The 144179-nt window shown below is 34.2% G+C and overlaps 11 protein-coding genes and 1 long non-coding RNA gene across 16 annotated transcripts in view; 8 read left to right on the top strand and 4 right to left on the bottom strand.

Moving 5' to 3' along the window:
• Window positions 1-1677, bottom strand: part of LOC135137265 (heat shock 70 kDa protein-like) — a 2665-nt gene extending 988 nt beyond the window's left edge. Inside the window, exons 1-4 of the mRNA XM_064066880.1 lie at window positions 1612-1677; window positions 1444-1561; window positions 871-1087; window positions 1-817 (exon numbers count right to left, since the gene is read on the bottom strand). The exon at window positions 1-817 is cut by the window's left edge and continues 988 nt beyond it. Of these exons, the coding sequence (XP_063922950.1) occupies window positions 1-817; window positions 871-1075 (1022 nt within the window). The 5' untranslated portion in view covers window positions 1076-1087; window positions 1444-1561; window positions 1612-1677. The remainder of the gene's footprint in view (window positions 818-870; window positions 1088-1443; window positions 1562-1611) is intronic.
• Window positions 1678-14556: 12879 nt separating this feature from the next.
• Window positions 14557-15483, top strand: LOC135137363 (uncharacterized). Its single transcript, XM_064066987.1, has one exon. It carries the CDS (start codon window positions 14557-14559, stop codon window positions 15481-15483), a length of 927 nt encoding a protein of 308 aa, XP_063923057.1.
• Window positions 15480-16005, top strand: LOC135137362 (uncharacterized). Its single transcript, XM_064066986.1, has 2 exons — window positions 15480-15507; window positions 15578-16005. Exons 1-2 carry the CDS (start codon window positions 15480-15482, stop codon window positions 16003-16005), a joined length of 456 nt encoding a protein of 151 aa, XP_063923056.1.
• Window positions 16006-16902: 897 nt separating this feature from the next.
• Window positions 16903-20997, top strand: LOC135137361 (uncharacterized). The gene is made up of 4 exons (XM_064066985.1): window positions 16903-18015; window positions 18094-18351; window positions 18413-19049; window positions 20741-20997. The coding sequence occupies exons 1-4, from the start codon at window positions 16903-16905 to the stop codon at window positions 20995-20997; spliced, it is 2265 nt and encodes a 754-aa protein (XP_063923055.1).
• Window positions 20998-28472: 7475 nt separating this feature from the next.
• Window positions 28473-32292, bottom strand: LOC135137462 (heat shock 70 kDa protein-like). The gene is made up of 3 exons (XM_064067126.1): window positions 32202-32292; window positions 30410-30626; window positions 28473-30357 (listed from the first exon to the last, which is right to left on the bottom strand). The coding sequence occupies exons 2-3, from the start codon at window positions 30612-30614 to the stop codon at window positions 28655-28657; spliced, it is 1908 nt and encodes a 635-aa protein (XP_063923196.1). The 5' UTR covers window positions 30615-30626; window positions 32202-32292; the 3' UTR covers window positions 28473-28654.
• Window positions 32293-45647: 13355 nt separating this feature from the next.
• LOC135137474 (heat shock 70 kDa protein-like) lies at window positions 45648-47708 on the top strand. The gene is made up of 3 exons (XM_064067141.1): window positions 45648-45690; window positions 45761-45982; window positions 46033-47708. The coding sequence occupies exons 2-3, from the start codon at window positions 45778-45780 to the stop codon at window positions 47700-47702; spliced, it is 1875 nt and encodes a 624-aa protein (XP_063923211.1). The 5' UTR covers window positions 45648-45690; window positions 45761-45777; the 3' UTR covers window positions 47703-47708.
• Window positions 47709-48082: 374 nt separating this feature from the next.
• Window positions 48083-49957, top strand: LOC135137360 (uncharacterized). Its single transcript, XM_064066983.1, has 2 exons — window positions 48083-48207; window positions 48949-49957. The coding sequence occupies exons 1-2, from the start codon at window positions 48083-48085 to the stop codon at window positions 49955-49957; spliced, it is 1134 nt and encodes a 377-aa protein (XP_063923053.1).
• An 8782-nt stretch (window positions 49958-58739) lies between these two features.
• Window positions 58740-62300, top strand: LOC135137584 (uncharacterized). 4 transcript variants are annotated; one of them, XR_010281874.1, is made up of 5 exons: window positions 58740-58806; window positions 58868-59076; window positions 59124-60349; window positions 61417-61765; window positions 61922-62300. XR_010281874.1 is itself a non-coding variant. In XM_064067273.1 (4 exons), the coding sequence occupies exons 2-4, from the start codon at window positions 58872-58874 to the stop codon at window positions 61958-61960; spliced, it is 1470 nt and encodes a 489-aa protein (XP_063923343.1). In that variant the 5' UTR covers window positions 58740-58806; window positions 58868-58871; the 3' UTR covers window positions 61961-62300. The 4 variants fall into 4 exon arrangements, 1 of the variants encoding a protein (XP_063923343.1); XR_010281873.1 differs by having other exon boundaries at window positions 59124-61059; XR_010281872.1 differs by having other exon boundaries at window positions 59124-61364.
• Window positions 62301-74107: 11807 nt separating this feature from the next.
• On the bottom strand, window positions 74108-97039 carry LOC135137187 (centromere-associated protein E-like). Of its 2 annotated transcripts, none has more exons than XM_064066773.1 (11): window positions 96962-97039; window positions 95055-95249; window positions 92306-92615; window positions 79381-79641; window positions 78510-79325; window positions 78051-78455; window positions 77519-77989; window positions 77052-77453; window positions 76779-77000; window positions 76263-76721; window positions 74108-76201 (listed from the first exon to the last, which is right to left on the bottom strand). In XM_064066773.1, the coding sequence occupies exons 2-11, from the start codon at window positions 95112-95114 to the stop codon at window positions 74229-74231; spliced, it is 5379 nt and encodes a 1792-aa protein (XP_063922843.1). In that variant the 5' UTR covers window positions 95115-95249; window positions 96962-97039; the 3' UTR covers window positions 74108-74228. The 2 variants fall into 2 exon arrangements, with proteins under 2 accessions (XP_063922843.1, XP_063922844.1); XM_064066774.1 differs by having other exon boundaries at window positions 79381-79638.
• Window positions 97040-110033: 12994 nt separating this feature from the next.
• Window positions 110034-112767, top strand: LOC135137359 (uncharacterized). Its single transcript, XM_064066982.1, has 4 exons — window positions 110034-110072; window positions 110128-110250; window positions 110400-110474; window positions 110530-112767. Exons 1-4 carry the CDS (start codon window positions 110034-110036, stop codon window positions 112765-112767), a joined length of 2475 nt encoding a protein of 824 aa, XP_063923052.1.
• A 14580-nt stretch (window positions 112768-127347) lies between these two features.
• On the top strand, window positions 127348-128822 carry LOC135137680 (uncharacterized). Its single transcript, XM_064067395.1, has 3 exons — window positions 127348-127782; window positions 127901-128033; window positions 128093-128822. Exons 1-3 carry the CDS (start codon window positions 127490-127492, stop codon window positions 128798-128800), a joined length of 1134 nt encoding a protein of 377 aa, XP_063923465.1. The 5' UTR covers window positions 127348-127489; the 3' UTR covers window positions 128801-128822.
• A 3933-nt stretch (window positions 128823-132755) lies between these two features.
• LOC135137425 (uncharacterized) lies at window positions 132756-134652 on the bottom strand. Its single transcript, XR_010281806.1, has 3 exons — window positions 133993-134652; window positions 133021-133310; window positions 132756-132964 (listed from the first exon to the last, which is right to left on the bottom strand). It is a non-coding gene; the product is annotated as an uncharacterized LOC135137425 (long non-coding RNA).
• Between the last annotated feature and the right edge of the window lie 9527 nt (window positions 134653-144179).

Below are 144179 nucleotides of genomic sequence, written 5' to 3'. Positions count from 1 at the left end.
GATCCACCTGACAGAATCACTTCATCGATGCAGTCTTTTTGAATTCCGGAAGCCTTTATACAGTTATCAACTACTTGTATAGTTCTTTGGAACAGATCATCAGCAATTGTTTCAAATTCTTCTCGTTTCAAATGTATCTCAACTTTTTTATGATTTTCGACGAAACCACGCAGATTTATTGTAGTCTCTTCTGCAAAAGATAAGGTTTTTTTAGCCTGTTCACAACTGCTGCGTAATATACAGTACTCATCCTTTTCTTTGGGCTTAAAATTATATGTGCTTTGTAATTTCTTTGAAATATAATCCACAAGTAAATTATCAAAATCTTGTCCACCCAAGCTTGTGTCTCCATTTACAGAAATAATTTCAATATTGAGTTTTTCCCTCTTCAAAAGTGCCACATCGAATGTTCCTCCTCCCAAATCATACACTAAGGAATAATTCGTTTCGCTACTGTCATTTTCGTGGTAATATGTCAAAGCAGCAGCAGTTGGTTCGTTGAGCAACTTTAACACAGAAAAGCCAGCAATTTTAGCAGCTGCCAAAGTTGCTTCCCTTTGTGAAACATTAAAGTATGCAGGAACTGTAATTACCACTTTGTTCACTTCCTTTCTTAACTTTTTTTCAACGTCATTTTTTAACTTTTGTAGAATAATCGAACACAATTCTTGCGGAGTTTTTTTCAAGATTTTGTTGCTTTGGTTTATTACAATTACGGGATCGTTTGCACTATTACATTCCATTTGGAATGGTAGGCCGTTAAGTTTGTGGTGGGTGAAAGCTTCGTCATATTTTTTACCAAGTAGACGTTTTATAACTAAAAGAGTTTCGTATATTAACTTTTAAAATAATGTTGTGTGAAACTAATACCATATATTCCATTCTCAGGCTTACTTTCGGCCATTTTCTTAGCATGTTCTCCAACTAATATTCCATCCAGACTTGGAAAAAATATAAAAGATGGTGTAATGTAACCTCCACTATCGTTTTCTAATATCTTCGTGTGGCCGTCACGGTATATAGAAACACAGCAATTCGTCGTACCAAGATCAATACCGATTACTAAATCTTCCATTATTCACAGTATCTACAACAAAATAGTAATGAAATAATAATTTTAAATTTATCTTCACTTAGCTTACTTAGCGTATTTATACTCATTTATCAACCCAAGTTTAGCAGAAATAGTGTATGACCTAACATTTTACAATCATGAAACATTTCTGCTACCTACTTTCTCTATGCAGACTCATTAAAAAAAATGACGCAAATCTTAAGTTATTATTAATAATTTCAAATTTTGAAGAAGTAATGAAACGTAAGGCAGAACTTCGACACATTTTAATTTTCACGGCGATTGAGTAGTACTACATGTTCCGAAAATTTATACTTAGTTTGGGAGCCCTAATTAGATACTTATATTACTTATCGTTTGGCACCAACCTACGAGAGATCCAGCGGCGAATGAGCATTTACGTAGACCAGAGAAAAGTCACTTACAGTCTGCACCTCAGGTCAAGTTAGGTGGAAGATTCTTGTTTTTTGTTTTAAATCACTAACACTATTATGAGCACTTTTTTGTCATATCTACGGTATGTAAGACGTAATTACCTATTTGTTTACCTACTATTTGACTGATTAATATCACGTCTTAACACCTTATCGCAGATACTTATTCCAATTTACTGTATTTGCTGATAGATATTCAAGGGTTTTATCATTTACAAGATAAAATTTTTGACTAAAATACCTATTTATTAATGTGAAACTTAAAACTATGAACGTATTTTGAACGCACTAAATTTTAAAAAACTTCAGATATATCATATATCTAATACTACTATATTGCTAACTGCTTATAAATAACAAAGAAACGGTGTACACGCGGCGAAAGAGAGACGGAAGATGGTGTTTTCTGTCTGTACGAATACGAAGCATCTGTGCGCATGTAGCAACAAAGACGAACCTAATCGGATTATAACATACCGAAAATTAGAACCCCATCTGTTTTAGCCGGTCGACGGGCAGTTTACCTAGAAAATCCTAGAAACGATACTCAGGACAGGACTCGTTATTGCGTTTTCTACATTTTTAGTTAGCTAAGTACGTTATTGTAAAATAAATGTTTTATTCTTTTATACTCGTACATTGTAAGTTATTATAATCATTATTAACACTAAAATTATAAAACCAGTTTAAATGTTTTTATAATTAGTTCAATTAAACTTGGTGAATACGGATCTGGCGAAGCCCCGAACGCAACGTAATAGCAAGGAAGATTTTATTGTAGGGTCTTTGTACCTACCGCCTAATTACGATTTTCATGGTTGCTTAATTTTTATGATCTTCCCTGTCCGGTGGTAGTTTGCAAAACGTATACTCGTAGTATTAGAGATATGAGATATATATTATGGCACTTAACCATAGAACGCACCTAAAGCTACAAAAATCTATAACGTATTTTTTCACATACCAAAAATTTGCTCAGTGCTCGTTTTCGACAATCTCTTATTCGAATCTTTCAGAAAAACAAACATCGATACCTTCTTTATCATGCTTACAGAATTAGGTCAATGTGTAATAGCAGACTTCGGTATTGTCACTTCCTGTAAACACTAACCTTAGTTTGCTTACCTTAGGCTTGTAAGAATAAATATTGGACAACCATTGAAATGTGCTGTACTGTTGAGACTTAAGGAGGTCGAAACGGCGGTCTACAGATTTTCATTGCGTTGTCTAAATGTTTGTGAATGGAATTATTTCTGTGTTGTGCAATTAAATAATTGCAAAAATTATGAAAAAACATATTTTTAGGTACAACTAGGTATATTAAAAACCACAACAAATTAAAAATATCAATTATTTCGAGTAGCAATAACAGAAAACATTTCTTTGATCTCTAATGTTTAACTTTCAATTTGGCACTGAGTGTCATTTTTCCTAATATTTTGTAAGTAAAATGAGCGCAATTACATATTCTTGCTGTTCTTCTTCAGCTGAACTACACAAAACAGTGAACTGCTGCATTTGCGTCAAGCCCTTTAAAATTGAATGTGTAAATCTTTCCTCGGCAGAAGCGCGTAAAATTCATAATAAGTCTGGACTAACGTGGACCTGCCAATCATGTCTACAGCTTGGCAGCAGTCTAAATGATCTGAAGAGGGTAATTGTTCAACTTCAAGATGAAATCAAAATTTTGAAGTCCCAAGTTTCCGCTAATGATACCCGTAATATATGCAACACTACGCAACTTATGGAGTCTGAGAAAATTATTCAGGGGATCACTGAAAGGAATAAACGTGAAAATAATTTAATGATTTTGAATATCAAAGAAGCAAATCGTTCATCCAAACAAGACCAGATTAACACTGATACTGTATATGTCAATGATCTAATGTTCCAGCTTGTTATTAATGGACCTATATCCACTCCCGTGCGTATTGGTAAGTTTGATCCTTCAAATGACTTACAGTGCAGACCTATTCGTATCCAACTCAATTCCACTTATGACGTCCTCACCGCCATAAAAAACTTCAAAAAAGTAAAATCTGTAGACCAATTTGCCCAAGTCAACATGTCTCGAGATCGTAACCCAATGCAAATGAAAATGTTCAAATCAGTGAAAGACGAACTTAACCGGCGTATTGATAGTGGTGATAAAGATTTAAAAATCATGTATCGTAGTGGTATTCCCACGATTGTTCCCTCTTTAAACTAAATAAGTCCAGCAGGTTAACAAATAGTTTCAGTATATTCTATCAAAATGTTCGTGGACTAAATTCCAAAACGCATGATCTCTATACGAGTTGCTGTGACAATTCATTTGATATTATTGTTTTCACCGAAACTTGGCTAAATGACTCTGTTTTCAATTCCGAATTATTTCCCGCAAATTATAGTATTGTCCGTTGCAACAGAAAATTTTCCCTAGTTGATAAAAGCACAGGAGGTGGAGTTCTAATTGCTTTTTCTGATTCTTGCCAAATCAAAATAGTTGACACTAAGGGTCTTACAGATTTATTACCTCTAATTGATATAGCCACGTGTGATGTTAATATAAATACAGTTGATTTTCATCTTGCGGTAGTATACATTCCTCCAAATATTAACTCTACCGACTTTGAATTATTCCTCAATGTTCTAGAGATTCTAACACTGAATAAAAAGATCATGTTGCTCGATCATTTTAATGTACCAGGATTTAGTCATTCATTTTCTACTACAACTATCAGTTGCTCTAAGTCTTCATGTGTCAAACAATTCTGCCTTTCTACTGAACTTAAGCAAATGAATAATGTATTTAACAGTAATGGAAACCTTTTAGATCTTGTTTTTGTAAATTTTGACATCAATGTTTTAATTGAATGTTACCCCTGGACTGGTCCGTGAAGATAAACATCATCCTCCGCTTCTCTTAAACTTAGAATTCATCTCAGTTCCCAATTTAGCTTCCCGTTTTCCAATATCAAAAAAGAAAATATATGATTTTCGACGTGCTAATTTTCCAAGTCTATATAATACACTATTTAGTCTTGGCTGGACGTTCTTGGAACATTTTAATGATATCAATCTGGCTCTCGATTGCTTTTACAAATGTTTATACGAAGTACTTGATTCATATGTTCCAAAAATAACACCTCGTTCTTCTAAATTTCCACCGTGGTTTTCGTCTGATATTAAGCGTAATATTGGATTAAAAAAAATATTATAGGCAAAAATGGGTGAAATCAAGAAATATTGTGTATCTCATTGAATTTAAAAGGTTAAGATCTCTAACCAAATTGCAAAAATCCAATGCATATAAAAATTATATTGTGAATATTGAAGAAAATCTTAAGTCCAGTCGTTCCGATTTATGGAGTTTTTTACAAGAAAAATACATCTAGAATCCCTACTCGTTTAACAGATAAAGATAATAATGAATATTGCGATCCGCAAGAAATTATTAATGCTTTTGCAAAAAATTTTGAAAACATGCTTTTGCCTAGTGTGTCTACATTTGCGGGCACAACTGCTACTAGTTTACTATGCTGTACTAATTCCATTACTGTAAAGCCTGTAACTCAGGAAGAACTCATTGTGATCATGTCTAAGTTTCCACCCAAGTTAACAGCCGGTGATGACCTAATACCAAGTCTTCTAGTGCGTGACTGCAAGTCTGTATTTGCTAAACCCCTAGCTCTAATAATCAATTTATCCTTAAAATTAGGAATTTTTCCTGACCAATGGAAGAGAGCTCGAGTAACACCAATCTTTAAAAAAGGAGATCCCAATAACCTGCAGAACTATCGACCGATTTCCATTCTATCAAACTTTTCTAAGGTCATGGAACAAGTATTATATAAATCTATTTATGGTAATGTGAAATCTTATCTTTCTCCTAAACAACATGGGTTTATAAATGGCAGATCTACTATCACGAATCTATCGGTAGCCCTATTAGATAACAAAACACAGGTAGACGTAATATACGTTGACTTTTCTAAAGCGTTTGATTCGATCTCACATGACCTTTTACTTCATAAACTTAGCCAATTTGGATGCTTAGACCCTCTCCTGCAACTGTTTACGTCATATTTGTCGAATAGAATCAACTATGTATTCTACAATGATTATTGTTCTTATGAATTTGTCTCAAGATCTGGAGTTCCGCAGGGGTCAAACTTAGGACCGCTACTATTCAATATTTATATAAATGACTTGCTAGAATCCATCACATGCTCCTGTCTTGGTTTTGCGGATGATATTAAGTTATATTCAACCATAACATCTGCTAGAGATATTCATAGTTTACAAACCAATTTAGATACTTTAATGAATTGGAGCTATTCTAACAATCTCATCTTAAACATAGCTAAATGTTATTTTATCTCCTTTACACGTAATAATAATCAGATTGATTCGTCCTACTCCATTGGTTCAACACCGCTAATGAGGAAAAACAGCATTAAAGACTCTGGAGTCATTTTTGATTCTAAGCTTACGTTTCATCTCCACTTCCAAGAAACTGGTAACGCCGCTAACAAAATGCTGGGATTTATTATGAGGATGTCCAAATATTTTAACAGTATTGATGCCATTAAATCTCTTTTTTTCTCATATGTGCTTAGTAAAATGGAATACGCTTCCTTCGTATGGTACCCACTTTACATGACGCAATATATGGTCCTAGACAAGATTCACCAAAAATTTTTAAAATATCTGTCTTATAAACTCGATGGAATTTTTTTCTATTTTTGTAGTTATTGTAGTTTTTCTTATTGAAATATGTATTAAGTTTTCTGTTTTTAATATTCTTAATTATTATTATTGTTGTCCTGTTATTAGGTTATCCTGTTGGACAATAAAGGATTTATTTATTTATTTATTTACTTATTTCTAAGAAAATTATGTAGTACATTTTAAACTAATATTAAAAAGTAGGTGTGGCGTTTCCCACTGTGGGTCTGTGTGTTCTCTGTGTTAATTTTAATAGACATAATAATCTCCCATATTACTGAACCGATTGTTGATGTGTATTAGGAACTAGCTGACCCCGTGAACTCCGTTTCACCTACAATTTAATTTTGAATCTGCAAAATCGAATGCTTTGAAATCTTGCAGATGTTTTAAACATATGATAAGCATAATAAATTTTTATTTAAAATATATTTACTTATCCCCTCCAAAAAATTGATGACGTCAGCCCAAAATTTTGCCAAATGAATCCTATCTAAAATGTCCAAAATAGGATGAGACTATACTCGTGATTTATCATTCCATTCATATTTTTTAGTTTTGCTTATGGGGGTGTCTCAAAAAAATTAATCACTGAGTCAATTTATTTTATTGATTGAATCAAGAATTGCAAAACTGAATTTTGAAATATTGCAGACGTTTTGAAGTTACTGTTTGACATGGTAGGTTTTCAATCAAAATATATTTGTTTATCAAGCATAAAAAATTGAAGACGTCATCTCAAGATTTTGCCGAATAAATCTAAAATGTGGAAAATATCATCAGTATATTTTCGTAATGTATCATTGCATTCATATTTTTTAGATTTGCTTTTACAGTAACTCAAAAAAATATATGGATCAGTCAATTTATTTTAGTGAATAACTCTAGTTGCAGAACTGAATACTTTGAGATCTTGCAGACTTTACTCCCCCCAAAAAATTGATGGAACGGCTTACTCGATTTTCGCAGATAATTTTGGGAATACAATACAGTTATTTTTAGTATTACACTGCACCAATCCAAGGTGGTATACGTGTTGATAGTAAATGTTGATTAGGTCATCACAAAATTGTGTGAAGAAAAGACTCAACTCGAAAATGCTGAATATGTTTCATTATACTTTTGGTGCGAAGAAAGTTCTGTCGAAACACCTTTCGATCAGTTTTTTGACAATGGTTGATATAAATAAAACTCAGTAGATGCTCATACTTGAAATACGAAGTATCTACTCGAATATCAAATCAAAATATTTCTAGTTTTTCTAGATGATACTAATACTTCAGTAAGTAACAGTTGATGCTCAAGTAGCATCTCGATACAACAAAAAAGGACAACAGTGACAGTGTTCAACCATCAAGGCAAAAATCGAGTCACCAAAATATAAGTTAGTATGGGGTAGACACCTTGAGATGGGAATCTCTATGGCCAGTGTTAGAAAAAACGCACTGCACAATTTATGCATAAATAAAAGTTAATTACATGAAAAGTTTTCGATATTCCTGCTCCTAATGTGTTTTTCAAACTGAATGCACCTTTTGACGACGTTCCACGTTCATGAAAGTCGCCATGTTTAGTTAAAATTCACTCTTACAACGATCCTACTCGTTTTCTAAGCTGCTTTACAGACAGCTCAGTTATTTGCCACGCCGATGCTCATTTCTAGATTAAATGCTCACAAAACGCGTAGATGTTCAGTTTGTGTCCGGGGAGATACAATGTTTCCAAGTAGGTGCTCAGTACATAGAGTAGATGCTCAGATATATAAGAGTAATAATGAAGTAGGTACTTCGTACTTCGAATATAAGTATCTACTCAGTTTTATTGATACCACCCAATGTCTCGCTTCAATGTTTGATTATGTTGATTATGAGCACAACGCTGATCAACTTCCATATCCGAATTACCCATGAAATAAATCTATGCGGTTTGCACCTGAGGTAGTTCGTCACACATTTGATTGACTTCGTGGACCTATGTGAGGTTGTCGTCTTCTCGGCATTTTAATAAACTTGATAAAACGACACAGAATTATTTTCACAGTCAATCAAATCTGTAAATTTTGTCTTGAGAATTTTAAAATATTGAAAACTTCAAATTAAATCCTCGAATAACGGTAAAGTTTGAGGTTTTGTCGAAACCAACAAAGTGAATATAGGTAAATAGAATGGCAGATCAAAATTAATAAGAAACTTTCGCAATGTGTAATTAAATTCTCTTTAACCAAGACTTTTCTTAAAATAAACGACGTTTTTTTTACGAAAGAACAAAGAACGATTTGAAATGCAATATACTTTTCACAATTGCACGGAAGAATTAGTTTTGTATGACACGTCAGTTAGACGACAGGTCCGTCAGAAACTAATCTACTATTGAAATTAATTCGAAGTGGCGATTCCCATACAAAATTTTTAGAATTTTTTATTTTTTAACTGTTCTTTTAAGTTATCCTTATTTTTTTATTTATAAACCATCCCCGTGATATAAAAAATGTTTCAAATCGGTCAAGCCGTTTTTGAGTCTTAGCGAGACTAACAGGAACAGAAATTGATTTTTATTTTATAGACGATTAAAAAATGGGGGTTGGTGGTAGAAAGGTGAAAATTTAGAGTTATGTGTATTTTTTGATGCCAAATCTTAAAAAAATAAAAATATAAAATTTTGTCTAAAAAATACACAAAATTTTTTTAGGGTGAGCCACCCTTATCACTTAAGGGTTTAAAAAATAGTTTACAACCTATTGTCAGACCTACCGAATATACGTAAAAAATTTCATACAAATCGGTCCACCTATTTCGGAGAAGTTCGGTTACAAACACAGTGACGTGAGAATTTTATACATAATGCATTATTAGTTTAGAACAAATTTCATTACCATAAAAAAGGTTATACTGACTCGACCTTAAAAGATAGACATATGCTGTCGCGGACTTTTCTTTAGAACTTTTAGAGGGGAACAATTTCGTCATACATGATTTTTACGTAACTTTAACCGTTTAAGCAGCGTAACCAACGGAAGCTGTCAAAGGAGGAATAATTTTCCCGTTTTTCCGAATTTTTCATTGCTACTTCGCTCCTAATGATCGTAGTGTGATGTTATATAGCCTATATGTAGATATGATACATGGACTATCCAACACAAAAAGATTTTTTGAATTTGAACCAGTAGTTTCTGAGATTAGCGTGTTCAAATAAACAAAAGCTTCAGCTTTATTATATAAGTATAGAAGTATAGATATCAAAATTTGTCTACTCATTCTCACCTACAATTTTATGACGTTAGCCTCATGTTTTGCCCAGTAAATCATATAAAATAATATAGTCATGTACTTATGCTTTATGAATCCACCGTGATTTTGTTTATTATTTTTATTGTGTAGTTCTTCCTCTACTTTAAATACTTCAGTTCACCCCATTTTGTCGAAAATGTAAGAATATAGAAAGTCGCGTTCGCCTATATTTAATAATAATACCAAAATAATAATTACTTCATTTTGATTCATTGTAACTTAATTAATGAATTATTTTTTTCTCTGCTTTAAGGAGACCAAATCAATCAAATTTCTGGCTAAAGCGCTTTAATAGTCGAATTATTTTTAAATGGAAACATAAACTGTCCATATTAAGCATGTACTGAGAGTAGATTTTTTCGTTGGCTATCTTGGCTAAATACATTTCATTTTGAGATCTGCGCAGGAGCTGCTGGAGTGTTATTTATGCCACTACAATTTAACATACAGAGATATCTTTATTTTAACTTGATAAGGGTTATTATATAAAAAAAATTGCAAAATTAAATTTTATAATTTTGCACAAGAAGTTATATTTTAGAGTGGGGGAACTTCCTAATTTTTTTCTGTAAATTTTTTTTTGAAAATCAGAGATCTCCATTTGTCTAGAACAACTCAAACAATAGTTAAGTTTGTAGCTGATAAAGTTCCTTGTGATATTATAATTTTAAATTTAACAAACGTGAGTTCCTGCATTTATTTTCTTTGATCATCCAAAATACTTTGATATCTTTAAATATTTTATTTATCTACTCATCCCAAGACCTTCAAGATTTTGACATAATATATGTATAATAGTGAAAGTGACGACTTTTGAAAATAGCAGAAATTTGTTTTGTCAGTAAAAAGTTAAATGGTAGTTTTTCTCAAAATCTGTAATACATTTTTTTTATGCTTTGTTAAAAAAGAATCATATTAATCCAAGCACGGAAGAGCTCTATAGTACTTTGTTAAAAAGGCTCTAAACAACACTCAAAAAATGGTTAAAAATCCCTGCATCAAATTTATTAATAAACTACTTATTTAACTGTCATGCAGTTTACTAATACAAATCAAAATTACGGAATTAATTTTTGAAATTTGAAGTTTAATATTGTCAAAAGTTTGATGCAGGGATTTTTTTAACAATTTTTTTCGTTTTTTTCTTCAGAGCCTTCTTAACTACATACCGTCATTTTTGGATAACTCAACAGCTTCTTGTAAATTTTAAAATTTTTCATCAGGAATTTTTTTGTTCATAAATAAGTATCCCACTTATTTGTGTGACTTAAATTCGTAAACTTTTAAATACCTTTAATTTGGTGACATTAACAAATTTGTATTTTATTAACACCAGATAAAACAAATACATGGAGTATTTTTTTAAGCAAATTACAAACCGAATTTGTTAACCTTTACAATTTCAATACATTAAAGTGTTTTATTATGAAATTGCTTCTGTAATAAACCGTCTTAATGCTGCTGATTTAAAGTTAAATATTTTACTGGTATGCATTACCCACATTTTACTGAAAAATTGTTTTAAACAGATGAGGCAACATTTACCAGAGATGATATTTTTAATTCCCAGAACACTCATAGTTGGTCAGAGGAAAGTTCCTACGTAATGAAACCATCTAATAACGATTAACAACCACCATTTTTTTTAAGTTTTTACACCCGGTTTACAAAAGCCCAATTAAATATCTGATTGCGATTATAGTATTTTTAACATTACTAGCATGGTAAAACGGTAGATTGGGAAGAGTTATTTGATCAAAAAGACGTCGACCACTGCATACATTTATTTTGCCAATATCTATATAACATTATTAATGAATTCATACCAATAAAAAGATATAGAAGTTCTACTTTTCCTAAATGGTTTTCATTTGAATTAAAAAATATAATTATAGCAAAAAATCAAGCTCATCAAAAATTCAAATAGGATCGCCATTTTGAAGATTATAACACATTTTCCAATTCAAGGTCACAGTGCAAAATATTGACTAAGCAGTGTTATAACAGCTACATAAGCAAAATAAATAATGAAATGCAATGCAATTCTTCAGCTTTTTGGAAATATATTAATGGAAAAAGAATTACTATGAAATACAATGATGTAACAAGTAATAGTGCAGCTACTACTGCTAACTTGTTCCCTGATTTTTTTCATCTGTATACAGCCAGAATCATAATCCAAATTTTGACATATGTCGTATTCAATAAACTCCAATTCAGAATTTTGAAGTCATCTTTTCTCATTAGGTGAAGTATTTAGTGCTATTGTGGATCTTAAAAGTTCATTTAATTGTGGACCTGATGGCATACCAGCTTATTTCATAAAACAATGTGTGTACTCATTAAGTAACCCCATTCAATACATCTTCAATTTATTTCTATCTTCTGGGGTTTTCCCCTCTTATTGGAAGAATAGTCATGATACACCCATATACAAATCCGGGCATCGTTCTGAGTTTCCTAATTATCGGGGGGTGTGAGCTTTGCCTAAATTATTAGATTTCTTAATTACCTAGCAGCCTAGATGTATTGACAAATAATTTAATCGTTATCATTTCAACATGGATTTATTGAAGGGCGTTTGATTTTAACGAATTTCTTAGAATATCAAAATTTTATAATAAACTCTTTTGAAAATGATTCTCAAGTTGACTCCTTTTATGGTGACCTGTCCAAAGCATTCGACATAGTCAATCACAATATCTTGATAAATAAACTGGAGAAAATGAATTTGGATAGTAGGTTCATTAGCTGGATCGGTAGTTTTGTCAAGGATCGCATTCAATATATTAAATTCGGTAATTTTATATCCAAACAGGTCCTTGTTCCTTCGGGTGTTCCACAAGGGTCACATTGTGGTCCTTTGTTATTTTCGCTTTTTAAAAATGATATTAATCAAGTAGTACGGAATTCTAATAGACTTTTTTTGCGGACGACCTCAAAACATATAAAGACATAAGGCCTTACGAAGACTGTGTACTTCTCCAAGAGGATATTGAAAGGGTCGGTGTATGGTGTGAGACTAATTTAATGGAGGTTAATACAAACAAGTGTTTCATTATATCTTTTTCTAGAAATAAAACTCCAGTAGATTATCAGTATTCGTTATCTGGGGTGCGATTTTGTTTCTCGATCGAAGCGATAAATTAAATGTCATTACGTAGGTTTTAAATGCAAAAGTTTGCATTTATTCTTTGCATATAAGTTTATTATATTAAATGCTCAAAAGTTTACAATTACCTTAATTTTAAGAACTTATAACTCAGAATTACGATTTTGAACTTCTATTTTGACATAAATTTCGAGGTTATGTCTCCAAAATTTATCACTTTACTCAGAGCTATCGAGAAAAGATCGCTCCATGAAGACTTGATTTCGTGACAGAATCGAGAAATGTGACAAAAATGTAGCATTTCAACTAATCAGTAAACGAGATTTTATCGCTAACGGGTTTTTTTGGATCGAGAAACAAAATCGCACCCCTGATCACAAAGTGTCACGAGTTTCGAAGATAAAAGATCTTGGTGTGATGATGGACCAAAAACTAACATTTAATGAAGATGTTCAACTTGTTTCTTGCAATTCTTATAAAATCCTTGGGTTTATTAATAGAAATCTAAAAGAGTTTCCAACTGATACGTTTAAATTGGCATATATATCTTTGGTTCGTTCCATTTTAGAATATAACTGTACCGTTTGGTCTCCTTTTAACCAAATACATGTCAAAACGTTGGAGGGTGTGTAAAATAAACTTTTGCACATCTGTTCACCTAAGTTATAGACTGGGCATCAGGGTTATCATGTTATCAATATAATTATCAAGAACTTAGGAAAGTATTGAAGTTGGACTCGTTGGAACTGAGAAGAACGAAAAATGATGTAATATTTTTACATAATTTGATTTCAGATGAAATAGATTGTTACTCACTTTTGGAAAAGTTCATGTTACGTTGTCCTTCAAGATCTACTCGCAATCATCCCATATTTAAGATGGATTTTCATAAAACTAATTATGGTTCTTTTTCTCCTATTGCTAGATTGTCAAGATTGGCAAATACATATAATGATGAAGTGGAATTGTTTGGGACATCAAGAAATAGTTTTAAAAACCAACTGAAGACTTCTAAGCTGTTGGAATATTATTTTTGTTTGATTTTCTTAATAATCTCTTTTGATTTTTCTTTCTTTTTATTAATTCTTATTTATGTTGTTTACATTTAAATGTAATAATTTCTTAGCACTCATTAGACAAATACTTTATTTGTATATAGAGGGTATCCCGTAAAGTAAATAAATTAAATTAAAATTAAATAGATTAAAGACGTGATCTATTTTTTCCTTTTTTCTGACATATTATTGAAGAGAGGGAAAAATTAGATACGAAAAACGCAAAATCTTTATCCATTGTTACAAATAAAAATGCTGCCTAAAATTTGGAAACTTTTCGATGAAGATATTAGGAGGTTGGTTAGGTTAAGATTTCATTTTAAACTTTGCCGCGCAATGGGAAGTGCGTGGCGTGGGGAGACGAGCATCAAGAGGAAAGACTGTCACAAAACAACGAGAACGTACCGTTTTGTAAAACTCGTATAATGTAGAATAAAATACAATCGATTGTAAAAAATCAAGTTAACGATCATTCCACAACCCCACAACATAGTGGTCCTTCGAGCCGGATTTCATAAGAAATAAGAAAAAGCAAAAATCATCACAACACAAGCAAGAAGTTTCTACGATCGACGCCATTTTCAAAGAAAAACAGAAAAGTGCGAGAAGGTTCTTCGTAGCTGGACAACACGAGGCCTCCACGAAGCGCCAAGCAGTCTCCAGCGGCGTGGGGCAGCAAGGAACATCGAGGGACATCGCGAATCAGCTAAGTGGCAAATTATTAGATTTCCTAACCTCAATCCTTACATAAAGTTTTGGAATCTCAATTATTTAAAGTTTCTAACCTCAACTTGTTAATTAAAACGCAGTATAGTAAATTTATTGTTAAATATTGCTACTATTGATCAGTTTAAGTTAATATTTGTTTATTAAAAAATACATAATGGCAGAATTAAAATCTTTGAATGTGAAAAGGGGCGCTTTGAAAAGGCAGTTGAAATCCTTTATTGACTTTGTAGATCGAACAAGTGTAACTGAAACAGAACTAAATGAAAGATGCGAAAGAATAACGATCGTGTGGGAAAAATTTGAAAACTCAAGTGTGGAAATAGAATGTTTGTTGGAAACTGAAGAAGCTGTACAGAAACATATAGAAAGTTTTGAAGGTTATGAGAAGATTTATTACGAAGTCATGTCGAGAGCAAAACAAATGTTGAAGGAATTTGCAATTCAAGAACAGATGAATAATACAATTCAAGCTCCAGCCACCAGTGTCAAAGTAAAACTACCTACCATTTCTATTCATCCATTTTCTGGAGAATATGATCAATGGCTTTCTTTCAAAGATTCATATGTAAAATCAGTTCATAATCAACAGGATATCCCGAAAGTACAAAAGTTTCAAATTCTCAAAGGTCTACTGAAAGGCGACGCTTTAAATATAATATCATCGTTAGAAGCAACAAATGATAACTACGATGAAGCATGGAAGCTACTTCAAAGGCGTTACTCCAACAATCATATTATCATAAACACTCATCTCAAGGGTCTGTTCGATCTTCCAGTTGTATCAAAAGTAAATCCAGGTGTTCTCAGGAATGTTATTGACAAAACGAGAACTCATTTGCGTTCGCTCAAGACACTGGGTGAACCTACAGACAACTGGGACACCATCATTATTTATCTGATTAATAACAAGCTTGATCGACAGCTAAGAGACGAATGGGAAAAAGAAGTTGATTATGAAAAAGAAGCACAACAGCCAACATTGGACAAGTTTATGAAGTTTTTGGAGAAAAGATGCATGATGATGGAGATATCAGATCGTGGCAAATCCGCAGAAATTACACTGAAATCAACTACGTCATGATTCACAACAAAGTTGGAATGTTTGGTGATTCCAAACATTACACAAAATTTGCCGCAAGTGAAACTAAATCTCAAGAAGCTAATTATCCCTCCAGGCATAGATTTAGCTGACCCAGCATTTGACAAACCAGGAAGAATAGATATGCTTATAGGAGCAGGACTTTTTTGGAGAATTTTGGAAAGTGGAAACCACATTCAGAACTACAGGCAACCTGCTTTTCAAGAAACTAAACTCGGATGGATAGTCGGTGGTGAATTGCAGACAACATGCCAACCGACTTCCTTGAATTGCCTCCTTTTAACAGAAGATTTGGACGAGAAACTTGAGCAATTTTGGAAGATAGAAGAAGTACACACTCAGAAGAAGAAACAAATACAGCAAGACTTTTGTGAGATTCACTTTTCTAAGACGCATACCAGGGACCGAGAAGGAAGATTTATAGTAGAGCTCCCAAAAGACGACAAAGTAAAACTTGGCGATTCATTTGAGCAAGCCCTGAGAAGATTTAAATCATTGGAATGACGTTTGGAGAAAAATGCTGAATTGAAGAAAGAGTATACAGAGTTTTTACAAGATTATGAGAACCAAGGACACATGTCTCAAATTCAAGATGAAGAAGATGAAACAACTCATCAAGTGTATTACATTCCACATCAGCCAGTCATACGAGAATCAAGCGTATCGACAAAGTTGAGAGTTGTGTTTGATGCCCCCGCGAAAACTTCATTAGGAACCTCACTAAATGATGTGCTTCTACCAGGTCCCAATCTACAGAATGACCTTGTTCAAATCTTGTTTAGATTTAGAGCTTGAAGATATGTCATTACTGGTGATGATGCGCAGATGTTTAGACAGATATATGTTTCCAAACTCGACCGCAATCTGCAAAGAATTTTATGGCGTAAAAATCCTGGCGATCCAATTCAGATATTTACATTAAATACAGTGACACAGGGCACCGCAAATGCACCATTTTTGGCAATGCGTTGTTTGAGACAAATAAGCCTAGAAGCACGAGCAGAATTTCCAAGATCCGCTGACGCCATGGAAGACGATTTTTATATGGACGATTTCCTCTCAGGAGCAAATTCACTACAAGAAGCCATCGAATTACAAGAACAAGTATCCACATTGTCAGAATCAGGCAAGTTCTGTTTAAGAAAATGGAGAGCAAACGATAAACGTATCCTTCAGCATATTAAAGATTCTGGAAAAACCGATGAATTATTGATTCTCGACGAACAAAGATCTTCAAAAACATTAGGTCTGTTGTGGAACAGCAACCTGGATGTTTTACTGTTCAGCATTAATTTACCAGAAGCAGATCAAGTATCAAAATGACAAATTTTGTCAGCTATCGCTCAAATCTATGATCCTCTAGGAGTTCTAAGTCCTGTTCTAATAAAAGCGAAACTCATCATGCAAGATTTATGGAAGCAGGAATTAGGATGGGATGAAGATCTACCTCAAGAACTCAAAGGTAAATGGACAACGTTTTCTCAATCACTGAAGCAATTAGAAACACTGCAGTTGAAGCGTAACGTATGTCTGGGAAATCCGGATAAAGGTATTGTCATACACGGATTTTCTGATGCATCCGAAAAGGCTTACGGAGCCTGCATTTACATCACGACCATGGATGACAACAATGTACCAAGCTCATCACCTCTTTGTTCGAAATCAAAAGTCGCACCTCTCAAAGTTATAACACTTCCAAAGTTAGAACTGTGCGCAGCTGTACTGTTATCAAGATTGGTCGCAAATGTTGTCACTGCACTAAAGCTCGAAAATGTGGAAATTAATCTTTGGAGCTATTCAGCAGTAACTTTGTATTGGATTCAAACTGCACCAAGTAATCTCAAAACCTTTGTGGCTAACAGAGTTGCTGAAACTCAAGAGTTAAGTCAAGATTATCAATGGCGCCACGTTCCCTCAGCAGAAAATCCTGCAGATTACGTCTCAAGAGGAGTATCAGTTGAACAGCTGCTCACGTTAGAACATTGGTGGAACGGTCCCACTTTGATCAATTCATTGGACGAGTGGCCAGAGCAAAGGTTACCGAGCATTGAAATACCGGAAAGAAAATTAGTCAGCACCTTGACAATTCATCAACATGACATACTGAGACGATTTTCATCGTACAAAAAATTGCAAAGAGTCATCGCTTTTTGTTGTCGATTCATCAACATAAAAGTGAAAAAAGCGATTGTTCATGGACCGCTGACAGTGAAAGAATTGGAAGAATCTGAGTTGCGAATACTTGCTATGACTCAAGAAGAAGCATTTCCGCGAGAATTAGCAGATCTACGAGGGAAAGAGGATCTTGACAAGAAAAGTCATCTTCTTTCTTTAAACCCCAGTTTACATACTGATGGCTTGCACAGAGTTGGAGGACGACTCAGAAATGCAGAGATACCATATGCACAAAAACATCCAGTAATACTGCCTTCAAAGCATCACGTCACAGAAATTCTTCTAAAGCATGAACATGAAAGGCTCTTGCATTGTGGACCTCGACAACTGTTGTATGCTGTGAGATAAAGATATTGGCCTCTTTCGGGAAGTCGAGAAGTTCGCAAGGTGACAAGAAGGTGTTTCCCATGTTTCAAGTTGAGACCGAAAGGAGCAGAAGTGATAATGGGAGATCTACCAAAAGCAAGGGTGAATCCATCAGGTTTCCCTTTCGAGTCAGCAGGAGTCAACTATGCAGGCCCCATAAGATTGAAAGAAGGCAAAAGAGGAGGAAAGGTGCGGGAGACTAAAGCTTACATCGCAGTCTTCGTTTGTTTATCAACGAAGGCTGTTCACCTGGAGTTAGTAACTGACTTGACGACTGAAACATTTTTGGCTGCCTTCAGAAGATTCACGGCAAGAAGAGGATTATGCAAGACTATTTATTTTGACAATGGCACAAACTTCGCGGGAGCAGCTCGAACTAAAAGAACTGCAAGAATTCACATCAGAAAATGAAAACGGATTGAAGGAGTCGCTTGCATCGTCGGGGGTGAACTGGGAGTTCATTCCTCCTCGAACCCCTCACTTTGGCGGGCTGTGGGAGTCAGCTGTCAAATCTGTCAAAAAGCATTTGTATACTGTCACTCGGGGCCTTCTTTGTACGTTTGAAGAGTATTATACGCTTCTTACTCAAATAGAGTCCGTTTTAAATTCAAGGCCATTGATGCCAATGTCTGAGGATATCAATGATTTAGATGTATTGACCCCATCCCACTTCCTTATTGGCATTCCACTTAAAGAGGCTGATTCGCGTTGTTATCTCGATGTTTCAGATCACCGACTATCCAGATGGCAGCTCCTTCAAAAGGTTCGGCAGCACTTTTGGAAGAGGTGGAGCAATGAATATTTGCAGCAGTTACAAGAACGAATTAAGTGGAGAAAAAGTGACAAGAGCTTCGAGGTTGGTACTATGGCTCTAATCAAGGAAGAAAATCTTCCACCCCTACACTGGAACATGGCTCGAATCATCGCAACACATACAGGTCCCGATGGAGTCGTGAGAGTCGTCGACGTGCGAACCAAGAACGGAGTGTTTCGTCGAAGCGTGCACCGTTTGTGCATTTTGCCGTTTCATCACATTTATTAGTGATAATTGGTAGCAACAGTTCAGTTTTATTTCTTTAAGATTGAAATTAACATTTCAATGGGGGCGGGAATGGTTAGGTTAAGATTTCATTTTAAACTTTGCCGCGCAATGGGAAGTGCGTGGCGTGGGGAGACGAGCATCAAGGGGAAAGACTGTCACAAAACAACGAGAACGTACCGTTTTGTAAAACTCGTATAATGTAGAATAAATTACAATCGATTGTAAAAAATCAAGTTAACGATCATTCCACAACCCCACAACAGAGGTACAAGTGTAAAAAAATAAAAAAACGAGATTTTGCTGAGGTAGTTATTGTGCCCGACTCTGATACGCCGATACAACAATAGTGAACAGTACCACAACACCCATTACATTATGTGACCGGATTATTCGATCTAATTTTACCGCAATGAACGTGCGTTTTATTATTTCGTACTTTTTTTTAATCGTTACCAAGAATATAGTCACTACAGTTACGTCTAATGTCCTTCGACGTCTTGATACTGGTTACCTGATTACTCAGTGGTACGACACTATGCATGTGATTTAATTCAATGAATTAAATATATTATAAACCCATCTTAATTAAGTGAAAACTTGAACTCGATTTAACCCACACCTCACTCTGCCTTCGCATACATTTCAAAAAAAAAAAGAAAAGAAAGTGTCAGACTAAATCTTTCCGTGAGATAGTTCTTATGGTTCGATCTTTTTTTACTCTAAAATCTTGCTTTGTTTTCAAATAAAATTGTGTTAAAACATTACACATTTTTTTTTGCCAAGTATTATTATCATTTTGAAAACGTTTAAACGAGTTAAGTTTATTGGTTTAATAGCTTGTTTTTAAAATGAACTTTTCTTTTATTCACAAATACGATATTATTATTACACTTGATTATTGATTATTGGATTATTTTTTATTGATTGATTATTCACAATTACTTGATTATTCACTTAATTCTACTTCACAATTATTCTCTTAAATAATTACAACTTATGACGGGCTTATAAACTACGCGGCGGCGGCTTCTGATCTGAACTGAAAAATGAATTATTCCAATGCCTTTTATGAGGAGGAAAACTGCAGAATTGAAGTTCTCATGTTGATATTGATGCAAGTGTGGAAGCGCATCTTGCACGTGGCAGGATATGGGTCTGCAGAATGATTGTCCATTGCGGACTTATGCTGATATCATAACAAACCTATATAAGACAAAGTAACAAATGTCTGTTATGATATCAGCATAAGTCCACAATGGACAATCATTCTGCAGACCCATATCCTGCCACGTGCAAGATGCGCTTCCACACTTGCATCAATATCAACATGAGAACTTCAATTCTGCAGTTTTCCTCCTTATAAAAGGCATTGGAATAATTCATTTTTAGTTCAGAAGCATCCGTCATCCGCGTAACTAAGAAGCCGCCGCCGCGTAGTTTATAAGCCCGTCATAATCGCGCTCTCCCAATAAGTTGTAATTATTTAAGTGAATAATTGTGAAGTAGAAATAAGTGAATAATCAAATAATTGTGAATAATCAATCAATATAAAATAATCCAATAATAAATAATCAAGTGTAATAATAATATTTGTGAATAAAAGAAAAGTTCTTTTTAAAAACAAGTTTATTAAACCAATAAACTTAACTGGCGCAGTCGTACGGATCGTGTTAAGAAACAAAAATCGTTCGAGACCCGATTCCGAAAAAGAACCATCTCAACCGCGAAAATCTCGGACAAGCATCGCCCAAACTTCGCATCATCTCCGCATCGCCTTCACACCGCAGAATTTCGGACAAGCATCGCCGAATTCTCCACAATCGCCACAGGACTCCTGGACAAGAATCGCCAGACTCCTACTTTGTTTCAAGAAAAGAAAAATGCAAACACACTTCGCACTGACGTTAATGTAAGTAAAAACTCGTTCCTTTCTCAATCAAATCCCTTGCATGAACGATTCCATTGAGGATCTCGTACAATTAATCGAACGGTTGTTCGTTGAAACCGAAGACAATCAAAACAGTCAAAATCAAAAAATGGCGGAATTTAATTCATCGTTTTTGGACATCATTCCCAAATACGCTGGAGAAGCATCTGAACTCGCCGACTTTCTTTCTGCTTGCGAATTAATCGTCACACAATTTCACGACGCAGCAAATCCACAAGCATTCATAAACAAATTCCTATTAACCGCGATAAAAAACAAATTAACCGGACAGGCAAAAGTAGTAACGGGATCAAGAGAAATTAATACTTGGAGAGCCTTAAAAAATATTTTACAATTAAACTTCGCAGATCAAAGAGACGAAAACTCGCTCTTACGAGATTTAATGCTTTTAAAACAAGAAAACGAAACAAGACATGAAAAGTCTTCTTCTTTCAAATCTTGCAGTAACAGAACCCAATGAAGGAATTCGAATAGTAAAAAGAAACATGTTCGACAATTTAACACTCAAATCATTTTTAAGTGGTTTACGAGAGCCACTCGGTTCAATAATTCGATCAAGAAATCCACAAACGCTGGAAGCAGCACAAGCACAAATACTCAATGAAGAAAACATTTTATACGTAAAAAATCGAACAAATTATTTAATTCAGAACAAATCACGTGAATTAAAATCAAACAACAGTCCCATGCACTTCATAAATAGAAATGCAACTCAACATTCTTCTAATCATCAACCTTCACATCCGAATCAAGGACGCACACAGTTCCATTCGCGACCTCAACCTCAAATGCAACGCATACATCAGCAAAATACCGGACAAAGGAATATCTCAAACAGATTTCCGCGTCAACCAATTTATCATCAAGTTCCCACAATGCCGAGCTATCAACAAAATTATCCGCAAAATCATCAGCAAAACCAATACCCGAATTTCAACCAAAATCCGAATCCGAGAAATTTTCAAAGAAATGTATTCGCACCAAATCCGAATGCGAGACACAATTTTCCAAGGCCAATTGCAATGGAAACACAAACAATAAGAATTCAAGTTGTACCAATGGACACACAGACAGCCAGGCCAACTCAAAATTCAAATCAAAATCAAAGAAGAAAATACACCTTCGAAGAATTATATCACAATGACAATGACTCACCTCAAACAAGTTATCTCCCATTTCCAAATGAACTTGAAGAAAACGAATCAGATGAAAATGGCACATTTGCACAATTTCAAGGACAAACTTTCGCGACAACTGATTCCAATGAAGCTGTTATACCCGAAGAAATTTCTCCAAATCAAAATTTTTGGCTAACCCCGCCTCTCGAGGACCAGACTTAATATTTCGCCCACAACAGCCTACAATCGAACTCAACATAGACACAAACTACATTTCAAGATTGCCATACATAAGGACACCAGAATTAAATTTAAAATTAATGATAGACACTGGATCAGCTAGCAGTTTGCTAAGCCCTCAAGTCGCACAACAATTTTATCCTTCTTACATCAGAGAAGATGCATTTCAAATACATTCAGTTCACGCAACCACTCAACATTCAGAAAGCGTAACAATCCCAATTTCGCAAATTTTTGGAAGACCAGACATCAAACAAAAACATTTTCTATTTGACTTCAATCCTAAATACGATGGATTAATCGGAATTGATTTCCTACGTACAATAAACGCATGCTTAGACTTTGGAAAAAATCTTTTGATAACAGAAAAAGCCATAGTTCCCATTTACTTTGAATGTGATGAAATAAAAAGAAGAAAACCAGTTTTTCAAATGAATCTTCAACCAAGAACTGAACAAATCATTCAAATACCTGTTGACAAAGATATCACAGAAGGAATCTTACACCACCAAAAATTCGACGCAGCCGAAATACCAGCCTCATACGTCACCGTCAAGGACAAAAAAGCAACGACCACCATAATCAACCCAACGGATCAAGAATTGACCTTCACATTATTCAAGCCTTTAGAAATCAATACGGTCAATACATACGAATTCAATCCACAACCATCATTATGTCCAATTCACCCGAATATTGACGAAATCTTAAAAGACAATCTATACAATCTCCGACTAAAGCATATGAACACAGAAGAAAAAGATGCAATTTGGAAATTATGCCATGCATATCGAGACATCTTTCACACCGGACGTTTACCTCTAACGTTCAACAACCAAATCAAGCATCAAATAAGAACCAAAGATGAAAATCCAACTTTTACAAAATCATACAGATACCCAGAAGTACACAAAGAAGAAGTACGAAAACAAATATACTCAATGCTAGGACAAGGAATAATTCGACCTTCAATTTCACCTTGGTCATCACCCATATGGATCGTAGACAAGAAAATGGACGCTTCAAAAGAAAAGAAGTGGAGACTCGTAGTAGACTACCGAAAGTTAAATGAAAAAACAATCGACGACAAGTATCCATTACCAAACATCAATGACATTTTGGACAAGCTAGGAAAGAGCATGTACTTCACCACACTCGACTTAGCCTCAGGATTTCACCAAGTGGAAATGCACCCTGACGACATAGAAAAAACAGCCTTCAGCACAGAAAATGGACATTACGAATTTCTACGTATGCCCTTTGGATTAAAGAATGCCCCAGCTACATTCCAACGAGTCATGGACAATATTCTAAGAGGAATACAGAACGAAAAATGCCTCGTTTACCTTGATGACATCATCATATTTTCAACATCACTTGAAGAGCATATCTCACGATTAAAAGAAGTCTTTGAAAGATTAAGGAAAGCAAACTTCAAAATACAATTAGACAAAAGCGAATTCTTACGAAAAGAAGTAGCATATTTAGGACACGTTATCACACCCGAAGGAGTAAAACCAAACCCAGACAAAATAAAAGCAGTCATGAACTACCCATTACCGAAAACCCAGAAGGAAATTAAAGGATTTTTAGGACTACTCGGTTATTACAGAAAATTCATACCAAAGTTTGCACAGCTCACAAAACCTTTGACAAAATGCTTGAAGAAAAATGCCAAGATAACACATGACCAACAATTCATAACAACATTCGAGACCTGTAAGAAAATTTTGATCAACCATCCAATTTTACAATACCCAGATTTTTCAAGACCATTCATCTTAACAACAGACGCATCAAATGTCGCCCTAGGAGCAGTCTTATCACAAGGACAACTAGGAGAAGATAAACCAATTGCTTACGCATCAAGAACACTCAATGAGACTGAACAAAAATACTCAACTATCGAAAAGGAATTATTAGCGATAGTATGGGCAACCAAATATTTCAGACCCTACCTATACGGAAGAAAATTCACCATTTATACAGATCATCGCCCACTTCATTGGCTATTTTCACTCAAAGAACCCAATTCAAAATTAGTACGATGGAGATTAAAGCTAGAAGAATACGATTACGACATCGTCTACAAAAAAGGAAAATTTAACACAAATGCTGACGCACCCTCAAGAATACAAATTTACCCTCTGGATATTGACGCACAATCAATTGCAGTTCAACCAGATGAAGAACTAGAACGGTTACTAAACGAACTAATACAAGAAAATGAAAACCAAAACACAGGATTAAGAACCCCAGAACCAACAATCAGCAACAGCGACGCACTTCCCATTCCAAACTTGACAGACTTCTCACCAACAACTCCCGAAGAATTCTCAATACCAACATTTAGAATACCAACGCCAAACAATACCCCAAGACATTCACCAAGAAGCAGTTCACCAAGAAACTTATCACCAAGTAATTCATCAGACACAATATCAGCAATTTTAGGAACAAACCCATCCGATACATCAAATTCCAGACAAACAGGAAATAACCAACCAAATTACAATCAATCAGAAATTAGTCAATCTGAAAGTACCATCACTAACACAATAAACACACCATCAGTAACCTCACGACGAGAAAACAACGAAACACCAAGAACAATCAACATCTGTGAAGATGCAATCGACCGAAAAGAAAGACAAATTTTTATAACCACAGTTTTTGCAAACCCTTCGTCAAGACCAAAAATTATAAAGGAAAACGGAATGACAATAATCAAAGCTCAAATCGCTCAAGACAACAATAATCAACAAATCAAAGATCTTTTAATAGATTATTGCGAACCATAAAGACATTATTATTGCTTTTTCGACACCGAAATAATGTACAGAGATTTTTGCAAAGTATACAACGAAACATTCAACGCCGAAGCACCGATTCTCAAACGCTGTACCAAAAGAATAACTCTAATCACAGACAAAAACGAACAAAAGGAATTAATAAGAGATCACCATGAAGGAAAGACCAATCATAGAGGAATACGTGAGACATACACCAGATTACAACGCTTATATTACTGGCCAAAATTAACCAAAGATGTAGCCGATTACATCAATAAATGTGAAATATGCAAAAGGACAAAATACGAAAGACATCCCTCCGAAATTCCACTAAAACTAACAGAACAAGTTGACAGACCCTTTCAACAAACAAACATGGATCTATTTACAATTGAAGGAACCACATTCTTAACAGTTATTGACGCATTCACGAAATTAGCCCAAGCATATCAAGTTTCAAGCAAAAACGCTATCGAAATTTGTGACAAACTATTAATCTTTTTCCAACACTATGGAGTACCAGAAAAAATCACATTTGACTCAGGACTAGAATTTCAAAATGACACCGTGAAAAAACTTTTGGAAACCCACAAAATCAAATCTCACTTTACAACACCAAGACATCCGCAATCAAATGGTTTAATTGAAAGACTACATTCAACTCTCACAGAACATTACCGAATTCTGAAACAATACTTCAAAGACCCACCGATTACGACCATGGCTTACGCAATTATCGGATACAACAACTCAATCCATTCAGCCACCAATTATACTCCACTCGAATTATTATTAGGACACACAACGTCACCAAACCCTTTTGATATTTATCACGACACCCGATATTTCCAACAGTACAACATCGATCACAAAAATCGAATGAAATTAATCTACCAGAAAATCACTAAAGATATGCAACAACACAAGGAGCATGTAATCGAAAGACGAAACAAACAACCCAATCAAACTACATTCGTACTAGGACAACAAGTTTACGAGAAAAACCCCCAAGCTGACCGAAATAAATCAAAGAATCGATACATAGGACCATACATCATTACTGCAATCAATAATGATAACACCTGCATGATACGCTCACAAGATCAACAAACCAAGAGAGTACATATGGATAATTTAAGACCCCCTGTTCCAGGATAATCATCAAAATCTATGGATCCAACCAACTTCAACCACAGATAACAAAAATCACCGAAAACTCTGGACTACTACCCCAAAAATTAGGTATTGCCAGAAACATAATCGATCATTGGACATTCATAAGAATATTTGACATAGAAAAGCTTATTAGTGAATATGATAATCTCCGTAGACACGCAAAAGAATTAGAAAATAATTTCAATAATACAATTAATCCCACACGTTTACATAACGAAGTACACAGTTATAAATCAGTATTGGACCAATTATTCACGCAAATAGAACAACATATAACTCAGTTATTCCCCGAAACAATATCAAAAAACTATCGAAGAACCAAAAGAGGCCTAATCAACTTCTTAGGTAGCACAATAAAAGCAATCACTGGAAATTTAGATAGCGAAGACGGACAACGCTATGAAACCTTAATATCCCAAATTCAAACCCAGCAAGATAAACAGAAAATTCTCCTTGATGAACAAATCCCCCTAACTACCACAGCAATAGAAAAATTCAATGAAAGCATCGCCAGATTAACGATCAATCAACAAATATTCAAAAGGAAGATCACCGAAATCGAATCAATCATCAATCGAAGTATTTCCACAAAAATCGAGATTTACCCACTTCTACATCTGCATACAGTTTTTCTCCAAATGATCACCATATCGCAGGAAATATTAAGAATATTAGAAGAAATCGAAACAGCAATCAGCTTCGCAAAATTGAACACACTGCACAATTCAATAATCGACCCAAAGGACCTGTTAAATGAACTAAAATTAGTAGAGAACAAACTCGACAAAAAAAGCCTCGCCCACGAAGCCAACGAAGCAAACCTTTTAACCTACGAAAGAATAATCCAAATTAAGGCTTATCAAAAAGATCTACATATCACGTTTATTTTTGAGATACCTCTTACCGAACCTCATAATTACAATTTTTACCAATTATACCCATTTCCCATTCAGCATGACTCCAAAACTTACCAAATAATTATACCATCCCACAAATACCTCTACCTTAATGAGCTTTACTTCAGTTTGAACGACGATAAATGTAATGAAGTCACCCCTGGAGACTATATCTGCAACTTGCCACAAACCAGTAAAATTTCTAAAGAAGCACCTTGTGAAATTCAACTACTCAAATTTTCAAAGAATTACCATCAGTGTAAAATCATCAAAGTCAACCTTAAGAACACAAAAATCAGAAAAATCGACAAGAACCAATGGATTGGAATATTCCCAATTGAGCAACCAGCCACTTCAACATGCGGACAACAAGAAGAACACTTATCAGTAAAAGGAAGTTACGTTATCACCGTCCCAGATGGATGTAAATTAAGAATCAACTCAACGACCCTTCAGAGCTACCAGAATCCTGAATTCAAGAAACAGTCAATCCAAACACCGAAATTAGAAATCTCATCAAATATACCACTCAAGGAAGAAATTTGGAAACAAGAACCGTTACAACTCGAAACAGTCGACTTGGCAGACATCGACCCAATTTACCACAGGATGCACGAAATACAACAGGATCTTCAAAAGGAGGATCACGGATACGTCACATACTCCACTAATATTTGGACAATTTTAATTTGTATATTTTTCATTGTTACAGTAATCTTTTTCATTTGGCACAAGTGTATCAAGCCCCGAATTCATAGATATCCTTCCCGATGGTTGTCAGGTTCACCACCGGAAGACTTTTGAAAATTCGACATCGCAGGCTCCCCCGATTTTCAATCTAACGAGGGAGGTGTTATGATATCAGCATAAGTCCACAATGGACAATCATTCTGCAGACCCATATCCTGCCACGTGCAAGATGCGCTTCCACACTTGCATCAATATCAACATGAGAACTTCAATTCTGCAGTTTTCCTCCTTATAAAAGGCATTGGAATAATTCATTTTTCAGTTCAGAAGCATCCGCCATCCGCGTAACTAAGTTCAGATCAGAAGCCGCCGCCGCGTAGTTTATAAGCCCGTCATAATCGCGCTCTCCCAATAAGTTGTAATTATTTAAGTGAATAATTGTGAAGTAGAAATAAGTGAATAATCAAATAATTGTGAATAATCAATCAATATAAAATAATCCAATAATAAATAATCAAGTGTAATAATAATATTTGTGAATAAAAGAAAAGTTCTTTTTAAAAACAAGTTTATTAAACCAATAAACTTAACTTGTCTCTTCTTGTTATATGGAGCTATACTTGAATTCGGTACAAACAAACTACCTTGTTACTGGTACTGCATCGAATTTGTGTTCGTGATATAAAAAAACATACAATAAGCTTTATGTTTTAGTTGTTGAGGTTAAGATTACGAAGAAAATCGTCCGACAAGTCGGTGGTAACATTGATAGATTTCGGCATAAACTCAAAATTATGCTCTTTAGCTATTTCTTCACACTGCATTCGGGTGTTTATTATCAGCTTTTCGATGACGTTTTCCTCCTCAAGGTTCAGTAATTTCACCTTTTTTTTAGTTTCTTTGCATGATTCGTAAATGTTACGGTATTTGTCGATAATATTTTTAGCAATTAAATTGTACAAATAACTTTCACAGTAATTGATTAAATAACGTTTCTTTTCGGCAAATCTAATAAAGCATTCGTCTTTATCCTTGCATTCTTCTGCGTCAGTTAAGGTGTTTTTAATTTCACCCTGACTTCTGTTTCCTCTGACATAATTTATTTTAATTTCTTTACTGTTTTCTCCGTGCTGTTTTACTTCCTGTGCACTGACCCTTAAAATGCCGTTCTCGTCAACATTTACAGAAATATTTACAGTGCAATGGCGTGGAGGCGCCGGTGTCAAGTTCTCTATGGTCATTTTACCCAAAAATCGATTGTCTTGCACATTTGTACGTTCACCTTCATATACGTTAATCAACGCACTTGTTTGATTACGTTTAGCTGTATTTAATGTAACTGTACCGAACGCTGGTATAGGCGTATTTCTGTTGATCAAAAAACGCATTCGGCCTACTTGATCTCCAGTCCCAATTGATAAAGGAATAACTTCACTCATTTGAATTTTGGTAATACTTTGCTCTGGGTTTTTCGAAACCATAGCTGCTTGAATTGCGGCCCCTTCAGCCACACATTCGTCAGGATTCACAAACGTATTTAATTTTTTTTTTTCAAAATAATCAGAAAGTACCGTCTGAATTTTTGGTATGCGCGTAGATCCACCGGAAAGAATCACTTCGTCTATAGAATTTTTTGGAATTTTGGAAGTTTTTACACACTCGTCAACTATTTGTATAGTTCTTTGGAACAAATCATCAGCAATTGTTTCAAGTTCTTCCCGTTTCAAGTGTATCTCAACTTTTCTTTGATTTTCGACAAGGCCAATCAAAGTTATTGTAATTTCCTCAAAGAACGATAGACTTTTCTTAGCTTCTTCACACTTATTGCGTAATATACAGTGTTCATCTTTTTCTTTTGCTTCAAAATTATATGATTTTCTTAATTTATCAGATATATAATCTATAAGTAAATTGTCAATATCTTGTCCCCCTAAGTTTGTATCTCCATTTACACAGATAATTTCAATATCGTGTCCCTTCCTTTTCAGAATTGCAACGTCAAATGTTCCTCCTCCTAAATCATATACTAACGAATAATTTGTTTCGCTGGTGTCTTTTTCATTGTAATATGTCAAAGCAGCAGCAGTTGGTTCGTTGAGCAACTTTAACACGGTAAATCCGGCACTCTGAGCAGCAGCTAAAGTTGCTTCCCTTTGTAAAACATTAAAGTATGCAGGAACTGTAATTATCACTTTATTCACTTCCACTCCCATTTTTTTTTCAACATCGTTTTTTAACTTTTGGAGAATAATCGAACATAATTCTTGTGGAGACTTTTTTATAATTTGGTTTCCTTGCTTTATTACGATTATAGGGTCGTAGGAACTGTTAAATTCCATTTGGAATGGAAGGCTATTAAGTTTATGTTGGATGGAAGCCTCGTCATATTTTTTTCCAATCAGTCGTTTTATAACTAGAAAAATGTTGTATAATAACATTTAGGGAGACCTTTGTGAAACTAATACCATAAATTCCATTTTCTGGGTTGGATTCGGCTTGTTGCCTGGCATGTTTTCCAACTGTTGGAACACCCAGATTGGTATAGAACACAAAAGATGGTGTGAGACGATCTCCGCTATCATTTTCTAGTACCTTGCTGTTACCATTACGATATAGCGAAACACAGCAATTCGTCGTACCAAGATCAATACCAATTACTAAATCTTCCATTATCCTCAGCTTCTAAAAAAAAATAATATTAGGATAATAAAATAAAACATCTTTCCACACACATCTCTTCATAGCTTATTTATACTTTTCTATTATTTTGGCACCAGAAACACGATACACACTAATACACACTAGTCCGGATTGTAGTGTGCGTCAAACAGTTTAAAAAATTCGAAAATATATAAGTGTAACATTTTACGACCAGTTTGTAGACATTTAGTTATCTTAAACTTAACCTCACATCCATAATTTAAAAATGAATGGCCGATGTAGATGGTTAATAATAATTTCGAACTTCGAATAGGTAATTTTGCAGTTAAAACTGGAACCCAAAACCAAATATCGAAGAATTTTAATCGTTACACACATGTACATACATGTATTAAATTTACTCAGCTAGAAGAAGGGAGAACATTGTTACAAAAAGTGCTGTACTAAAAAAATACCATGAAAATAATTTCTCTGATAACACTTACAAGAGTAATTCATTTTTTGATCGCTGTAACTGTAATTAGAAATGCAAGAGACACAAAAACGGAAACAAGGCAGTCTTTCAAAACATTTGCTTCGAGTTTATCGCAAAATATGAAGTAGTTAATGGCAATTACTTAGCGTAGCAAAGTGAAGCAGTTGAAATCAGAGAAATTAGATCAATTAATCCACTGAGCAGAAAGAAATTTGCCACAAAGATTATAATTGCAAAAATTTATTCGTTTTAAGGTGTATTAAATTTGATAAAAACTTTTCTTAAACTTAGGGATAGCTTTGGAGTCATTTTTCTTTTTTAGAGAAAACTTTTTTATATCATTCATTAGTGTTTCAACTTCAAAAGATAATGTTGAAGAAAAGTTCGTTTGAGAGGTTTTTAAATTATCAGTAATTTTTCAGGGAGATTATTTTTTATTAAAACGTACGGAAGCGCTACAAACAAGAGAAGCGTATTTTTTGTTTCTGGTATAAAAAATCTTCTAGATGTAAACGTTTTTGTTAATAGATGCAATCACACAAAGTAATTCCTCCACTTTCTCTTACATTTTAATTTTTGTATTAACTGAAAATGAAATAGACATGTATAAGTATTGTTTATCATTTTAACGGTCTATCAAATTCCACTTCATAAATTAACAATGAATACCTTTTCGTTATATTTACACTTATCAGTATTTGGTCATACAGAATGAAGGTTTTTTATCGTTTAAAAGATATATCGATTAAAATACAAATATCATATTGCAACATAAAAACTTTTATATATAAGGAAATAATTTATCAAGGCATGTAATTAGTTTAGTTAAAACTAGAAATTCTATATTGTTTGGAAAACCTGTCAGTCACCTTTTAAATTAATTAATGGCGGGTAGAACGATGTTATATGATATTTAATGAGGAAATGAGAATCAAGATACAACTCTGCCTGTACAGCCACCAGTATAAAGCAGCAGTGTTTTAAACCAAATCGATCAAAAATGAAACATTTTTGTTAAAATTATATAAATTGTTATAATTAATCGGATAAATGTAGCACAATATAGAGCACGAAAAGCCATAAAATATGTTTACAAATAACACGTAATTCTTACTACATACCTAGAACTCGCTGAATGCTAGATTGTCAGACGTTCCTACAACTTTCTGCGTGTAGTTTTAACAAATTTCTGAATTTCTCATAACTAACTGGGCAATCAACTATATTACCCTAGAGATAATCTTTTTTATAGATTGCGTATCTCACACGTAGATAAGTATACTGTAGCAAACGCGCCTAAGCGCCTTAGTACCGGAGCTCTCCGTTAGTATCTTGCTAGTACCCCTAAAAGAACGACCAAAACTTAAAAAAATTCTCTGAAATGAACATGTATGCATAGTTTGACAATTCAACTCTTCTTTTTACAATAACCCAAATAGTTAAAATTCAGAGTGAAGGAGAATTGTTAACTGCAGGTAAGCAGTTTATGATGTTGAAGTTTTTAATGTTAAATTTACGTAACAGTGGGTACTTTGAGAATAAACAAAAATTTTTGAAGTAAGAGTATTAAATACGGGTTGCTATCTTGTCGTCTGCACTAAAATTTCAAAGTTTAATTCTATAGTTTTCCAGATGATATGTATGCCTAATACGAATACCAACATCAGATAGAGAGAAAAATATGGGAAATATATTTTTTTATGTGATACGAGCTGTGAAATGCTGTGAAAATATAACATCAAATATTCGTCCTTTCTTATCCTAATATGTTCTGTGTTTCGTTGATATACTTAGGTAAAGCTAATATTATTTTTATTATTAATTTACAGTCGTAGTAGTCAAGACTTATGTAACCAGCCTAGCAAGGCTAGGGCGTGAGTTAAAAAAAATAATATTTAGAAAAATTAAATTATCTTAAATTGGGTAGCGTGAATTCATCTGATATTCTACCTGAGAAGTGTTAATCATACATCACAAAAAAATGGGAATTCTCTTACCTTTCGAAACTTCCCTTTTCGCTGCTCGAGGGCACGGAGTCACTCACTGGTATGCGCTTTTATCATTTCGCCAAAAGTGAAGATTCCATTCGGCGTCAGGGGGAGCTAAAAAAGTAAAACCAATGGGATGCAACCCCCTGTGTTGAAAAGAAGTGCCGTCTCGTTCTCTCTCGAACTATACCAGCAAACCGTCCAAATCGCTGTTGATTCACATTTTCTTATTAGTCCCAGACAATGTCTTTTAGATTATAAACCAAATCTGTCGAACAGCTTTTTGGAGTGGCCACTGGCTAGAGACTTAACTAGGATACTATCTGTTACCTGTGACTCGGTTTCCCTCAGGTGGAATCGCAAACTTCATTCCACCTGTGGTAGGTTAGATCTATGCCTGTCATCCATCCGAATTTCCAATCTTTTCTTTTATCAAAACATCTGTACATTTTTACAAAGCGAGGGAATCGCATCACTTCATTCTGATAACGGGATTTCTCGGACAAAGCCCTTCTCTGCCTCTGTACCTATCCATCATAGTCGCTACAAAACTGTGCCGTTTTCTTGAAATTCAACAAAAAGATCTAGGCACGCCTGAGACGCACTTTACGTTCTAACGACTCCCTCGTAAAAGATCGAAAATGTGGTACCATAAACTTAACCCGAGGGTTCAGTGCCACATCGGGAGAGGACGAGCTATAGCAAGTGTTAGTTATATTAGGCACGTGGAACGAAAACACGAACAATAGTTAACACATTTATTATACAAACACAAGTAAATATACATTACAGTGAACTTAGACACTCCATCTATGTTTCCTAACAGCAAGATGGGACAAAAATATATGGATCTATTTGTTGGGATTTTCTAGGAAGGTCCAGAAGAGGTGATTTTTAAGGGGTCGTTAACAAGAATTCAACCGAAATCAGCTCCCGACAACGAGTGACAATTGGGGTTGCAAGTGCCTTGCACTTATTACAATTAAAGCTTGGATAAAGGGTAAATTTACTTTGTACTGTATATATTTTTTTTCGTTCAATATTATATATTTCCTGTAATTGAGTGCAATCTGTTGGAAATAAATCTATTATTGTTATTATTATTATTACTGTTATTAAACTTGCGGGCATTAAAATCGGACTACTAGTCAAATATAGCGTATAGCGTGTTTGGACTGGCCAGCACCTAGCCCGAATATGAATCCTATAGAACATCTGTAGGATGACCTTAAACGAAGAATTAGAGATAGGATCCCGGTTCCTGAGTCACTCCAAGAGTTCAGAATAGCCATTGCAGAAGAATGGGCTAATATCCCGCAAGAAGTTGTCGTCATCTTAATTGAGTCCGGGAATAAGAGGAATGCGAGCGGTTATTAGAGCTAGGGTTGGCAACACCGAATATTAACATCATTCTTCTTTAAATTGTTGATTTTGTTAACATAAATAATTTCGTTATTGAACAATTTTTTTTGCCTAAAAAAGGATATTGCAAAACAATTTGTAACGCCTTTAATTCTATAAACTAATGGGAGGAATGAAAGAGACAAAAAGGAAAAAAAAGAAAATAAATAAAACAAAAGAAAGCTCCCTTACCTGCTTTGTAGACGGCACTTTTGCTCCGACCAGCCTCCAGCGGAGGTGGGGGGTTCGATGTTAACCTTAAGCTGTAGATAAGGTAAAACAACAAAAAAAAAGGGGGGCCGCCACGAATTTATTTTATAGCGCCGGCCTACGACGTGTAATCAATTTCACAACCGCCTAAATTCGAAAACGGAGGACAAGCAGTGTGAAACAACAAGAGAAGATAATTAACGTAATACAAAAAAAACTTTATAACGTTAAACAACTATAATAATCAAACATAACACACCAATAAAATAAATTAATACAAAACTAAAATAACGGTAAGAAACAAAACTCGTGACATCTCTATTCCGTAGATACTATTAATAATATTAATTAAAAAAATTATCTATACCTTGTGGTGTGTTACCGCGACTACCTTTTCAGAGGTTCTAACCAACATCAGATCTGAGGCCGACAAACGCAAGGCGAATCGCCAGCAAAACCCGTAAGGCGCAAAGATGAAATTTATAAATTAGTTACTCTCAGTTGGTAATAGAGAAATCAAACAAAATTATTGACACAACGTCGAACGAAACTAAACTAATTAAAAATAAATAAATAAATACTAAGTAGAACGGAAAACTTGAAGAACTTATCTGTACGACCGTGCTTAATGTCCACAATGACGATGAGCTGGCTTCCACCGCTTCCACCAATGACAAATCAGCAGTTAGTCGTACAGCTTCAAAAGGCACAAAAAAAGATTTCTGCTCTTCTAGGTCAAATTTGGGGGCGGGGAGGGACAGAAGAAGAAGAAGGAAAAAAAACCAAACGAAAGGACCTGGAACAAGTTTATAAAATAATTCTAAGCTGCCCGAAAGGATGGATTTGTATAAATTGGGACAGAAAGAGAATTTACGATAATAGGAAAAAAAAAAAACTAATCTTGTAATATAAAAAAACTAATTAACTCTAGGTGGTCTGAGGTCCAACTGATTCTCGGAGACAGGGTATGATCCGACGCTAAGCCGTTGCCAAAATTACCTTGGCCGTAACCCACTAGCTGCAGCGAACCGATGATCCGACAGGTAGTCGAAGTGTTGGAGTACTAATTGGTCACTATTACAGACACTACACTCCCAAAACACAATAACTCGCTAAGCAGACTTTTGCCCTTCCGAAGAATCAAAAATGAATAATGAGTAAACAACTTGACAAAAAAAACGTCGCGTTCCCATAGAAACACTGACTAGGAAAGCGCTCAGACTCGTTGAATTCTAATGCTAAAGCAAACAATTTTTTTTAATTACTCCGAAATGTTACAAATTTCATGAAGTTTTTGGTAACTCTGTAAAAACAAACATCTGGTCTTTCTAATGGCTCGGGAAAATTCATTTGTATCAAAATACTTAAAATTTCGATTTCACAAAAAGTTAGCATATGATGCGTTACATCTAGTAAGTCTAAAATACCATGTTCTTGGATTTCTCTGGATGACTTTAGACATATATAATATCAAGAAGAGTTGCTGAGTGTTTGGTAATTCTTGTAGGTGTGTTGATCACTTGTTTGAGGTTAAAAATATCCAAAACCTGATTTAAATTTTGTAATCGACTACTTGGAACTAGGAAATCTATATTTAAGTCTCCCATACGTATTATTTTGTCCACGTCGGCTGTCAATATAATTTGCGGGTTTGAAGGGAGCGCTATATAAAACTCCTACCGCAATCTTCATTTTCTGAATTTTTATGCAGATTCATAGCTATTCTAGGTCATTATTATAGTATATTAAGTATTAAGAACGGTAAGGGGTGTTTACTGGACGAAGGCAAAAGTTTGGAGAATTTGTCTGAGAGCAGTAAACCCCCTTAACGTTCGTGATGCTTATACTATTTTTTGTACGACCATCAAAAGATTTGCGTCTTTTTATCAAATTCATAAATTGAAAGAATTTATATCAAACATCAACACGGTCGTTTTTTAATTTAAAATTTGTTACTATGGTTTCGATTAATATAAACAAGAATTTTAAAAATCAATTTCCATTTTGACCGCTGTCGATTTAGATTTGATCTGGCTTGATTTCGAGTTAATTTTCTTTCTCCGACTATTAGTGAGTGATTTATTTGCTTAAAATATCAATCATGAGTGATTCTGAAAGCGAAAATGTCGAAGTCGAACACGCATGGAATTTAAAATAAAAAAAATCTGGAATGCATGATTATTTACCATTCAGCTGAACAGTAAGTAATTTACTTACCGTTCGCCTTTTAGTTGTTAGTCGTAGCAACCCGTAAACTGAACTTACTGCTATGGAAATCTATACAGTAAATGATCGAAAAAGGAATGGTCGTATAAAAACTAATATAAGCTCAGAGCTGATATGGCTAAAACTGATCTGTTTATTAAGGTGGCCACACACAGAGAGGGAACAGCCAAAACTTGACTGTACGTGCCACGGGGTACAGTTAAAACTCCTGATTCACAGTGGTCATTGTGGTTAGCTAATAAGGAGGTGCATAAGGAGACTATTTCACTATTTGAGAATTATTAGTTTTTATAAATTATTTGATCTATTAAGACTAGGTAACACAGCGCAAATAGTGTAATATTGTATTCACATTATCAAAATAGTTGGTAAGTAAACAAAGACTGTGATTAAAGGTTTTTAATCTTAATCTCAGCACCATTTGACAAAGCAAATGACCACAATTTATAAATGGTCGTCGTAATGTCATATGTAGTTATCGACTGAAATAACTTCGTTTGAACTGTAAATAGCGATAACAATTGAATTTTATCCGTATTTTTTTTAATCTTACATTTAAAGTTGTTGAAATAGTGGTTGCCTAACACACAGCGGTTCCGCCAAAAAACGAGGAAAGTCAGCGGGCTCATAATTTCGTGCATAGGAGTAAGCAGTGCTTTCTTCTTTTATTCCTACTCCGTAACGTTTGGGTATTTAAGAACTAATGACCGACATTATACGATCAGATAGAGGCCAATCCTGTAATGCCTACGTCAGTTAGCAGATATCATAAAATATTAAAAAATCATGGACCACATAATATAAGTCATAGTTCCTGGTTACTTAAGTCTTCGTCAATCATAGTTTTAAAACCTCGAAGTACCCTACAGGAGACTATTTCATCGGGCAGATTGTTCCAAATGCTTGAAACTGCGGTTGGTTGTTCTCGATTCAGAGATTAAAACAAATGAAGATGAAAGGGAGGAATAGTGTCCGCTGACCAAGCCATAAGGCCGAATGAAATCCTAGTTATGCGACGTTGGACCAATTCTAAGAGGTTATTATCATGTATATGTTCAGGGTACCATGCAGAGTTATCGTACTCTCAAGTAGACGGTGATCTTTGTATAACTTTGTTGTTATTGTTGTACCGTAACAGGCCGATTTATTGAAAAGTTTCAACTTTCCACGTTAACGATATTCGTTATATGGGTAGACCGGGACAGATCACTTGTAATTAAACTTCCCAAATGTGAGACGACTTGGTTTAGTCGCATTCTCAACGAGATAATCCTGCTTTGGGTTGTTCTTCCCGATATGCAATGCTGCACGTGTCTTTATTTAGAAGGGGCAGCGATTTTCTCTCCATGTAACCACCGCTTGTATATCCTCTGTTTGTATTGTGAGTAAAACTTGAGTTGTATAACTTAATATCATCGGCGTATAAAACACAAGAGGAAACAATCTGCTTCCTCAAATCGGCAAGATAAATAAGAATAATATAGGTCCCAATATCGACCCTTGAGAAACTCCGCTAGATACTTCCTTTCGGTTACTGAAATCTCTTCCTACCTTGACACCCATGTAGCGATCTGACAAAAATTCCTTAACTCGTTTTAGGAGAGGGCCACCTATTCCACATTCTTTTAGCTTATATCAAAGACGTGATCGTAGAACCCGGTCAAATGTCTTTGAAACAGCAAAGTACACCACATAAATACGATTGCCTTTATCAAATTCTTTCGTCCAGTCGTTAATAATAATATTAATAATAATAATAATGTCTTTATTGCCCAACAGAATTTCCATTTAGAGGACAAATTAAGTTAAAGTAACAACACAAGAATTAACGAAATAATAAAAATAATAAAATGGTAAAACAGTAAACTAAATAAAACTAAATTAAACAATAATGTGATACTTTCAAGCAAGCAGTTTTCAACAAACAAACTAAGTAAATAATGCAATTAATTAAGATTCCCTAGAAATAAATAAATAAATAAATTAAATTGTAATGCAAATTGCCTTATGAACAAAAAACATAACAACTATCTAGCAATGTTTGGTTAAATAAGATTAATTGGTTCCAAGAAATATATCATCATAGAATTTGTCGGCATATCGACACATATTAGTAATTGGCGCCTTTTGTAACAAGTTAGTTTTGGGTGTTGGTAAATAAAACGTTGCTGAATGTCTTGAGGATATACGGGGAACATAAATATTAACGTTCGAAAGAAGATTCACACAGTCAATTTCATTATGAATAAGTTTATGCATAAATCGAGCATTTAAGTAGTTTCGTCTCTCAAGCAAGGATTTAAAATGATGCTCTTGGAGCAATGCATCATAGCTGATATTCCTCTCAGGGTATACACCATGAATTTTGAACGAAATATACTTGAAAAACCGGCGCTGAATTCTTTCAATATCTAACTGTCTATTCAAATAATAAGGTTGCCAGACAATGCATGCATACTCTAGTTTACTTATAACCAAGGCAAAATACAATACCTTAAATAGCATTATGTTTTTGAAATTAGCAGAAACACGCATAATAAAGCCTAAGGTTTTAGAAGCAGCGGAAGTAATGCTGTCATTGTGTTCACAAAAACTTAAATTCGAATCAAATAGTACCCCAAGATCCTTTATCTTATCAACAGAGTTTAGTCCAACACCATCAATGTTATACAAAGATGAAAAATAATTTACCTTACGAGTATATCTAACAAAGTTACATTTATCCCGATTAAGTTTCAGACCGTTTTGAGTACACCATAGACTAATTTTGTCCAAATTCAGTTGTAACTCTTCGGCATCTTCAAGATTCATGACGCGAGAGAAAATTTTAAGGTCATCTGCAAAGGCAAGCGTGTTGCAATTTAAGCTTGAAATCAGGTCATCAATATATAATACGAATAACAGGGGGCCTAAGTTTGAACCTTGAGGGACCCCAGAAGTTGATACATATTCATTGGATTTAAAACCATTATAGAAGACGTAGTTTACTCTGTGCGAAAGATATGAATCAAGCAGTCTAATGAAAGATGTAGCAAGACCAAACGCACTAAGTTTATTCAATAATATCTTGTGATCAACCGTGTCAAAAGCAGAACTGAAGTCGGTATATATAACGTCTATTTGACCTCCTCTATCCAGTTCTTCAGAAATAAACTGTGTAATAGTTATCAAATTGGTCGAGGTGGATCTACGTGGCATGAAACCATGTTGATTTGGAGAGATATACCGATGTGTCCCGTTGAAAATAGCTCTATAAATAATTTTCTCAAAGATCTTAGCAAAATTTGATTGGATGGCTATGGGTCGATAGTTTTTGAGAAGTGTATTGTCTTCCTTTTTGTGGACTGGAACAATTTTTGCGCGTTTCCAAAAAGTTGGAAATGTTGACGAAGATATAGCTAGATTGATGATATGTAATAGCGGTTTTGCTAAAGCAAATCGAGCATCATGTATGAGAAAGCTTGGGATTTGGTCATCTCCAGCTGTATGCTTAAGTGGAAAACGAGCCATGATTTGAATCAATTCATCCTCAGTTACGGATTGGAGGTCGAAACAAATGCGATTGGTATGCACATCTTTATAATCCACATTAGACCCAGAAGTAAATATACTAGAAAAGGAGGAGGCAAATGCATTAATAATTTCTTGCGGTGACTCATATGCTAGATTCTCATGGTACATTATTCCAGCTATTCGCGTTATTCCTTTCTACATCTGAACGTACTTGTACACTTCTCTCGGGTCTGATAGTATCGACTGTTCAATCTTACTCATGTAGTTACTGTACGCAAGGGATATCTGTGATTTACAATAGCTACGCAATCTTTTAAATTCATTAAGGTCAACTACGCTACCAGAGACACGCCATTTTCTTCGGCAACTATGCTTAAGTTTTAAATTAAAGATAATATCAGCCGTGAACCATGGAGGAAAAGTGGAGCGATTTTTGGTATAAAATGGGACTGAACATTTAATAGTAGAATACAGAAGATCATAAAAAGTTTTAACAGCCTGATTCACATGAGTACATTTAATTACAGATGACTAATCAGTGCACCACAGGTCGTCATAGAGTTTATTAAAATTAGCTTTGCGAAAGTTGAAACGATCACTATTTACTGATGGAAATGGTATAAATTTATTAGAATTTTCCAAATCAATAGAAACTGACAAAGCTGGATGATAAAAATCTTCTTTAACAAAAGGATATTTAGCATGATCCACAACCATTGGACGCTTTAGATTGGAAAAAATTAAGTCAAGCAGATTTCCATCATTATTAGGAATATTGTTGTGCTGGACAACATCAAGTGAATTAGACAGATTCTGGAGTATTCGAAGTTTGGGACATGTGTTGAAATGTTTGTTATAAGTGGGAATATTGAAATCACCAATCAGAATAAACGGTTTGCTAATAAGGAATATTTCTAAAGCTTCAAGAAATGCTTCATAATCGGCAATGGGTAGATCAGGCGGTATATAAACAACAATGAGAAAAAATACAAACTTATTCAAAGAACATTTACAAAAAACAAAATCAATTTTTGGTACCAAGTCAGCTAATTCCTTCATGGTTTGAACTTCAAAGATTATTTTATTAGAAAGAGCGACAATGACTCCACCACCATCAGATTTGTTAGTCAAGTTACATTTTCTGTCACAACGTATGACACTATATTCAGAAGGAAAAAGTTCACTATTTTTAACCGATGCATTTAGCCATGATTCAGTAACGACAATAATATCATAGAAAAGTTCACATGCGTTAACATAAAAGGTATGAGTTTTACTACGTAGGCCACGGGTATTTTGGTAATAAATATAGAGTTTATCAGAAGTACTATTGGGCAAAGTCAGTTTAAAGATCTAGCAGATATAATAGTGGGAATTCCATTTCTATATTTGAGTGACAGATTCTGTTCTCCATTGGCGAGTCGAGTATTGAGTTCAGCTTTAGTGTTTCTGTAGAGAGCAATTTGCATTGGAGTTTTGTCAGATGAAATAAAGATTCCGTTTAAATCAGGTGTAGACTTAAGTTTAGAAGCATTGCGTAAGGCCTTGTTTACAGGTGTAGGTGAGGAAAAGCAGATTTTCAATGGGCGACAGCGGTTTACATTGGTAGAATCAAATTTCCCAAGTCTAAACAATGAGTATTCAGTTTCAGCTATATCTGAAGTACTAAGAATTTGAGAAACTTTGTCACCATCTAGGATATGCTGATCCTTATTAGAATTGACCGTATCTTCTTTGCAGCCATATATCATAATGTTAGACTTTCTTTTTTCACGTTCAGAAATTTCCTGAATAACTTTTTCAGTTTCTAACAATGAGTTGTCATCACGCGACGCTTTATTTTGAGTGGTTGATATAGTGGTTTTTAGCAATATTTTAGTTAATGCAGCACAATGTCTATAACTCGTTCAGTTCTTACTAAAGGACAGCATCGGTATCGATCAATTAGTTGGCCGACTGTACTGCATTGAGTCAAGTCACTATCGGTTGTTTTTGAGGTACAATAAATACATATACATAAGTGTTGAATACTCATTGCAAAATCTCGACTACTAATTGTCGTGTATACGTGTGACCTTGACTAGCGTTTGAATACAGTAGTGCACGCCTATGAATTAAAACCGCCTCACCGCTCGTTAGTCTTTAATAACAGAGATAAAAATTAACTGCGGATTTAATAGTATTATCTTAGACAAAACTTTATCCGTTGATAAATTATTTTTAACAGATAGAGGATTTTTTTGCAACAATTTAGATCAATTTATACATTAAATAAAATTTGAAACAATTTTAAGCTATTATTATTATCCACCATACGTTGGCCTCTAAACTCTTTGAACGTTGATTATAACTGTGGATGTTTTTGGTATGGATTTATTTATGTAGGGGCAAGTGGTACATAGTGGGACGCGGTACATAGTGAGATTTCCTGTATAACACAAAATTTAATTGAAGCAGTGCAACTAGAATTTTAAGATTTAGTTCTACAACATCCTAGTAAACGTGGGTGATAACGCAGTGGTTGCCATTTAAAAGTATTTTTGTGATACACCAACTGATTTCGGTAAGAACTGTTCTGTGTGTGGTTACGAGAAACATGTTGATGGGCGTATTTTTGTTCAATATACATGAAATTCTTTCAATTTCTCGCCATAACTTCAAAAACATGAATCTAAGCTAGTGCATGTGTTGCAATTCATAAGAGCCCTATCACTTTAATAAAATCGTACCTGATTTTCATTTATGCATGACGGTATTTACTGGGACAGTCTGGTATATAGTGGGACAATTATACTTAACTTAAGCATTGTATCATATATAACTCTGAAAAAAAAAATGTTGGTAGGAGTCCAATATGCCCAAATATCCAAGGAGAAGTATGGCAAAAAGGTTTCTCGAAAGTCAATTGCGTCTACGAGAAAGCAAAGAGAAAATACGTAATGCCGTCCATGAGGTTATTTCAAGAAATAGGTATGACTATACGACAAGCAGCAGACCAGTATAAAGTTAGTAAATCCGCTCTTCATAGGAAAATTACGAAATATAAAAGTTTGGAAGATGAAGACAAGGAGTGATTTAATTTTTCCCGAGAACATGGTTTCAAATGCGTTTTTACTACGGAGGAAGAAACTCTTCTAAAACAATATTTGATTGAAGCTGCGCAAATGTGCTATGGTTTGACACTCAAATCAACTCGGGAATTGGCCTATAGATTTGCCATAGCAAATGGAAAAAATGTGCCACAATCATGGGAAAAAAATTAAATGGCTGGAGTGGAATGGGCTCACAGTTTTCAAAAACGAAATCCCGATCTTGCACTTCGTACTCCAGAGGCGACTAGTTTGAGTAGAGCAACTAGTTTCAATAAACATAATGTTGGGCAATTTTTTACCAATTTACGGGAAGTGTTGGACAAATTTAACTTTCAACCAACACAAATCTTCAATTGTGATGAAACAGGTATTACAACTGTACACAGACCCCCTAAAATACTAGCATCATCTGCCCAACGACAAGTTGGGAAAGTTACTAGAAAGAATACAAGAAAAGGCAGAAAGAAAGCGCAGTCATTGATTTTAACTGATACACCAGTTAAAAAGAAAATTGAAGAGGAAGATCGAATGAGATTACTAAAACAAACGAAGAAGTTGCAACCTAATAAGGTAAAGAAGAAGGTATTTGAGGAAAGTTCAGATTCTGAAGACGTGAATGAATAGGAGCTTGCGGATGATTCTACAGACATGGAGAGTTTTACAGAAGAAGAAGATTTCAATAACAATTTAGATGAAGTTTCGGTAGAAGATTACATTTTGGTTAAATATGCTACAAAAAAGACTGTTCGGCACTACGTTGGACAAGTAAAGGCAATACGAAATGAGGAGTTTGAAGTAAGATTTAAAAAAAAATTACTTGGTTCTAAATTTGTTTTCCATGACAAAGATGACGAAGACTTCGTTGACAAGGAAAACATTATTCTAAAATTGCCCAAACCATTTGTGTCCGGTGCGACGCAGAGGTCGTTCCGACAACTTTCGTTCAATTTAGATTTTAGTCAATACAACCTTTTGTAACTTATATGTTCCTTGTACATTACTAAAAATATATATTATTCTTATAAACTTTTTGTGTGAGTAGATTTGTTCATAATGAGTTGCGTTTGAATAGTCCCAGTATATACACTGTCGTTTCCCACTGTATACCACCCGGTGGTTTATTATGGGACAAATGGTACATAGTGGTACAACTTTTTTTTTACGTTAAAAAATTTGTTTTTTAAGTTTTGGGGGTTGATTACATTACCCGACACCGTTTACCTAACAGTAAAACAATATATGATTTGAAAAAATCTAAATTTGCCAAAATTATGAAGAAAAGTTTTTTTACGTCCCATCTCGTACCACTTGCCCCTACACATATTTACAACGAATGACACTTAAGCAACGTGGTTGTGTTGGAACTCTGCGGCGACGAGGAGCGCGGTGTTCTTGTGATCTTGCTGCTTCTGTGGACGATGGCGGAGAGAGCGAGTTGTGCTTCCATCAGGCCTTTTCTAGTCTCGCTTCTCGTTTTCGCTTCTGCGTGGTACGCCAGCCAATTAGCAGGCGTACGGTTGGTTGCCTATAGCGCAGGCAACTTGCTCGCCACATAACAATATTTTAAAGATTCATTATTATCTCTTGGACCAAATAAATACATACATATATTAACTAAATTAAATGCGGAACATTTGTTAACGGTGTATGTTTTCAACACGATAATGATCACCAAAATAGATTCAATGAATTCTTGGTCATGACAACAGTAACGCCCCTGCCATTTGAACATACGCTAATAGTTTACAATGGTTTAAAGCCTAAATAGATTGAAACTGCAGACTTCAGATTTTCATTAAGTTGTTTAATCGTTTTTTATACAAACAATCAGATGTTTGAAATTCAAAAACAGCAATTTAAGTTCGCCATTGACAATAAGAATGAAGTAAATTCAATTATCTTATTCATCATAATAGTGCAGTAGAGTTTGGGATACATTTTAGTTTAACTGAATATTGTTTTATATTTAAAGAGAAAAATATCTATTTTAAAAAATTATAACTGATTTCTTAGTTTCCAGTAATTTAAAATTGTCTTATAAATACTATATTTATTACTATTATCTAAAGAATATCTTATCTCCCAAATGCGTCGAATTGTCTTAATTATTTTGTGATAAGTTCCTTTTGTACTTAGAGTAAGGAAGTTGCAGTAGTACTGTTTAGCACTAGCATTTTTAGGTTCGTAAAATTTTGATTCATTCTAATTCTTTTAAGCTGAGTATAAAATAATTCATATTTGCGCCCTTAGTGTTTTTTATTAGTGTTATGGATGACTTGATAATTGGGATCGATCTGGGTACAACAAATTCCTGTGTTTCACTATATACAAACGGAAGAATAAAAATTTTAGAAAACGAATCCGGCTTAAGAATCACACCTTCTTTTATATACGTCTCACCTAACGGAGAAATCGCCATTGGAGAACATGGCAAAAAGATGTCCAAGCATAAACCAGAAAATGGAATTTATGGTAAAATATACAACTAATCTTTTGATACCTTTCTAACGAAAATTTTTTAGAAATGAAACGACTCGTGGGCCGACAGTTCGACGACCCCCAACTCCAGGAAAGTTTAAAATATTTTCCCTTCAAAGTAATAGCGAGCCGTTCAAACTTTCCGTTGATTTCTGTTAAACAAAGAACGGGCAGGGTGAAGAAGTCTCCGCAAGAATTGTACACAATGCTCCTGAAAGAGTTAAAAAAATATACCGAAGAAAAACTCAAACAAACTATCAACAAAGCGGTGATAACTGTCCCTGCCTATTTCAACGTCACCCAACGGCAAGTAACTTTGGAGGCCGCAAAAGACGCCGGATTTACAGTCTTGAAACTTCTAAACGAACCTACTGCCGCTGCTTTGGCTTACTATTTTGACAATGACATCGAAGGAACACACCGTTCGCTGGTGTACGATTTAGGAGGTGGCACTTTCGATGTTGCAGTGTTAGAGAAACGTTTCGAAAAAATAGAAGTGCTTTGCGTAGCCGGAGACACCCAATTAGGAGGACACGACATTGACACTAGTCTTTTGAATTACGTTTACCGAATACTTCGAACCCAGTATGGTTACGACCCGGCGGCCGATCCGGACGATAAAAAAAGGTTACGCATCAAATGCGAAGAAGCAAAAAAAGAACTGTCGACACTTACAGAAACTGTGATTTTCATAAACGGATTGGTCCCGAAATATCCGAGAATCAAAATAAGTCTGACGAGAAAAAAGTTCGAGGAGATGGCGGACAAGTTATTCAGAAGAACGATAGCTATTCTTGACAAATGTTTACAATTTTCAAATATTTCGAAACGATCGATCCAAGAAATTATTTTATGTGGTGGTTCCACTAGAATACCGAAAATTCAAAAACTAATTTCTGATTACTTCGAAGGAAAAGAATTGAACAAGTTCGTCAATCCGGATGAATGTGTGGCCGAAGGAGCAGCTTTACAAGCGGCCATGTTGTCGACGAATCGGAAGCAAAAAATCGATGAACTTCAGATGGTCGACGTCGTTCCTCTGTCCATAGGTACTCGAGGACACAGTTGTTGTGACGACATGGTGTTTTTGATTAAAAGAGGTTCGAAGCTACCCACCAGTGCAAGTCAAACTTACATAAACATTGAAACTGATGAAACCACTTTTTCGTTTGACATATATGAAGGAGAACGGTTAGATATTAGAAAAAATCGCCATTTAGGCACAGTCTCACTAACTAACGTAGAAAAGGCACCACCTCTTCAGAAACAGGTAATTTTTACTTTGTTCATCGACCAAAACGGTATACTAACCGCACAAGCCACGGAAAAGTTTCGCGATAATACAAAGACGGTAAATGTAAATTACACCTGTGGAGACCGAAGTGATGGCGAGATTCGAAACTCTGTGTTGGATGCTGCAGAAAACAAGAAACATGATGGCAAGTTTATACGTTTTATACAGTTTAAGAAGTATTTGATTCAATATTGCATAGGTATCATGTATAATTTGAATGAAAAATCGTTAAAGAGCAAATACAAAGATCTGTACAATTTTTGTAAAGTTACTAAAAAAACTGCAGAAACTTTAGAAATGGATGATGAAGTTCACACAAAAGAACTTATTGCAGAGTGTGAACAACGATGTAAATACATAGTAAAAACTTATAATTTCGATTGTATGCCTAGAGATTATGGTCATTTGTTATTTTCGTAAATTAAATTTCGCTAGTGCTTATACTGATGTCAGAAAGGCACTTTAGAATATTTTATATCTTTATTACCTTTAATAAATGAAAATACTCAAGATATTACTTTGTATTATATCTTGTACACTTACCCACAATTAAAAAAATCAACCACACAGAAACGGCGGGACAAAAATCTTTATTAGCTCTACAACAATAGTAACTATAATAAGAGTTAAAGACATTATTAGAAAACAGAATTAGCTGTTGGATACACCTTACCCTTCAACCTTTGCCTTCACCCTAATTCTCTCATTAGGAATACTTTCTGTGGCATAGACAGAGATATGTAAAAGACTATTAATACAGATATTTAATGTTCTCGTGGACACATACGTTTAGGGCCAATATGTACACTGTACACAATCCATATACTGGTGCTGATATAGAAAAGGATAGACGACATAAAGTATTGCTATTGTTAGATCATACATGTTGGCTCCAGATCGGGAAAGCTCTGACCACATCTGTCTTGTACAGATGTCTGATAGACCATATAACCTTGTTGTATTTCGGAGACTATACTTCAAGATCCTTATTCATTGCCATAATAATTTTTTTCATGTAACTAAGTAGCGCAATTACAGTTGGCCTGGAAGAAACCATGCTTTTTATCAGAAATTATAGTTTTGAAGGCCGAACTGACATGATTGTACGCAATTGTTTTAAGCAACTTACTAGGTACAGACAAAATAGAAACAGGCGTACACCTAACTGTCTCCAAAAGATTACCGCATGATGAGCAAGTACAACATGTGCAAATTTCCACAACGATTGCTATTTACCGGTTCTCAAATATAAATTGAAGATCAGTTGCAATGGCAAAGTTAACGAATCGGCACACTTTTTGTAAAATAATGGAGCTTTTTTATCAGGATCATGACCCTGTTTGCATCCAACTTTAGTAAATCGTCAACAACGTCACTGCAACTAATAAAGATATCGTCAGCTTCACAACGGAATCATAACTATCATTAAAAGTAGGCGCACTCCTATCAATCACAATATACAGAGGAGAAATACCCACTAAGAGATTGTTAGACAAATTGTTATTTCATCGCCTAAATTCATAAGTAGAGACAATATATTATTTGAAGATTACGAATATCATTCCAGAAATACTTAGTATTATCCAACCTTCAGTTGTCAAATGTAGTTATTGTAGGCTTAATTCATAATTACTCAACATAATAGTATTGGTAATTTAAATAATAGACAGTTGGATCTTATTTTCTCCAACTTTCGGAAAATTCAAGTAAAATGTGAAGAAAATCCTTTTGTACGTGAAGATCCGCATCATCCGACACTCTCAATTACTGTGGAGTTTTTATTTCAACCTGAAACCGTGCCATTCCCAACTATATGTACCCCCTCTTATAACTTTCGCAAGGCCAATTTTATCACCTTGTATGAAGACCTTCTTGCTGCTGAGTGGACCTTCTTAGAACATTTTGTTGATGTCAATCAAGCCCTGGAAGCATTCTATGATCATTTACACTCCTTAATTAAAAAGTCTGTGCCACTGTATACTTCTCAGCGTAAACATTCCTATCCGCCTTGGTTTACACCATCGTTAATCGCTAGTCTAAAGACTAAGCTATTTTATAGAAAGAAATGGTTATCCTCCAAAAATGTTCTCTTTTTTAATGAATTTAAACGACTTCGAACACACTGTAAGATTCAAATTTCTCTTTGTTATCGGGCCTACATAGACAGGGTTGAACAATCAGTCTGCAATAACCCTAAAGAAATTTTCAAATACTTGCAAATGAAGCGTGGTACTACGCGAATACCGGGCAAGATGTATCAGGAAAATCTATCGTTTGAGACACCATATCAAATAGTAAATGGATTTGCACAGGTTTTCTCTGATATATATCTACCTAGTTCAAGTTATAACTTCAAAGATGATTCCTATAGCAATATTCCATCTCTCGCTTTAGTTCGAGTCCGCGAAGATGATATAATTAAAATTATGGCTTCTTTTCCCATTAAGCACACGGCTGGTGATGACCAGATACCCAGCTTTATGATTCATGATGCAAGATATGCGTTGGCTCAACCCCTGTCGGTGATCATTAATAAGGCTATTGAAAATTACACTTTTCCGAACAAATGGAAGCGAGCACGAATTGTGCCTGTGCACAAGAAGGATGATATCTCGGATCTAAAGAACTATCGACCGATAGCAATTATTTCTAACTTTGCAAAGATATTTGAGTAGGTGATTTATAAATCCATCATGAATAATGTTCGGCCCTATATATCTCAAAATCAGCATGGTTTCTTGCCTGGAAAATCTACAACCACCAATTTAATAACTATTACCCAGTTTATCTGTGAGCATCTTGACGCTAACAGTCAGGTAAATGTTGTATACACAGACTTCTCCAGTGCATTCGACACTGTGGATCATGGAATTCTGCTTCGCAAACTAAGTTCGTTTGGACTTACAAGGTCATTTATTTCTCTCATTGAATCTTACCTTTCAGATAGAGTAAACTATGTAACCTACAATGGATCTAAATCAAAAGATTATACGCCAACATCAGGTGTTCCGCAAGGATCCAATCTTGGACCTTTGTTTTTTGTCCTATTCATCAACGACCTCTTAGAGTTACTTAAGTGCCCTACACTTGCGTACGCTGATGATCTAAAAATATTTGCTTCTATTTCCTTATGTTGCTGATGTAAGATTTCTCCAGGATAATTTAAATATCATTTCACAATGGTCGTTCTCCAATCGTATGAAACTGAACATCGATAAATGTCAGTTTCTTAATTTTTCTCGTCAACTTACTCCAATGTCCTCCTCCTACTATATAAATGATCAGCCACTAGTTCAAGTTAACACAATGAAAGACCTTGGAGTGTATTTTGATTCAAAACTTACGTTTATCGACCATATTCGAGCCATATCTGCGTCGGCATCTAAATCTCTCGGATTTATAATGCGAACCTCCACCCTCTTTAAAAGTTTACCTCTGCTAAAGTCTTTGTATTTTTCTTTTGTGTTAAGCAAGCTAGAATATGCATGTGTTGTATGGTCGCCAATTTATGTGTGTCATCAACTGGCTATTGAAAAAATTCAACGACGCTTTCTCAAACTTATGTCCTTTAAGACTTATGGAGCTTACCCAACCCAGAAATGTGGACTATGACTTTTTGTTGTCCACTCATAATATATTTTCATTAGTTGAACGTAGGAAAATACATGGTGCCCACTTTATCTGGAAGCTGCTTCACAATTTTGTAGATTGTCCCGAAATTCTATCACATATAAATCTACATGTGCCAAGGCTTAATGTAAGACATGCATCAACTTTCAATTTTCCAACACCGACAACCAACGTGCTAAAGAAATCGCCTATGGTAATAATGTGCCGTGATGCTGAGGTCTTTTATAATGACATTTTTAGTGAAAAATTATAGGTGTGAGGTCAAATGTATTTATGTTGGTATTTCACTCTTTTATCTAGAGTTTTTCTTGTTAGTTATAGGTATATTAATTTCAAAGTTTTAATTGGTAATTTTATTTTTGTATGTATATATTGTTTGTGTATATTAGCGTGTTCATTGTATTCTATATGTTGTCCTCTAAGTGGGTTGTAACCTGTTGGGCAATAAAGGTTTATTATTATTATTATTATTAACATTATTATAATTAAATCATTATTATATTGTAGTACTCATGGTGTACGATTGTGCTGTGCAATACTCACTGCTTTTAAAATGAAATTACCAAACTATTAATATTAAAAATCACATCATAGTGTAACACTCGCTGAAATATTGGTCAGGTAACATTATCTTTAGATAAAATCTTCCAGAACATTAAAAACTGTTAATCTGGTATATCAATGTTTTTTAGCGCTCTTGCTCAGCATTAATCAGCTCGATATCTCTATTTTTATTTTTCGTTGTGGCGATAACTTATTTTTGCCGAGGCGATTGACAACACAGGATTTATATTATTCCGTAATATCCCAGTGACAAATTAACACCTTACCGTGGCCTCAACCCATTGTTTGTTATAATTAGTCACCACGAAGATATTGTGCCCCCGTTATTTTCCTTTTTTTTTAACAATCAATACCGATATTCCAATATGAATACCTGTTCAAATAGTAACGGCGCAGCGTAATCAAACCCAATACTTCTTCAATCAGTTACGTTGGCTGTCACGGGCATCTGCACATAAATTGTGTGGAGCTATCAGAAAGCGATGTCAAGCTAACCCGTAATAAAACCAAATCTGTAAAGTTTGTTTGTAATACCAGTTAAAAGATCTCGCTAATCTCCAATCTTCAAGCCGAATTTAATGAATCTCTCCTCGAACTCAAAGTTGAATTTCAAGTCTTCGGTGGGAACCGAACCCCACGCCTCCCGCTTGCCGAGCAGGTATCCTGATCACTAGACCACGAGGCCACTTATCTTTCTTCGCTTACCGACGTGTTATTGTGTCGCCACATTGTTAACAATAATCTCGCATCAGTTAAGCCATCTCTACCACCAAATTATGGCTCGCGGATTCAAGGTTTGGGGAAATTTTCTGCAACTAATACACACCCAAGACTGTTGTAAAGTAAAGTAGGTTATTGTTGAATTTTATAATTTCATTTCGCCATAGTTTTGTTAGCTTTATTAAATTAGGTTGCTTGTCCAAATGTTTTGTAATCGTTGAGTCCTCTGTATTGTGTAAGAAAATGGTCAGTTGCCCTCGTTACGAGGAAGTGATAAATGGAGGAGTCAACGAGGAGTAAGGAAGTGTGTGTAAAGTAATTAACCTAAATTGTAGACCCAATTACACAAGTAACATATCGTGTCTATATCAAAATGTCAAAGGTCTTAGGACGAAGATCCACGAAATTTATACCCCTATGTCCACTTACAATTATGATTTTGTCGCTGTCACCGAAACTTGGTACAGCCCAACGACTTTTTGGACTTTTGTGGAGGATAAGAAACGACAGACAAGAATGCCAGGAACAATGCTGTATGGTGGTAATCCGGTAATGAACTTTCCGATCCAGAGTCAATAGTCAACGGCTACGGGCAATATTTTAACAATGTTTATATCAAATCTCAACCAACTGCCATACAAGATTATGTTGCTGACTTTTTTATGAATTTTACGGTTACCATTCAATCACTCGAGAAGAAATCCTAAATAATCTCAAATAACTAAAAGATTCATTTACGTCGGGAATTGACGGAATACCAAGTTTTCTTATAAAGAATTGTGCTGTTTTTCTTTAACCTCCATATAATTTAATCTTGAAAACACTTACTTTCCTAAAGTCTTGTAAAAAACAGTAATTTGTCCAATTTTTAAAAAGGGCAACATTTACGAAATTGAAAATTACAGGCCGATATTTTTGCTGTGCAACTTTATCAAAGTTTTTGAGATTATATTATATAATCGGATATATCCCATCGTCAAAACAATCATATCGCGATTTCAACATGGACTCATGGAAAAGAGATCAACGGTGTCAAATTTATCGGAAGTTTTGGACAGTGGTGGTCAGCTGGATGTCTTATACACCGATTTCCAAACGGCTTTCGATCAAGTTGGCTATTTTCTCCTGCCAAATAAGTTACACCTTATAGGTTTTTCCAATCCACTGCTAAAAGTATTTTACTTGTATTTAACAGGACGAGAGCATTGCTATTCATACCAAAAGTGTCAGGTAAACTTCAACTCTTCGCGGGTTCTTCTAGTGGCAATATTTCTTCCTCTGCTTCGATTCTGCCAGCATCTAATAAAGTATTATATAAAAATCCAAAATTACGTGTATTTGGTTCACGGACATCTTTATTGTATGTATAACTCATCTCGGTTATTTTTGTCCGCCTGAGATTTTGTTGCCACAGAGCTGGCAATTAAATTGGGTCTTTTCCATTTTCCGCGTAATTTTAAAAAATTTGCAATAGTCATTAGTACACTACCTAACGTGTTTTTGCCGACTGGTTGTCTGGTGCACTGATTGTTACGAAATGTTAAGAAAAATCTTCTTTCTGATATTCGCTTTGGTCTTAATGCAGCATATTTTCGAACTATTTCTAAACACCAAGTTGTTTTTCTTCAACAATAGTAAAACTTTTAGCTTTGCCAGTTTTTGTTTCCTTAATTTTTACAACAATAACAATAACGCCTTTATCTTCAATATCGTCTACAGTGAGCTTAACCATCTCATCACTCCTCAATCCTTCAAAGAGATCCATCACAACAAGTAAATATCTGTCGCCGGGCAAATCTTTTAGAAACTGCATGACTTGTACGCCAGTCAATACTCTGGATTTTTTTCCACATGACCTTTTGAGTTTTTTTTGTAAAGATGTCAAACGGTGATAATTAGAAATGTCTATGTTGTCGTGTACTATTAAAATTGCCTTGACCATCGAATATTTTGACCATAAGGAACTGGATGAATATTTTTCTGACTAAAAATGAAGAACACAGTTAAATAATTATTTTATAAACTGAATAACTTACCAAATCTTGGAAGTAAGCCATCACAACTCTCTGACTGATAATATTTACTGAATCTTCCAATTAAGGAAGATTTTGTATTCCTTTTCGTATATGGATCTTGATGTTCCAGGTAACACATTTTGATTGGGTTTTTACGCTTTCTTCAAAATGTGTTCTGGAATTTCACAATTTTCGTCATTCATTTCCGCGGTCGAAAACATGCGTGTTGACACCACTTGAATAGACGTCGTTTACAGTAAACAATCATAGAATCTATTTGATAATAAAATCAACGCCACGTTCATTTTTATTTACGAATTAATTATACATTGTTTATTTTTAGATTTTTTCGTGAAAAATAAAAGTTTGTATGCACCACGGGCAACTTACAAAATCTAGGGCCAGAGGCCTTCGATTTTGTAAACGTTGCTCTCGAATATAAACATCTTCATTGTGCCCTTGGTATATAAATAACTATTTGATCAGTTATGCTGGAACTGGTTGTCCTTTACAAATTTTAAGCTGACACGCTTAGGTAGGGGCTGTTTCAAAAAACTGGAATTGGCATATTAAACAAGAATAAAGGCCTTTTCGGTTAGCAAATATTAAAGTGAAAATGACACTGACCCATTTTCACATCAAAGGGGAAAACTGTATGGTTATTGAAAGAAAAAATCACAGAGTTATAAAGAGTAAGTGACTCTACGTTTTTCTGCCTAGTCTCTTTTCGTACTTTTTCTGCCACTCATCACTTTATTAGTGCTTTAAGAATTTAAAATAAATCTAACTGATTTTTATCTCAAGTTTTTACATTTCAAGATTTTCATGTGCAATAAATTAGACCAATTTCACATTTAAAGAAAATATATCATGTTTTATTCGGAGAAAATTTACTTTTCCTAACTTATCTGTGTTGTATGTTGGCTTCGAGCGCTCGGTATTAAAACCTATAGATTCGCCAACAGAAAACAAAAATTATAAAGAATTATTTAGAAGCAGTTTTTTATTCTCTACAACCTTTGTGTTTAACATGGTCCTCTATAAGACAAAGAGGAGAACCAAGATTTTCAAATTTTCTTTTGTTTTTACATGCATAATCCCTATGTTCAAAAAATTGGTCTAAAGAGTTAGACAGTACTTCCCTCGCTGTCGGAAGCGTGACGACTGCGTGCCTATTATGTTTTTTTTTTCACAGTAGATTTCAAAGCATTCGCTTTTGTAGTTCCTGAGTAAACCAATAGTTGGGTCACCCTGTATATGCAAATCCAAAAAATATGAATGGAATGATAAATCACGAGAAGAGACTCATCATATTTTGTACATTTTAGATAGGGCAAACTTTGGAGCTGACGTCATCAATTTTTTGGAGGGGATAAGCAAATATATTTTGACTAAACATTTATTATGCTCTTTATAACCTTAAAACATCTGCAGGATTTCAAAGCATTCGGTTTTGTAGTTCCTGATTAAATCAATAAAATAAATTCACGCATTCATTAATTTTTTTGAGTCACCCTGTATATGCAAATCGAAAAAATTTGAATGGAATGATAAATCACAAGAAGAGACTCACCATATTTTGTACATTTTAGATAGGATTTATTCAGCCAAATTTTGTGGTGACGTCATAACTTTTTTAGGGGAGGACGACCAAATACATTGTGATCAAAAATTTACCATGCCAATGATAATTTTAAAACATCTTCAAGATTTCAAAGCATTCGGTTTTGCAGTTCCTGAGTAAATCAGTAAAATAAATTTACGCATTCATTAATTTTTTTGAGTCATCCTGTATATGCAAATCCAAAAAATAAGAATGGAGTGATATATCACAAGTACAGACGCATCATATTTTGTACATTTTAGATAGGATTTATTCGGCAAACTTTTGAGCTGACGTCATCAAGTTTTTGGAGGGGATAACCAAATATATTTGGACTAAAGATTTATGATACTCCTTAGAGCCTTAAAACATCTGCAACATTTCAAAACATTCGGGTTAGCAGATCCATAATTAAATTGCAAAATGTTGTTTTATAGTTTTGATTTTTTTTCCAAAAATCTGGAGGTTTCGGGTAAAAACTCAATTCGGAGTCGGAAACTACACGTATAGGACTATGTTATTTTATACAATTTAAGACCCATTTGCTATGTACAATTTTGAAGTGACGTTATCGATCGCATTAGGGGTTGGGATGATTAGACAAATTTTGGTTAGCGTTTTACCATCTACATGATATTCCTAATATAACTAGAAAATTTCACAACAATCGGTCCAGTACTTTCGGAGATTATCTGTCTAATAAAAATTCGGGACGGCAGACAGACGGACAGACGGACGGAAATGGGAGACCTATTTCTTCGTCTTCTAGGGGTCATGAAAGATCGAGAAAACGTAAAAGTAGAGAGTCGGCCGACGGACTCGATTACAATACTTCCTTTGCTTACGCTCGGGAAGTAATAAGCAAAAGGTCAGCTTTACATTTGGAGTAAATTTTAACCGAGTTAAAATTAGATAAAAATACTGAGATAATAAGATTCATTCGAGCAAAACAAGTTCAGAGTACAGGAATTTCCGTGACGAATTAGCGAAGTAACTTGCAAAATTGATTTAATGATTAAATCAACAATTTTGATATCAGCGATGATTAAATAATTTTCCTTGTGAATTTGTTACGATTTTCGTTAAACTAGGTTTTAGATAAACAAAAAAAGATAAACTGCGAGAACAAAAACCGTTAATCTCTTAGATTTTAAGGTGATTGAAACCCACCAAAGCATTTTACTGATGTTTCGAAACCACGAAATAAATGTATGATACGACTGATATTATTAAAAGTTTTATCACCCACAAAAAGGATGTAACTAATCAACTAGTTAATTTAGAACGCAAAAAAGATGTATCAAAAGTTCGGGAAATCATTATAACCGGCAATGAAATAGATCAGCAACATCGGAAAAACAAAATAAATCTGACGAGAAGAGTTCGAAGCTATGGCGGACAAGCATCACCAGAATACCGAAAAATCAGAAAATAATCTCTCATTATTTCGAGGGAAAATAACGCTTCTTGGATATTAGAAGAAATCAACATTCTCAGGTATCTAGTGAATACAAGTTTAAGAATTCTTTATAATCAAAATCTCTGGATAAATAAGATAGGGTAGGGAGACCATATTAGGGCACAGCTTACTGCATTGTAATTTGGAACATATGTGAAATACATAAAGTCTGAAGGACCACTGGATTACTCAAGCATCTACATATTCTGACACTAAAACATAAAAGTTCAAAAGAAGATCTTTCGTAACCGATTAGTCACGAGAAAATTATTTCTAAAAATTTCTTTTACGACATTTTATTCAAAGGATATACCTAACTTAAACTCAAAAAGTAAGTAAATAATTTAACTACTACAATTGTTGAAAATGTTGGGCATGTTTTGGGGGGGGGGGGATGCTACGGTTTTTTTTGTAAATGGGTGCTCCAAGAGGTCCAGAAGCTGCAGATTTGCACTTCGAAGAGGCTCTAGGTGATGGAGAGATGGCGAATTAACACATGCACCTTAGCGGGGAACAAAATTGGTAGAACACTTACGGCTGTAGTATAGCCCAGATTGATAGAGGTACGTCGATCGAATCGGGCTGTAGAGCGGAGTAAACGATGAAAAATAAAGTTAAAAATTAACTAACGTCAAAGTCAAAGCAATCATGGATTAGGCATTTCATTTTAAATTCAGATAGTATCAAGGTATCAGGGTATTAATATTTTGGGTTCAGAAATAATTTTCTCGTGACTAACCCTGTAAATATAGGAATATTAATGGTCTTAAAGCTGAACCTTGATGTACGGCCAAATTTGAGAAAATAGTACGAATTAAGTCCATTGTGGACAACTGGCGTCTTCAAAAAAATTAATAAACCTGTTACTTAATCTAAAATCGCCATTCTAAGATGATAATTGTTTTAAACAAACGGAACGGATAACAAATTACAATTCATTAAATATTTGTATTTCAACGGAATATATATTTCTAATCGTTTTCAGTAAACACTTCTTGATAACCAACGCGCGGAACTGTATCTCATACGCTAGAACCAGTGCTGTCGCGGCTATAGTTTGATTACAAATATATTTTTCGTTTGGACTATTTCAACATAATATAACATTTCAAGATCACAAATCTGTGTCCCTGTAGTTGAAAAATTAAAAAGGCATCACGTATTATTATTTGAAGTAATATTAATAATGTAGAAGTAGTTTTTTAACTAGCTGTAAAAACTCCTAGCGACGCACTGTGACCTTGTGGACCAGATCAAGGCATACACGCTACTCGCCATAAAATACACCTTATTTCAACTGGGGGATTGCAGCGGTGAAACAAATTCCCGCGTACTGTTGATAACGCTTGTATGATTGGTGTATGTCTGTGATTTTCGTTATTAAAAATTGTTTCAAAAATATCTTATTTACTATTATCTCAAGACTATCTTATCTCGAGTTGGTAAGCTTATCTATATTATTTAGCGTAAATTTAGTCACAACTTTGAGTAAGGAAGTTCCATCCAGCAGCGTTCAGGATTGAACTAGTTTAGGTTTGTAACAGCTTGATTAATATTAACTCTTTTAAAATACATTCAAAATAAATCAAATTAGTATTATGGACGACTTGGTAATAGGCATCGATCTGGGTACAACAAATTCCTGTGTTTCCATATATAAAAACAGAGTGATAAAAATTCTAGAAAACGAAACCGGTGGAAGAACCACACCTTCGTTCATTTTTTTTACGCCTGACGGAGAAATCGCCATCGGAGAACATGGTAGAAAGATGTCTATTCATAAACCAGAAAATGGAATTTATGGTAAAGTAAAAAATTTTTGTGATAAACCTTCAAGGAAAAGTTTTCAGAAATGAAGCGGTTGGTGGGACGCCAGTTTGACGATCCACAACTCCAAAAGAGCTTGAAGTATTTTCCTTTCAGGGTAACAGCGAGCCCCTCAAACTTTCCGCTGGTTTCTGTTAAACAAAAACAGGTAAGAATGAAGAAGTCTCCTCAAGAATTGTACACCGTGCTACTGAAAGCGCTAAAAAAATATACTGAAGAAAAACTCAAACAAACTGTCAACAAAGCGGTGATAACTGTTCCTGCTTATTTCAACGTCACCCAGCGAGAGGTAACGTTAGAGGCGGCAAAAGACGCCGGATTTACAGTCTTGAAACTTTTAAACGAGCCTACTGCTGCCGCTTTGGCTTACTACTTTGACAATGACATCGAAGAAACACACCGTTGCTTGGTGTTCGATTTAGGAGGTGGCACTTTCGATGTGGCAGTGTTAGAGAAGCGTTTCGAAAACATAGAAGTGATTTGCGTAGCCGGAGACACCCAGTTAGGAGGACATGACATTGACACGTGTCTTTTGAATTACGTTTACCGAATACTTCGAACCCAGTATGGCTACGACCCGGAAGCCGATCCCGACGATAAACGAATATTACGCAACAAATGCGAAAATGCGAAAAAGGAACTATCCACAATTCCGAAAACCTTGATAACGTTCAACGGAATGGTCCCTAACTATAATAAAATCACCATCAGTCTTACGAGAGAACAGTTCGAAGAAATAGCGGACAAGTTATTTGAAAAAACCATAGCCGTTCTGGACAAATGCTTAAAAATGTCGAAAATTTCGAAACAATCCATCCATGAAGTGATTTTGTGTGGTGGTTCCACCCGCATACCGAAAATTCAAAAACTGGTTTCTGATTATTTCGAAGGAAAAGAATTGAACAAGTTCGTCAATCCCGATGAATGTGTGGCTGAAGGAGCAGCCTTACAAGCGGCCATGTTGTCCACGTGTCAAAAACAAGAAATCCAAGAAATTCGCATGATCGATGTTGTTCCTTTATCTATCGGTGTTCAGGGGACGACTTTCTGTCACAACATGTTGTTTCTTATTAAGAGGGGCACGAAGCTACCCACGAGCGCAAGCCAAACTTACATAAACATAGAAACTGATGAAACCACCTTTTCGTTTGAAATATATGAGGGAGAACGGTTAGATGTTAGAAAAAATCGCCACTTAGGCACAATCTCACTAACTAACGTAGAAAAGGCACCACCTCTTCAGAAACAGGTAATTTTAACATTGTTCATCGACCAAAACGGTATACTAACCGCAGAAGCCACGGAAACGTTCCGAAATAATACAAAAACGGTAAAAGTAAATTACACTCGCGGAGACAGGAGTGATGGGGATATTCAAAATTCTTTACTGGATGCTGCAGAAAACCAAAAAAGTGATAAAGAATTTATACAGTTTGTTCAGTATAAGGGTTATTTGATACAATATTGTATAGGTGTTATGTTCAACTTGGATGAAAAAATGTTAACAGATAGATACGCAGAATTGTACAACTTTTGTAAAGTTACTAAGAAAACGGCAGAAACTTTAGAAACGTGTGATGAAGTTCGCACGAAGGAACTTATTGAAGAATGTAAACGACGGTGTGAAAACATAATAAGATCTTATCGTTTTAGTGATATACCCAGGGATTGTGATTATGTGAAATGGTCGTAATTTGGACTTTGTGAACATTTACGAATGGATTTTTTTATTAATATTTAATAAACGAAGATGTGTACTTTAAAATGGTGCCTTATATTTATACACAACTACACGAGCAAAAAATACAAACACTAAAATTATTAGACATTCACCCTATTATTTATAAACCGTTCAGAATGTTTCTAGGCAAAGCTAGGCCATGTAAATCTGCTAATATGGTTGCAACCGATTTCGTATATGCAAAGATACCTCATGAAACACGATATTTATCATATTAGGTAAAGTTGTTTTTAATGTAAAGTTACAAAAACCTAACAAAAACTGTAACATTGTTGCCAGTAATTTGACACTTTGTGTTTTCCATTCTAATAAGTTCAATTCAAAGCAATGACGTAAACAATTATTATTTTAGAATTTAATAAACATAAACTGTTATAAAGTCTACCTGATTAAAAACTAAACAAGAATTCTATATATACTTCGATGATGTTGGAAATTTTTTCTAAACAAAATACCATATGTAACACTTTACTCAAAAATTTGTGAAGTAAATATGCAGCAAGATCGAGAACTATAGTATAATGTGCATAAAATAAAATGGTTATTTAAAAACTGGTAATACCTATTCCTTTCAGTTAAACAATTTCTCAAATTAAGAAAAAGATGCTCTGGTGCGTTTACGCTTTAGTATTTTATTCCATTTCGATTATTTCACTGACTTTGGATCAGATTCATCTAGTGAAATACTCAAAGAAGAAATGTCTTGATATGAAAAATTTCCCATATGTGGTTTTCCAGTCTGAAAAAATAAGTTTTCACAATGTCCACAAGAATTTTGCCACATGTTTGGAGTACATTTAAAAAGAGCTTGAAGCCATAAATTTTCCACCCTATCCTTGGATGAAGGCGGAGAATATGTGTTGTAGTAATTGTTACAAAACCCCCACGCCATTTCCTTCGGGTTGTATTGACAATTGTATGGAGGTAAAAGGTTTAATTAAATCCCACTATTGTTTTTTTGGAAATTTTTATTATTATATATATATTATTTTTATTTTATTAAATGCTTATTATGTTAGTACGAGGAGTAATAATATTAAGTACATTTTTAATACGAACGCTTACTTTATTTGCCTTCAGATCAGGACACTCCAGACGACCACGCAAGATTTTGTATAAAAACAACACTGATTACCGTTTGCGGCGAGACATTAACGAATCCATTCAGCAACAGATCGTGCGGAAAACCCCTAGGAGGATAAATATTATCACTGAACAATACCAATGATTTTGGAAATCGACTTAGACTTTTTTCAAGAGCGACTACCTATATAAATTATACTGTGGTGACCACACAAGTCGAGATCTGACAAAAGTTATGTACAATAATTTGAGAGTTTCAGTATCACTGAATGCATGTTCATTGAGAATAACAAAACCCAGAGAACGAAAAGCTGAGCTAGCAATAGATTCAATATAATATTTTATTTAAGGTAAAGAATATAAAAATATAAAATTATTTCAGCGTTTTATTTAGAGCATTTTTTTTTTCTAAAAATCAAAATATAAAAATATCTTAAAATGGACTGCAAATGCCGTTTCTAAGACGTCAATACATCACGTCAATAATAATTCGTTACAAAATGACGACTCTGATAAGACTTCAGTACTTTACGTCAATAGTTCGTTACAAACTGACGTCATCTGGACGAGACTTTTGACTGTCATTGGTACGTCAATACATCAATATCACGTGAAATCTTTGGTCACTGTGACGTAATTGATGACCATTTATTCACGTGAAAAAGACAACATCATGTTGCCTGAGTATGAGCCCCAAGATCACGTGCAACGTCAGATCTTGTAAGGATGCGGTTATCAACATTATGATTAAATTTTATATCCCTAGTTTTTCGACTGCATGTCATAAGATAATATTTATCTTTGTTTAGTAAGAGTAACAAATGATTATCTATACACCATTGAAAGGCTTTATCAATGTTTTGTTGCGAAGATAGACAGTCATCATAGCATTACATAACACAATAGATCTTCAGGTCATCTACAAATACAAGAGAATGAACATCAATTATGTCATTGATAAACATACCAAACAACAGCGGCCCCAAAACAGAGCCCTGGGGTACTCCAGACTGCTGAAAAAACAACTTTCATTTGAAACCATTAACAGTAACAAACAGAGAACGATCATTTAAATATGACTATAATTATCTAGCGCTTCAGATAAAAAGTGTGTAATGGAAATCAAGTCAGTTTGTGTAGACCTTCTTTAACAAAGTCGTGTTGATTAACTTCAATCATTTAATATTAATAATAATAATAATAATAATAATAATTCTAAACATAAGTAATAATTAATAATTACTCTCTTGCGAAGATACTTAAAGCTAAATACTTAAGATCTTTTATATTTATATTAAAAATGTCACAATCTCTCAGTTTGTTGTTAAAATTACTACACATAACATTAATCGGGCTTTTTACCAAAATATTTGTGCGAGCGGTGGATAGATGCCAAGGTAAAGAGTGTCTATTATTTACACGTGGTACATGAAAGAAGATTTTGGCCAAAAGTTCACTGCAGTCAATTTTATAATTGACGATTTTAAAAAGAAACATTACAGCACTAACTTTTCTTCTAGCATGTAAAGACGGTATATTAAACTCTCTTTGAAGTATCAAATTGTCACATCCTCTAGCAGGGTAGGTGCCATATTTTTTAAACCATAAATATTTAAGAAATTTTTTTTGAACTGATTCGACGACATTAATATAGCAATAATAGATTGGATACCAAATTAGGCAACCATACTGTAAGCGTGATAAAATGTACGTATTAAACAGCATTTTCATAGGTTCAGTAGAAGTGAAGTCACGACATTGTCTAATTATAAATCCAAGCAAAGAGAGTGAATGTTTTACTACTTCATCAATATGGAACCGAAAAGAGAGCCGAGAATCAAAATAAATTCCCAAATCTTTTATAACATCACACCTGGTGACGTGTTCTCCATTTATTGTGTAATCAAAAACAATAAGAGATTTTTTATTACCAAATGACACAATTTTACATTTACTAATATTCAAGAAAAAGTTATTATTAGAACACCAAATTGTAAGTTTATGTAAGTCCTCCTGAAGTTGCAAAGCATCATTAAGATCATTTATAATACAAAAAAGCTTAGCATCATCTGCATATAATAGAATGTGACAATTCAGTGAATCAGGGAGATCATTGATAAAAACAGAAAAAAGTAGGGGCCCAAGATTGGAGCCCTGGGGAACACCAGATACTGCCTTAAAGAAGAATGATGAAAAACCATTGTAAAAAACGTATTGCAATCTATCACTTAAGTATGATCTTATAAGTTCCAAAAGTTTACCAGAAAAACCGTACGATTCTAACTTTAACAATAATAACCTGTGATCAATTCGGTCTAAGGCCTTTGCAAAGTCTGTGTAAACAGTGTCAACTTGGGACTGATTGTCAAGTGCCTCTGAAAGAAATTGTGAAAAACATGTGAGATTTGTTTCAGTGGAGCGTTTACTCATAAAACCATGCTGTTGAGGTGTTATGTAATTCTGAATATGAAAATAAATATGCGAGTACAGAACTATCTCAAAGATTTTAGCGAAGTTTGAAATTATGGATATTGGTCGATAATTACTGACATTCGATTTTTCACCTGATTTAAATATCGGGGTAACTTTAGAGGTTTTCCATTTTGAGGGAAAAGTACCAGTACTAAGAGCAACATTAAAGATTATTGACAGAGGCTGGACAAACAAACCTGCACAGTCACGTAATAGAAAGCTTGGTATTTGATCTGGCCCTGCTGTAAAAGAATTTTTAATATTACGTAAAGCAGACAAGATGTCTTTATCAGTGATTTTACTGATATTTATGGGAAGAGAGTGAACTCCAGTTGTAAATTTTTGTGACGATGAATTTTGCGACGAAGTGTAAGAAGTCTGAAAATACATAGCGAATGCATTAACTATGTCATTAGGTGAATTTAATATATTATCATTGTAAGCCATCTTACCCGGAATTCTTGTAAGACCTTTTTTTGATTTAACATAAGACCAAAATATTTTAGGATCTTTGGAAATATTTGTTTGCATAGAGTCAGTATATTTTTTGTAAGCAGCTTTTATTTGGTTTTTAATAATCTTACGGTAATATTTAAATTTAGAGTAGTAAAATTCGTTAAGTGACTGTTTAAATTTTTTGTGATAATAAGATTTAAATTTAATATTTTTAATAATAGAGAGATCGAACCAAGGTGGATACTGTACTTTATCTTGATGATTATGATATACTGGAACATGCTTATCCAAAACTTGATATAAAATGTCATAAAAACGCTCGGTTAGAATATCAATGTCATCAGAAGTATTTAAAACTGACCAATCAATGTTACACAGATCATGATAGAGGAAGTGAAACCTGGCTTTTTTAAAGTTATATACACTAGTATTAGGTGAATTATTAGCGGGGAAGCTATTAAATGTAGTGTTAGTTATGTTAACCACAATAGAGAGAGCAGGGTGGTAGCTGTCCTCTACAATTAAAGGGGAATCATCATGTTTGACAGAACAATCAACATTGGCAAAAACAAGATCTAGTAGCCTGCTGTTTCTATTTTTAATAACATTGTATTGCTCTAAATTTAAAAATTTACAAAAATTATTAAGAGTATTAACAAGAATATTATCATTGTTTATTATGAATTCTGGAACGTTAAAGTCACCCAGTAATAAGAAATTTTCATTTGTATTAAAGTTATCTTCAAAATATTCACAAAACCTTAACAACTCATTAAGTGATGGAGTTCTACAAAAATAAACAACAAAAATGTGTAAAAAGGTACCATTTAAAAAACATTTACAACCTACAATTTCAATCATATCCAGATCATTCCGTAATTGACTTAAATCAACAATTGTCACAGGTATATGGGTTCTCAAAGCAAGCAAAACACCACCTCCTCTGGACAAGTTCAATGCATTATACTTAATTACGGTCACATCTAAAAATTGTATATAAGTGAGGAGGGAAAATTTCGGAATCAGAAATAGAGTCTTGTAACCAAGTCTCTGTGATGCAAATAATGTCATAAGTTAAATCTAAAACCGAAATTGAAAGTTGGCTTAGTTTGTTTCGGATACTCCGTGTATTTTGATAATATAAAGAAGTAGATGAAATGTTGGGCTTTACGATTTTAAATGATTGGATACTTTTATAACGCGCGGAATACCTTTGACGAACTTAATTTGAAGATCGCTCTCCCCTTCAGCTTCTCTACGTTGTAACTCTTGCTTCACATTCCGAAAATATGCATTTTGTTTCGGCGTTTTGTCAGAGGATACCTTTACATTATGAAAACGCTGACTTTTCTGTATTCTGTTACGGTTTTCTTTTACCTTACGCAACACAGAAAGGACATGGTCCGGATTATCCAGAATAATACGAATAGGACGCGGAAGGGACCTATTGGGATCAAATTTGCCTAGTCGATTACACTTAAGGACAGTTGTAGTTGGTTCATCCTTATTTCCAAATTCGGCCAAAAATTCTTTCACGTAATCTAAGTCCTTAGAGATCTTTCCTGCGGGCGGCAATGTGGATGATTGTTCAGGAATACCATAAAATATCAAATTAGATTTACGAATCTGACGATCAGTCACTTCTTGAACAATTTCTTCGTAGTTGGTATCAGCGGGGACATTTTTCGCTTCCAGTAGTTGTTCTTGTAGAGTTTTTACCGAGTCTGATAACTTATCAATCAGTAACTTAAGTTGAGGAATAATTTCACAGCACTTGCAAGGAGATGCGGTGTTTGATTTTACAAGATTTCTGCAAGTATGACACTTCCATTCAAGACCGGTTATAGATTTAAAATTGTCGTATTGGCCCTTAGATATGTCTACACATTTAATGTGATAACACACACCACACTGCGAACATTTTAGTCCTGGGACTGTGGGAGTTATGAAACTATCGCACGTGCCACACGTCTGTGGCATCTTGACACACTCAGATTAAAGATTTATAAAAGTTTTTACAACTATGCCGAAAAATGTAGATAATTTGACAATGAAATTAGCGCAGCACCAAGAATACGTCTGCACAGGTCAACGGTATCGACTTTTTTGATGTACATCAATAATTTTTATTCAGAGTCACTGTCAGCATCAATTAGTGAAATCAAAATTTGTCTCTTTATTTGTTTCTTTTTGGACTTGTTTTTTGTTTTTTCAACATTCCTGCCACCATTCCACCAAAAAGGTCATATGTATCCTCTAATGTCGGTGCTTGTATTCATTTTCTGAAAGCTTATTCAATCACATCTTTCATATTTTTCTTTATTTGCGGAAACCACTTGGCTCTGGTGACATATTGTTTCTTACCGACCACTCTCTCTTCTATAAGACACTGGGGTTCTTATTATCTCAACTTCATCCTGAATTTCTATACGATGTCAGAGATATCAAGACTCAATTCAGAATTTATTGCCAGATCATACTACGAGTACCTACCTATCGACTTCAGCCTTTATATCTGGTTTTTCTTAAACCTTTGCAGAATTATTATGTGCAAACCCAAGAATTATGGATGCGTGCTAATCCTGAAACTCCGATATCTGTTTATAATGTGGCAGCACTGATAGGAGAAGCATACGGTCGTGCAGCCACTGTTGGAACTGCAGCAAGAACCTTCAGGAGAGCAGGAATTTGACCAGTAAACCGTCATAAATTCCAAGATCATGACTTTGCACTATCTACTATTTTACAATATGATTTTCCAATCTAAATACTACAGCCCTAGTTTCCCACTGCACACCACCTTTAATATCTGAAGATAAGCATCACCCCGCTCTCCATCTAAACTTTAATTTTGCTATGCCTAGTATCACTTCTAAGTTTCCGTTAGCAAAAAAACTTCGCTATAACTTTCGCAAGGCCAACTTTTTAAAATTATATCATGACATCAACAACGCGGATTTGTCTTTTTTAGAAAGTCAGGAAGATGTAAATATTGCTCTTGAGGGTTTTTGTTCTTGTCTTTATAAATTATTTGATACATCTGTTCCACGTATAACCTCTAGCTCTTTGAAATTTCCACCTTGGATTACTTCTAAGATTAAACAGAACATAAAAACAAAAGACTGTTACAGGCGTAAATGGATTACATTTAAGGATTCTAAATTCTATATCGAATTTAAACGATTAAGAGCTATTATTAAAAAACAAATGGATAATGCCTACCAACTGTATCTAAATCATGTCCAGAGCAATATCAAATCTGATCCTTCATCTTTATGAAGCTTTCTACATTTGAAAAATGGCACTTCTAGAATACCGGGTCAGTTAAGAGACAATAATGGAAATATATTTTCGAAACCTCAGGATATTGTGGATGCATTTGCTACTACCTTTGCCAATGTATTTACTGTTAACAACTCTACGCACATAGAGTCTACTTCTATTTCTTCAAATTCTTTCTCAATGTCTTCCGTCAGCACAAAGGAGTTAATTCTGATCATGTCAAATTTATCCAACAAACAAACATGTGGTGATGACTTAGTCCCTAGTTTCTTGATACGTGACTGTAGATATGCACTTGCCCAACCTTTGTCCATCATAATTAACAAGGCACTTAAAACAAGTACATTCCCGGACCTTTGGAAAATTGCAAGAATCAGTCCTGTTTTTAAAAAGTGTGATCCATCTTTATTAGCGAACTATCGTCCTATTTCCATTCTAAGCAATTTTGCCAAAGTATTTGAACAGACATTATATAGTTGCATTTTCAATAATACTCGTTCACATATCAGTTTAGGAGAGCATGGATTCAGAACTGGTAGATCTACATCTACAAACCTTGCAGTGCTTGTTCAAGATCTAAGTGTTGCACTTGATAAACGAGAACAAATAGACGTAATATATACTGACTTTTCCCGAACTTTTGATGTTCTTCCTCACGACATTCTGTTAGGCAAACTTAATAACTTTGGATTTAACTATCCCCTTCTCAAACTGATGGAATCACACTTAATAAACCGTAACAACTATGTATTTTACAATGGTTTTACCTCTTTTCGTTTTTTGTCAAGGTCTGGAGTCCCACAAGGCTCTAACCTTGGGCCTCTCCTCTTCAGTCTATTTATCAATGACCTTTTGGAATCTTTAAATTGCAGTATTTTAGCTTATGCTGATGATCTGAAAATTTATTCTAAAATCTCAAGTCTTTATGATGCTGAGCTTTTACAACGTGAACTTATGAAAATCGTGGAATGGTGCAATCAAAATAAACTTATTATTAATATTAGTAAATGTTGCTACATTTCATATTGTCGAAAACTTAATATCGTTGATTTTTCTTATTCAATAGAAGGTACACCGTTAGAACGAAAAACATCGATCAAAGATCTAGGAGTTACTTTTTATAGCTGCTTGACTTTTGATATTCATCTTACCAACATTTGTTTTGATGTTGACAAATAAGATAAAAATCTGTACTTTTCATTTAATTTAATTGACTGATGATTATGATACAAATCAATTTTGTAATAATGAGGTTAGTCTATGAATGTTGTATGTTACTTCATTTTGTTGTGTTCATGTTTTAAGAGATTTTTATATGAAGCTGTGATATGATCTTGTTAATTTACATAATTAATAGGAGTAGGAGTAGGACATACCCACCTGCTTGCCATGTTTTCTTCATGTACCTGCTATAGATCTTATAGCCCTGTTGGTCGTATATCGCGTTTATCGTTAGCATATAGTGATATTGATATAGTGGGTGTCTGTCTCACTTCTTTCAAGCGCAATATTCGGACTACACTGTCAACTAGTTTTTAATATTTTTATTTTTTTTTTGTGTGTTTGGTCTATGTTATCTATTTACATATTTTTTAGAGATGTACCGACTGTAGGTCTGGCCGACTAGCCGACTAGCTGATTGTTCGGCCAGTAAAAACCGACTAGTCGGCCGACTGTTCGGCTTTGCTAAAACCGGTTTATAAACGCGACAGTGTGTTTTTTTTTCTACGAGTATTTCTCTGACTGCCTTAAAAATTTGTTTTTTTTTTAAATAAAAGGAATAACCAAAGTTCCTTTGTTTTCCAAAAAATGTGTTAAAATTTGTTTGGATAATTTTAACATTTAATTTTTTGCAGTAACTCAGTACAAAAATAAAAATTAACACAATTTAGATCCAGTTTATACAATATTTTAACTGAGATTAAGTTGATCGCGCATTTAACAAGGCCATTAGCGACGTCTGATTGGCGTAGAGTCGGTCACATGGTACTTTAATGCGGTGTTAAAAATTAAATCGCAATTAAATATTTAATTGAGGTTCTGTAAACCGGGTTTAATTGTTTTATATACTATTTTAATTTTAATAAAAAAAGCCGACCGATCGGCTCTTTAGCCGACCAGTCGCCGACTGTGAGCCGACGATGAAAAACGGCCGAATAGTCGGCTTATCCGACCGGTCGGCCACTAGTCGGTACATCCCTAATATTTTTCCATTTTTGTAACTGGTCTAACCGTTAAATAAATCATTATTATTATTATTATATCTTTTATTTTAGATATCTGTAATATATAAACTGTGACTAGTAGGTACATAGACAATTACCTGTATAATTTGTTAAATTCTAAATAAGTTCTATATGCTTTCTGCAGATAATTGTTGAACAAATGGCTCCAACTAAAGTGTTCTCAAAATGTTTGTTTCAGCTTAATTTTATATCTCTAGCACTTTCATGCATAATAATCAAAACCCTTTATTTTCGTGAAGACTCGACGTCCTAGTCATTCCTCAGTGAAATCCAGAATCCAGATAATTCAACTTTCCAGACAAAACTTAGTAGGCACGTTGTAATTTATTAAGCATACCATCACCTGTAGGAAGGATTAGGTACTTATGCAATAAACTAAACCTTAATTCGCACTTACGATCTTTATTTTTAATTGTGTTGCTGAAAGACCCAGTAGTAGTGGTATGTACAACAACCTACTTCGGTAATCTTGGCTGATAATAAAAAGGAGGTAAGCACATGTTGTTTTGAGTGGAAAATATTGTTGAATTACAATTTATAATAAACAACAATTTTACTGGCGATCGTAACGACGCAATTAAGCAGTTACTATAAAATTCAATGCAAACTTCAAAAATTAAACACACCACAATAGGTAGTTTTAGATCACAGACTACCTCCGGTTTTAGATGTATAGTTTGCGAGTCCAATTTGGCGCCTTGTCGGGCACACATTTCGTATCCCCGCTACAGTCCTTTCTTCATATAGGCTATATACCTACATACAACATATCACTGGGCTAGGGTGAATCCATGGTTCCCGCCCTCCACTCTGGGTGAACGCGGATTGGCCTGAAAGCGGCCTTTCGTGGTTAAGGCTCCTCCTTACAGTCTTTAAAACACGTCAAAATCCACAAAACTATAAAGTAATTATTTTACCATCTATAAAATGCTGATAGTGTAGAAAATATTGTTACTTACCTCTGGAGTTATCTTCATTTTTTTTTGTAACACGATTCATATTTTAGTTATTGTTGTGTATATAATAAGCCGGCTCGTATATACCTATTATAGGAGTATGTACCTAATAATAGCCACTCGGTTGCGTCGTGTTTTATAAGTCGAAAATTTTATTTGGTGGCGTTATTACAATTCAAGCGGAAACTATTAACGATAATAACTAATAACATTTATACCTATTTGCACAAATCTATTTTAACTTCGACTTATTTTATCTACGTCTCTCCACCAGAAAATTAAAAACTGTAATCAGTTAATAACTTTGTAAGGATCCAATTCGAATTTTTAAATTTCAAACGAATTCCGCGCGCACAAGAAACGGTTAGTGAGAAGAAGGAGAGGTTGGCAACCAACCACCCCAAAGAAACAGAGATGCGCAAAGCGAGGGTGATATTGTCTTGAAAACGGTCACTTCCTTTTGATCGCTTGGAGAGAACGGTCGACTTCTTTTCGAGCGCTTCGAGCAACAGGTTGTATTTTTAATTGTGAATTATTCTGTGCCTTTTGCTGTTGTGTTTTGTTTTTCCAGTGTTGATCTGTTCCATTGGAAAACTTAGCAGCCCCCGTTGAGCCATTGGGTGTTCCTGATTTCTCATCGTTCTTACGACGAGGTTTTTGTGTTCCTGTTGGCGGTAAGCCGTGTCGAAATATTCGCATCTTTGGAGAGGTATGTTTTGAACACCTGTTTTGGCGGCGAGTTCAAGCCCCGACGATGCTTCTGGCCTCGTGACATCGACGCGTGCGCTTTTTTTTCCACTAATCTCGTTTTTTTATCTTTCATTTAAAATCCATCGCAGTAGGGCTTTACAGGAAGTGATTTCTAGTTCGGGCCATGCTTTATTTAGCTATATTTGTGAAATCTGTATTTTGGATGGCGGCAAACGAGTTGTTATTTTCACCGTTCTTTGTTCAGGCAGCGGCCATTTTGAAGCGTCCATTTGTTTCTTTTAATCGAGCACATGTTTTAACTGAATCTATTGAACAAATTAACAACATTGTGGGTCATGGGGGGACGTGCCTTTATTCCTTGGATTTAGCACATCGTTTATACAACGCCACAGGATTCATCGTATTTTTGCATCGCATATTTTCGACGCCTATTATTTGGAATGACGAATTCGTCCAACGCCATTTTGGATCTGCAGATTGTCTGCCATGTTTGTTTATGTGTTTTGTTTGGGGAAATGTATGTGTAATAATGGCCCACAATGCATTTAAATAATTTCACGTTTGAATTTTAACCAATAACTTGACTGGACACGAATTAATATTAATCACATGTAAATCTGTTAACTTTACACTCTTTCACCTCATGCAATTTGTCTTTGTCTCACAATTTAGCTTCAGTAATTTTCTTGGCTGTATAATTTGAATTGAATGTAAATTTCCATGCTCTACAGTTTTGACCTAACATGATATTTTATTTGCACAAGTCTATTTCACACCAGATCTTTGTTTTATAAATCCTTGCTAAGTTTTGATCATGTAAATGTTTTGTTGATGAATATTTCTATCATGTAAATTATCTGATGTCCAAATTTAATCTCAATTAAGAATTATTTGTTGTTGAATTTTCGTAAGAGTGTGTGGCGAATTTAAATGTTGTTTATTGCTCCTTGTTGAAACTTTAACACTTGTTCGGTTGTCATTTAATATTAGAGTCATAGAGATTGAACATTTAAATAGAATTGGAGGTAAATAACACAATAACACGTAGTGTCGGCGATGGGCGCAGTTCCTAGTTGCGGTAGCGGAATGTGTCGCGCTCTCTGCACATATGTGCAGGCTTTGAACTAGATTTCAGTGGGAACGGTCTTGACGACGAGGTAGTAGTTGACGAGACTTCACCGCTAGTTTTAGGCCGAAACGGCCTGCTTGGACAACATGTTCGTAATGGAGGGGTGATGTCTGGCAGGCTTGGTGTAGATAGAATCACCGTCGCGGGGGAAACCAGCCCAGACCGGGAGCTCCAAACTTCGCTCACGCTACGACACCCCCTCTGGGTATTTTGCTGTGCTCGTAAATGAAATTGATATATTTTGTTTTATGTTTTGTTCGATCGCCACACTCTCATAATGATTCGGGTTCTGCCATCCAATTTACATATGTGTAGGGTTTTGTATTTGTTCGGTTTTCATATGTGTATGTCTGTCAATTCGCGAGTGTTTTTCTTTCACATATCTTAAGGTGTCTGACATGTAATATGTCGGTGAATAAAACCCCAGGGGGTTTTGGGGAATGAAGACCGATGATGCCTTGGCCCTGCGGACTCGCCAGAAGGGCAAATCGAGCGTCTGTCGTTCTTCGTTTCTTTTTCCTCCTTAGGAAGGCTCCTAATTTTGTCTATTATTTCTTGCGCTCTCGACAGTGTATGCACTTGTATGAAAGAACGTCTTCCCGCCACTTTTCAAAACCAAAAAAAAAAAAACACACAACGTAGGTTCTCATTTGTTAGACGATCACAGCCAAGGCCAAACTTTGAATTTTTAAATTTTTCGCGGGCCTTTCAAACTGTTTCAAGGTCAAATTTTAAGGCGGGAAGTTTGGGTTATCACAACTTAATGCCGGACCTGACAAGGTAACTTTATCTGTTACCCACATAACCTAACATTTAGTGGTGTTAAAAGTTAACAAGAACAAGTACCTAATTAAACAGAAGTCATAAGCAAAGATTTCAGTGTAGTTACTGGAATCCTAGGTTTATATCAAATGGCTTAATAAGTACAAAATCAAATGTACCTACATGTTTATTAACAAAGAAAAATTAGTTAGGCGATACATATTTATAGAATTATAATAATTAATATAGCGATCTCTTTAATACTTAACCTCCTCGTTAATTTAAGTTGTTCACTTATCGGTGGCATTAGAATCCAGTAACCGAATTAACCCCTTTACATAATTCATAGTTTCTATAAGTTCGTCGAGCAATTGTTCATCATCGTCTTCGCAAACCACTTTGTGAAGTTCTTGTAGCAATCGCAGCAAATTTTCGTGAATAATGTAATAATCAATGGAATATTTTGAACCTAGGTAGTATTTAACACTTTCGTCAAAAGACCACGCCTTTTCCTTGATTTCTTTAACAAACTCGACACAATTTCTTGAAACTTTGGAAGAATCCAATTTGAAATCAAAATAACTCTCCAATTCCAAAATTTTTTCAGACTGCTTCTTGCTGGTTACTAATTTTGCCACGTAGTCATCTAAATGTCCTAAACAAATATTAAGTTCTAGTAAAAATTCTTGCTTTTGGGAATCTAGTTCTGAGTCTCCCTGAGGCATTGCATCGACATATTGTTTCCAACAAAGCAATTGATCCATATATTTCTTAAATTTAGTACAAGGCACAGGAAAAGGTAGTTGCATAACGTCTTCCTTAAGATTATTTAAATAAGTTCTCTTGTCGATTAATTCAAGCTTACACTTTTCTACTTTGATTTTACTTTCCAAATCTTTTATAATATTCGTGATTTCACGGTTATGTAAAGATTTCTTCATTGAACGAAGTACGCATTCATCTTCATCCAGGTACTGTTTACGTATTGCAGTAGCCAACTTTTTGTTGGTAATAATTCTCCTTTCAATTTTTTCCAAACATTCCTGAGATTTACGAATATGCTCATTTTGTTTGAATTTCTTCTCTAAAAGCTCCAGTACTATGTCACACCTTACAGAGAATGTAAGTGCAATTGGATTATGATTTCTGGTGAAAGCACCCTTAAATGTATGGACCAATTGTGAAATTTCGTATATTTTGCTTTGATATTCCTCGAGAGAAATAAGAGAATTCGAATCCAATATTTCGTTTTCATATTCATTCAGTTGATTTTTAACTTCTAGAGAGATCTCATGATTTGTAAAATCGGTTGTTTGAAAAGTCTGCATCAAGTGATGAATTTCTTTTTTCTTTAATTGTATTTTCTGGTGATTATCTTCATCACGAAAATCCATTTCTTTGAGATGGGTGTTTAATTGTTCTAGTTTATCCTCTATTTGAATATTTTCTGCATTCTGAATTTCAGTAATAGCCTGTTTTGTTTTCTCTAAAGATTCCAGTCTAAGAAACACATTTTCATTGTAGCTAGCAGTGTCCTCTAAGATTCTCACAGCTTGATCTACATCTTTCTCCAGAAGTTCAACATGTGCTCCAATATGCGGATATTCTTTAGGAAGCTCGCCCAGATTAGATTTTAACCCTCGAATTTTTTGACGCCTGGACTCAAAGTTGTTAGTTCTCTTTGGAAATGGAAATTGTTCTGCGTTTAAGATTTCAGTGTTAACAGATTCAGAGCACTGTCTTAGATAACCTGTTGATTCCAGTAAACTAATTCCCTTTAATTTGTTCAAAATCAATGTTTTTTGATTGTTTACTTCAGGAGTATTACTCTCGATTCGGTCAATGTTTTTTCTAACATCATCCAGTTTTTCTTTTTTTACTATAAAGTTATCACGCAAGTGCGCAATTTGCATAATTTCAGTTTCGCATTCTTTTAATAAACTCATTTGATTGTTGCATATTATTCTCCCTTCTTTAAATTTGTTTAGCTTAAATTTTAGATCCAGTCCTTTGTTGTAAATCAATTCTTTTTGTTGAATAATTTCTGGATATTCCTCAGAGATACTTTCCAGACGACAGTTAATCAAATCGTTTATATTTTGTTCCAATTCTAACAAAATTATTTCGTTAACAGGTTGTAAGTTTTTTATTATATCTGCATATTTGTTCAGCTCTTCTGTGACATTGTCAATAATAATTTGGAAATGTTCGAATTTATCTTCCGTTTGCACGTGTTCTTTCTGCATAATTAGCTCCTCAGAATCTGAAGAACAAAAGTTGTTGAAAAATGGATAAGTTTTAGATTAACTAATTTAGAGACTTACGGTTGCTAACAAGGTCTTGTTGCTCATTTGTTACGTCTTCACTTAATGACAAATTTTCATAGGTTTCACCCATTTTAATACGTTTTGCTTCTATTGGACAAGCCGGTGAACTATGGTCAGATTTACTTCTAGATACCTTCTTCGCTGACGTTTCTGTGTCCATAATAACAAGTGGTTCAAGATTTACAGCAGCGTTAACCTGGATTTGTTCTTGTTGAACTTCCGAGTAGTTAGTACCACAGCTGTCTGGTGGTTCGTCTTCAGCTTTAAATGGTACTAATTCGTCTATAAATTGTTGCGTTTTATAGGAGTGACACGCATCTCTTGTTTTCTCTGTTGAGAATTTGGCTTTTACATAATTCTTGTTATTGTGGTGCTGTGACTGAATTGCTACGTTGTTGATCCTTGTATCATCAACTTCAAAATGTCTATAGGTTTCACCTAATTTCTGGAAATGGTCTACAACATGTGTACATATTTAGAAATTAACTACTTAAATATTTTGAAAAAAATTACTTTCATGTCCAGTAGTTGTGGACTGCAGTTGTTCTTTTTGGCTATGCAAAACACAAAGTGGTTTGTTTGAATTTTTACGTTCCAGTCGAGTAGTTTCTTGGTTAGTTGCAAATTGCTTTAAGTTTTCTACCACACGGTCGATATCATTTTGATAATTTTCCAATGTTTCTTCAGCTGGCGAATTTTCAGTCAGCATTTCTGACAGAATTAGCTCACCAGAAACTGAAGAAAAAAAATAAACAATAATTAAACTGATTAGTCGAGGATACTTACTTTTCCTGCTTGAAATATTTTCTTGTGCAATACTGATTTTAGAAGGCTTTAATTTTTTTGAGAAAGTTGATGAGATGTGGTCAGATTCTTGCATAATTATTTTCGTCCGTAGTGTGTCTGTCCTTGTAGTATAGTCCTGTTCAAAATTTGTAACGTCTCTGGCTTCATCCTTGATTTGCGTTTGTTCTTGATACATTTCTAACTGGTTGTTGAATTTTTCACCTTCAACTTTAAATATTTCTGTTTTATCAGTAGGCTGCTGCGCTTCAAAAGTATTTTCTAGTTCTTTTCTTGAAATTGGTCCCGTTATATTCCTTTGTGGAGATTGCACTGCTGCGTTATTGCTCTTCTTTTCATGAGTTTTTGAATTTTCACAAATTGCTTGTGCTTCGTCGAAATCATCTATAAAATATTTGAGAAAACATGTTTAAAAATTAACCGCTTCTATATATTTTGGGAAAAATTACGTTTGCAAAGAGGTGCCGGTTTTAATTGTTCTTTTTGACTATGCAAGGATGCAGACGATTGTTTTGAATTTGTACAATCTAGTTGGCACGGTTCTTGTTCCATTGTATTAAATTCATTGTAATTGTTTGTAACAGTTTCTTGTTCAATTCTTCGGGCTGTATAAATTTGTTCTGCATTTATAATTTTAAAATCGTTTTGTACATTTTTTAGGTGTGTATCTGTGTTACAAATCGCAACGATTGGTGGAAATTCGTCGCAGATGTTTTCAGGACGAATGTCCGTTAAATAGTTCACATTTTTTTTCAATTCGAACACGTCTTCTTTATTAGAAGTTTGCAATTTTTTTGCAGGAGCTGTAAGTTCGTTTAAATATCCCAGTGTATTGCCAAGCATAATTGAACAATTTTTTAATCTATCTTCAGGATGTGAGCCATCGTTCTGAATTTGGGACGGGATTAGTTCTGCTGAACCTGAAAAACAAAAACTAGTTAAAAATTGACAAAGTTTAAAGTGAATATTTTAAACAATTACATTTGATACCAGAATTTTGTAGCTTTTTTGCTACATCCTCCTGTATTGAAAAAGTTTCCTCTACGTTCCTCTTTTTAACATTATTTATTTCTGTTTGGTACGTCGGTGAGATATTATCAAACGTATCCTTAACTGTCTTCCTATTGTCTGGCATTTCTGTGAACATAGACTTTGGCTCAAGCTCTTCCAAGCAGGTACATGCAGAATTGTTTTTTCTTTCAATTTCAATATTAAAGCTTGCTAATTTATCTGTAGATTGGTGCCCCTCAAAATGACTAAAGTCAATTTTAATTTCTTGAGTTGAAAGCTTTTCCATTACATTTCTTTGGTTTCCGTGGTCCTGTCGCTTTTGCAGGAACCAAACTTCTGCGTTGTTACCCTTTTTTCCGATTTGGTCTAAATCATCTACAAAATATAGAGGTATTAACAAAATAACCGTTAGAACTGGTCGAAATTTACTTATGTTTACGAAGGTTGCTTGTAATTGCTCTTCTGGGCGACCCAAAGTAGGCACTTGTTGTTGTGAATTGTTATAGTCAAATCGCCTCGATTCTTTCTTCACCGTACCTTTCTGATTAAAGTTGCTTGTATAAGCTTCTGTATTATTAGATTTTGTTTCTTTATTTATAAAGTTATGTTTCTCAATGCTCTCCCTTATCGCATGAACTTTGCTGTCAATATTTTCAAAAAGCTCTTCTTTTTGAGCGCGAACCTCAGCATTAGTGCTATTGAAATCGTGGACTTTTTTCCTCAAAGATTCCAGTTTTTCTATCTTTATGGTCTGGTCAGTCCGTGATGCAAAAATATCGTAAATCTCAACTTCTATGTATCCTAGTGAGGCTAAATAGTCGTTTATTCTATTAGCATCCAACACACCATTTTGGGTGTTGTTTTTTGCTTCTTCTTCTGGTATATTTTTTGTATTGTTTTCCAGTGAACTGGTGTTGCTTTTTTTTCCATAATAACCAGATTCTTGACTAAAACCCAGAAAAGGTTTGTTTGCGTGGTGTTCTCCCATAAAATCTTCTTTTGTGTTCATGTTTGCCCAATACTTTTCTGTCTGTTGCTGCATTGAGACATTTGTAGTCGATGTCCCAATTATTATGCTGTTTTGCGAAGGTTTGCTTTTTTCATTTAAAATCTCCTCGGGTTGTTTTAAAGGCTGCCGTTCCGAAACTGAAGTTTGACTGCCACATTTTAGATTTACATCTGCCCTTTGTATTTTTGTTTTCTTGTTGGTCAAGTTTCGGCTACTTGTTTGAGCATTTAAATTACCTACAAAAAAAAATAATCAAAATTCAATGGTTACCTTTCGAAAATTGTTTTGTACGTGTTGTCGTCCTATTTTCTTGTTTTCCACCAATGGTCCTGTTCGCTGATGTACTATGGATGTATAAGTGCAAAATCAAAAAAGCGATATCTTCTTTTGTCTCTTTTGGTATTGCGATCCTTGGGTTAGTGTCAAGTTTCTGAATAGAGGCTATAACCAATTGCAGTTTATTTCCAAATTCACTTTTGCTTATTTTTTTACGTTTCACTTCATCCTCGATTTTAAATAAATCTTCTTTAGTTGTACGAAAATCTATACCTGCTGCAAAATATATCAGCTTTATTTTCCGAATAACAAAATCTAAACAATTATCAGCTTTGGAAGTAAATCGTTAATCCTAAATCTAAGTTACAAACTCGGATTTTTCATATTACACTAATTATGTCAGAATGTATCGAGTCAATAGTATTGATTGTAGTCGAGTCATCAATGATAGATGTGTAGACTATGACCTTATCTTAAATACTGTGGACCATTATGGATAGAAGTTTAAATATATGAAGTTTAATTAATGATTTAAGCAAATTTTTGTGTTGGCAATTCTGAATTATTGGTATCCTTGCTCGTATGTCTGTTCACAGTTGACAGTTTTACATGAGCACGTCTAACAAACGATGGTAGCTGTTACAAGTGTCACTTTAATAGTGAAATTAGGTATCCCATCAATTATAACATTTTAAATAGGTTGTCAACCTGACAAAAAAATCACGAACGTTAATAGTCACTCGGTATTTTTCCTAATGCATTAATGCATATATGTAAAAATCTATTGCAGCCTTGACGACTAAATTTTGTTATCAATTCAACTTTATGAATGACACTGAATTTAACTTAACCTCATATTTTCACATTTGTTTTTTCCGTTTTTTTTTTGGCATTCCTTTGTCGTTTGTGATTTAAATGTAAATTGTAAAAATCACTTTCTTCTAAGAACTTTCGTTCCACTACTGTTGAAGAGTGGAAGGTATTTGACAGTTTTCTGTTCTGAACACAATCCCAATCGAGAAATTTCCCTGTCGAAAACTATGCATATTTGCCACTGTACAAGTGGCAGGCACAAGGAGGTTAAATGTATAGAGAGAGTACTGGGCTCGTTGTTTTGTGTCGCACATATCGCACTGTGAGAGCAATACTCACGTAACTCAAAACCAGCGTGTTTCGAGTAATGATGATTTAAAATTCCCAAGCTATTATATATTATTTGTATCTTAAATACCAATGGCTTCGAAATACATTATAGTCGTATTGTTAGGTGATGTTATCCGTTTAGTTTTCAGTGAATTTACAGTAGATTTTGTTTCATAAATACTAGACAACTAGTTGGAAACTGAACCCAATTTTTTTTTTACAATATCTTTGATATGCTATTAGTGTCCGGAACTTATAAAATTGGAGAAAAAATGACCTGTTTTGCTCTAATAAAATCGCAAATATGCTTAAAATCACACTAATATTAGGTCCGACTGTGCCCAACATAGTTACAAAATTCAGATTAAAGTAAGTCATGGACATTCTTTGAAGTGTTTACTATGATATTTCAAAAAAAATAAAAAATTCGCGATTTATAAAACTTCATAATTTTGATTTAAAACTGATCATGTTTGAAGCTTTATTTTATTCGTTCCATTTGCTGTCTCTTGCTGCGTTCTCTCTCGGATTGGGGTATAACACCCACCGAACGTTCTTGGACCGATGGGATAATTTATTACTTCCGACATCTTTTCGGTGACAAATTTAATCTTTGCATAAATTTACTTCAGTGTAGTTAGTGAACTCGTTGTGACCATTGAAATATATAAGGAGTAAATTTTGAAATGGGACGAAAGTCGAAGATTCCACTTTCAAAGTCACGAAAAAGTCGAAAAAACTTTTATCAGAATTATTATGTCAAAAACCTACTAAAACTACAAACAAAAAATGCAGTTTAATCATCATTTGATTAGTTTTACTATTATTATGCTTTTATTTCCTAATTTCTGTACATATAAATATTATTGTTTTTTAGACCCGCCGCTGTTTTTATACACTTACATAAAGTGTAAGTCAATGTTACTAATAGAAATTTTATTATTGTTACTTTATATAATCACCAATCCTATTGCTTCTCGGCTTTTTGTCAAAGATCAAAGTGTATTACCTGAAAGAATTTTATTTTGTTAAATAAAAGATTACCATAAACCTTATAATTAGCCGGATAACCATTCAGTATACACAGGTAGTTTCTATACCTCTTTAGTTTGAACTTAGCCGATACCAACCAGCTAGGGAACCAGTTATAATTGAAATATGTAATCCAAATAATTGAAGTACTTAGTTTTAAGTAAAACAATTGGGTATATTTATAAATACGCATAAATAAAAACGAAACAAATTATTGGCCTCTAGTTTATTTTATAATTTGCATTACATCATGACATATAGGTACGTACTGATGCAGAAATTGGTGATTTTTTCGTTGCATTTCAGTATAGGGACACACTCAGTAGAACCATTTGGACACTTAAAATTGATTTTATTTTACTTGCCACAAATCTTTTTAAGTGCTGCGCAAGTGATTGTTTTGTGTCCGAAAAATAACTGCATTTATAATTATTCGGCTGACTGCTTTTTTTGTTGTAAATCAATCAGTTTCCCAATTAGATTATAATTGCTTGGACTTAGTATTTGTTGCCTTAATTTTTCGAAGTTCATTTTTGTACACATTCAGATTTTTATTTCTTATTAATTTCTTGTGGTCATTTTTATAAATTCGTATATGAAAATTGAACTGTTGACGAACGAAAATCGAACAATAATACACGACAAGCGGGTGCCGAACTGTTACCAGAGATTATGGGTGTCATAAATTACACCCCAGCTTTCCTGAGTTTCAAACATCTTACCACTACTTCTCGTCTTTATTTTTCTACACGCAAACTTCTTGTGAAGACAATAACACGGCAAAATTAAAAATCCGACAGTTTTCATTTAGCAAACATCCCCTTAATCTATTATTAATCGTGTTTTTATTCCTTTAGAGTAGACCCTTCTACTTATTATAGAAAACAAGAAATTTTGACTTACGTGACTATTGCACTGCTACACCATATCAAATATTTTGGCTTGCGTGTTAATAAATTTAAGACAAGAGCAAACTAGCAACACATTGTAATGAAAAAAATGTAACAAAACACAAAACAATCACAGTATTAATTCATTCAACATCTACACTGACCCGCAAAAAAAACCGGCCACAATGAAAAATTTCGCAAAACCACTTTAAAACTTAATTCAATTAGTGATCGTTATTTTATTAAAGGATCATTCACTATTGACACATGATGTACAAATTAGCACAAAAAAGAAGACAATTAAACGCAGAATTAAATTTAATTTAACAAAATAACAGAAACAGACCAAGTACGATACTTTCTTAAAAAAAAACAATAAAGGAGGCTGTTGTTGTAAATAGTGTTTTTCATCAAATTTTAATTTTTTCATTTCGCTCTAATTAACTTTCCTGCCTTTCCTATTCAAAGAAAAATTGATTTCCATGTTTTCGGTCAATTTTTAACTATATCAGAAGACATTGTGCATTTGTTGTGTTCAATTTGTACCTAAATTAGTAGGAGTATCAGATTATCAACATCGACTGAAATCTCATAGCTTCATAGCTTACGTGCATTTCACTTAGTTTTGAGATACGGCAGTCTTGCACTAAGTGCACACGTAATGCTCGGAAATGCAATACAAACATTTTGATGAATTTGAGCATTGCGTAACTATTAAAAACCGTTTATACTTTTATATACTAAAACTACATTAATTTTTTTATGCATTAATGATATATTTAAGAATTCGGCAAATTTTGACTTACGTGGGTATTGCTCTCACAGTGCGATATACAAACCCTCTCTGCTGTTCGTATGGTGTTCGAACACATTCGTGAATTGACGGATAAGCAATTGAGCGAGTCAGTGGCGGAACTAGATTTTGTTGAACTAGGGCAAATAAAACACTTCGTTGAACTACAAATTATGACTAACTGTATTTGAACAATGAAAAGTGAAGGAACATTCTGGAACAGGATTTACTTGTATATATCTACAATGACAGATGGCGCTATTAAAACATACAGAGTAAAGTCACTAGATAGATTAAGTACCGCAATGCTCCTCCATTTTGGGGCAAAAAAGCGGTAAATTTAAATGTTATTTATCTGAAATTTGAATTTTTCAAGGAATGCAAAAATATTTAGCCAAGAGGGCTATATACTTTGGCATATAGTGAAAATAACAGACATCAACATATTATATTATGGGAGGTAAATGCTGAGAAGGTAATTATTTTTTAAACAAACAAAAATTGGAAATTTCCAAAGTTACCAGGTTTTGGGAGAACAAGAATATAAAAAGGGCTGGGAGATACGTAATGCAACTAACAATAAACTAATTATTATTTATTATTATACACGTGCTATACACCACAGAACTCAATTTATGTGACGTAGCAGAGAATGCGTCCTTGAAGCACTTCTACCAGTAAACTTTTAGTAATGTACAAAAGACACTAAAAAGCGCCACCATTTTGGGGCAAAATTGACATATCTCTCTCTAACTCATGGGCCTAATGGATTGCGGTACTTAATCTATCTAGTGACTTTAATACAGAGAGTAAAATCACTAGATGACTTTAACTAGGAGAATTGGTACCAAAATAACACAATTTTAACACCCCCACTATTTTGAACAATTCTCTAAACCTAAATTTTTCACATGGTGCAAATGTTTTGCTGCTGGCAACCCTTTTGTTAGTATGTCGGCTGTCATTGCATTGGTAGCAAGGTACTTCAATGTCACTAGTTTATTGGAGACAGCTTCTCTAACAAAATGGTGCCTCACATCTATATGCTTTGATCGTCTATGATACAAAGGATTTGCTGATAACTTTTGAGCACTCTGGCTGTCATTATATAATACAATTGGACCACTACAATCTATTAATTCGGCTAAAAGTTTCTTCAAATATATTGCCTCTTTGGACGCTTCACTCAAAGCCATGTACTCGGCCTCTGTACTTGACAAAGCTACTGTCCTTTGTTTTCTACTTTCCCATGAGATAGCAGCATTAGACAATTTGAAAACAAAACCGGTGTAGGATCTCCGATCTACATTGTTGCTAGCCCAATCTGCATCTGTATATCCATTTAATTGGCAATTATCTTTGGAGAAACTCAGCCTAAAGGATTTAGTACCCTTTAAATATCTTAATACCCTTTTGGCACACTTCCAATGGTGACTTGTGTAACAATTATTATACTGGCTAAGATGACTCACTGCAAATGCTATATCAGGGCGCGTCAAAACTGCTAAGTACATCAGGCTGCCTACAAGTCTTTGATACGGTATATCCTTATCAGAAAAACTAACTTTACTATCATCTAAACAAACATTGTTAATCTCCATAGGTGTTACAACACTTTTACAATCTACCATATTAAAAGTTTTTAAGACTTGATCTATTCTTTTTATAATCACGCCTAATCCTAACACCTAGACATTGCCTAGCCTCACCAAGATCTTTGATTTTAAATTCTAAATTTAACTGTTGCTTTAAGAAGTCAACATATTTAACATCGTTTGAGAAAACAAAAAAATCATCAACATATAGAGCTATTATACTTATCAAACCGTTCTGCTTCCTAGTATATAAGCATGGTTCATATTTCGATTTATCATAACCTAAGTTTAACAATATTTCATCAACTCTTTTGTTCCATGTTCTTGAAGATTGCTTCAAACCGTATATGGCCCTATTCAATTTGCACACCTTATTCTCAAAACCTTTAGTAACAAAACCTTCTGGTTGTCTCATATAAACATTTTCTTCTAGATAACCATTTAGAAATGCTGCTTTTACGTCTAAGTGAGTAATTTTAAGACCTAACTCTATAGTTAATGCAATCAGCAATCTTAAAGTAGAATGTCTAACAATAGGAGCAAAAGTTTCTGAATAATCTACACCCTCCCTCTGTGTAAAACCTCTAGCTACAAGTCTAGCCCGATAACTTACGTTGTTATCGCTGTCTCGCTTTATTTTGTAAACCCACTTGCAGTCAACCACATTTTCTCCATCTGGTAAGTCCATCAACTTCCATGCCTCATTCTCCTTCAATGATTCGATTTCTTCAACCATTGCTTCCTTCCACTTTTGTCCATCAGGTCTGGACAGGGCTTCTGACATGGTTATTGGATCATTATCCATAGGTGTATTATCCTCAATTATGTAAGTTACATAGTCTTTGAAGTTTGTTGGTTTTCTTGGTCTCTCCGATCTTCTGACTATGTCTGGTTCCACATACGGAAGAACAAATTCTGTATCGCTCTCATTCGTTTCATCCAGATCACTATTTAAGTCACTCGAATCCTTAGGTGAATTATCATCATTTTCAATTTCATCCCCCACTGGAACTGGCGATGTTTCTGCCCCACTAGAGTCGTCAGTAAACACTACATCAAAATTTGTTGTAACATCTTCCATTATGATTACATCTCTACTTGTAACAATGACCTTTTTAACTGGATCATAAAGCCTGTAACCCTTTATGTTTTCACTGAAACCAACTAATGTCATTTTTATAGCTTTCTTGTCCCACTTACACCTCTTTTCTTTAGGAATGTGTACCATAACCTCACTTCCAAAAATTCGAACGTGACCAACATCTGGTTTCTTGTTTGACCACATCTCAACTGGAGTTTTGTCAAGTCCTGTTACCACTGATCGATTTCGTAGATATACTGCTGTGTTTACCGCTTCAGCCCAAAAAATTTTACTCAAATTCCCATCGAAAAGAAGACATCTTGCCTTTTCAACTATAGTACGGTTCATACGCTCTGACATTCCGTTCTGTTCAGGAGTATATGGGTTTGTCTTTTGATGTATTATCCCATTTATCTTCAAAAAACTCTCAAAAACTGAACTGCAGAATTCCCCACCATTGTCTGTTCTGAGTATCTTGATTTTTCTGTCCACTTGATTTTCAACAAGGTCCTTGAACTCTTTAAATCTGTCTATTGCTTCGTCCTTGGCTTTTAAAAAATAGACAAAACTCATTCGACTACAATCGTCTTCAAATAACAAAAAATATCTTGAGCCACCCAAGGATTTAACTTCCATCGGCCCACAAAGGTCACTATGCACAACTTCCAATAAATCGGTTGCCCTGCTGCCTTTATGTTTAAAAGGCAGCCTTGATTGTTTTCCTTCACAGCATACAACACAAACTTCATTGCTGTTTAACTTGCCTTTACAATCAAAACCTTCGACACTACCTTCGCTCATCAGCTTCAAATCTCCATAGTTCAGGTGTCCGAAGCGGCGATGCCATATGTCCCCTGTCACAGCTGAAGCTACCAACAAATTATCATTAGTCTTCCTGTAGTTTAATTTGTAGACATTATTGTGCACATCTGCTATTGCCACTAAATCACCCTTTTCATTATAGATTTTGCAACAGCTTGCCTCAAAAATAACTTTGTTTCCATTTCTAATGAGCTGACTAACTGACAGTAAATTGGTCGTCAATTGGGGAACATAAAAGGCATTATTTATTACTACATTATGATTCTGATTGCCAACCATTGTAGTAATCTCTATACTTCCTTCACAAACAACTGGGACTTTGGCGTCATTTGCTACTGTAATTTCTTTTAATTCAGGTTCAGTCTGCACATTTTTCAGCCAATCTTTTCTAGACGTAAAGTGCATGCTGGCTCCAGAGTCTATGTACCAATCTGTGTTATCAAATTTCCCATTCAAGAACACTGTAGAGAATGCACTTGATGATCTCTCTGTCACTTTTGGCTGTCGTCCCTTCTCCTTTTTGTTTTCATTAACTAGCTGTGGGCATTTGTTCTTAAAATGACCAGGTTGTTTACATTTGTAACATACAATGTCATTTTTCTTCTTGTTGCTACTACCAGGACTACTGCCGCCATCCTTCGAATAATGCGGATACTTCTTAAAACGAAAATCTGCTTTACCCACCAAAGCACTACCAGCGTTTTGACCATTGCTGCCATCTACCTGCATATCTAGCAACTTCGTTTTGATGATGTCCGTTTTTACTTCTATGCCCGAATGTTCGATGGCCATTATCATCGGTGCAAACTTTTCTGGCAAGCCCGCCAAAAGCAGGGACCCAATCCATTCGTCGTCAATTTTAAAACCTGTTCTACGTAATCTTTGAGCAGTTTCGACTACTTGGTTCACGTAGGATTCCATCGAATCACAGTTTTCTAACCGCAGTGAGATCAGAGCCCGGAGGAGTCCTATTCTTCTCGTAAAGCCGGTGTCATCATAAAGTTTGTGGCGAGCAAGTTGCCTGCGCTATAGGCAACCAACCGTACGCCTGCAAAGAACACCGCTAATTGGCTGGCGTACCACGCAGAAGCGAAAACGAGAAGCGAGACTAGAAAAGGCCTGATGGAAGCACAACTCGCTCTCTCCGCCATCGTCCACAGAAGCAGCAAGATCACAAGAACACCGCGCTCCTCGTGGCCGCAGAGTTCCAACACAACCACGTTGCTTAAATGTCATTCGTTGTAAATATGTGTACATAAATAAATCCATACCAAAAACATCCACAGTTTCTTTAGTGTCGTCCATATTTCGCTAGCCGTTTGGGCCTCTTTCACATGCACAAATAAAGAAGGATCAAGTGTCAATACCAACTTTGCCTTTGCCTTCAAAACCTTGTCTGTATCCGTTTCAGTACCACTAATGCACTTGGACAAACCTTCCAGAATAAACACATTTTCCACAGAAAATGCCCAATCTTCATAGTTTTCTCTGCCAAGCAACTTTGGCACCGCAGACATATAATTCACAGCCATATTACTTTCGTTAGTTCAATCCGACGAGTTCACAGCGTTTTTTGCCAACTTTACTGGTTAAAACCTGGGTCTGGGCCCATAACCTGTTGAACTAGGGCAAATAAAACACTTCGTTGAACTACAAATTATGACTAACTGTATTTGAACAATGAAAAGTGAAGGAACATTCTGGAACAGGATTTACTTGTATATATCTACAATGACAGATGGCGCTATTAAAACATACAGAGAGTAAAATCACTAGATGACTTTAACTAGGAGAATTGGTACCAAAATAACACAATTTTAACAGATTTTACTGTTGTCTATTACTTTTAACCAGAGACTTTAGATATTTAAAGTCTCTGCTTTTAACACATTTGTCATTGTTCTAGATTTTAATGGATGTTTGCAAAGACCAGATACGCCAACGTGTGGGAAGTGTATTAACCACAGATTTTGTTTAAAAACCAATATTTTTTATTTTTCTTGAAATTGTACGAAATTGAAATTCGTCAGCCACTGTACTGCAGTACAGTAAACCTCTCGCGCCTCACTCCTTTCACCCGGGAGATGTTGGTCACACTTTGATATATGGAAGATACACGGCATACTCTCTCTATACATTTAAACCTCCTTGGGTAGGCAGAAATCCAAAAAACATTGAAAATGTAATATTGGTTATGAAAGGGGTCCTTCCAACATATGTAAGACATTTGATGCGGCAATGGAACTTGTTCAGCAATATTTAGAAATTATTTAGACCTCTATCGTATAGATTCACATGTTTCCACCAGTTACTAGAAGGTGTGTTTTTGCTAAAGGCTGTAAGTTATCAACGATCGTTGAAAAGGAATTATTAGAAAAAACATTTTTACTGACGAAGTATAGTTTTAGGATTTCTTAATTCATAAAATAATGTGGATTTAGAACACGGAAAAACCACATGTTTATCGAGAACCACTTTTGTATGCAGAGAAAGTTTGGACAGGAATTAGATGACGCCTACAATAGAGCAACTTTTTTTGAGGTAGTTGCCATACCCCTACTGAAACGTAAACGAATTAAAGCGAAGGGCTACTGCAAAAATTACGAAACCAAGACAAAGTCCTTTGGTATATGCTACAAAATACTATTCATGCATTTAGACGACGAACTCAAATGTGCTCGTAACAAAATGGCCTACATTTTTAACATTTATTGCAACATCTTAATAAAAATTTCAAAAATTAGGTACTGTTATGTTTTAAAAAATCGAATGTTACGCCACTGAATTGTGGGACGCCGCTGGTACGCACGACGCGCAGGGAGGTCACGGTTTGGGAGTGGGGATTGACAGTTGACACGGGGATTGCGGGATTCGGCCATTCTTTTTGGGGAGGCGTTGAAAAAAAAGGGTCGTGCCAAAACGTAACTGCGGTGAAATAAAGGAATTCCGTTGCCATCGGCTGAGATGTGGGTGTGGGTGAAGAGGAGAAGAACGTGAACTGGCCACATACGAGTTACCGCCACAATACAGTTACTAAAGTTGGAGGTTACCAACACGTTGAAATTATAGCCACACAGCTGTTGCCAAGTCGCCAGACGGCTAAGAATCAGAGGGTCTGCCTCTCCTCGCTTTTCCCAATACGCCAATGCACCAGAGGGTCCGTCGCCGTGGACTGTGAAGGGGGGTCGAGGCTCTCTATTGCCCCGTTTGCTGTTAGTACTGGAATCGAAGAGCAACGTCCCCAGACGGCTAAGAATCAAATAGTCTGCCTCTCCTCGCTTCTCCCAATACACCAGAGGGTCCGGCGCCGTGGACTGTGAAGGGAGGTATAGGTTAAGGATAGGGATTGGGGGTCAGTAGTAATGTATTGTTATTAATATTTGTTGTTTTTTTTGTTTGTAACGAACTTCTTAGTGTGTTAGCAATAGACTTAGTTAGTATCTGGGGTTGTTTCTCTGCCAATGCCACCTTGCCGCCGACCCTGTGCTCCTACAGAAAATAAGCACATAACAGTACCTACGTGTTATTTCAAGGTTTCACACATTTACAAAAAATGGACTTTATATTATCGATTTTTCAAACCTGACATTAGCTTGAAATTAATTAATATCCAGAACAGAAACATTTGCGACATAATTTTGTTTGTGAACATCGTGAAAATACAGAATTAAATGCTCTCCAGATTAAAAGTCAAGGATGACTCGCTTGCAATCAGTATTAATCACCCGATATAACTATAGTACAGATGTACAATTCCATATTCAAAAATGCATTTTTATCAAAAAACTACTTTTTCTACTTTGCGTCGCTAAGGAACTCTTTACGAAACCCATTTGCGTATCGAAACTGATCTCATTATGAAACGTGATTTTTTATTTTACTAGGTTGGTGGTACCCGCGACGCTGGTTAAATGTCAAAACAAAACTACCTAACCTCATAACTGTCAAAACCTTTTTAATTGTTCAATGTGTGCCCAGATCCTTGGAATCATTGCAAACATTAATGGTAACATTAAGAATCCTGAGCGGTAATGGTGATATCTGGGAAATTTGACCGGGAACAAAGTTTTGTTGGACTGCGTGTCTATCTCTGATGTAGGGGAACTAGGGGCTTGTTGTAACAGGGGTAAGTTGTAACACTAAATTTTTATCCACAATTTAAACTCTTTAACGTCAGGTATTTTACTGAATTTAATTCTTGCACCATAAGACATCATGTCATCACAACCACTGTTCCTTGAGCCAGCGCAGTAAGTGGATGTGTGCACGTGTTTCGTTTTGGCCAAGTAATGTAAAATATTGCTTTAGTAAAATTTGGTTTTTCGTATCAGTTATTAATTAATTTAAAAGTTTTAGTTTTGCATGTAGCTCAAAAATTACTCAGCTTTGATATTCCTTACACATTTTGACGCTAAGCCACATAATTGTGTCGAAATGTAATTAAATGTAGAAAATTGTGCTACGGGGCATGTTGCAACAATAGCTTTGGGGCAAGTTGTAACATGTTACAACTTATCCCAAATTCACTTCCACAAATCTCGTACCTAGCATACGAAAAGCGAGCCAAAATTTTGAGCTATGCCATATATCGCTTTCCAGATATATTAAGAAAAAGGAAGACAACACTCAAATTTTTAATGTTAACTCTTTTTCTAAAAGTTTATTTCAGTTTTACTGAAAAAAAATTGTATATAATGAAGTGTTGTGTTGATTTTTGAAAAATAAAGTCTAAATATGTATCAACATCAGCTTTATTTTTACTGGTACTACCTGTCTCATGGCTGTTACAACTAGCCCCAACCACGGGGCAAGTTGTAACAATGCACTTTTTTTAAGAAAATGCCTGGTGTGAAGTGAAGATGAACAATTTTGACTTTTTGCGTGTTCAGTCCAATAGGGGAATAGTTAGACTACCGATAGATACTTTTATAATGGTCAAACAGCTAATAGATACCAAATTATATTCGTTTTCCTAAAAACTGTTACAACAAGCCCCTCGTTCCCCTACTGGCGCTTATGCCTTGTGCTCGGATGCAATGAGAATATTTTCTACTACAATTTTCACATTATTCTCACTACACCACCGTTCAAGGTGCTCAAATTCTTTTGTATACAAGTCCTTAGGCTTCTTGAGCAATAGTTTTGTAACTGTATCCTCGGCAATGTCGCGAAATTCGGACGGGGTACAATTTCCCTCGCTTTCCATAACCCTTGTTTAAAGAATTATTCGCAAAATTAAATTTCGTTGTTCAAATGTTTGAAAATAAACAACGTATTGTGACCACCCGTAATAATGTAGACAAAAAATCCCTAAATCTCTTTTTTTTTTATTTTACCAAATTTTTGATTAAATAACGCGCAAAGTATAAAAAATAGTGTATTATACTCGCTTCATAAGACGCATCGTCGCACTCGCTTCGCTCGTCGTGCTTCAAAATACTCGTGCGCCAATAGAGCGTCTTATGCAACTTGTATAATAATATACTATACCACACAAAATTAAAAACTAAACGTGTTCAAACACGTAGGTATGTTATGACATTTAGGACTTATATTTTTTAATACATTGTTTTTTTTTACCTACCTGTTTGTCGCAAATGGATATTTTTTACTTCCAAACGTGCAAATTCCTTATATGCTGAGTTCAGTAATAGTCTTATCTGATTTTTTTCTTGTTTCTTTAATTTTTCAGTCTCAATTCCATAAATGTGTAATACTTTTAGAATATTATCCTTTACAATCTGGTGAACGTCTTGCTCTTTAAGCAATTTATTAATAAGTTGCTTTAGAGTATTTTCTATAGTATAAGCATTGTATTCGGTAGACGTGTTTTTACGTCGAAATAGTGCTTCAAAACAGTTACACAAAGTGTTACCCATAACTTTGATTTTAAACTGTAAAACAAATATAGGTTATTAAATTTAATAAATAAAATAACTTCATATAATTTCTTAAAAAAAAACTTCCCAAAACCAAATTACTCACACATAAATCTCTTGGTCATGATACTGTGACTGTGTGCTATGTCGGTATACGTATAGATATAGTAAAGCATATTTTCTAAGGTTATATGGCAGCAATACAGTTCTTTGAAAAACTGCTTTCAATTTAATAGCTGATTCTTACGTATTTTTGAGAGATGATTTCCATTTTTCAAACTTGAACAATTCTTTAAATAAATAGATTATTTATTGGTGACTGAAAAACTAGATTATTCTAAAATATGCTTAAATCTAATGAAAACAGACTACAAAATACTAAATATAACAAAAAGAGTAAATTGAACGAATGAAGTTGTTAAAAAATTAATTCTACAAACACAACCCGGGGTTGTAACTACCGAACTAAAGGGTTTCTTTAAAACAGATTGTATCAACTTCTTGCATCATCGTGCCTAAAAAAATGATGACGGTTGTTATACAGTTGAAAAAAAAAATCTTTACTACTTATTGTAAGGGATCAACGGCTAACACGCCTAACATGTACCTATATACAAATTGTGAAAAAAACTATATTATAGAATTTTTTAAATATTTTTCCCTTTTTCAACACCAAAATAGTTATTTATGTATTAAGGGCATAATCAAGGAGATTGTGGCACGAGGGAATGTTTAAAGCCCGACGAAGGAGGGTTTTTAATTCCCCGAATCGACAATTATGCACGTGGTACATACGTTTTATTCTATTTTAGTTTCTAAACTATTTTTAACGAAATATTGAGTATTTTCCGCAAGCTGTGTGAATTGTGCCGATGCGAACTTTAATACATAGCTGGCTATTATTTTGATGTTGTTATGGATACCACGTTGATTATTTGATAATTTGTTTTTCAAAATGCAAATTAAAGAAGCGGAAAAAGTTTATTCAAAAGAAAGTTTAGAAGAATTTGAAGTCGGTCAGGTAATGATTTGATAATAGTTATTTACGTGGCAAGCTTAGTAAATTAGCTTTTACGGGCGAGCCGGAATGTTTGCAGGGCGAGCGACGTAGGAGCGAGCTCTGTAATCCGGTGAGCCCCAGTAGAGGCTAGTTGCAAGCGAGCCGCGTACAACGTTTTACTTCCTCTTGCTGAACATCCTGAAAATGAACAACTTTGGCATCTCTAGAAATTTTACTTGAAATTACAGTCATAGAAATTATAGTCATTTTTCATAGTTTGCTCCGGTAACTATGGAAAATTGAATTGTTTGAAAATAACGGGACTGTCAATTTGTAAATTCGATTAATAATTTAAATAGTTTAATTTTGTTTCTGAGCTCTGTTAATTGTGGAAATCCATGAATTTGAAGAGTTTGAAGGTGATTTTAACGTTAGTATTAGCACAGTATTAGTGAGATTAAGAAAAAGGCCGACGCAGCGAATGTGTGTTTGATTCCGGTGCTCTCATGGTAACGTTTTACAGGCACGGTGCCTGTAAAGCTGCCACGGTAACGCTTTACAGGCAGGGTGCGTGTAAAGGCTAATTTACCGAGTTAGTTCAGACGACAGTAAACGAGCTTTAAACAAGACAAGAGGAAGTAAAATATTATTTTTCCAACTTAAAAAAAAAGTTGAATATCTAAGCTTGGTTGAATAATTAATTGATGTGTAAATGAACAATCAATTGTTGCTTAGCAATTTTTGACAGGTTTGTGCGATGAAGGCCAACTTACGCCCGCATTTGGGTGCTTATAAACAAGATTACCTACGATTCTAAAGTAGAATTAACTCTATTAAAATCATCAGATAGAATTCAGTCAAATTATATAGGTAATGGGTTGCTTTATGGAGGCGTCCCTTACCGACATAAAACATCTGCACGGGTTCAAAAATAACAAAATAACAAATCCGGCTTCAGATTTGTGCAAATGTTCTTATCCGCTACTTTTAACACAACAAAACATTCGATTTGCACAGAAAAGTACGATGTAATTGAGTACGTACTGTAACCTCACTTGACATACACCTTGTAAAATTTTATGACTTAAGCGGCTTAAACCAAAGTACCCTTATAAGTCAAACTGGCTATTGTAAGCTTTATGAACCCGAACCGCAAGGATTATTACTGTCTATTGTTGCCATAATGAGCTGTGAACTGACTGACTTGACTTATAAGGGTGGTTTGGTTTAAGCCGCTTAAGTCATAAAATTTTACAAGGTGTATTTCAAGTGAGGTTACAGTATACCTATACTTTAATTTCTTTTTATAATAAAACTTCCAAGCACTGTAAAATCTTTCCATTTGTATACAATAAAATTTTCTATAACCATTGAGGTTTCTTCTCAGTGAAATAAGTTGTTGAATCTCACACAAAGGAGCAGGTATTATATTTACTGTTGCCATATAAACTTACAATGCGTGTAAGAAGGCAGAGTTGGGATCGAAGCAATCTGTTTTCATTCATAGGTGCCATACAAGAATAACACCAGGAATGTTTACATGGGGTGCAATATGTACTGGAAGGCGGTCACTTCTAGTGTTCATCCAGGGAACTTTAATTGCCCGTTGTTTCATTGACCACGGGCTAGAGCCTCGGTTGTTACGGTATCTTAAAGAAGTACAAGATGGTATTTTTCAACAAGATAACACTCGACCACATATTCCCCGTGTATCAAAGAATTTTCTAGCAGACAATAATGTCAATATACTGCCTTGGTGGCCTCCCTCGACTATCACGGGAAGATTATAACTGTTATATTCTATTTGCAATGCAACGCCATTAATTTTGTGTTGGATGAAAACCTCATTATATATTTTACAAATCGACTGTCATTAGTTTCTCCACATTAATGACGTCTTAAGGCGAGTTTTCACCTGCAGAGTGTTCAATACATTTTCAAAATGTAATATCTCCATTATTAACAGACTTATTGCTAGGAAGTTTTAAATCTAAATTGTCCACAATTTACTCTACAGAGCACAGTGGTAGTGTTTTTTAGAAACAGTTTACCATCATTTTTTTTTTATTTTGGTGAAGTTTTTCGTCAAGTATATTTAAAATTAAATGTCTCAATTATTTATGGAAATTTCGAAACGCGGTTCTCACCACTGTTTTCAGCTTACAAAGCTCTATATGTTACGTTGCAAACATTGTCGATTTCTTTTGTTGAAAATGAAATACGGTAAAAGCAGGTTCTTCGACACAAATTTCTTTTCAGTGTATATCATTTCCGACAAAAAAAAGGCATTGTTAACCGGGCAACATACAGAGTTCTGTAAGCTGAAAACAGTGGTGAAAACTGTGTTTCGAATAACAGAGATATTGATTTTTAAATATATCTGATGAAAAATTTTTCCAAAATGCTAAAAAGAAGATCATAAACTGTATTTAAAAAAACTTTGCGTTATATACTGAAAGGTGTGGATATGTTATATTCAAAATTTCATAACAATAAGTATGTTAATAGTGGAGATATTACGTTCTGAAAATATATTGAAAGCGTTAGCGATTAATACAAATTTTGAATCGGTGATAACACGCATTTTTCCTGGAATAGTTTTAAGTAAGAAATTAGACAGTAATTAATGTACACACGGTCGCAAACATACTCTTCAAAATAAATTTAGGTCAATTTTGAAGACAATAATCACACACTTGTATGTCATTCTCTATAAATGAAAATGTTCAAAATGGAGTTATAACAAGTTTAATACTTGAATGAAAAAAGGTTTATGACATTTTGTTTTCCGGCTGCATGCGAGACCTGGGAGAAGAGAAACTACGATGACAAAGACGAAAGGGCGACTTTGTTTATACATATCAGTTAATGTTTTACGTTTCAAATTTTTTTAATTCCGATTTTACGACAACCTTAAAATGTTTATAAAGTTATCGTAAACATGGTACTGTTTAATCAAAATTTATTCTCTTGATTTAATCTTCACTTTAACGCTACACGCATTATTTTAATCTTGAAGAGGAGGAAGTACCATTTAATTTTTGTTTTGATCAATAATAATTACTAAAGTAGAAACTAGCCGTCTGGAATAACAACTGAACTCTTTAATCTAGTTTCAGTTAACATTATTTTTTAAAAAACAATTGAATTGTGAAATAGGGCATATCAAGGAAAACTCTGGTGGAAAATAATAATTTGGTTTCGTTCGGATTGCTTTAGCTTTTATAAGTATTACTCGAAGTAAAGAGAGAAGCACTAAAGTTTCACTCTATTAACGCTGAAAGCAGTCGCAATATCGATATTAATCTAAGCTGAGTTAATAATAATAAATTTACTTCTAAAAATTCCATTTAATACTTACTACTTGTATTTCACACTTAGATTAAAAATAGTTTCACCTACTACTTGCCTTCGGTTAATAACTTATTGAACACTTTTCGCAAATATGAGTTCTATTACTGGTGTAACACACTGTTTATTGAATTAGAACTTTCCGTAGATAACAAGATAAAGCGATAAAAATATTAATATCTTAAGATACCAGAAATATTTCGTAACAATCGAAAATGTTTAAGTAGTCTAGTTAAAAGATTTCTTAATTATTTTAGACTCTAAGGGCGCGTTTATACAACATTTGAACTGAGATTAAGTTAATCACGCATTTAACGAAGTTCAGCGACGTCTGACTGGCGTAGCGTCAGTCACATGATACATTAACGGCGTGTTAAAAATTTAATCGCTGTCAAATATTTAATTGAACTTCTGTAAACGCCGGTCTAGATATTTTTAGAAGACCTTAGGCCTATTCCTTCATCATCTCGAAGAATTTTGGGCAATACGATGTTATAGTATAGTATGTATGATCCACAATGAAACGGATACGAAGCAAGGAAAATTTGGGATAGTATTTTACACTACAATTCACTTACAGGCTCTACTACAGTAAAATCCACAAGAAATTCAGAGGTAGGAATATCTCAATCTTCCGTTTCAAAAATTTGGAGAGCGAATAAGTTCCACCCTTACCATGTGACATTAGTACAAGATCTAAAAGAAGAAGGTTTTCCCAGAAGAATACAATTTTGCCATCTTATGCAACATCAACTAGAGTTGGACAACAATTTTTCATTCAAAGTTTTATTCAGCGATGAAGGAAGATTTGGCAATAACGGGGTTGTTAATCGGCACAACGGCCACTATTACTCCCAAAATAACCCACACTGGATCAGAACAGCTCATTTTCAAAATCTTTATTCCATAAATGTGTGGGCTGGTATTATTGCAGATTACGTAATTGGCCCATACTTCTTCGAAGACAACTTAACAGGACACAGGTATCGACAATTTTTGGAAAATGATTTTCCGGGGTTATTAGAAAATGTTCCTCTCAACCTCCGACAAGAGCTGTGGTTTTAGCAGGACGGGGCACCACCTCATTATCACAGAGTCGTTAGGGACTATCTTGATGAGACGATTGCAAATAAGTGGATTGGCAGAGGCAGTGTGCATGCATGACCCCCTCGTAGTCTCGACTTAACACCTTTAAATTTCTTCCTCTGGGGGGGTTGTGAAAGAACAAGTTTACCAGAGTCCTACTCGTAACTGTGAAGATTTAAAAACTAGAATTATTAGAAATGCATGTGCTGCAATAACTTCTGAAACACTTGCCCGCGTCCGGTTGTCTTGCTTAAATCACATCAAAATGTGTGTTTGTGCAGTAAGGAAGGCATTTTGAACAGTACCTACGCTAGCTAAATTTATTTAATTGTTTAATTTATTTATTACATTTCCTTAAATTAATATGTTGGTGTTTTCTTACTATTTCTTTTGTGAAATTTTGATTAACATTTTTCAGAAACAGTTATTACAATACTCACCCTGTAAAGAACAAAAAGTGTCATAGTCTTTGACATAATGTTGTAAATAATTTCGTATTAAGTTTTCAAGTGATGTTTTTGTAAATTTTTAAAATTATCATAAAGAAATTCCTCTACTGACACTTGGTTTAATCCTACGACAATAAGAATCTATGAGCAGATAATAAAATCAGGCGCAGACCTCTGTACAGTTTTTTTTTTGTCTAAACATCCAAAACCAAGATTTGAGCTGAATCAAGTGGCGCCCTCCGCAGTTGCGAGTACAAGTGGGCTCAACTGTCAACAGCACGTATTAAAGATTTTTAGATTTGGATTAAAAAACAAATGCCGTCTGAGTTACCTTCCCTACTAATAACAATCTGTAAAGTTATTTCCTTCGTGTCTGAAGCGCAAGAAATACCCCATCTCGTGGTGCGTTTTAAAACCACATTTACTTCACTGTATTTTGCGATTACGTCATTAATCTACCAAACAATGTGATATTAAGACCCACCACTGACAAGACTTCTACCATTGCACTAATTAGATTAATAAAAAACTTTTAGATAGTAGAACTACAGCATACAAATCCATCTGCTATTATTGTTCTCTAATCCAAAAAGCTAGCGTAATTACTAGAGCTGTGCGGTTGAAATTTAAACGCTGCGAATTGACCCCCACTCCGGCAGGCCAGAGGCTTGCAACCGACGTTATGTATCGCGAAGAAAATTACGCGAAAAATAATGTTAACGGCATGTCAGTTGATGATTTTAAAATCCATATTCACGAAATAAGAGTAATCATAATTTTAATAATGTTCAGATGTCCGTCTCGCTGACAATAAAACTATTTGTGTGAATTATCAAAAATAATCCACAACTGAAAAGCGAGAAGCGAGCAAGGTAAGGCTGTGTAGCGATCGGCACTGTGGGCCGATAGTGGGGGTAAATAAATTTCAACCGCACAGCTCTAGTATTTACCAATCATTTATCTGTGGGTTTAAATATTTAAACCCCTAAAACTACAATTTCTCATGAAAGAAACTTCAGGTATATGTGGAATTAATGATAAAATGACACCATAAGCTAATAAAGTATTGTAATCGGGTCCGGCGGGCTAGAGTTTACTTTCATATTTTTTCGATGGGTCATGAACATTCGAGTACGAAAAAATAGGTCTTCGGTTTCCGTCTGTTTGTATGTTCGCCGTCCATGTGGATTTTTGTAAGACAGATAATCTCCAAAACTAACGGACCGATAGTTGTAGATGGTAAAACGCTAACTAAACTATATCTAATCATCCCCACTAAAAGCGTGATAACCTCATCTCAAAATTGTTCGCGGTAAGTGGGTTTTTAATTGAATAAAATAACATACTCATACACGTGCAATTTATCAAGACCTGCACTTATAAGTTATCATTGCATTAATAATTTTTAGATTTAGTTTTACAGGATAACTCAAAAAAAATTAATGAATGAGTCAATTTATTTTATTACATAAATGAGGAACTGCAAAACCGAATGCTTTCAAATCTTGTTAACGTTTTAAAGATATGGTAACAAATGTAAATTGTAAATGTAAACCCTCTACCCTGGTAAATTTATTACTCAAATTACATCTGTTTATTCCTCCCAAAAAACTGTTGACGTCATCTAAAAATTTTTCCATATAACTCCTACTCAAAATGTACAAAATATGATGAGTTTTTTTATTTGTGATTTATCAGTGCATTCATACTTTTACAAATGATTCAAAAAAATTCATGAATCTGTCAGTTAATTTTATTGAATAAATCCGTAAGGGTTCACTTCATTTTTCCGAAAATTTGAGAATACATTAATGTTATTATTCGTATTACATGACACCAGTTCAAGTTGATACACATGTCCTTGCAAAAATGTCGAACTCGTCATCACAAAATCGCGTAAAGGTAAAACTAAAATCGAAAGTGCTGGATATAATATTAATAATAATAATACCTTTATTTGTACAACAGGGAATTACAGGAAAAACCTAAAAATATGTAAGAAAACAAAATTAACACTAATATCAAGATACAAAATATAAATATAAAATTTCTTCATAAATAAAAAATATTTTCAATTTTTGTATCTGCGGCCTTACATAATATTACGTAAATAAGGGATCGTCGCAAAACGTTAGTTCTTGTTACAGGAAGCTGAAAACTAGCAACAAATCTTGATGAAATTGTGGGCACATTAAAACGCATTGTAGCTAAAAGAAATGGGCTATCAACTTGATCGTCTACAAGTTTAGAGGCAAATTGTGCAGTGTACACAACGGTGTATTTTTCGAGCTGCCGTAGAAATCATATACCACTTCCGAATAAATACCATCAAGTCTATAGGATAGATATTTCATAAAACGCCTTTGAATTTTGTCCAGTTTTAATGCATGTGATGGGTATAATGGAACCCAAACCAAAATAGCGTATTCTAGTTTACTTAAAACATATGCAAAGAAAAGTTGTTCCATTATGTTAACATCAGTAAAAAGTGAAACAAAAATAACTTCAAGATCCTTCATTACATACTTCTTTTTAATTAATGGTTAGTTTAAGATTTAATTTAAACTTTGCCGAGAAATGAAAAACAATTAAATAGTCGTCAATTGAATAATAAGTGTCCATTAAATCAAAAGTTATCCTAGTGCAAGTAGCAAAAAAAACATTTTTCATAATTAAGAATTAATTTGTATCTGTAAATCCAATCTTTTTCATAATAGTAACATCATCAGTGGATCTGGTTGACAAATACAATTTGATATCATCAGCATACACTAGAACAGGACAGGAGAGTGAAGAGAGAAGATCATTAATAAAAAGTATAAATAATAAAGGACCCAAGTGAGAACCTTGTGATACACCCGAAGTATCTAAAAATTCTTTTGATGTAAATTCGTTATAATATACATAACATACTGTTACGAAATAAGCCCATAAGCCCCCCGGTACGACGCCTATGCGTCTTCTAGCATCTGCGCGTTGCTTCTCGTATGTAGTCTGACTCACCGGCCGCGCGAATGCAAGCGGAAGTCGCGACGAGCCGAGAAGAAGTCTCGATTGCGGCGCCCAGAAAACTCCGATGCGGCGTTCTGGATCCATCGAGAGGCGACCGTCGGGGACGGATTCATTCAGCAAGTGAAGTCAGCCAAGAGCGTCCAGTGGAATTCGCCGGAATAATTTCTGTACATAATCGTTGCAATAGTTCGTCGTGTAAATACCAGTTATTAAGAAATAAATCGTTGCGTTTTACCTACTAGATTTGAAGATTAATAACCGGTTTTACGACGACGTCTGGGGAGATCGAACAAGAATTTAGAAGAATTTATGCCGGTCGAGACGAGAACTCAACTGCAGCGATGTTGGAAGAACAACTAAAACAGATGGCGGCGATGCTTGCGGAAATGAAAGAGAAAATTAGGGCAAGAATGGGAAAAATGGACGCATGGATGGAAACAATGGACGAAAAAATAAAAGAAGTCGAGAAATCAGTGCAGGAACGCATGAAAGATCGAATTAAAATTGTAGAAGATCGAATGAAAATGAGAGAAGATAGAATAGAAGACAAAATGAAGAAATTTGAAAAGATAATAAAAAATGCAGCTACCACTGGTTCATGTAAAGTGACGTCGGCTTCCACAACGATTCAGCCACCCACTTATGATTGCCAGACACCGTGGTTATCGTATAAGATACAGCGAGGCAGCAGCGACGGCGAATCTTTGGAAAGAAGAACAGAAAGCTACAGCCTTGGTGATAGCTCTGCGAGATCCAGCGCTAGAGATACTTCAAACCTTATCTGACGAAGATATAAGCAAATATAGTGCCTTAACTACTGCTCTAGAACTGCAATTTGGAGATAAATATCTAAAGCGAGTTTTTGCCTCCCAATTACAGACAAGAACACAGAAATTTGGAGAATCTCTACAAGAATTTGCAGCAGATGTCAAGAAAATGGTATGTCTAGCATACCCCGAAGCCCCACTGACTATTCAAGAGAGGCTTGCGGCAACAACCTTCGTAGATGGCATTAGCGACGTTGAAGTTAAGAAGGTGTTACAACCATCAATGTATCAGTCATCAGCTGAAGCCTTGATTCGTGCGCTAGAAGTGGTGGCGGTATACGGCTCCTCAAGAACGTGCTACAAAGTCAGCGTAGCAGAACGAGAGAAAGAAGAAAACAACAAATTGGAGAAGCTGCTGGAAAAAGTGCTGCCGCAAATAGATGACCTTATTCGAAGACTGAAGAATGATGTATCTCGTAAGCAAAGCATGGAATGCTGTAGGGATGGGCGCTAGGGACGTCTTAAACGTGATTGTCGTGCTCGATTACCAGCTCCAAGAAGAAGCACACAACGGAGATCTCGCCGACATGTAAAAGGAGCCATTACTCTGGGGAATGGGTTCACTGGAGAGAATAAGGCCACCAGCGAAATAAAAATAAGAAGTTTCGCCAGAGGTAGTGGTTCAACGGTACCGGGGAAGATTTATGAAAATCCAGCAGCAATCACCATCGACACTGGCGCTGAGGTATCAACTGTACGTAAAGGACTCGTGAGAGCTGAAGTCGTAGAACGCATACCCGAAACGACAAGATTGAAAACTATAACTGGAGAATCGACGCCGATCATGGGCGAAGCAGAGGTAGAAATCTGTGTTGGTCAGCTGAGAATTAGACATCGGGCTCTAGTGGCTAACATGGAAGATGACTTCATTTTGGGAATGGATTTGATCAGCGGCTATGGATTGACAATTGATCCAGTGAGGGAAGTCCTACGCCTTGGAAATGAAGAGTTCAAGCTGAATCAGCGTTGTATTGAAGCGAAGCCTGAAAGATTGGTCCCTTATCAGAACTTCAAACACTGCGAAGCGGTTGAGCAGCCGAAAGAACGGTTCAACCGCAGGAAGAAAGCAGCGTAGAAGATGATGAATGGACTACCGCTCGGTGTAGAAAGGACCAGGAGGAAGACAAGGACATTGGGCCGCTCCTCAAATGGAAAGAAGATGGGATGGAACGACCTGGTTGGTCGGAAGGATCAGGCGAGTCACCTTCTTTCAAGGCGTTATGGGCTCAATGGGACTCCTTGCGTGTTAAGAACGGTTTGCTTAAGCGAGCCTGGGAAAGTCCGGATGGGAAGCATGTCACTATGCAGTTAGTGGTTCCGGCCAGTAGAATCGAGGAAGTACTTCGAGAGATGCATAATGAGAGTTCTGGTGCTCATTTTGGAATCAATAAGACGCTTTCCAAAATTAGGGAGAGATTCTACTTGGTCCGTTTCCGGCAAGACGTCGAGAGCTGGTGCAAGAAGTGTAGGACTTGTGCGGAGGTTAAAAGATCTAAGACTAAGGCGAGAGGGCCGATGCAACCACAGAATATCGGCTCGCCTTTTGGAAGAACTGCAAGAGAAGTAGCGGGTCCCCTCCCAGTGCCCGAAGAAAGGAACAAGGACATGACGAAGGCCAAAGGCTATGACGATGGCCTACAGGAGAAGCTGCCGAGGGTTTACGAGATGCTGCACCACCAGAATAGAGCAGCGACTGGTAGAATGAAGACACGTTACAACCTTTGGAACAACTCAGTAGGGTTCCAGGCGGGAGATTTGGCATGGCTTTATAACCCCCGAAGAAGGAATGTTTGTTGCCCGAAGTTGTCATCAGACTGGGAAGGTCCCTATACTATCGTGACGAGGATCAACGATGTCGTCTACAGGATTCGACGAGGGCCGAAGAGGAAAATAAAAAATTGTTCACTTAGGTCGCCTCATGAAATACGACAGTGGCGCCGTTGACGTTTCTGATCGGGACGATCAGAACTAAGGAGGGGGCAATGTCACGAAATAAGCCCATAAGCCCCCCGGTACGACGCCTACGCGTCTTCTAGCATCTACGCGTTGCTTCTCGTATGTAGTCTGACTCACCGGCCGCGCGAATGCAAGCGGAAGTCGCGACGAGCCGAGAAGAAGTCTCGATTGCGGCGCCCAGAAAACTCCGATGCGGCGTTCTGAATCCATCGAGAGGCACGCGGGGATTTAAATAGAGGCGACCGTCGGGGACGGATTCATTCAGCAAGTGAAGTCAGCCAAGAGCGTCCAGTGGAATTCGCCGGAATAATTTCTGTACATAATCGTTGCAATAGTTCGTCGTGTAAATACCAGTTATTAAGAAATAAATCGTTGAGTTTTACCTACGCCCGAATAATTATTCGCCCGTCAAACGTAACAATACTGTATTTTGTAAATAAGACTGTATTAAGTTCATAGCGTTCTGATGTAAACCAAAGTTGTTAAGCTTATCCAATAGAATGCTGTGCTGAATCTTGTCAAAAGTCTTAGATAAATCGATATATATATACAGGGTGCCGCATCCAAGTCTGGATATAGGGAATTAACATGGGAATTGGTTTTTATTTTATGATATCGCCCCAGATCACTTTAAAGCTATTATTGAGTGATGCCTTTGTGGAGGTCGAAGAGGGCTATCGGCCAGTATTTTTTTCAAATCGTTGCATCGCGCTCATTCACTGTAAAAAGGTTTTAAAAATCGTATTTTGAAATTCGCGCCCGATCCGAATTGTCGCGAAGTGTTCCGTCGTACTGTCGAAGTTCGGCGATCGCGTCTTGCCATTAATTATTAACCATGCAAAATCCAAATGTCAAAGTGAAATTAGAAATTATTCTCATCAGAAATCAAAGAACAAGTCAAACTGAATTATTTTATCCAGTGTGATGATTATATTATTGTAGGACAAATTAACCGGAATAAATGCACAAATTAATCCATTCATTCGTCATAGTGCGCGACCCTGTCAAACGAGCCATCTCGAACTACAATCAGACCGTATCCAAAAAGCCCAAGATGAAGACTTCGAGCAGCTGGTCTTCCTCAAAACCCCATCAAAGTCCATCGGCAGCATTGTGACATTTTCTGGGAGCCCTCAAGCTAGGAATGTACTCGGGCTCCCTCACTGAGTAATCACTGAACGACTCAAATTGAATTATTTTATCCAATATGACGATTATTGTAGGTCAATTTAAACGAAATAAATGCACAAACTGTACAAAATATTTTATTAGGTTATGTTGCTGGTGCTGATCGAGTCTTTATTACTAAAATCTCATTAAAATGTTGTTCTACTGCGATTAGATGAAAAAGCGAGGGCCCGCTTTTCTTATTGTGTGATGATAAGATTTACCATCAAAACAGCTGGCGCTTTTGAAGAGGACCTTTTAATGAACCATTTAGATGACTACAAATAACAAAACTTAACAATTGTTGATGAATGAAGTAATGAAATATTGTACGAATCTGGAGAAGTATTGCACTATTTTCAAGAATTGCTCAAAAATACTGCTCTCAGCAGCTGTACAGTAAGTACTTAAGCCAATCTTCAAAACTCCTACGCGTGTTGATCAGCATTTTAGTTGAAATCTGAAGACAATATTGCTGGATTGCTTGTTTCAGCGCTTCTCTGTTTGTATAGCTTGTCTGAATGCAGATGGTCGTGAAGAAATCTCCAAAGAAAAAATTCTCAGGGGCTTAGATCCGGCGATTGCACAGGCCAATGCGGCGGTGCAAACTTTCCATTCCAACATTGCGGAAAAATACTGGTTCAAATAAACAACATTTATGCGAGCTGTATGGCTGGAGATTTGGTCCTGGATGTAAAAGACCTGCTGCAGATGCCGCACCCTTCGAGTCCCAGGAAGTATTTGCTGAGCTAGCATATTATCCTACTTCTGAGCATTCAATCCGGATTCGATGAAAAAAGGTGCAATGACATGATGTCCTAGAAGCCCCATTCATACACTGACAATTGCACGCCATTGATAACGAAGGTCATGGACCACGTGAGGGTTGTGTAATGCTCAAATTTGATCGTTCTGACGATTATAACTTCCGTTAAGACCAAATGAACATTCGTCAGTAAAACAAATGTTCCTCAAAAACTCTCCATCAGCCTGGATTCTTTTAAGCATTCCCTCGTAAAACTCCCTACGTGAGAAGTAGTCCTCAGGCTTCAATTTTTTGTCATGATGCTTTTTGAAATTCTTCTATCTCATCTGTTTAAGATCCCTAGAAAACGTCGTGCCCACCTGATTTTATGTAATTTTTATCACCTTTGAAAATAAATGTAACTTTATTTTGCGAAATATTATTTTTATTTTTGTTGTTAACACAATAAACAAATAAAACAGTAATACAAAAGTTTCTGAATCCCAAAACACATTCGTAATAGAGAAAAATACTTTAAAATGTTGATGAGTCAATGTTCTACATTTCTCTCTCAAAATTTTCCTGTAATGAAGATGCTTCCTGGAGGCAAAAAATCCATCCCTGCTTAACGAATGTAAAATCAATTGACTTCCAATCTTTAGTGACTCCAAGAAAAATAGTGAAATTAGCCAAATTACCTACTAATTAAATTAACCTTTGAAGAAAATGCAGGCCCCCGCTTTTTCATCTAATCGCAGTAGAACATAGCATAACCTAATAAAATATTTTGTGCAGTTTGTGCATTTATTCCGTTTAAATTGACCTGCAATAAATCATCACACTGGATAAAATAATTCAGTTTGACTTGTTCGTTGATTTCTGATGAGAATAATTTCTAATTTCACTTTGACATTTGAATTTTGCACGGGTAATGAAAAGACGCGATCGCCGAACTTCGACAGTACGACGGAACACTTCGGGACAATTCGGATTGGGCGCGAATTTCAAAATACGATTTTTAAAACCTTTTTACAGTGAATGAGCGCGATGCAACGATTTGAAAAAAATACTGGCCGATAGCCCTCTTCGACCTCCACAAAGGCATCACTCAATAATAGCTTTAAAGTGATCTGGGGAGATATTATAAAATAAAAACCAATTCCCATGTTAATTCCCTATATCCAGACTTGGATGCAGCACCCTGTATATATATATATAAACTGCTATACATATGACGTCCGTCAACAGGCTACGTACAGTATATGTGACATCCGGGTGCGGTGTGAACCCCATATACGGACTTCACATCGCAATTGCGTGCATTAGGTTACTAACGACATCTCTTGTCATTTCCCAAAGTTCCAGCTGGGCGTCATATGTTGTCATTTTGAAAATTCCGTATATTATTGTTTGCGGTACCTCCGCGAACGTGCCGTGGCGCTGCAATCGTCGTATATCGTGCCATATATGTTATTTTCATTTTACCGCAACTGCAAAGTCCGCTTCTGCGGCAACACTGGAAGAATGAGTTTGGAGCTTCGCGGCTGTCTGTGTTGGCTGTGTTGTGACTGGTGATTTTAAAACGGGTAAGTAAATATTAAGTACGTAATAATTATACCAAGTTGTTACTCTTTACACATGTATTTGACAGTACAATAATGTTTATAGATAGTTCTAGATAATTTTTTAAACTATGTATTAGGTTAATTTCGCAAATTGTGTAAGAACACCGTCTGATCGCCTGCAAGTAATACTAGACCACTTTTGCATTATTACAATTATTTATTTCTTTATTATCGCGTGTTCTCTAATATAATATATCTCGGGTAAATTTTACCGATTCATCAAATGATGAAAAAATCTTGATACAATTTTTTTCGTTCCCTAGCGTAAGCTAAGGAAGTATTGTAATGGAGTCCATTATGCGACTGGCTGCTTTCATATTTTCTTGATATATCATGACCCTAAAGTACAAAAACATAGGTTTCCCGTTTCCATTGTCTATCTCAATGTTTGTTAAACAGATAATCTCCGAAACTACTGGACCGAGAGTTGTCAAGTTTTATGTGTATTATGAATATCATATAGATGTTAAAACCCTAAACAAACTTTGTCTATTCATCCCCATCAACAATGTGATGACGTCACCTCAATATTGTACGTAGTAAATGGGTTTTAAATTGTATAAGATAATATCCTCACGTGTAATTTATGAATCCTTGTTGAGTTTTTACACAAGATATCCAGATTTTTGGAAAAAAAAACAAAATTGTATAATAACATTTTGCAATTTAAATTCAAATCTGCAATGCTTTTAAATCTTGCAGACATTTTAAAGTTATCCTAAGTATGGTAAATTTTTAATCAAAATATTGTTTATTTTTGACGTCATCTCAAAATTTTTCCCAATAAATCCTAACGATAATGTGCAAAATATGATGAGTCTATAATTATAATCTATCATTGCGTTCATATTTTTTAGAATTGCTTATGCAGGGCGACTAAAAAAATTAATAAATGAATTAGTTTATTTTAATGATTAAATCAGGAACTGTAAAACCGAATGCTTCGAAATATGTATATATTTTATCCCCCCCAAAAAAACTGATGACGTCTTCTTAAAATTTTGCCGAATATATATACTATTTAAAATGTACAAATTATGATGAATTGGTGAGTCTGTACTTGTGATTTATCATTGCATTCAGATTTTCTATAATTGCTCATATAGAATGACCAAAAAAGGTAATAAAAAACTCAATTTATTTTATTGATTGAATCAGGAACACCTCACTTCATTTTCCCGAAACAGTATACAATACTATTATTATTAGTATTACACTGAACTTATGTAAATCGAATACGTGACTTTGAAAAACTGTCGTTGACATTATCATAAAATTCTTGTAAAGGAAAAATTCAATTGAAATAAGTTTCTTTGCATTTACTTTAACATTACGTACATATTTTGATGTTAATTTATGGAGGTTTTCACAAAAAAAAATAAAGTTTGCAAAATTAAATTTTGTAATTTTTTTAGGAGCTGAATATGTTTTATTGTAGTCACTTCAGGGGAGGGAAGTTCTGTCGAAATAACTTTTGACCATTTTTTTCAGGAGGTTTTGTTTTGGATGTACATGGGTGTATCTAGGAAACGACATTTTATTAATTGAAAACAAAACGGTTTGAATCACTTTAATGAAATTGTGCAAGCTTTTAAAAAAAGGCATTTCACAAAAAAGCTTGATATTATGATTTGTCTGCTCTTTAAATAGGCAGTTTTTGACCAGTTTCCTGTTTTGTTGGACCTAAAAGCAAAGTATTGAATAACCTGTAACAGCAGTTTCCAGGTGCGTACAAACGCAATGTACCTCGTAATATTAAAAAAAAGACGTCCAATTTCTAGCAGCATCTATCCAAAATGTACCTACAACAGAACGAAAATAAAGTTAAGGACATTAGTAAAGCTTCAATTCCATTACATAATAACACCACAACTTTTTAGAAAATTCCTTGCAGTCTTATATAGATTATTAAAAAAGTTTTTGAAATTAGCGAGATACAGGTGTCAGTAAAACAATTTACTTTAAAAAATATATGTATAAGAGCTGTTTTACACGTCACATTTTTTCTGTAGTAAAGTGCGCAAGAAAGTGAGTAAACGCTCAAAACATAACCAAACGGTCATATTCTAATAAACAATGAACATGTTCTGAACGGTCTGCACACTTTCTTGCGCACTTTACTATCAAAATTCTGTGCCGTGTAAAACGGCTCTAAGTATATGAAATATGTATTTATTATATATATTTTTTATAGATAACCAATCAATAAATTGAGATGTCGCAGAATTTACCACCATCATATTCAGAGGACTATGTAAATTTTTGACCGTCAAAAATATAATGATAAAGTCATTAGTATTCTGTTTTAGTACAAAGTCTGCACTTCAAATTCCGAAAAGAAGAACGATCGATGGTTTTGTAACAAAAATTTTCAGCCCGTTGTTCTACTAACGCCTAATAAAATACCATTGTTGGAAGAAGATTCTGAACAGGTAAATATATAACTATAAGCTATTTATGTTGTTTCTTTGCTTATGAGTCTTCGTTAATCAGTAAAGAACAAATGACTGGTGTTATTTTATGAATATGCATTAAATATTTACTTTAATTTGTATGTTTTTTATATTCTTTTTCTTTACAGAAACCGCTCTCCTCCGACGAAGAATCAATTGTAGATGATTCTGATGCTGATGCTGATTATAAACCAAACGATGAAGTAAAAATAATGGTTAAATATGATTCGGTAAAATTGCATGTATTTTCTGTTTTAGCATCTCAAAAGAACTGAAAGCACGACTGATGAATCATGCGACTCTGATGCATCTATGGAAATACCATTGCAACAAGTTACTACCACTGTTGCTAGAAAAATTACTGAAACTTGTTCTCCTGGTGTATCTCGACACGAATATACTGAAAATTTGGATAACACGGTACTAAGTTGCAGTATGTCTGAAGGCGAGTCCAAGAGAAAGCGAAATGTTAATGGCTGTTATTTTTGCGAGAGTAGCGTAATGAATTTTGCCAGGCATGTGTTCCGAAACCATAAAGGCGAATTAGAAGTTCAAAAGATTTTGGCATTGCCCGCAAAAAGCAAAGAACGAAAGGAGTTACTTTCTTTGTTAAGAAAAAAAGGTAATTATTTAACAGATCATGAGAGTGGAAAACCTGTTAGAAAACATACTTCAACTTCGTATTTACCGTGTATCCATTGTTTGGGATTTTATTCTGCAAAAAATTTGTGGCGCCACAGAAAAATCTGCTCTCAAAATCCAAATGCGGGTTCCGGAAGTAGATCTTACGATGCACATCACTTAATTACACGACAATTGAAAATCGATCCCGATTTAAGAACAAGAGTGTTCCCCCGAATGCGACGAGACAAGGTATCTTTAACTGCCAAAAAAGACACCTTGATATGCGCCTTTGGGGCGCGGTATATTAAAATTCACCGAGAAAAACATCTTATTAATGTGGCGTCAAGGAAGATGCGTGAACTTGCAAAAATTCTTATGGAAATACAGAAAATAGACTGTTCTGTACAAAATTTGTTTCAAGCATTAAATCCCAGGAACTATGAACACTTAGTTACTGCTACCAAAATAATAGCAAAATATGACCCAGAAAAAGAAATCTATTTAAGTCCAACATTTGCGATTAATATGGGAACCACCCTTAAACAATGTTGTGAAATAGCATTAAAATTTGCTTTAAAGAAAAGCGACATATACGCTATTATGAGCACGGCACAGGCAGAAGCAGACCTAAGAACTACGATTCAGTTAATTGAGGGGCATTGGAAGTTCGACATCTCTAGTGCTGCTTGCAACGATCTTAACACAAAAAAATGGAACAAAATAACCATAGTCCCACTGGCAAGTGATTTAAAACTGCTTAAAGAGTACCTTATCGAAAAAGCAAATTCTGCTATTTCTTTATTAAAGAGAGATAAAAAAAATCGCCAGGCGTACAATCAACTGGTTGAAACCATCTTTTGCAGAGTGATATTGCTAAACAGAAGGAGGCCTGGAGAATTACAGCGCTTTTTGTTACATGCGTATACTTGTGACAATAACAATAAATCGAAAACATATGAAGAGTTTTCCGAAGTAGTATCAGAAACCGAGAAAGCACTGATGAAAAATTTTAAACGAATAGTTATTAGAGGCAAAAGGGGAAGAGGCGTTCCGGTGCTTTTCAGCACGGACGTACAAGAGCATATGAAAATTGCTTTGGAATATAGAAATGATATACTCAAAAAACAGAACACTTACCTTTTTCCAAATATAAATACTGACCAACCGATAATAGGATACAAAATTTTAAAAAAATATGCGGAAGCATGTGGTGCAAAGAATCCAGATGCCATCACTTGCACTAAGTTACGGAAACATTTAGCAACATTGACACAATTATTCAACATGTCTGAGAACGACATGGAACAACTGGCTTCGTTTATGGGACATACATTAGGAATCCACAGATCTTCGTATCGATTGCCAGATGATCTGTATCAGACTGCAAAAATTTCTAAGTTATTATTGTTGATGGAGAAAGGGGCTGCCGGTGAACATAAAGGAAAGAAACTAGACGAAATTAACATCGATTTAGAAGAAAACTTATTAGATGATACTAATAATACCAATGACAATGGTATAGAAATAATGATTGAAGAGGCAGAAATTGAGGATAGAATTTATGACTTAAACAGAATTGGAGAGGTCTGCGAGCAAAGTGAACAACAGCGAGTCGAAGCAGATCATGATAAGCCGAGCTGCAGCCAAACTACGAAATCAGACAGTTCGAAGAAGAGAATTTTAGTACCATGGACTGAGAAACAAAAGTCAGTAGTAACGACGTACTTCAAGGATCACATCAAAAAGAAACAACCGCCGAAGAGATTAGAATGTGAAAAGTTGATTGCAACACATGGTGACCTTTTCCAGAACAAGAATTGGTTGAAGATTAAAGTCTTCATTCAAAACAAATATACTAATAAACTAAAGTAAAACTAACGTAATCTAAATATTTTTGTGTTACCTATATTTATTCGTTACTTCTTATTTTCTTTGACATAAATTGCAGTAATAATGATTCAACTATTCTTTTATATACCAACTACTTTAACAGTTGTTAATAAAGATTTGCATTGCATTAGTAAAAATTATTTTTATGTTGAATGGAGAATTCACATTATTTTAAAATATCAAATTATACCCACCTACTTACTCATGACATCATTCTCCTGCTGTTCACATAATGAAAATCCAGGTGTCTGTAATTTTAAGCTATGAGTAAAAATAGACGAAAACAATACATTTTGTTACCTGGTGGTTGGGATGATTAGCCAAATTTTAATTAGCATTTAAAATTCACATTCTTTTAAAATATCAAATTATACCTACCTACTTACTCATGACATCATTCTCCTGCTGTTCACATAATGAAAATCCAGGTGTCTGTAACTTTAAGCTATGAGTAAAAATAGACGAAAACAATACATTTTGTTACCTGGTGGTTGGGATGATTAGCCAAATTTTAATTAGCATTTAACCATCTACATGATATTCCTAATTTCCTAATATACACATAAAATTTGACAAAAATCGGTCCGGTAGTTTCGGAGATTACGTGTCTTATATAAATGGATACAGACGACAGACAGGCAGATGCAAACGAGAGACCACTTTTTTCGTACTCTAGAGATTACAACACGTCGTGAAAATATGAAAAGGCAATTCGCCCAATGAACTCGATTACGATACTTCCTTAGTAAAATTCAGAGAAAATTCGTAAAAGTGCATACTTTTAAAAAAATAGCTTTGTTTATTTGCTCCTGTTCAAAATTAAAAAAGAAGTGCGATTTTTAGTTAGCACTTCTAAAAAACAGCCAACTCCCGAATTCCAAGGCTATGCAGGGTGTTACTGCTCGAATTTCAAATTCGGAATTTGATATGATAGTTATGATACTAACTTAACGCCATGCTGGTACGTCCGATACATTTGGCAACACTGTTGGAGTTCACATCCCTCTACAGTTTGTAAAATTTATACACTCTTGGGACGCCATAGATATAGTACCGTGAAAGGAGTTTACAAGTATGGTAACGTGAAAACGGAAGACTTTTTTTCTTAAGACTTAAGACCACCACATTTTCAAACAGGATACCAAGGGGTATATACATAAGTCATAATTTATATATTTCTTATATTTCTTCCGGTTGCCATATGTCTGCACTTTATGAGGGACGTCCTAAATATAGTAAGATGTATATATATATATCTAGGCGGCAATTTGGCATCGAAAACATGCATATTGTAGGCAATTCGGTAACTTCGTGGTTACTTTCGCACCTGTGCCAAATTGCCACTTTCATCAAAGCGGAATTTTGGCATAAATAAACGTGAAATTTGACATCGTTGCACACGTTTTCTTATTTCATATGAGAACCTGGCTTGCTTGTCGATAATCTGCAATGTGCTGCCTCCATGGGAAACATGTTACTCATTAAAAGGAACTTTCGCACATTCACATGGCAGGCATTGCATTTGCATGTTTTAAAAGTTGTGGTTAGTCAAACTATTATTTTTGCCATAATATTACTCGATCGAGCCATAATCACGTATAAATACTTATTTACAATAATCAAATTTAAGTGAGTTTTCGGAGTTGAGAGTAAAGACTGAAACAATATCAAAAATGATATTGTTTGGTATCCACTCCAGTACAAGTTTTTCAGACACGATATTGTTGAACAACTGTATTGATGTTCACTTGTTTAAAATTAAACTTTCTAATTAGTGGAGAAAATTTTGTATCCATCAACTTCATCAGAAAATTCACCAGAGGAGTGCCAATCAACCACTGAGACTATGAATACTCTCAACAACTGAAATTGTGTGAAGACTTTAGAACTCTTGAGTGAAAAATGGGCAGTGAAGACGTTTCAATTTTTCACTAGTTTTTGATTTTAAAAAATTCCTTGTCCTTTAAATTCTGTCGACTATTCGCCAGAGGAGTATTGGTCAGCTGCTGGAGTAAATGGTGATTTTATCAAAAACTGTGAACTAGAAATAAAATTTTTTGAGATGTCTTCAACCTTCTCTGTGAGGCAGTGAAACTATACAGTGTTCGTTAAGTTTTCTCAATTGGTGGAGTGACAAATAAAAGTGTGAAAATTATTTGCAAAAATTGGTTGAAAAAACATCTTTAAATTTATGTTAATATAGAAATTTTGTTGAGAACTACACAAACACATTTTCTGTCCTTTTTTCTATGTAAACTGTTCACATTTTAAATGTGTTGTTGAAAATGTTTCTTACTATTCAGGAAATTTGGCACCCTCGTTATTAATACAGTTTTTTTAGTAAAAATATTAATTTATAACACATTTGTTAAAGTTCTTTTTATAATTATGTTGGCCACTTCGAAAAAAAATTAGATGAATTTGCAGCAGTTGAAAAAGACGAAGTTCTCCTGTGTGCCAAACTTCCTTACTGTTAAGAGATGTCCTCGTAAATGCGCAAGTTTGGCAACCGTCCGAAAACTTAGTGTATTTTCAAAAAAATTGGTCTAAAGAGTTTAGACAGTACTTCCCTCGCTCTCAGAACCGTGTCTCTATGTCAATCATAGTTTCTTCTCATTAGAGTTCTGTGACGGGACATTTTAATGAAATTGCTTTCAGTCTGAAAGTCACGGCTCGTTCTTTATTTGATCAAAAATAAATTGACTGATTCATTAATTTTTTTGACCCACCCTGTAAAAGCAAATCTAAAAAATATGAATGCAAGGATAAATTACATGTATAGTCTGATCATATTTTGCACACTTTCAAAAGGAGAGACGTAATCAATTTTTTGGGGTTGATAAACAAATACATTTTGATTAAAAAGTTACCATGCTTACAATAACTTTAAACCGTCTACAAGATTTAAAAGTATTCAGTTTTGTAATTCTTGATTTAATTAATAAAATAAATTAACTCGGTCATTAATTTTTTAAGGCACCCCGTATAAGCAAATCTAAAAAATATTAACGCAGTGATAAATCACAAGTACTGACTCATCATACTTTGCACATTTAAGATAGGATTTATTCAACAAAATTTTGAGGTGACATCGTCAATTTTGTAGGGGGGATGAGCAAATACATTTTGATAAAAAATTTACCATGCTTATGATAACTTTAAAACATCTCCAAGATTTCAAAGCATTCGGTTCTGTAATTTCTGATTAAATCAATAAAATAAATTCAGCCATTCATTAATTTTTTTGAGTCACCCTGTATATGCAAATCCAAAAAATATGAACGGAATGATAAATCACAAGTACAGACTCATCATATTTTGTACATTTTAGATAGGATTTATTTGGCAAAATTTTGAGCTGACGTCATCAATTTTTTGGAGGGGATAAGTAAATATATTTTGATTAAAAATTTATCATGCTTATCATAACTGTAAACCATCTGCAAGATTTCAAAGCATTCGGTTCTATAATTCCTGATTAAATCAATAAAATAAATACACGCATTCATTAATTTTTTTGAGTCACCCGGTATATATAAATCCAAAAAATATGAATGGAATGATAAATCACAAGTACAGACTCATCATATTTTGTACATTCTAGATAGGATTTATTTGGCAAAATTTTGAGCTGGCGTCATCAATTTTTTGGAGGGGATAAGTAAATATATTTTGATTAAACATTTATCATGCTTATCATAACTGTAAACCATCTGCAAGATTTCAAAGCATTCGCTTCTATAATTTCTGATTCAATCAATAAAATAAATACACGCATTCATTAATTTTTTTGAGTCACCCTGTATATATAAATCCAAAAAATATGAATGGAATGATAAATCACAAGTACAGACTCATCATATTTTGTACATTTTAGATAGGATTTATTTAACAAAATTTTGAGCTGACGTCATCAATTTTTTGGAGGGGATAAGTAAATATATTTTGATAAAAAATTTATCATGCTTATCATAACTGTAAACCATCTGCAAGATTTCAAAGCATTCGGTTCTATAATTCCTGATTAAATCAATAACATAAATACACGCATTCATTAATTTTTTTGAGTCACCCTGTATATATAAATCCAAAAAATATGAATGGAATGATAAATCACAAGTACAGACTCATCATATTTTGGACATTTTAGATAGGATTTATTTAGCAAAATTTTGAGCTGACGTCATCAATTTTTTGGAGGGGATAAGTAAATATATTTTGTTCAAAAATTTATCATGCTTATCGTAACTGTAAACCATCTGCAAGATTTCAGAGTAGTCGGTTTTGCAGATTCCAAATTAAACTGCAAAATGTTGTTTCAAAAATCTGGACGTTTCGGGTAAAAACTCAATTCGAAGTCATAAACTACATGTTTAGGACTATGTTATTTCATACAATTTAAAATCTATTTACTATGTACAATTTTGACGTGACGTCATCACATTATTGGTGGGGATGATTAGACAAATTTTGGTTAGCGTTTTACCATCTACATGATATTCTTGATATAAATCCAAAATTTCACAACAATCGGTCCAGTACTTTCGGAGATTATCTGTCTAATAAAAAGTGGAGACGGCAGACAGACGGACAGACAGACGGACAGACGGACAGACAGACGGACAGACGGACAGACAGACGGACAGACAGACGGAAACGGGAGACCTACTTCTTTGTCCTCTAGGGATCATGACAGGTCGAGAAAACGTAAAAGTAGAGAGTCGACCAACGGACTCGATTACAATACTTCCTTTGCTTACGCTCGGGAAGTAAAAAGAAAAAGAATGTATAGATTAGAGTCACCGATGAATAGATTATGCTTTTAGACATTTTTTCTTGTAATTTGTAATAAAGATGATACATAGACTTTACATGGATATTTTTTTATCCTTATCTCAAATACTTATTGTGTGAAATTGTTTTTTTTTATTTATTGTAAATATGCTCAATAATTTATGTTCAGAAGGTTTTATCAATTAGTGCAAGTTTAATGCAACTAAAAAATTTATGGGTGCCATACTTCTTGAATGATAAAAAAAAATCTTATAAATACGCAACACTGGCAACTCCTAATAATAATAATACAAGAATAAAAATGAATAAGGTGGATGATTACTTTTTTACTTCGCTTGTATAAGTTAAGGAAGTATTGCAATCGAGTACAACGAGCGACTGCCTACTTCTTTGTTTTCTGGAGGTTTCATAAATCCTAGAGTACGAAAACACTGGTCGTCCATTTCCGTCTGTCTGTCTGTCTATCTGCCGTTTGGCCGTTTTTTTTTATTAGACAGATAATCTTCGAAACTGCGGTCCCGGTTGCTGTCAAATTTTTAATGTGTATAATAAATATTGTGTAGATGGTAAAACGCTAACCATAATTTGGCTAATCATCCCCATCAATAATATGATGACGTCATCTCCAAAATTTACATTAGTAATTATTATTTAAATTTTATAAAATAGGATACTCCTGCACAATTGGTTTATGTGGTTTATGAATCCGTGTTGAGCTTTTACCATGGACATCCAGATTTTTGAAAAATAATAAAGCAAAGTTTTGTAACAACCTTTTATAATTTAATTTTGAAACTACAAAACCGAATGTTATGAAATCTTAAAAGGTATCCGTGTTGAGTTTTTACCCTAGACATCCAAATTTTTGGGAAATATGTAGTTCAAAATTGTATTTTACAATTTTAATTTGAAACTGCAAAACGCAGGGCTCTGAAATCTTGCAAATGTTTGAAGGTTGCACCAGGCATGACAAATCGTTAATCAAAATTTGTCCGTCATTTTACAATTTTGATGAAATCTTCTAATTTGTAACTGTTTTCGGGAAAAGAAACTGATTAATCACTTCTCTCCTCTGTGTTGTGGAGACACGAAGTAAAAACATAAACAGTTGATGTTAAGCATGTATTGAGAAATTGAGAATTTCAATCATTTTTTACAGTTGGTTATCTGCTTATTTAAATATATTTCATATTGTCCACACTTGTGTACCCTCTTGAATTACGGCTTCGCGGCGTAGGGGCCACAGGGGAGTTATTTACGCCAAAGATGTTTACTTTACAGAGGTTAACACAAAATGAAAATCGCAATATTAAATTTTATATTTTTTTAAAGAAGCAGGATTTCTCGCACTGTCCTTCAAGAGAGAGGAAAATTCTGTCGAAATAATTTTCGACCATTTTTTTAAATAAATTAAACTGTTTTAAATAGCTTTCAGATGTTATTTTTAATTATTTCTAATAAAGTTGATTATATGGTGTGTACATTTGTTTTTTTTTTTTTTAGAATTTATTCTAAATACATGCAGTAATTTATTTTTATAATATTGCGTCAATAGCAGAAGTTTCATGTACTCGAAAATCTGATGTGTGCCAAACTTCCTTGTTGTTGAGAAAAAAAAATTGTAAACACGGTATTCTGAAAACTCCCTAAAATATAAAAAATACTTTCTTTTTTCAAAAAAAACAAAATTAATAGAATGATGTGGATAATTACTAAATAGTATATTGTTTTATTAGGAGCTAAAATGAGACTTTTCGTTACAGATGAGCCACGAAAAGTCATTTTTCTCCGAATAAAACATGCTATTTTTTCTTCAAACGTCTGCAATTCAATTAGAGAAGTAATTTAAAAAAATGGAATTACATATCAATTCTTTAAAACGAATGAATTAAGTTAACTGTTACTATGGTTTTTCAGTGTGCTTTGGAATGATTTGTATGCTGTTGCTATGGTTTTACTTTTGCTGCCGCCTGTAGCGGCAGCAAAAATTTTTATCTGTCGGTGGTGAGGAGCGGCTGAAATGTCATACTTTAAGTTCATTTGTTGAGGTACATAAAGTCATGTTTTTTTGACGTTTGAAGAAAAACAATATTTTTCGATGTTTAATGAAGTAAACTGATATATATAAATACACTTTGTAAATTGATCAAAGTATATTTCGACAGGATTTCCTTCAGCCCTAAAGTACAGTCGAACAAATCCAGCTTCGAAAAATTATCAAATTTAACTTCGAATTTTTTTTGATGACGTCATCAACATCTTAGCAAAGACATGTATATCATCAATTTTAGTAAATGCAGTGTATTACTATTAACAACTAATAAAACATGTCCCATCCATTAATTTTTTTAATAACTTTGTATAAGAAATTCAAAAAAACATGAATGCGTCGATAAACCACAAGTACCTACTTTTAGTAGTAGTGTGCACATTTTATATATATATCAACTTTTTACAAGATATTCGGCTTTTCAGTTTCAAGATTAAATACTTTGTTGCTATACAATTTTGATTTCTTTCCAAAAATGTGGATGTCGAAGGTGAAAACTCAACACGGATTCATACAGCACAAGTGCAGACGTATCTTATTTTATAAAATTAAAAACAAATTTACCATTGTAAATTTTGGAGATGACGTCACCCCATTTGTGGTGGGGCTTATTAACGAAATTTTGGTTAGCGTTTTATCATCTACATGATTGTCCTAATCCTAATATATATGTACAAAATTTGTCAACAATCGGTCCGGTAGTTTCAGAGATTATGTGTCTAAGATTAAAAATCGACACAGACAGACAGGCGGACAGACAGATAGACGAACAGACAGACGGAAACGGAAGACCACTTTTTTCGTACTTTAGGGGCCATAAAACGTCGAAAAAACACGAAAGTCGCAAGTCGCCCGATGGACTTGACCACTATACTTCCTCAGCTTACGCTTATGTAAAAATCAAATTTGTTTAACGACATGTTACAGTTTAATTTTGAAGTTTCAAAACCGAATGATATGAAACTCTGCAAAGGTTTTAAGGTTATCGGAAACACGTAGGTAAATCGTTAATAAAAATTTATGGGTTTACGATCCCCCTAAAAACTGATGACATCATTTTACAACTTTGCTGAATAAATGTTATTTAAATTCATCTTGTGTTATTGTGATCTTAAACATGCAAATTTTTGAAAAAAATCAAGACTGCGTAACAACATTTTGCAATTTAACTTTGAAATTGCAAAAAACTCATTTCAAAACATAGGCGTAGCACGCTTCTTTACATTTACTGTAACACCACATAATACATATGTTTATTTCAATTTACAAGGCTTCTCGTAAAAAAACTAAAATTTGCAGAATCAAATTTTACAATCTTTCAAAGAAGCTGGATATGTTGTACTTTAGGAGCCAGGAAAGTTCTGTCGAAATATCAAGTGATCAAGTGACCCCAAAATAATTAATCAGTCAAGTGTCATGTTTTATTCACATCCCATTTCCTTGAAAATCTGAGGGTAACAGTACTGTTACTAAAATAGTGTTATACTGCACCTATTCAAACTGACATACGTGTCTTTGCTAAAATGTTGCTGACGTCATCAAAAAAATTTTATATAGAAAAACTCATAAGAGACATATACACACTATTCTTCTTTACCTATACCTTAACAATCCACGCATGCTTATATTAATTTTAGCCCATAGGAGTGATGATAACAAAGTTCTCGAAGTCAAATTTGATCATTTTTGGAAGCTGTACTTGTTCGACTGTACTTAGTGACGACCAATTTTTTTAAGTAATTTTCGATGAAGTTGATAAAAACAGGCTCTACCCTTATAGTTTTGTAAACTTATCTTAATTGTATAAGTATACTAAATAGTACAATAATTTATATTTGCAACATTTCGTCGATTAACAGAAGTTTTATTCACTTGACAAATCTAATGGTGCCAAACATCCTTATTGATGAGAAAAAATTCTGTAAATCTGGAAATCTAAAAACTCTAAAAATATGAAAAACATAATTTCATCTAAAAAACTGTCAGAATGAATGGAATGAAGCGGGTGATTATTTTCACCAGTAATTTTACAAAAAACAGAATGTATCTATTTTAGTATACTAAACTCATTGTCAACTAGTATGGGGATTATTGTAATTTAATATGTACTACATGTAAATACCGAGAACAGTTTCAAAACATCACCATTTAGAAAAAACTTTTACTACTATTTAAATTTACAAAAATATTGCGACAGCTAAATTTCCCAATTATATTATATGTTCTCATAAAAACGGAAGTTAAACAACACAAAAAAATGAATAGTTACCATATTGATATATAACTTGTTTTCAAAAATTATCAATTTTTATGAAAATAGTCGAAAACATGAAAATAGCCCAACTGATTCTCTGAAACCACTCTTTGTTCCCGTGCGGATGTTTTGGCTCCCGTGCGCGCTGCACGTGTTATTGTTATTGTTATTTAGAATCGGTTGATCTACTGAAACTATCATTTTTACAAAGCGCGTCAAAGGTGATGTGTGCAGTGCATTCGCTGGGCTTCAGGGCGTCGCAGAAGCAGAACAGAACTTATGGAAAACAGATCAGCAGTTTGTCAGTTACCGTTGTTGCTTGTTAACAATTTTGGTGTATAGAAGGATAACGGAGGATATTTGACAAAAAAGAGTGAATAAATAAACGTCAGTTATCGTAGATTTTTTTTATTACAACTGTAATTGTAACAAATGAAAATTCCAAAATTTTTGAGAAAAAAATCTTATGTTTTAGGCAGTTGCCAGAATTCTGTATTTATAGATTTTTTTCTCATCCATGAGGAAGTTTGGCAGCCACTAGAATTTATTATTGACGCGCATGAGACTTCTGCTAATTGACGACATGTTATAAAAACATTATTTTAAGTTTTGAGAATAAATAATAAAGAAATAATATTTTTAGATACCACTTGAGATGAATTTACAAAAATATACGACGAAAGTCTGTTTATATCAGCTTTAATAGAAGTTATAAAAAAAAGCCTAAAAGCATTATCTATGCAGTAGTTACCCCAGTGTACACATTCTCTCATTTTTTTTAAATACATACATCACGTTTTGAGGTGTTGCCGAACTTCCGTATTTATGGGAATCTCTCCTATCAGCGAAGAAGTTTGGCACACCCAAGATTTTCGATTTTTTCAAATACTGAAAATTTTTTCGTGACAAATGATTTTTATAAACACAAATTATTGTGGTCTATTAGAGTGAGAAATATAAAACACTAAAAATTAAATTTTAAATTTCATTTAGAACTCCTTTTACAGTGAGAGGTGGGTATACCAATAAAATCAATTTTCTTAGAACAGAAACATTAGTCCCGAAATATAGTACATTGATGATAAACTCATGTGGTGAATCTTTTTGACATTCTTGAATAACAATTATATATTTATGTATTCAGGAGTTAGCGAAATTCTGCGTTTACAAACAAGTATTTTACGAATGAGAAAGTTTGGCACTCACACCACATATAGACCAAAAATATTTCTAATATTTGACAAAATTCATAAACGCAAAATAAGTAATTAGAAGACATAATACTGAGCCAAAACAATTGTTTTGTACACATTATTTGAGATTCGCTTTAAACTAGTACACAAGCATACGAATAACGTCCACTTAGGAAAATATGTAAAATTTGATCTTTATTTATTCATTTTTTTACTTCCCGAGCGTAAGCAAAGGAAGTATTGTAATCGAGTCCGTTGGCTGACTCTCTACTTTTACGTTTTCTCGACCTTTCATGACCCCTAGAGGACGAAAAAATAGGTCTCCCATTTCCGTCTGTCTGTCCGTCTGTCTGTCCGTCTGTCCGTCTGCCGTCTCCGATTTTTATTAGACAAATAATCTCCGAAAGTACTGGACCGATGTTGTGAAATTTTGTATTTATATTAGGAATATCATGTAGATGGTAAAAGGCTAACCAAAATTTGTCTAATCATCCCCACCAATAATGTGATGACGTCACTTCAAAACTGTACATAGTAAATAGGTTTTAAATTGTACAAAACAATATAGTCCTACACATGTAGTTTATGACTCCGACTTGAGTTTTTACCCGAAACGTCCAGATTTTTGAAAAAAAAAAAACAAAATTTTGAAACAACATTTTGCAATTTAATTTGGAATCTGCAAAACCGAATGCTCTGAAATCTTGCAGATGGTTTACAGTTATGATAAGCATGAAAAATTTTTAATCAAAATATATTTACTTATTCCCTCCAAAAAATTGTTGACGTCAGCTCTAAATTTTGTTGAATAAATCCTATCTAAAATGTAGAAAATATGATGAGTCTGTACTTGTGATTTATCATTCCAGTCATATTTTTTTGGATTTGCATATACAGGGTGACTCAAAAAAATTAATGAATGCGTGAATTTATTTTATTGATTTAATCAGGAATTACAGAACCGAATGCTTTGAAATCTTGGAGATGTTTTAAAGTTATTATAAGCATGGCAAATTTTTTATCAAAATGTATTTGCTCATCCCCCCTAAAAAAATTGATGACGTCACCCCAAATTTGGTGAATACATTTTATCTAAAATGTACAAAATATAATGAGTCTGTACTTGTGATTTATCATTCCGTTCATATTTTTTGGATTTGCATATACAGGTGACTCAAAAAAATTAATGAATGGGTGAATTTATTTTATTGATTTAATCAGGAATTACAGAACCGAATGCTTTGAAATCTTGGACATGTTTTAAAGTTATCCTAAGCATGGTAAATTTTTGATCAATTGTTTATCAACCCCAAAAAATTGATTACGTCATGTCAAAATTTTGCCAAATAAATCCTTTCGAAAATATGCAAAATATGATCAGACTATACTTGTAATTTATGGTTGGATTCATATTTTTTAAATTCGCTTATACAGGGTGACTCAAAAAAATTTATGAATTAGTCAATTTATTTTTGATCAAATTAAGAACGAGCCGCGACTTTCAGACTGAAAGCGATTTTATTAAAATGGCCCGTCACAGAACTCTAATGAGAAGAAACTATGACAGACATAGAGACACGGTTCTAAGAGCGAGGGAAGTACTGTCTAAACTCTTTAGACCAATTTTTTGAATTTATGACCCTGATCGTAATCACACATCTTATGGAAATAAAACGTGTATTTATATTAGTTCACTCCAATAAAATTAGGAAGATATTGTTCTAGTAGTTATCCACATTATTCCATTCATTTAGTCTTTTTTTGAAAAAAAAAATGTTATTTATTATCTACAAGAGAAAAGTGATCATTCACTAGTGGACTATTTTTCACGAGAACATAAACATTCTTTATCATCGAGTGTAATATTTTATTTTATTTTCTACCAGATTTTAACTAAAACTTTAAAACTGTTCGAATGTGCTGTACGTAATATTTTTAATACGCTGCGTCGCGCATCGGCGAATGCAAACGTGTTGGCTAATACATGTGTTGTCTTGGTTTGACTTTGGTTTCAATTTGTAATCTTAACAAATAACAAAATAAATTGTAGATAAAAGACTCCTTTATCTACCGGTAAACAAGACTTGTTTATCTACTAAACATAAGGCCAAACGACCTACTTTTAATGGCTGGTACCAAATAAAAGATTTTTTTAAATTTATTAGGAGTTTCCAGAGTTCCGTATTTGCAAATTTTTTTCTCATCAATAAGGAAGTTTGGCACGCATAAGGTTTTCAAGCCCATGAGACTTCTGCTAATTGACGAAATGTTAAAAAAATAACTTAATGTAATTATTTAGAATAAATGCATAATAAAAAACCAAAAGAAATTTTACACACCATTTGAGGTTCCAAAAATATACTCGTAAAATTTATTTATATCAACTTTAATAGAAATTACATACTTATTGACAAAAACATCTAAAAGCTATTTATAACAGTATACTTCATTAAAATTAAAAAAAAAAGTCAAAGTTTAATCATACACAAATTCAAGATTTGTAAACCACAAATACAAGAGTATATCATTTCATACAATTCTGGTAATGTTGACTATGCAGCATAATGAGCAGACGTCATCAAATTGTTGGTGGGGATGGTTAACCAAATTTTGGTTCGCGTTTTACCATTTACATGATATTCGTAATATACAAACAAAATTTGACAACAATCGATCCAGTAGTTTAGGAGATTATCTGTCTAATCAAAATCGATACAGACGGACAGACAGAAACGGTAGACTATTTTTTTTGTACTCTGGGGGGTCATGAAACGTAAAGAAAACATGAAACTGGTAAGCCGCCCGATGGATTCCTTCACTTACGTTCGGAAAGTAAAAAAGCCTAGTAATCATCCACTTCATTCAATTTTAATTTTTCATTATTAGGGAGTTGCCAATGTTGCCTCTTTATAGAAATTTTTTTTACCAATCAAGAAATTTGGCACACACTAAATTATTCAGTTGCATTAAACTTCTACTAACTGACGAAATCTTGCAAACATGATGCTAAATGTATTTATAATAAATACAAAAAAAAAAAACAATTTTACACAATATGTATTTGAGATGAGGTTACAAAAATATACGGCTCCAGACTATTTATATTAACTTTATTAGAAAAATAAAAAAAAGTCTTAAAGCACAACCTATACATCAGTGACTCTAATCATATTCCTTTTAATTTTTTGAAAATACATTATGTTTTGATATTTTCAGAAGGTTCCCGAACTTGCGCATTTACGCGAACATCTCTTGACAGGAGGGAAGTTTGGCACACAGGAAGATTTCGCTTTTTTCTAATGCTGCGATTCCATCTAAATAAAATAATAATTTTGTTTCAAAGTAGACAAAAAATTAAAAAAAAAATACAAAATGTGTTATAAATAAATGTTTTTACTATAAAAACTACATAAATAACGAAGGTGCCAAATTTCCTGAATTGTAAGAAAAACATTTTTATAAATATGGAAGTTTAACAACACATTTAATGAGTACAATTTACAAAAAATAATGAACAGAAAATGTGTTTGTTATAGATAGTTTCCAACCAAACTTCTACATTTACACAAATTTTAAACTGTTTTTTCATCTAATTTTTTCAAATAGTTTCCACACATTTATTTGTCAGTCCACCAACTGAGAAAACTTAACTAACATTGAAAAACTTCACTGTCTGTTTCTCACAGAGAGGGTTAAAAGCATCTCTCAACTTTTTATTTCTGGTTCAAAGTTTTTGATAAAATTAACTTTGGTTGAGATATTCCCCTGGTGAATTGTCGATTGAATCTGAAGGACAGGAAATTTGTTTTAACCGAAAATGCTGTCTTTACAGCCCATTTTTCTCTTCAAGGGTTTAGAAGTACTAACACAGTTTCAGATGTTGGCAGTACTCCCAGTCTCGATTATTAACTGGTATTCCTCCAGTGAATTTGCTGCGGAAGCTGAAGGATGGTAAATTCTTCCTACTAATTAGAACGTCTAACCTTAGCAAGTAAACATTAAAACATTTGTTTAACAACATCGCGTTTATAAAACTTGCACTGAACTGGTGAGAAAACCAAATCTTTCTTGATAATATCTCAATATCCACTGTCAATTTAGAAAACTCACTTATATTTATTATTGTAGATAAATAGTATATTATGTAACGAGGACAATAAGGAGCATATTAGCGGCCGCGTTCGGCGTAATAATGTCCGAGGCGAAAGCCGAGGATATTATGCCGAGCAAGGCCGCTAATATGCCTTATTCCGAGTTTACATATACTATTTTATCGCATACCATACCCTTTTCTTTACAAGAACAGTTCACAGAAATGTTATAAAACATTAGCCTCTCATAACTAAGAGAGCGTTGTGTTTGGTTGCTCATGACAATTTATGAATAAATAAACAACGAAAAAGAAGCTAAAAAATGGCTGGTGTGTCAAATTTACAACAAAAAGTGTTTATACCAGAAGAACTTTCACGAAAAGCGAAGACAATAACTGAGAATCTGTTACCTGTAAAGTCCCGTTCACACTACGAAAAAGAATACGAAGCTTTTGGAAAATGGCGAGAAAGCAAACGTGCAAAGGGGGTGAACGAGGAAATCATTTTAGCGTATTTTGCAGAAAAGTCGGAACGATTGAAATCATCCTCACTTTGGGCCCATTATTCAATGCTTAAGAGCACGATTTCTGTTAACGAGAATGTTAACATTTCCAGGTATGTATTGCAGTCTTTTCCTTATCAAAAAAATATAAATTATATTTGTCAAAAATAGTTTATATCTTTCAAATAATAACTTGTGTCTATTTTCTTATTGTTTGAATTTTTTCCGAAGATTCGCAAAGTTAATCGCATTCCTAAAGCGTCAATCCACTGGCTACGAACCTAAGAAATCAAAAATCTTGTCAAGAGAGGAAGTTCGAAAATTTCTGGATACAGCACCAGACGAGACCTTTCTACTAATGAAAGTAAAGAGAAAATAGTTTTATTAGGTTAATGCTGATATTTGGCTTTACTTTCATTTAAGGCAGTGTTAATTGTGGGTATGGCTGGAGCTTGTCGCCGCAATGAATTAGTCCAAATAACAATTAAAGATGTTGATGATAGAGATTCTATGGTCGTAATCACAATACCAAATACGAAAACACACAAGCGTAGGGTATTTGCCATTTCAGATGATGACGGAAGCAATTGTTTACTTTTATTTCGAAAGTACATGCTGTTACGAAACAAACATAGCCATATGTCACGTTTGTTCTTGAACTACCGGAATGGTAAATGTAATGCGCAGCCTGTAGGAGTCCACACCATAGCTTCCATACCTCAGAAAATCGCACAATTTCTAAATTTGGCGAACCCTGAATTGTTCACAGGCCACTGTTACCGTAGAACGTCTGCTTCACTTTTGGTCGACAGCGGAAGCGACCTTTTAGCCCTAAAACGTCATGGGGGGTGGAAGTCGTCGACGGTTGCAGAGGGCTACATCGAGGACTCAATGAATACCAAAATCGAAGCTTCGAAAAGAATCTTGGGAGGAGGGGTGCAAACTACCTCATCATCTTCAAGTACATGTGATTCTTCTGCTACATTAGCTAACAGTACTTTTGTTGAAGCCAATGTTTCAGCTAATCAAACTTTACATGTATCCAATTTGTCGTCTAAGTTTATTCCATCTATTCATTTCAACAATGTATCAGGAGGTACGTTCTACTTCTGTGACCCTCCAAAGAAGTAGAAACGCCTTCATTTGAATAAATATTATTGTAAATAGTTGTTTTGTTTAATTATAATTTGTGTCACAATAGGGGTCTAGGCCGCTAAAATTAAATCTTAGGGGACTCGGCCGCTAAAATTCAACTTATCGGTCTATCCATGGTAACATAAATTGACATTTAGCGATATGGTATGCGATAAAATCTATTTATCGTGTTGTTATGATTTCGAGTAAGTTCCATTCCACACTGTTCACACAAAAATAAAAATTTGACTGACCTCTACAAACTACAATGGCTGTAAACACTTGCAATGATGCATAGTTTTCTACAATTTAGTCAAAACAGTGTTTAACGAAGCTAGCAAAATTACGTGCTGCTATCACTGAGCAAGTGGCCAAACTGTCATTTCAGGTGAGATGTAGCTAAGATATAAACCAAGACGGCATGAATTGCGCTGTTGTCACATGAGCACCCTATGCGAAACTGCCTGCTAGATGAATATATAGACATGTAATCGTCCATTACGAAGCCCACAATGCTATATTCCACAGCTTATACTAAACCCGACACCGACTTACGAAGCCCGAAACCGGGCTTCGTAAAAATCATGTGTATTAAAATTTATTTCTTGCGGTTGGGTTGGTATTGATAAAATATAATATGCTGGAAAGATCCTAGTTGAAGTGGGCTTCGTAAAAATCACGCGTATATCGTCGTAGTTTTTACCGTTAAGTTGGTATTAACAAAAATGTAGAATTAATGCGGGCTCAGTAATGATGCCTTGTATCTGCAAATACACGGGGTATAGTTCACACCATCTTTCTGTAGGGGGCGTCCCAGTTTTATTCTGTATATAAAATATACAGAGTGCAGGGACATGGCGGATTATAAGAACCAACTATTTGCTGCGAATTATGCAAAGCCCTAAATTTGTCAACACTGTTTATGTTTGATTGGGAGCGCTTAGGGAAGAATTACTTTAGTTGCGCTAGGTACCCAATATTGAACTTTGTACATATACCTAACTAAATACCTATGAAGTGAAGTTATTTACCTACATTGATTAAAAACAAAATACCTATTGAATTAGTTATATTTTCTTTAATAAATAAATTATTTAAGGTCTTTTCGGTACTGCACCATTTTTTTTAACTGCCAGTTCTTTGCCGAATTTTATCAGTTGTAAAACTGTGGCAATTCCTTTTTGTTAATTCTTTTAGAAACTTTAGCAGTACATTTTAAAACTACCAATTCTTTTAAGAACCTTTTTCACAAATACGTCAGTATTTTATACTACTGAAACAATTCTTTTATCAATAGGGCAGCTGTTTTTAAAACTGAAACATTTCTTTTCTTTGCTTCAAAACAACATTTTCAGAGTTGTGTACAAACATTTTTTTTTCTCAATTGCAGCAGCTGTTTTCAGCACAAGTTTATGTCCTTCACCACATTTTCCAAAACCAAAGTAAAAACAAATTTTACTATTTTAAAGTGGTTGTAAGTAATTAAACCATTTTTTTTTAGAATTTTAAAGTTAGTCTTTCCAAAACGTTAGCATTTACTTTGATAAATACAAAAAAAATCCATATCCATTTGTTTTTTATTGCAAAAAAGAGTTATGTCAATTTATTCTATATTAGAATAGCTTTGTCAAATGCAGTATGTTTTTTTGTATTGTCTTTTCTTTGTAAAAAGACACTAGCTTTTTCAGAACTATGGGAGCTATACACATTATTTCATTTTTGGAATTAAAATGGTTGCTCTGGAGTTGTAAAAATAAACGCTTAAATGATTCAGACCAACTGATTGTAGTTTTTTATTTTACTGTTTCTCAATAAAAAAACATAGACCGAATAATAATTGCTGTTTTCTCTGAGTAACAAATAGTATATTATTTTATGAGGAGCTAAAACATTATTTTTTCTGGCGAGTTTGTAGGTTTGCCAGACGAACGTAGTGAGTTCAGAAATAACAGACGAGCAAAAAAAATGTTTAGCTCCGAATAAAATATGCTATTTTTTGTCCAAACGAGCTCCAAATTTGCTTTAAGACCGAATTTGCCCCTGAAAATTACGTTTACGCTTGCGATTTGTTAGTTTGCTGTGGCCATTTGCTGTAACATCATTGTCAATATAAAAAAGATTCCAATTTTTCGCAATTTCTTACGTGTTTTTACGAATATTGGTAAGTATTTCTCTATAATTATAATCATTTTAGATATTACAGCATTATTTTTGTAGCAGGTAGAGGCTAGAAAATGGCAGAAGAAGTAAACAGACCTTTTGAAATTGTTCAGGCTGCAGCAAAAGCTGTAAACAATTTACAATTTACAATTTACAACAAAATCAAGTGCATTATATGAAGCCACATACAGCAAATTTATTAAATGGTGCAAGAAAAAAAACGCTGAAAATTATTCGGAAATTGTTTTATTGCCGTATTTTCGTGAACTCTCCACAAAAAGTGTAAGTTTATTTAAGTTAGTTTAGTTTAGTTATTTTGTATTATTCTTATATTTTTGTTTTTCTGTAATACCATGAGGGTTCTCGTAAATAAACTATTATTATTATTATTATAAAAATTAAATGTTCGTCGTTATGGTCTCAATACTCAATGATACGATCTTTGTTGAACATTAAAGAAGGAGTATACATCAGCAAGTACCTACTTAAAACTGCGTGCGTACCTGAAAAAACAGAGTGAAGGCTATGTTCCGAAAAAGTCGAAGGTGTTCACCAATTTGAAAAGTTCTTGAATGAAGCTTCGGATGACGAATATTTGGCAATAAAGTTTAGTTTTCAGTATTTCGAAATTTCGATATAAGTAAACTAGATAATATTCATGTTTAGGTAATTTTGATGATTGGAAAAGCGGCTGGTTGCCGTTGTGATGAAATGATAAAAATGGGAACCAGCGATGTCCAGGATCTAGGATCTCTGCTTTTGATCAACATTCCTGATTCAAAAACGCATAAGAAACGATCGTTTACAGTAATTGGAGAACCTTACACAAGCATCTGTAGAAAATATGTTTCGCTGAGACTAGAAAATATTCCGGAACGACGTTTTTTCTTAAAATATTGCAAAGGAAAATGTCATCGTGCTGTAATGGGTATTCATAGTACCCAAGAATGCTGCATCTTATCTGAGATTACCGCATTACAGAGTACACAGGACACTGTCTTCGGCGCACTTCAGCTACACTGCTTGTGGATAGTGGAGCCAATCTTACATGCTTAAAAAGACATGGAGGTTGGAAGCCCAGCAGTGTAGCTGACGGCTATATTGAAGACTCTTTAGGGGCCAATTCCAAGTTGGTGGCGCAAGTCACTGGTGCAGCGCAACTTTATAATGCTAACTTGGGTATCAAATGCTGGTTGCTAGGGGTGACGGAATCAACAAACGCAGTTTTGTCGAACTTTCCATTGAAATTTGCACCATGGAGTTGCGGCACCTCTAGTAGGCAGTGCAAGTTGGCGCAATTTATCTAGAAAAATTGCGCTTGTTTATTCCGTCACCCCTAGCAACCAGCATTTGATACCCAAATTAGCATTATAAAGTTGCGCTGCACCAGTGACTTGCGCCACCAACTTGGAATTGGCCCCTCAGCCAACAAGAAAGAAATAGCAACTAAAATTTGATCAACAAAGAGCATTGCAAGTACGTCTGCTATAAAAACCTTCCGAGGAACCTTCCCAGGGATTTTCAATGAATTGTGTCAATACTGTTTGACTATAAGTATAGCTGATGATGTATAGGACTCGGCTTTTTCTAGTGCTTGTAATTTTCAAAATGCAAATATTAGTAACTGTACTTTCAATTTACATTTCAATAAATAATAATTATAATTTGCCAGTTTTTTATTTTAACTCCAGTCATGAGCGGCATTAAAGTATTTTAAAGCCGCTGACCCGTTGCAAAAATCAAATTAGAAACAAAAATCATGAAAATAGGTTTTATTAAATAACTTTTTGTCTAAACACATTGTACACAAAAGTTTTAATGCGCACCCAATCCTTGTTTAATATACGGATTACTTCAAACTGCATATTCAAAAGAAAATCACACCAAAAAAATATGAATGTGATGAACTGCTAGCTAAGCATGCTGATGTTTTTTTTATAACAATTGTCTTTTCAGTTTCTGTCCAACGAACGCGGCCACATGGTTTTATTTTCTTCCCTCCTAAAATTAATACTCCGTAACAACTTATTATGGATCTTAACTGAACAATTAGGCACCTTTTTTAACTGCAGCTTCCATGCTTGAAGGACCTGGTTCAGCATTAAGTTGAGAAGTGCTCTCCGTGCATTCTGCATTTTCCGGCCCAAACTGTGAAATTTCTTCACTTTCAACATTTTCAAAACTAGCTGTATTACGAAAAGAGTCTTCGTCATCAGAATTTAAATACATATCCTTGTCTATTTTTATTTCATCGAGGCTTTTTCCTATAAATTGTCTTCCTCTGCCTTTTTCTAACAACATTAATACTTTGGCCACCTTTGCAGTTTGAAAAATATCTTGGGGTAACCTGTTAAAAAATTGTATTTAGAGTAACTTTTTTAAGCATAAGTTTAAAAACATCATCAACATTTTTACAAGGACACGTGTATGTATAAACTTGGACTGGTGTAGGGTAATACTATCACAAGTAAAAACTCATCATATTTCGCACATTTTAGGTAGAATTTTTTTGGGGAGAACAAATAGATATACTTGGATTAACAATTTACTATGCTTACAATAACTTCAAAATGTCTGCAAGATTTCAAAGCATTTGGTTTTGCAGTCCCTGAATTAATCAATAAAATAAATTGACTCAGTGTCATTAAATTTTTTGAAACATCCCGTATATGGAAATTTAAAAAGTATTAATGGAATAGTACATCACATGTACAGACTCATCATATTTTATACATTTTAGATAGGACTTATTCAGCTAAATTTTGGGGTGACGTCAGCAATTTTTTAGGGGGATGACCAAATAGATTTTGATTAAAAATTTACCATGCTTATCATAACTTTAATACATCTGCAAGATTTCAAAACATTCGGTTTTGCAGATTCCAAATTAAATTGCAAAATGTTGTTTCATAATTTTGATTTTTTTTCTAAAAAATTTAAATTTTTTATTTTCTCTCAAAAAAACACATTAACATGTGATGCAGATTGCTTTTATTATCCCAACTACTTAAATATTGCAAGATACTTACCAATTTCGTTTTGAGTAGCCAAACTAACCAAAAACTTAAAGTGGTCCATGCTAGCACCTCGTACGTGCACTTCGATCACAAGAATTAAAATGATCTCATCAGAAGGCTGAGAAACAATAGCAAAATGGCAACGCAGCATGGTTGCATTTCACATGTGAAATATCTGCATTTTATACAGCCGGGCTTCGCATTTCATGTTGTATATCAATGGCTTCGTTAAAACAGCAAAGTAAGGCTTTTGGTGTATGTAAATAATTTCTACCCCTCTCAAGTTGCCCCCACTAAACATTTTACAATAAAGCGATATATTCGACTTATAGATCGGTATTGCATGTAGAAAGCCCGGGCTTCTGAGAGCCTGCATTACATACCGGGCTTCGTATCATCCGTCATACATGTATATATATATATATATATATATATTCATCTAGCAGGCAGTTTCGCATAGGGTGCTCATGTGACAACAGCGCAATTCATGCCGTCTTGGTTTATATCTTAGCTACATCTCACCTGAAATGACAGTTTGGCCACTTGCTCAGTGATAGCAGCACGTAATTTTGCTAGCTTCGTTAAACACTGTTTTGACTAAATTGTAGAAAACTATGCATCATTGCAAGTGTTTACAGCCATTGTAGTTTGTAGAGGTCAGTCAAATTTTTATTTTTGTGTGAACAGTGTGGAATGGAACTTACTCGAAATCATAACAACACGATAAATAGATTTTTATCTACAATAATAAATATAAGTGAGTTTTCTAAATTGACAGTGGATATTGAGATATTATCAAGAAAGATTTGGTTTTCTCACCAGTTCAGTGCAAGTTTTATAAACGCGATGTTGTTAAACAAATGTTTTAATGTTTACTTGCTAAGGTTATACTTTCTAATTAGTAGGAAGAATTTACCATCCTTCAGCTTCCGCAGCAAATTCACTGGAGGAATACCAGTTAATAATCGAGACTGGGAGTGCTGCCAACATCTGAAACTGTGTTAGTACTTCTAAACCCTTGAAGAGAAAAATGGGCTGTAAAGACAGCATTTTCGGTTAAAACAAATTTCCTGTCCTTCAGATTCAATCGACAATTCACCAGGAGAATATCTCAACCAAAGTTGATTTTATCAAAAACTTTGAACCAGAAATAAAAAGTTGAGAGATGCTTTTAACCCTCTCTGTGAGAAACAGACAGTGAAGTTTTTCAATGTTAGTTAAGTTTTCTCAGTTGGTGGACTGACAAATAAATGTGTGGAAACTATATGAAAAAATTAGATGAAAAAACAGTTTAAAATTTGTGTAAATGTAGAAGTTTGGTTGGAAACTATCTATAACAAACACATTTTCTGTTCATTATTTTTTGTAAATTGTACTCATTAAATGTGTTGTTAAACTTCCATATTTATAAAAATGTTTTTCTTACAATTCAGGAAATTTGGCACCTTCGTTATTTATGTAGTTTTTATAGTAAAAACATTTATTTATAACACATTTTGTATTTTTTTTTTAATTTTTTGTCTATTTTGAAACAAAATTATTATTTTATTTAGATGGAATCGCAGCATTAGAAAAAAGCGAAATCTTCCTGTGTGCCAAACTTCCCTGCTGTCAAGAGATGTTCGCGTAAATGCGCAAGTTCGGGAACCTTCTGAAAATATCAAAACATAATGTATTTTCAAAAAATTAAAAGGAATATGATTAGAGTCACTGATGTATAGGTTGTGCTTTAAGACTTTTTTTTATTTTTCTAATAAAGTTAATATAAATAGTCTGGAGCCGTATATTTTTGTAACCTCATCTCAAATACATATTGTGTAAAATTGTTTTTTTTTTTTGTATTTATTATAAATACATTTAGCATCATGTTTGCAAGATTTCGTCAGTTAGTAGAAGTTTAATGCAACTGAATAATTTAGTGTGTGCCAAATTTCTTGATTGGTAAAAAAAATTTCTATAAAGAGGCAACATTGGCAACTCCCTAATAATGAAAAATTAAAATTGAATGAAGTGGATGATTACTAGGCTTTTTTACTTTCCGAACGTAAGTGAAGGAATCCATCGGGCGGCTTACCAGTTTCATGTTTTCTTTACGTTTCATGACCCCCCAGAGTACAAAAAAAATAGTCTACCGTTTCTGTCTGTCCGTCTGTATCGATTTTGATTAGACAGATAATGTCCTAAACTACTGGATCGATTGTTGTCAAATTTTGTTTGTATATTACGAATATCATGTAAATGGTAAAACGCGAACCAAAATTTGGTTAACCATCCCCACCAACAATTTGATGACGTCTGCTCATTATGCTGCATAGTCAACATTACCAGAATTGTATGAAATGATATACTCTTGTATTTGTGGTTTACAAATCTTGAATTTGTGTATGATTAAACTTTGACTTTTTTTTTTAATTTTAATGAAGTATACTGTTATAAATAGCTTTTAGATGTTTTTGTCAATAAGTATGTAATTTCTATTAAAGTTGATATAAATAAATTTTACGAGTATATTTTTGGAACCTCAAATGGTGTGTAAAATTTCTTTTGGTTTTTTATTATGCATTTATTCTAAATAATTACATTAAGTTATTTTTTTAACATTTCGTCAATTAGCAGAAGTCTCATGGGCTTAAAAACCTTATGCGTGCCAAACTTCCTTATTGATGAGAAAAAAATTTGCAAATACGGAACTCTGGAAACTCCTAATAAATTTAAAAAAATCTTTTATTTTGTACCAGCCATTAAAAGTAGGTCGTTTGGCCTTATGTTTAGTAGATAAACAAGTCTTGTTTACCGGTAGATAAAGGAGTCTTTTATCTACAATTTATTTTGTTATTTGTTAAGATTACAAATTGAAACCAAAGTCAAACCAAGACAACACATGTATTAGCCAACACGTTTGCATTCGCCGATGCGCGACGCAGCGTATTAAAAATATTACGTACAGCACATTCGAACAGTTTTAAAGTTTTAGTTAAAATCTGGTAGAAAATAAAATAAAATATTACACTCGATGATAAAGAATGTTTATGTACTCGTGAAAAATAGTCCACTAGTGAATGATCATTTTTCTCTTGTAGATAATAAATAACATTTTTTTTTTCAAAAAAAGACTAAATGAATGGAATAATGTGGATAACTACTAGAACAATATCTTCCTAATTTTATTGGAGTGAACTAATATAAATCCACGTTTTATTTCCATAAGATGTGTGATTACGATCAGGGTCATAAATTCAAAAAATTCGTCTAAAGAGTTTAGACAGTACTTCCCTCGCTCTTAGAACCGTGTCTCTATGTCTGTCATAGTTTCTTCTCATTAGAGTTCTGTGACGGGCCATTTTAATAAAATCGCTTTCAGTCTGAAAGTCGCGGCTCGTTCTTAATTTGATCAAAAATAAATTGACTAATTCATAAATTTTTTTGAGTCACCCTGTATAAGCGAATTTAAAAAATATGAATCCAACCATAAATTACAAGTATAGTCTGATCATATTTTGCATATTTTCGAAAGGATTTATTTGGCAAAATTTTGACATGACGTAATCAATTTTTTGGGGTTGATAAACAATTGATCAAAAATTTACCATGCTTAGGATAACTTTAAAACATGTCCAAGATTTCAAAGCATTCGGTTCTGTAATTCCTGATTAAATCAATAAAATAAATTCACGCATTCATTAATTTTTTTGAGTCACCCTGTATATGCAAATCCAAAAAATATGAACGGAATGATAAATCACAAGTACAGACTCATTATATTTTGTACATTTTAGATAAAATGTATTCACCAAATTTGGGGTGACGTCATCAATTTTTTTAGGGGGGATGAGCAAATACATTTTGATAAAAAATTTGCCATGCTTATAATAACTTTAAAACATCTCCAAGATTTTAAAGCATTCGGTTCTGTAATTCCTGATTAAATCAATAAAATAAATTCACGCATTCATTAATTTTTTTGAGTCATATTTATAAAAATGTTTTTCTTACAATTCAGGAAATTTGGCACCTTCGTTATTTATGTAGTTTTTATAGTAAAAACATTTATTTATAACACATTTTGTATTTTTTTTTTTAATTTTTTGTCTACTTTGAAACAAAATTATTATTTTATTTAGATGGAATCGCAGCATTAGAAAAAAGCGAAATCTTCCTGTGTGCCAAACTTCCCTCCTGTCAAGAGATGTTCGCGTAAATGCGCAAGTTCGGGAACCTTCTGAAAATATCAAAACATAATGTATTTTCAAAAAATTAAAAGGAATATGATTAGAGTCACTGATGTATAGGTTGTGCTTTAAGACTTTTTTTTATTTTTCTAATAAAGTTAATATAAATAGTCTGGAGCCGTATATTTTTGTAACCTCATCTCAAATACATATTGTGTAAAATTGTTTTTTTTTTTTGTATTTATTATAAATACATTTAGCATCATGTTTGCAAGATTTCGTCAGTTAGTAGAAGTTTAATGCAACTGAATAATTTAGTGTGTGCCAAATTTCTTGATTGGTAAAAAAAATTTCTATAAAGAGGCAACATTGGCAACTCCCTAATAATGAAAAATTAAAATTGAATGAAGTGGATGATTACTAGGCTTTTTTACTTTCCGAACGTAAGTGAAGGAATCCATCGGGCGGCTTACCAGTTTCATGTTTTCTTTACGTTTCATGACCCCCCAGAGTACAAAAAAAATAGTCTACCGTTTCTGTCTGTCCGTCTGTATCGATTTTGATTAGACAGATAATCTCCTAAACTACTGGATCGATTGTTGTCAAATTTTGTTTGTATATTACGAATATCATGTAAATGGTAAAACGCGAACCAAAATTTAGTTAACCATCCCCACCAACAATTTGATGACGTCTGCTCATTATGCTGCATAGTCAACATTACCAGAATTGTATGAAATGATATACTCTTGTATTTGTGGTTTACAAATCTTGAATTTGTGTATGATTAAACTTTGACTTTTTTTTTTAATTTTAATGAAGAATACTGTTATAAATAGCTTTTAGATGTTTTTGTCAATAAGTATGTAATTTCTATTAAAGTTGATATAAATAAATTTTACGAGTATATTTTGGAACCTCAAATGGTGTGTAAAATTTCTTTTGGTTTTTTATTATGCATTTATTCTAAATAATTACATTAAGTTATTTTTTTAACATTTCGTCAATTAGCAGAAGTCTCATGGGCTTGAAAACCTTATGCGTGCCAAACTTCCTTATTGATGAGAAAAAAATTTGCAAATACGGAACTGTGGAAACTCCTAATAAATTTAAAAAAATCTTTTATTTTGTACCAGCCATTAAAAGTAGGTCGTTTGGCCTTATGTTTAGTAGATAAACAAGTCTTGTTTACCGGTAGATAAAGGAGTCTTTTATCTACAATTTATTTTGTTATTTGTTAAGATTACAAATTGAAACCAAAGTCAAACCAAGACAACACATGTATTAGCCAACACGTTTGCATTCGCCGATGCGCGACGCAGCGTATTAAAAATATTACGTACAGCACATTCGAACAGTTTTAAAGTTTTAGTTAAAATCTGGTAGAAAATAAAATAAAATATTACACTCGATGATAAAGAATGTTTATGTACTCGTGAAAAATAGTCCACTAGTGAATGATCATTTTTCTCTTGTAGATAATAAATAACATTTTTTTTTTCAAAAAAAGACTAAATGAATGGAATAATGTGGATAACTACTAGAACAATATCTTCCTAATTTTATTGGAGTGAACTAATATAAATACACGTTTTATTTCCATAAGATGTGTGATTACGATCAGGGTCATAAATTCAAAAAATTGGTCTAAAGAGTTTAGACAGTACTTCCCTCGCTCTTAGAACCGTGTCTCTAAGTCTGTCATAGTTTCTTCTCATTAGAGTTCTGTGACGGGCCATTTTAATAAAATCGCTTTCAGTCTGAAAGTCGCGGCTCGTTCTTAATTTGATCAAAAATAAATTGACTAATTCATAAATTTTTTTGAGTCACCCTGTATAAGCGAATTTAAAAAATATGAATCCAACCATAAATTACAAGTATAGTCTGATCATATTTTGCATATTTTCGAAAGGATTTATTTGGCAAAATTTTGACATGACGTAATCAATTTTTTGGGGTTGATAAACAATTGATCAAAAATTTACCATGCTTAGGATAACTTTAAAACATGTCCAAGATTTCAAAGCATTCGGTTCTGTAATTCCTGATTAAATCAATAAAATAAATTCACGCATTCATTAATTTTTTTGAGTCACCCTGTATATGCAAATCCAAAAAATATGAACGGAATGATAAATCACAAGTACAGACTCATTATATTTTGTACATTTTAGATAAAATGTATTCACCAAATTTGGGGTGACGTCATCAATTTTTTTAGGGGGGATGAGCAAATACATTTTGATAAAAAATTTGCCATGCTTATAATAACTTTAAAACATCTCCAAGATTTCAAAGCATTCGGTTCTGTAATTCCTGATTAAATCAATAAAATAAATTCACGCATTCATTAATTTTTTTGAGTCACCCTGTATATGCAAATCCAAAAAAATATGACTGGAATGATAAATCACAAGTACAGACTCATCATATTTTCTACATTTTAGATAGGATTTATTCAACAAAATTTAGAGCTGACGTCAACAATTTTTTGGAGGGAATAAGTAAATATATTTTGATTAAAAATTTTTCATGCTTATCATAACTGTAAACCATCTGCAAGATTTCAGAGCATTCGGTTTTGCAGATTCCAAATTAAATTGCAAAATGTTGTTTCAAAATTTTGTTTTTTTTTTTTTTCAAAAATCTGGACGTTTCGGGTAAAAACTCAAGTCGGAGTCATAAACTACATGTGTAGGACTATGTTGTTTTGTACAATTTAAAACCTATTTACTATGTACAGTTTTGAAGTGACGTCATCACATTATTGGTGGGGATGATTAGACAAATTTTGGTTAGCCTTTTACCATCTACATGATATTCCTAATATAAATGCAAAATTTCACAACATCGGTCCAGTACTTTCGGAGATTATTTGTCTAATAAAAATCGGAGACGGCAGACGGACAGACGGACAGACAGACGGAAATGGGAGACCTATTTTTTCGTCCTCTAGGGGTCATGAAAGGTCGAGAAAACGTAAAAGTAGAGAGTCAGCCAACGGACTCGATTACAATACTTCCTTTGCTTACGCTCGGGAAGTAAAAAAATGAATAAATAAAGATCAAATTTTACATATTTTCCTAAGTGGACGTTATTCGTATGCTTGTGTACTAGTTTAAAGCGAATCTCAAATAATGTGTACAAAACAATTGTTTTGGCTCAGTATTATGTCTTCTAATTACTTATTTTGCGTTTATGAATTTTGTCAAATATTAGAAATATTTTTGGTCTATATGTGGTGTGAGTGCCAAACTTTCTCATTCGTAAAATACTTGTTTGTAAACGCAGAATTTCGCTAACTCCTGAATACATAAATATATAATTGTTATTCAAGAATGTCAAAAAGATTCACCACATGAGTTTATCATCAATGTACTATATTTCGGGACTAATGTTTCTGTTCTAAGAAAATTGATTTTATTGGTATACCCACCTCTCACTGTAAAAGGAGTTCTAAATGAAATTTAAAATTTAATTTTTAGTGTTTTATATTTCTCACTCTAATAGACCACAATAATTTGTGTTTATAAAAATCATTTGTCACGAAAAAATTTTCAGTATTTGAAAAAATCGAAAATCTTGGGTGTGCCAAACTTCTTCGCTGTTAGGAGAGATTCCCATAAATACGGAAGTTCGGCAACACCTCAAAACGTGATGTATGTATTTAAAAAAAATGAGAGAATGTGTACACTGGGGTAACTACTGCATAGATAATGCTTTTAGGCTTTTTTTTATAACTTCTATTAAAGCTGATATAAACAGACTTTCGTCGTATATTTTTGTAAATTCATCTCAAGTGGTATCTAAAAATATTATTTCTTTATTATTTATTCTCAAAACTTAAAATAATGTTTTTATAACATGTCGTCAATTAGCAGAAGTCTCATGCGCGTCAATAATAAATTCTAGTGGCTGCCAAACTTCCTCATGGATGAGAAAAAAATCTATAAATACAGAATTCTGGCAACTGCCTAAAACATAAGATTTTTTTCTCAAAAATTTTGGAATTTTCATTTGTTACAATTACAGTTGTAATAAAAAAAATCTACGATAACTGACGTTTATTTATTCACTCTTTTTTGTCAAATATCCTCCGTTATCCTTCTATACACCAAAATTGTTAACAAGCAACAACGGTAACTGACAAACTGCTGATCTGTTTTCCATAAGTTCTGTTCTGCTTCTGCGACGCCCTGAAGCCCAGCGAATGCACTGCACACATCACCTTTGACGCGCTTTGTAAAAATGATAGTTTCAGTAGATCAACCGATTCTAAATAACAATAACAATAACACGTGCAGCGCGCACGGGAGCCAAAACATCCGCACGGGAACAAAGAGTGGTTTCAGAGAATCAGTTGGGCTATTTTTATGTTTTCGACTATTTTCATAAAAATTGATAATTTTTGAAAACAAGTTATATATCAATATGGTAACTATTCATTTTTTTGTGTTGTTTAACTTCCGTTTTTATGAGAACATATAATATAATTGGGAAATTTAGCTGTCGCAATATTTTTGTAAATTTAAATAGTAGTAAAAGTTTTTTCTAAATGGTGATGTTTTGAAACTGTTCTCGGTATTTACATGTAGTACATATTAAATTACAATAATCCCCATACTAGTTGACAATGAGTTTAGTATACTAAAATAGATACATTCTGTTTTTTGTAAAATTACTGGTGAAAATAATCACCCGCTTCATTCCATTCATTCTGACAGTTTTTTAGATGAAATTATGTTTTTCATATTTTTAGAGTTTTTAGATTTCCAGATTTACAGAATTTTTTCTCATCAATAAGGATGTTTGGCACCATTAGATTTGTCAAGTGAATAAAACTTCTGCTAATCGACGAAATGTTGCAAATATAAATTATTGTACTATTTAGTATACTTATACAATTAAGATAAGTTTACAAAACTGTAAGGGTAGAGTCTGTTTTTATCAACTTCATTGAAAATTACTTAAAAAAATTGGTCGTCACTAAGTACAGTCGAACAAGTACAGCTTCCAAAAATGATCAAATTTGACTTCGAGAACTTTGTTATCATCACTCCTATGGGCTAAAATTAATATAAGCATGCGTGGATTGTTAAGGTATAGGTAAAGAAGAATAGTGTGTATATGTCTCTTATGAGTTTTTCTATATAAAATTTTTTTGATGACGTCAGCAACATTTTAGCAAAGACACGTATGTCAGTTTGAATAGGTGCAGTATAACACTATTTTAGTAACAGTACTGTTACCCTCAGATTTTCAAGGAAATGGGATGTGAATAAAACATGACACTTCACTGATTAATTATTTTGGGGTCACTTGATCACTTGATATTTCGACAGAACTTTCCTGGCTCCTAAAGTACAACATATCCAGCTTCTTTGAAAGATTGTAAAATTTGATTCTGCAAATTTTAGTTTTTTTACGAGAAGCCTTGTAAGTTGAAATAAACATATGTATTATGTGGTGTTACAGTAAATGTAAAGAAGCGTGCTACGCCTATGTTTTGAAATGAGTTTTTTGCAATTTCAAAGTTAAATTGCAAAATGTTGTTACGCAGTCTTGATTTTTTTCAAAAATTTGCATGTTTAAGATCACAATAACACAAGATGAATTTAAATAACATTTATTCAGCAAAGTTGTAAAATGATGTCATCAGTTTTTAGGGGGATCGTAAACCCATAAATTTTTATTAACGATTTACCTACGTGTTTCCGATAACCTTAAAACCTTTGCAGAGTTTCATATCATTCGGTTTTGAAACTTCAAAATTAAACTGTAACATGTCGTTAAACAAATTTGATTTTTACATAAGCGTAAGCTGAGGAAGTATAGTGGTCAAGTCCATCGGGCGACTTGCGACTTTCGTGTTTTTTCGACGTTTTATGGCCCCTAAAGTACGAAAAAAGTGGTCTTCCGTTTCCGTCTGTCTGTTCGTCTATCTGTCTGTCCGCCTGTCTGTCTGTGTCGATTTTTAATCTTAGACACATAATCTCTGAAACTACCGGACCGATTGTTGACAAATTTTGT

This window comes from Zophobas morio, unplaced genomic scaffold, assembly GCF_036711695.1.
Source record: "Zophobas morio isolate AGI-343-1 ecotype UQ-CSIRO unplaced genomic scaffold, CSIRO_AGI_Zmor_V1 ptg000029l, whole genome shotgun sequence".
Taxonomy (NCBI): Eukaryota; Metazoa; Arthropoda; class Insecta; order Coleoptera; family Tenebrionidae; genus Zophobas; species Zophobas morio.
This window is presented reverse-complemented; position numbering and strand designations above follow the sequence as displayed.

Bases quoted from the DNA above. Each gene is read 5' to 3' on its own strand.
- LOC135137363 (XM_064066987.1), top strand. From the start codon at position 14,557: ATGGCAGAATTAAAATCTTTGAATGTGAAAAGGGGCGCTTTGAAAAGG.
- LOC135137362 (XM_064066986.1), top strand. From the start codon at position 15,480: ATGATTCACAACAAAGTTGGAATGTTTG. The intron at 15,508-15,577 runs GTGATTCCAAAC...TTATCCCTCCAG, and splicing joins CAACAAAGTTGGAATGTTTG to GCATAGATTTAGCTGACCCA.
- LOC135137361 (XM_064066985.1), top strand. From the start codon at position 16,903: ATGCAAGATTTATGGAAGCAGGAATTAGGATGGGATGAAGATCTACCT. The intron at 18,016-18,093 runs GTGAGATAAAGA...CCATGTTTCAAG, and splicing joins CTCGACAACTGTTGTATGCT to TTGAGACCGAAAGGAGCAGA. The intron at 18,352-18,412 runs GCAAGAAGAGGA...TCGCGGGAGCAG, and splicing joins CTGCCTTCAGAAGATTCACG to CTCGAACTAAAAGAACTGCA.
- LOC135137462 (XM_064067126.1), bottom strand. From the start codon at position 30,614: ATGGAAGATTTAGTAATTGGTATTGATCTTGGTACGACGAATTGCTGT. The intron at 30,358-30,409 runs GTATTAGTTTCA...ACATTTTTCTAG, and splicing joins CCCAGAAAATGGAATTTATG to TTATAAAACGACTGATTGGA.
- LOC135137474 (XM_064067141.1), top strand. From the start codon at position 45,778: ATGGATGACTTGATAATTGGGATCGATCTGGGTACAACAAATTCCTGT. The intron at 45,983-46,032 runs GTAAAATATACA...AAAATTTTTTAG, and splicing joins ACCAGAAAATGGAATTTATG to AAATGAAACGACTCGTGGGC.
- LOC135137360 (XM_064066983.1), top strand. From the start codon at position 48,083: ATGTACACTGTACACAATCCATATACTGGTGCTGATATAGAAAAGGAT. The intron at 48,208-48,948 runs GTACAGATGTCT...TTTAAATAATAG, and splicing joins GCTCTGACCACATCTGTCTT to ACAGTTGGATCTTATTTTCT.
- LOC135137584 (XM_064067273.1), top strand. From the start codon at position 58,872: ATGGACGACTTGGTAATAGGCATCGATCTGGGTACAACAAATTCCTGT. The intron at 59,077-59,123 runs GTAAAGTAAAAA...AAAAGTTTTCAG, and splicing joins ACCAGAAAATGGAATTTATG to AAATGAAGCGGTTGGTGGGA. The intron at 60,350-61,921 runs GTAATTTTAACA...ATTTGCCTTCAG, and splicing joins CACCACCTCTTCAGAAACAG to ATCAGGACACTCCAGACGAC.
- LOC135137187 (XM_064066773.1), bottom strand. From the start codon at position 95,114: ATGGCACCTATGAATGAAAACAGATTGCTTCGATCCCAACTCTGCCTT. The intron at 77,001-77,051 runs GTAAGTATCCTC...TTTTTTCTTCAG, and splicing joins AAATATTTCAAGCAGGAAAA to TTTCTGGTGAGCTAATTCTG. The intron at 76,722-76,778 runs GTAATTTTTTTC...CACATGTTGTAG, and splicing joins CACAACTACTGGACATGAAA to ACCATTTCCAGAAATTAGGT.
- LOC135137359 (XM_064066982.1), top strand. From the start codon at position 110,034: ATGTCGCAGAATTTACCACCATCATATTCAGAGGACTAT. The intron at 110,073-110,127 runs GTAAATTTTTGA...ATTCTGTTTTAG, and splicing joins CATCATATTCAGAGGACTAT to TACAAAGTCTGCACTTCAAA. The intron at 110,475-110,529 runs GTAAAAATAATG...TTTCTGTTTTAG, and splicing joins ATTATAAACCAAACGATGAA to CATCTCAAAAGAACTGAAAG.
- LOC135137680 (XM_064067395.1), top strand. From the start codon at position 127,490: ATGGCTGGTGTGTCAAATTTACAACAAAAAGTGTTTATACCAGAAGAA. The intron at 127,783-127,900 runs GTATGTATTGCA...TTTTTTCCGAAG, and splicing joins GAGAATGTTAACATTTCCAG to ATTCGCAAAGTTAATCGCAT. The intron at 128,034-128,092 runs GTAAAGAGAAAA...CTTTCATTTAAG, and splicing joins AGACCTTTCTACTAATGAAA to GCAGTGTTAATTGTGGGTAT.